The 143,831-nt window shown below is 46.7% G+C and overlaps 2 protein-coding genes across 4 annotated transcripts in view; both read left to right on the plus strand.

The window, feature by feature from the left end:
• The first annotated feature begins 29,269 nt into the window (after positions 1 to 29,269).
• Positions 29,270 to 74,708, plus strand: PTP4A3 (protein tyrosine phosphatase 4A3). Of its 3 annotated transcripts, none has more exons than XM_068155442.1 (6): positions 29,270 to 29,378; positions 62,434 to 63,256; positions 64,852 to 64,944; positions 68,574 to 68,704; positions 69,449 to 69,523; positions 69,989 to 74,708. In XM_068155442.1, exons 2-6 carry the CDS (start codon positions 63,152 to 63,154, stop codon positions 70,104 to 70,106), a joined length of 522 nt encoding a protein of 173 aa, XP_068011543.1. In that variant the 5' UTR covers positions 29,270 to 29,378; positions 62,434 to 63,151; the 3' UTR covers positions 70,107 to 74,708. The 3 variants fall into 3 exon arrangements, with proteins under 3 accessions (XP_068011543.1, XP_068011545.1, XP_068011544.1); XM_068155444.1 differs by lacking the exon at positions 29,270 to 29,378 and adding an exon at positions 29,660 to 29,780; XM_068155443.1 differs by lacking the exon at positions 29,270 to 29,378 and adding an exon at positions 61,960 to 62,042.
• A 66,867-nt stretch (positions 74,709 to 141,575) lies between these two features.
• The window catches only part of GPR20 (G protein-coupled receptor 20), a 10,043-nt gene continuing 7,787 nt past the window's right edge, over positions 141,576 to 143,831 (plus strand). The window contains exon 1 of the mRNA XM_068155433.1: positions 141,576 to 141,670. The gene's annotated coding sequence lies outside the window, so the exon portion shown is untranslated. The remainder of the gene's footprint in view (positions 141,671 to 143,831) is intronic.

Genomic DNA, 143,831 nt, shown 5'->3' on the forward strand with positions numbered 1-143,831 from the left:
AGAGAAGAGTCTGATATGAATCTTGCAGAGAACAATGTAGATATTAATGAGTTATTTCAGAAAGAGGAGAAAGAAATGGCAATGAAATGGGTTGGCAGTTGATTGATTTATTTTTTATTTTTTTACCATTTCCTCTTTCAACTCTGCCTCTAGAATGAAAGCAAAAGCATTACTGGAAGAACCAATGTTCCTTCATTTAAAAAATAAAACAAACATTCTATTTGCACCAGAAAAAAAAATATGCTTAAAACACAACCCTTCTGATCCAGAAATAACTGCAGAGCAAGACAGTATGGAGAGTTAGGACCCTTGTAATGAAGGTTTTGCAAACCACCTCTGGGATTTAGAAAGGCAAGCAGGTTTCCAGCATATGGCTAAAGTAATTGCCCTCACTTCCTTGCTTCACAGAGTGGCTCAGGATACTGAGCATGGCCTCGTAACACAGCAGGGGAGGAGGCAGAGCATAAAAACTGTGTTACTCTGTTATCTCAGAAAGTAAGAACACGTGGTTTGCAGAGTCAGCATCAAATGGGCATCTGTGACCTAAAATCCAGGTCATCATTTCCAGACCCATCTGTGTGTTATGCTTGAAGTAAAGGTGAACTTGAGGGACTGCCAGCTGATGGGCATGAAAAACCCCAGCTTAAAAAAAAACAAAAGCTCAGTATTGCTCAATTTCTCTGTCCTGGGACAAGGCAGCTCCTGGCAGCAAGAAACCTTTCTAGTATACCGGCATGCAAATTAACCCCTTCCTCTGGAAATCCTTTTGTCTTACAGCATGGGTGAAAAATTATGTTTCATGGCTGGGGTGATGCCAAAATCCACTTCAATGACAGGTGCAAAATCATCAGAAAAGAATTCTTATCCCTGTCCTATACAGATTGAAGTTGTGACAAGGAAAGAGACTGGTAGGAGCTCAGAGCAGGAGATGGAACTCCAGCAGCTTGTGACTGGCAGTTTCTCTGAGTGCCTGTGTATATTTCGTGGCCCAGAAGATTATGGTATATATAAAATGACTAATCAAAAAGAACAAAAGCACTTAGGAGTCTTTGATCAAAATGGCTCAAAAAGGGCACAGAACCCAGAGAGCAGAGCTTTCAGCAAATCTAAACCCCACTTTCTGCTGTCTCTCCTCTCTGGTCCCCACATCCTCCTGGAAGTCAAGTGAAAATGACACTTTTAAGCAGATTAATGTGGGCTATTGCCAGAGATGGGGAGGTCACCGCTGAAGATTCCACTTTCATAGATGGCAATTCATTGCTTCCATGCTGAAGCACTTTTGGCAGCGTGCAAAGGCCTGTGAGCAAAGTCTGCTATTTAAATCTCACCTACAATACAATGGACTCCTTATACCTAAAGAGCTTTGTGTGCACACTGGGGCCTGAGGAGAGAGCTACTTATGTCCAACCACAATCATGTTCAGGGTAATTTAATGCTAACAACATCCTCTCCATCTAAGCCATCCTCTCTGCACTCAGGGTCACAGCCACCCCTCAAATATTTATAGACATTGATGAGATCCCCTTCTCAGTCTTCTCAAGACTGAACAGCTCCAAGTCTCTCAGTCTTTTTTCGTGGGAGAGGTGCTCAAGTCCCTTAATCATCCTCGTGGCTCTCCATTGGATTCTCTCCAGCAGATTTCTGTCTCTCTTGAACTGGGGAGCCCAAAACTGGACACATTATTCCAGGTGTGGTCTCCCCAGGGCAGAGTAAAGGGGGAGAAGAACATTCCTAGACCTGCTGGACACTTTCCATGGCTTTTCTCTTGAACATGACCAACAAGCCTTGAAATTCCAGAGCACGCTCAGCAAGCATCCCCTGTTTGTTACTCATTGAATCCATCCTGCAGCTGCTGTGCCTTTCTCCATTCCTTAAGTACTCTGAGCCATAACCAATGATACGCAGTAAAGGAGCAAATTAGCCTGTGACTGCTAGGTTTGCAGTGAAACCCACTGGCTACATGAAAACAGGCTCTGGGAAACAGGTGAAAGCAGGAATCAGTGCAGCAGGCACTCACCCACACATACAGTGTTGTGAAACTGGAGGGACTAAAATCTTCTCAGAGAAGGAGAGGGCCATGCAGGACCAGCCTGAGAGACCCTATGCACTAGAGAGGTACACAGAACAGGTCAGCCTGTACTCTGTGAGGGTAAATGATTATACATCCCATCAATCAGCAGGTCTTCCTGCAGGAACAGGCTCCCAGCAGAGGATATAAATTCTGGGCATGGCACAGATGAAACTCTGCCCTTCACTCTAGGTCTTCGGGTTCAGCCACAAACGACAGCAAATGTAAGGGTGGGCAGATCTGAGATGCAGTTTCACACGACCTTCCTCCCTGAACCAAAACTGCTGACGTCCACCCAGCCCCATTTCTGGGCACAGATCCAGGGCTTGCCTGTGAAAGTTTGTCCCCCTTCCAAAACATCTTAGCTGGAACTGCTGAATCCTGAACCTGCTCTGAGAATAATCCTGGACCGCAGTTCACCTACACACAAACACAGCCTCAGCTTGCCAGCTGCACAGGTCTCCAGCAACAACCTGGAAACATCCAGCACTACACCTCTGAAACACAGGTGTGGATACAAAAAATAGCTCACAGATTCACTAGTGACATCTATAAATTATCCTGGAAGTTAGACATCCTCAGTTTGTAGCCAAAAACTTGTCTGTCTCCCACTCACTGAGTGCCTTTCTACCCTGTGGACTCCATTACTTTTGCATCTCTGTCATTCTACCTCCTCCTTCACATGCACAGAAAAGGCCAGACCTCAGCTGTGCAGGTTGCAATAAAAATAATGGAGAACGGAGCTGGTGGGGTTTTTCTTTCATTTTTCTCTTCTTTTAGTCTAATTTTCCACCTAAAATAAATAAGGACATGAAGCCTTTGGAAGGTGTCTTTATCCTTACCTGGCTTTCCATATCAAGATGCTGGGCTTTATTTCTTGGAGATAATAAGTAAAGAAATAAATAAATAAAACCCAGAGAATTTTTATTTACATTCAGCAATTGGTGAAAAACCTATTGATAACAATTAGGAAATATTGCTGGAAGAATTAGACAGATTGTATCTGAGAATACACCCAAACAGGTGTGAAAAAAATAAATAAAAGCAATAAAGGCCATTCCATATAGACACAGACATAAACAGATTAATTTTACAGTAAAAGTGCTTTCTGTAATTCCTAGCGCAAAAAAATAAGAACAAAGAGCTCAAACTGATAAAGTAGGAAGTCAACATGATTAAAATAATCTATAAACATGAGGCAGTCAAAATAGGAATGTAATTAGGATGGCAAAGGAGATTAAAAATATGACAAATACTGAATTGCAGAGCAACACTACAAATTAACATTTCTAATAGAAATTTAGCCTCTCTCTACTTATAGGGTGGAGAGAAATGAACTTAAAAACACCTGATAAACAGATCACAGCATTAAACCAATTTATTCCTTCCTCCAGTGTAGCTCTTTTAACGGGACCTTTGTGCATTGGAGAGAGGTGGAGAACTGGCTGCCATCCTTCAGTAACAGACAGGCGAAATAAACTTCCCAGAAGTGTTGTGTCCCAATTCCACCAATCCTGCTGGCTACCAGCTGGCATGTGGTTGAACATTTCTGTGAGAAACAGTGACATTTTTGGTCCCTGTCATGGGCATATTCAGATACTCTAAGTAATCTCCATCATTGCACCATGAATAATGTATTCAGTTTTGGGCCTCTCACTATACAAGGGGCATTGAGTTGCTGAAGCATGTCCAGAGAGGGACAACAAAACTGATGAAGGGTCTAGAGAACAAGTTTTATGAGAAGTGGCTGAGTGAAGTGGGATTGTTTAGTCTGAAGGGAGGCTGAGGGTAGACCTCACTCCCCTCTACAACAACCGGAAAGGATGTTGTAATGAGGTGTGAGTTGGTCTCTTCTCCTTACTATCAAGTGATAGAACAAGAGGAAATGGGATAACAGCAGAACCAGCTCTAACCAACATCAACCAGAAGCTCTTAGGCAGTTCTTCCTTCAAATCTGGAAGTGTGGTCTTTTTGCAAGAGGTCTGCTCAGAGCTGCTGTCTCACTTAACAGCTCCTCCCATCTTTTTATACTCTGTCTCTTCACTGTCTCTCAGCTGCACATTGCAGGAATTGCTCAGCCTCTCAGGAAATGTCTAAGCACAGTTGGGCTGTGAGGCATGCTTCTTGTAAAACTCTTTCTGTGGCTTTAGAGAAGTTCCAGCCTTCTTTGGTTCTGGCTCCCTTTCAAAGTCATTTAAAAACATTCAGTGGTTAATGGGCTTGGGTTTAGCATTTTCTGTTCCCATATGGCTGAACAAGTTATGGCCCACATATGATGGTCACAATGGTGTGTAACCAGCACCAGTCTCCTTACAGAGCTAAGGAAAGCAGTAACATGCCAAGATGCCAGAAAGAGAGTGCTCTTCTCCTTCCCAGTGGAGCTGCAGTCAGTTTCTAGGGGAGATTTCCTGGAAGAAGTGCAGTTTCTGGAACTATTAATTTTGTCCTTGGGAAAACAAGTCTGGTCTGGAGACTTCCTAGTGATAGTGGGCAGAGATAGAGACTGTCACAGTGCAAAAGTTCTGAACACCACACACAAGCTCTTAAATGGCTAAATATCTTACTGAAAATCATACTGGTCTACACAGACAGTGATTGGATGGTCACTAACCTCTGTTCACACACAGAAGAGGGACAACTTAAGACCCAAAAGTAGTATTTTCCCCACATCCTCACTGTGGCTCAGCTCTGGGAGAAGGAAGAGATTCAGACAACAAGTCTTCCCAAGATGTTCATCCATTATAGAGCATCACACCAGCAGCTCTTTCAGACCCTTCTGGCCAGGCCCACACAGTCTGAACTAACTCTGTTCAGCAGACAAATGACAGTTGTTCCCATCAGGGTCATGGTCCTAACAGAAGGCGTCAGCAAGGAGCAAAGGGCAAGAAGATGAGTGTGGAGCAGGTGGCAGCTGAAAACTCTCACACAATGTGTAACAAGAAGAGCTGGGATAAGAGCTTCAGCTAATGGGTGGATCACAAGAAATGAGGAAAGTAAAGATATCTTACATCTCCACTTCAGCAAGTCTTGGAAACTTGGGAAGACTCAGAGGGAGGAGTGTCCAGCAAGAGTCCTTCCTTATATTCCAGAGAGGTAAGTTGGTGGTGTTGATTGTGGGCTGAGCAGGCAGGCAGGCAGGCAGATGGGAGCTCTCATATCACAGCCAGGAGCTGTGACTTCTTCCTGGCTTAGTTCTGCACAGGCAGATACCAACATACCTAAGGTGGACTGGGAAAATAATCCAAACTCCAGACAGAAACTTCCCTGAGGAGGGAGGGGAAAGGAGCAGAGAAGGATGATCAGAGGGCTGGAGCACCTCTCCTATGAGGACAGACTGAAGGAGTTGGGGCTGTTCAGTCTGCAGAAGAGAAGGCTCTGAGGTGACCTTACTGTGGCCTTCCAGTATCTGAAGGGGGCCTACAGGAAGGCTGGGGAGGGACTTCTCAGGATCTCAGGTAGTGATAGGACTAGGGGGAATGGAATGAAGCTGGAGGTGGGGAGATTCAGGCTGAATGTGAGGAGGAGGTTCTTCACCATGAGAGTGGTGAAGCCCTGAAATGGGTTGTTCAGGGAGGTGGTTGGGGCACCGTCCCTGGAGGTGTTTAAGACCAGGCTGGATGAGGCTCTGGCCAGCCTGATCTAGTGTGGGGTGTCCCTGCCCATGGCAGGGGGGGTTGGAACTAGATGATCCTTGTGGTCCCTTCCAACCCTGACTGATACTATGATACTATGATATTATCAAGACAGAACACTTTCAGGACAGGAGAAGCACCATCTCTTGAGGAGCCAGGGATGTGCCTGATCTATACCTTTCTTCTTGTCTCATCAGTGCTAACGCAATCCAGCACAATGCCAAAGCAAAGGCTTCAGGACTGAAATGATGATCAGGGAATGTACCTTGAAGATATTCAGGTCTGAGGGATTTTTGCAGCTCACCAAAAAGAGACGAGGTACTTGCAAAGAAAATAAAACAACTGACTCCCTGTTTGGCCTTGATCTTTCTTGTTTGATTCAAAGATTTTGGCAGATACCTATGCATCCAAGACATATGAAGACCACAGACAGGAGAGAGCAGATAGACAAATATCTACACAGAATCCTAAATACATTTGCCTGAGGGCAGTGCTGCATGTATAATAATTCCAGCAAAATGCCAGCACCTGTTAATTAACTGAGAAACTAATTTTACAGAAAATCTTTTACACTTTTAGAAATAGGCAGCGAGCCCTATTTGAGGGCATGGGCTTGTTTTGTGAACAAGCCCAGGTCAGTGGAAATTTTTCAGCTAACTATAGGAACCCTGGGATTTACATGCTTTACTAAAGATCAGCAGTGTCACATCTATCAGCCTATGGCAAGTAACAAATGAACTGATGGAAACTAAAACCTGTGCTAACTGCTCTTGCCATGGTGACTGGTATTTAGAGGCAGTCCAGTCAGTTTCAGGCACTGAAAAACCCTGAGTCAGGCCTTAGAACTCACATGTCCTGCATGAAAACCAAAAAGACTTTTTGACATTTGTGAATAAAATAACAGCAGCAGAAACAGCCTTGCTGTCTTACCCTTGGCTTTCTGCTGTATTTCCAGCTTGCAATTCTCAGCTAGAATTAACTTTGTGAACATGAAGCCTGAGAATAACATGAGTGAGAGGGTCCTAGGAGCTGGGTGTATCAGAAAAACCTCATACATTGCAAAACTAACAGTGAAATTACACAACAGTGTTGTTCCTGTCATCTTCACAGATCAGGCATATATGTGTTTCTTCCACTTACCTAGACAAATCTACCGAACATAGTCCTCTCCAGCAGCTAAAGGACTTCATTGGACAGTAAAACTGCAAAAAATAAACCCAGATAAGGAGCTATAAACCACTGGCCTGAAAACAAACAAACAAACAAAAAACAACAACAGCAACCAAAAACTTGCCAAACTTGCCTTGCAAAATATTGGAGCTCCTTAGAAACCATCAGGGAAGAATTAAGCAGCTTTATAGCTCATTTCAGCCTGAAGGCATTGAAGAAACAGGCATTTGTATCCCAATGGCCTTCTTGCTCATTAAGCACTTTTAGCCCCCTTTTTTGTGTATGTGTGCATTTGGACATTTTTTTGTTGTGTCCTTTTCTCAGTTTCTTCAGCTTAGCCTTGAAAAGGCAGAAGAAGAGGTCAGGAATGGGAAACCCAAAAATATCCTTGATTTTTATTTTCCAAAAATGGATAGTTTGAAGGAAAGGAGGAAAAAATAAGAAGAAGAAGAAAAAAAGAGTTTTATTAGGTGGGTAAAGGCAAATACCCCATTTTGGAAGAGGAAAAAAGAGAAAAAAGAAGCTGATTCCAATCCAAACAAGTCTTGCTGCACTAGTAAATACAGAATTTGATCATGCAAGTCTGTCTCAGTGGACTTAGGGCAATGGGAGACACAGTGAGCAAGTTCAAGACTGTAGTCACAATGCTGGCCTCTGTCTCCATCTCCATCCCTTTTGCAACAACCTTAAATCTGCTGCCTCAGTTTCCCTGTGTGTATAACACACTAAAAATAGCAACTCCTCTCCCAGAGGAAGCTCTGAGGAATAATTACCTAATGACTGCAGAGTACCAGCAAGCACTAATTACTATCATTATGCAGGAGAGGAAAAGTCAGGGTTTGCTTTGGTCCTAATGGTGCTTGTTTTCCTGGGCTCAGTGAGCCACTGATGGGGCTGTAAGTGGCTCCCCAAGGTGCTGCAGCAGTTTCTGAAAATGTAAACACTAACAAATTAATTTAGCTCTCCAACAGCCTCCGGGAAAGTGAAGGCTCTGGCCTTTACTCAGCATGACATGCTGGGGGAAAGAAGAAAATAACAATCATATTCCCATTATTCTGAGCTGATGAAGTGCTTGGGCTTCACTGTGCATTTCCATCCACCCCCTGATTTGCTCTGTAAATCTAATCTGGTCACACCAGCAGAAGCAGGGTCATCATGGGTGCTCTGGTGCAGCACCTGGCTTAGGAGCAGAGAACTGGAGGTGGATTCATCACTGGTCCTGCCTGATGCAAGTAGGATGGAGGAAATTATCTAGTTTCAGAGAAAGGGAAGCAGATGGAAAGACTTAGCCTAAAGAACAAGAGCCAAGATGTGTCATATACCTTCTGGCCAAAAATCAGTTTCTGGCTGAAAACCAGGAATGGTTTAGAGAAGGATCCTATGAGGGACATTACTAAATTCATCCAAAGCAAACAGACTTCTGGTGGCAGACAGGCCTTTCACAAGTGGAGAGATGTCACAATATAGAGCATCCAAGCTACAGTGTGCCCAAGTAAACATTTCTCTACCTGGGACAATAGCAACTCCTCTATCATCCTCAGTCTTTACATCAGAAGGCAGGGTGCCAGGTCAATAGATCTGTGTGGTTTCTACCAGAAATTACAGTGGAGTCTGGGAATATGCTGTTGTTTGCAATCTGCTGAGGTCCATCCTCAGAATGTTATCAGAGGCAGGTAGACACAGCATCCTTCAGCAGCACAACACCATCAGAGCCTGCAGACAGATCAAAGGCTTTGTGCAGCTTTGAAAGAGAAATAGACAAGTTCAAGCTAAGTGCAGGCTGGGAATCACAGCTCAGATTTAACTGCATTCCTCAATTTGACAACTGGAGAGAAATAGTCTTACTGATTAGTGTCTATTTGTGAAGACCTAATGAAGCAGAGAGATGAGAATGGTCCTTTGCCTGGACATCTTCCAAGGTGGTAGTGGTAAAGATAAGGCACTGTTCCCACAGTCCTGGGAAGAGACATTGTGAAGGACTCCACTTCCACAGTTCTTTCTTTTCTTGCAAGAGCTTTATAAATGAAATACTTTTTCATATATGCATCCATGTACATATCCTCTCACAAATCAAGGCTAAAAGTCAAATATCAGTGACAGCATTTGAAAAGTGGATCTAATCAAGTAAAATATCAGCAATCTGGAAATTTCCCTTACAATACTTTAAAAACACTTCTTTTTTTTTCCAAATACAAATGAGCTTTCCAAGTGCAAAGCCATTTATAGATCCAAATTTTAAGTAAAGCCCTCAGAGCTGTTTCTCACCTCCTCAAAATATTTTGGAAATGGGAGTGTCATTCAAACTCATCCTCCCTAACAAACAAGTCAATAAGGTCTCTTGTCTTCTGCCAGTGTGTGGCAAGGGCTGGCAAGCACAGGGGTGTGGAAGAAGTGGGAAAGGAGGAGGCAGCCTCAGTGTAACAGAGATATTCAAACATCCCTGAGGAAAAGTGTTGGCCCCCCCAGTAGAAGAATTTGGGGCATATCCCATCAGAACATTAGCAGTGCAGAGCAGACAGGCTGTGTGCAGAGCAGAATAATGAGATCACAGCTCCATGGCATGAAGCTGGGAGTGAAGTTGCGAGTTGTTTCCTGCTGTCTGGAAGCAAAAGATCCTTCTTTCTCCTGGGAAGAAGGTGACCCTTTAGAATCACATGGGCCTGATCCTTTTGCTCAATCCAAAAGCATACAGTCAGGAGAATATTCAAAAATCCAGCCTGTGTTACCTCAGTATGACATTAGATGTCACCCATGCACTGCATTTACTGCCCGTCCCTCTCCTTGTCCCCACATGGAAAATTCATTTTTCCCCCCCTCCACACCTGAAAACTGGGGACTCAGGTTGGGGAAATCTCAGGAGGTCACATCGTCCAGGCACCTGAAGATGCTTTTCAGTGCTAGGAAAAATGCTGACAGCACAGGATCAGATACCTCAGTTTGGAAGAGGTGGAATAGGAGAACAGTATCCATACCACCATGGCTTGCGGGACAGGGATAGGTATTTGGCTATAACCCAGAAGAGAAAGGTCTCAAGAGATGGTCCAAGATGCAGATGTTTAGCTCTGTACAGTCAGTGACCTATGCCAGCCAGCAGTGCTCATGCAGTGCTCAGGAGGTCACACTTTCAGGGGTCTGAAGAGTTTGAAAACAGGTACCCACTGAGATACAGCCCTGATTTGGCAAGAAGAGTGTACAATTGTATAGATTTTAGATACTCTTTGCCACAAATCCATGGACAGGGAATGGATCCTTAGAGGGGACTGCAGCCAGAGATGACATAGAGATGCCTGGACCAACCCCTCTTCTGTAAGGCAGCCAGGGTGCTCTACACCCCCCAGACCATGCTGCCCCAGCAGAAGGTCTCCTTCACATGACCTCTCTTCCAAGGACTGCTTTTGCCTTCCCACTCCATTGCAAAAGGAGGGGAGACAAAGCTCTTGGACAGTGGCCACCAGGCTGCAAAGCCAGGATGGAGCCAGTTGAGCAGCCCCATACTGGGAACCCCCCGGTGCTTGTTTGGGTGCTGTCCCAGCCCTACACCAAGTGGAGCAGGATCTCTCCCAGTGCTGAGGCAGGAGGAATCCCAGCGTTTCCACCCGTGGATGGGTGAAGAAGGCCGACCTCATTAAAGCCTGTGGAAATCCCCTTCCACATTCCCGGCTGTGGTGTTTCCTTTCTTGTGAGGGCGTGTGGCGGTGGCAGGCAGCGGGGGATGCACTTTGGAGAACATGTTTACAGAGCTTCTGCCAAACCACAGGAAGTCCCAGCTCCTGAGGATGAAGAATGGGAGGAGAAGAAGGCAGATGAGGCCAAGGTTTTGTCAAATCCTCTCCAGTGCCACTGGCAAACAAAAGCCAGAGGACAGTATTGCTGTTATGCTGAGCCATAGGAGAGGCTGGAGCCTTCTCCCTTTGCTGTTTCTATCTCAGAATAGCTCAGTGGGTGAAGTCGACCTCCAAAGGGAAAGAAAAGCACCTGGGAAATACATTGTTCTTCTGTAAGAATCTAGTGTTAAGCACACCACAGCAGACAGAGTTTCTGGCTCTGTTAGCTGAGGTCAGACTTCTACAAATATGACCCAACAGCTCACAGTGCAGGAAACTGATACAAAGTTGTCTTTAAACTGATTTGCACTGTTTTTTTAACACCATTCATGTGTTGCATTCCTAATTACACATCTGAGGGCTGTCATCTTGGGAGGCTGAAGGACTGGTAGCAGGGCAGCCCAAACATCTGAGGAATCTACTGCCATTGCCACCACTCCAGTGTCAAGACACCACTTGCCCAGTGAGGCTATCAAATGCTTGGGCAACAGCTTGAACATGATCCTTGATCAGAAGGTGTTGGACCCCCCTATAGCTTAAAATGACAAAGACCTCCTGAGACTGGGCTACAAGGGGCTCTCCTCTGCTGACACCACCCAAGCAGGATTTGGGCATCATGTCCATAGCACAGTAAGCATTTCATATTCCTCTTCATTTCATTAGAAATTACAGCCTTACAGCAGCCAAGAATTATTTCAGAGGGCAAGACCTCACATTTGCAGCCCGAGGTGGCCTTGCTTGTATCCTTGGTGAAGACCATGCACTCATAAGTAAAAAGGACTACTCACTATTCACAGCAGATATGCTCAGTACAGCTGCTCCCTGTCCTCATCATTTAACATGCTCATTGAGGACACACATTCCACACCCTGATTTATCTATTCACATTTGCAGAGGCACAGAGAGGTGGAAAACCAACCCACCTAGCAAAACACTGCCTCATATTGGTCAAGCCATTTGGAACCACAAATTAATTCGTAACGGACTCAATTTAAGATCTGAAGAAAAATATAAGTTCATTTACTGGGCATGCTATTTCAGAATGAATAATACAGCTCTGGTTTAATAGCCATTAAACAGACAGATTCAATAAAAGAAAAGAGCAAAGTTCCCCAAAGGTTTTAGCTGACAATTAATATCATATTGAACATAGGCAAGAAGAAAAGTTATTGTAATCTGTGGAATTTGTACTTCTCTCCATCCCTGTTTCATAAGGACTTCATCAAACTGCAGATGTCCATACTGAGTCAAGTGTTGCTGGAACACCTTGAAGTCAAAATCTTCCTGCAGGCTCTTATATCCTACAGTGTTCATTATCATTAATTAAGTGTATATGATCCCAGTTCCCAGAAGAGTGTTGTCTTCTATTAACTGAGCTATATTTGAACTCAGGAGATTTCAGCATACATTTTTAATAGAAATTCAACAGACAGCATTGACATTTTTATTTTGGTTTACAGCAGCCTTTTAGATCATGAAAACCATTGGGATGACCCAGGGAGACTGCGCTGCTATTTGGGCTAAAAAACACAGATCTTTAAACCTTTTCTTCTAGGTTAGATTTCTCAGGTCTTTCTATCCCACTGTCTTAGACTTAGATCCAGAGATACATTGCCACACTCCTAAATACTAAACATTGAGTTTCAGGCTAGTCTGTAGGCCTGTTTACAGCTCCCAGTATGCTTTTTGTTCTCTCCAGAAGAGGGTGGATTTCCTGACTTACATTCTCTGGTAACCCACCGCCCAAAACAATTGTTCCCCATTCTGTATTTGTGCAGCTGGATGTTTCTGTCTTAATTCCACCCCACACATCTCCTGACTGGATCTCATCCTATTTTTGAGAGACTGTTCCTTCACCAAATTGAGATCACCCTTCATCTCAGTTTCATCTTCCACTGCCATTCTCAGTCCTGCAGATTGAATAATCCTCCTGTAGACCCATGCTCGCATCACCTTCCCATCTTGGAAACCATGTTTACAAGCATTTCAGTCATGTGCTTTAGCCATTTTTAGAGATCAGTGATGAAAGCCTTGTTGGAGCCAAGGCACATGGTAGCTACTACACCTCCCATCTCCAGAAAGACAAATTGATTGATCCAAAAATTTCTTCTTGACCTGCCCCTAGTGACTGCTATTCACCTTCTTGGTAACTATCCTGTGTTTGTAAAATGGTCGTTTGATTGCCTGTCCTTTGCTTGCTCTTCATAAGACTACATCTGACCTTCCAGAACCCACCTGGATGCATTCCTATGTGGCCTGTCCTACATGATCCTGCTTTGGCAAAGGTGTTGGACTAGATGATCTCCATATGTCCCTTCCAACCCCTACCATTCTATGATTCTGTGTTTTTTCAGTACCTGGTGATGTGACTGAGAGCTGTGCTAAGATAGCCTTGGGGGAATTTCAAACACACTTGAGAGGGGCACCTACATTAAAAGCTGGCTCATTAGAGTCCTTATGCAACCAAAGAAAAGGCAAAGCATCACTCCTGGAGTTTCTTTATGGATCTGTAAGATGGGAAGCATGAATCCCAGCCACTCTGTTGGGTGATTTGTTATTTGCTTCTACTGCTTTGAGTCTAACTGCTTACAATGACAACACAGAGGAATCAGAGCTTGTATTTCTCCCACTGCTCAGCTACAGGCTGTTCAATTCTCCTAAAGACAGATAAAATTCATCCCAAAGCCAGTCCCTCAGTGCCAGAAAATGGAAGTGGTCCAATGCAAATGGCAGGACAAATAAGCCAGCCCACACTAACCCCCTGTCAGTCAGAGTCTTCCGTCTGAAATGAAAGGCAAAGCAACTCCCAGAGGTCTCTCCTGTTCTGAGCCTGGCTTTGCAATTACAAATGATCCCTGGACTATCTCTGTCCCCAGCACTGCTGTGCTCACCTCCCCTGTGTTTGCTGTTAGATTAATTGCTGCTGCATTGGCTGTACTGCAGAATAGAAGCTGGGGAAGCAGTAAACTTCTAATTACCAACATTTTTACCAGTGGTGATAAATTTAAAGTAAAATACACAAGAAAACACTCTTTGTGTGAATGCAATCTGCAATTAACCAGCACAGACTGCTGCTGGGAAGGGAGACAAGACCAAATGGGCCAGGACCTGAGCAAGAACAGGGTTTGGGTTGCACTGGGTGAGAAAACAATAACCAGAGCTTACCATCCTGGCATCACCAGGCACCATCCAAGGGCTAGCAGGTGCTTCCTGCTCTTACCACATCCTAGCATGATGTTTGACAGTGCCTGGGTGCAGCATCTGTGTTATCCCCTGATACTCTCCAATCCCATGCAGTCAGTGGGGCTTATCTGTAATGTACAGGTGATGAAGCATGAACTAGACTTGCATTGGTGCCAACTTATAGGACTGTTTTCAAAACAGATGCTTCAAGACAGTCTTCGTGTCCTGACTATATCCCTGGTGAACCACACATCTCATGTGGTGAAATGTGGAGATATCCAAGAAGATAGGTGGAAGTCTGGTGCCACTGCTTCCAGCACAGAGCATTGGACTTTGAGCTATCTATGTAGATCAAGGTCTTTGGTTACCTCCTCAATGTTCTCTCTGAGTGGAAAGAAAGGAGGAGCTTCATCTCCGCCAGAAACATCTCTGGCTTGCAGAAGTCACCCACAGCCTCACCATCCTCATGGTAGGAAGAAGCAACAAATACATTACTTCTCATGGAATCTGAGATGCAGCAGAGTAAAATAAAGATCTATGGAAGAACAGGAAGGTCCTGGACACAAGTATGGCTGTTGCTTTGATGCTATGGTACTTCCAGGTGCATGGAAATGTGGTGAAAGCACTGGACCCAGAGGCTCAGATGAAACACCAGAGGGCCTAATTGGGACTGGGCTGGAAATCTGTCAAGCTTTCTCATGAGATTTCCTTTCTCCATCCTGGTTCTGTTTGGGCTGGAAACACCATGAGAATAACTTTCCTTGTTACATTTCAGCAGTTTTGCTTCCGGGCCTGGGCTAAACAAGGAAGTGCAGAGGCGTGGGAACTGAGGGGAGACACAAACACACAAGAGCACAGCCTGAACTGCCACAAATCTACGTGCGACTCACTGCCTCCGCCAACCAATTCTCCTGCCAGCTTAACTTGTCTTCCTGGGCTGACACCTTCAGGTGGAGATGGTTATCTCAACCTTCTTCATGGGCCAGATCTTGCTCCCCTGTAGAGAGCAAAGCAATCCCAGCAACATCCACTCAAATTTTACTGGTATGAGACCAGAACATTTGGAACAGGTTCTTGACACCTTGTAAAGACACATCACCTATCCCACTGTAGAACCTGGGCACAAAGCCCAAACCTTCAGAGACCCTTGGTCCTTTTTCTGCCTACCACAAGATGTGGTAAAATGGCTTGAGTTCTTGGTGCTTTCAGTATCTCAGTGCCCTGAGAACAGAGCATATTACAGGTGACTAAAGTTAAACTGATTGATAGTGTGGGGTACTGCAAACCATCAGCACTTCAGGTGAGATTGACCCATTCCTCCAGGATCCAAATTTCTACAGTGTTATGTGTGCCTTCAGCACCCACTGACAAAATGAGGTGTGCCCACATGAGCAGGTATAGCAGGTAGGGATGAATAATGCTTCCCTCACCTCAATGTATTTCAGGATAAAGTTCAGGTATTACCACCTACATATGTTTAGACCAAACAGTCAGTGTCTCAAAGCTACAAAGAATGAGGAAATGAAAAGGAGATTTTCCCATCCCAACCAGCTTGGAATTGTAGGTGCTGCTCTTTCCCATAATTCTCCACCAGACTGGCATGTAAATCTCCTTGGCATTATGAGGATCTATTCAGTAGTTCAAAGGTTAATTGGAGCAACACCAAGCTTATGAGCAAAAAAGAAGACGACAATTTCTGTCAGCAAGGTCATGGAGCTACCGAGCACATCCCTCTGGAGCATTCATCATTATTTAATTATTGCTGTACTAATAGCTAGTATGATTTAAACTATTCAAGGTCTCTTAGGCTTTGTGAAAGAAGTGAGAGTTCTGCGGTTTTTAAGGACCTCAGACTAGAGGAAGTCTGTAGCAACCTGGCCCAGCAGCACCTGTCTCTCAGCACTTAAGCAAATGACTGCACTTACTTGGCTCTGTGACTTCTAGGCAGAAGCTGGCCCAGACCACAGGCAAAGAAGTTCAGGTACATGTCAAGGACCTGCTGACAGTGCTAGTATTAGACAGAAAAGGACTCAGCAAGAGAGGCCACTTCCAATTCCATCTGAAAACCTGGCTTCGTCTGCATACTATTCAGCACCAGGGAATCTCCATCCTAGCAGAGGCTTCTTACTGAGCAGGTTACATCAGAATTTGGGCCCCTCAGTCAGGTTTGGTGTCAGCTACAAAGCCATCTTCCCTTCTTCGATAGCAGTACCTACTACTGCCATCACCTAGACAGATTCTGTTGTCTCCTTTACAGCAAGCACCACTCATGTACCTTCTCTGTACATTGATGTCATCTGCACAACTGGAACTGCATCCCCAGAGGTATGTGTACAGCTTCTCCATGTCCTTAGCTCAGAGAGAAAAGCACAGCTCTGATCTGTGTGCTCCTCTCCCTGTCAGAACAAGAGAAGTACAGATGCACCCTAGAGCATCTGTACTCTGTGACTCTGGTAGCTGCCAGCTCTCTCCAGTCTGCTCAGCCCAAGGCACTTTTCCCTGTCACAGTCTGGCACATCTATTTTAGGTCTCAAATGCAGAGGATTGCCATATATCAAGGGAATGAGAAAGAGAATTCCATTGTGGAAGCAGGTTCTAGAGCAATGTGGTGTCAATACCATGCCCTTTAGGTTCAAAGAAGTAGGACCCAACTGCTGGTTAATCCTGCTTCCCAGCTGGTGATTTCTAGGGATAACCTAGTCAACAGATTCCAGGGAAAACTTTGAAAGAACTTCTAGTACTATACTGCAACAATGAAATCCCCAGCACTGCAGCTCACAGGGAGGCAGCACTGCTCATTGCACAATGAACTATGTAAAATACTGGACACAGATCCAAGGCGCTGGGAAACAAGCAGGAGAGTCCCTACACCCTTTTGGCAAATTCCTTCCCTTTTTCATTAATTGATCTTAGAAACCTAGATATGGGCTCCTGTGTGGGGGTAGATTATATGGTACCTCCAAGCCCAGCTTTCAGCCCTATTTTCTATAATTCTAGGGTTTTGTCATGCTATCTTGTGCTAGGTGCTTTTCATCTTTGAAATTACTCATGTTCACATGTTCATCCCCACCACACTCCTCTCCTTGCTTTTATCCCAGGCTCTCTTCCCTGGCTTCCTAAGCCAGCACAAAGTCTCAGCCTCTTCTCGACTTCTCAGCATTGCAGTCTTGAGTTATTTGGACTTTGCTTACAACTAACTACCCATTAGGACTTTTATTAATTCAACGATACCTTGTCATGGAGGAGAGAAAATACAGGAATCTGAAAGCACAAGGTAAGACCACATTCTGGGCTCCCCCAGAATATAAGTATGTGCTTAGTGGCCATCTAGATGTTACCTTGCGTAGTCCTGCCACTAAGGGCTAAGAAATGAATCAACAGGAAGTTCTGCATCTTCACACTGGCAGAAAAAAAGAGGCAGAAGTGAAGGTAAGTCATGAAATCAGAGCTACATTACTCAGCATGGTCAGCTTGTCATCACGTTGTGTGACTGACCACCTGAGTCACAGGAGTGGAATTCATCTCACTTAAATTTAGACATCTAAAATGTAGAATCTTATGTCTGGCCATGCAGCTTCAGTTTATTTCACAGTCTGTGAGTCATCTGACCTCTCTAAGATACTATTGTAGATTGAATCACACTTTGGTTCTTCCTATTTCTCTTCATTGACAATAAAGGGAGAAAATGGTGACTAGTTCATCTGAAGTCAGACGTCTCAATTTTACATGCCAAAATAAGAGCAAAGGAATCCCACTCTGGGTATTGTCATTTCTCCCTAATTGAAGGGCTTAAAACTTTCAAAGCAGAAGGACAATGACAGCTGAACTTGTGGTGGAGATTTTCATGCCAACATTCAGAGACTCTTTCTCCCCTGCCAGCTTGCTCAGCTTAATTCATGGGAATGTCTAGAAACAGGAACCCCTGGAGCACACCAAAAAATGAGCCAGGCTCTGGCATTTGTGTGAGAAACGAGCTCTTACTTATTTGACTAATACTAGCATTGTGCAGCAACCATATGCACCAAGGGGTCTGCAGAGGTCTCTTTACCACAAAGACCCACATACAAACCTACACATGAAAGGTGGGTCTGGTGCTTCTGCACAGTGTCAAGCTGCAACTCTTTTCAGGGTGTTTAAGGCATTTATAAGGTATAATCTGCCCTTAAACATCATTTGGGTCAGGAAGGATCAGAGAGCCAGGAAAGGTGGGCTAACACTGGAATCATAGAATCATCATGTCCAGCCTTCAATCCACCATGCCCCACTAAACAATGCCCCAAGTGGCATGTCTGCATTTTTTTTTAACACCTCCAGGGATGATGATTCCATCACTTCCCTGGGCAGCCTGTTCCAAACTTGACCATTTTTTCAGCAAAGAAATAGTTCCTAATATCCAATCTAAACCTCCTCTGGTGCAACATGAAGCCATTTCCTCTTGTCCTGTCACTTGTTACTTGGGAGAAGAGACTGACCCCCACCTCACTACAACCTCCTTTCAGGTTGTTGTAGAGAGACCTGCCCTCAGCCTCCCCATCTCCAGATTATATAACCCCAGTTCCCTAAACTGCTCCTCACAAGACTTCTATCACAGGCATAGTGCAAACTTTCCTGTGCTCTGGAAAAAAACAGGAGCATGCTGGTAGTAGGAGTGATGGGAAGAACCACAAGAGTGGGGTTCTTTAAACAGGAAGGGCACAATTACTCTGGGAGGAGGCTACAGGACCAGTATGCAAAGAGGCTCCCTGAGCCATGAGGATGGAGCCTCTGGAGGCTGGACACCTGGGAAGACTTCATCAGGGGATAGGTCAAATACCACTAGAAACAAGGACTTCATTTCAGCTCCCCATCCCCAGAAGTATTGCTAGCAGAGGGTTTTGAGGCAGAGCAGAGCCAGGAGGGAAGGAAATGTCTTGGGCTGTGCCCACGGGCTGCTCTCAGACCCCATGGGGCTATGGCAGGGCCAGGAGGAGAACACTGGGGAAGGAAGTCTTATGGCAAGGTCAGACAGCATCTGTCTCCAGGAATGAATCCAGAAGCAGCATCCTCCTGGGATGGGCCAGGAGGATCTTGTGTTGACTGACTGCCCTTCCTGAGTTTGGGAGGAAATTAATCTCCCACCGTGGGCTTCAGTTTATTTTTACATTGCAAGTTAGCCTGAACAGAAAAAAAAATCATTAAAAAAAAATTCTATTCCCTAAAAGGAATCACAAATTTCACAGCAACCTAAGGAGATTAGTCAAATCTCTGTGACTGTCAGCAGTTTTACTTAGGTCAAAGCCTGGCATAACTCAATCTCTGTGAGAAGAGAGGAGAGGAGCAGGCTGGACTGCCCAGCTCTGCAGGCAGGCCATCCTCTCCAAGAGGACCCTTCTGCAATATCTGGAGGGAAATATCCCTTTGCAGTCCCGCAGCAGAGAGGCAAACAGTCTGACTGGCCTGGAGTGCAGGCAGTGAAAGGGAACGTTATCTCTAGCAGATACCACAGTGAGACCTTCCAAGCTGGGAAGCAGAAGGAGGACCAATTTCCCAGGCTAGGAGACATCAAAGACTGTGTGAAACCTTCCGAAAATGCTCACTCTGAATTTCTCATGCATGGGTGGGCATATGGGATAACTCTCCATAGGGTCAGGGAAATGTAGAAAGTGGAGCAGTCGGGTTCTGATCAGCCTCTTGCTCTGGAGGAGAAGATGAAGAGAATTTAGCTCAAACTCTAAAAATAAAGCTGCCACCCGTAGGTTTGGGTTTGCACAAAAATCAGTCCGAGTTAGGTAACCTAGGGCCCTTTTAGGATGAAATCATTTCCATCCCCTGGCAAACACATCTGTGTTTATGGGCTCACAGAAGCATTAGCCCTCCAAGCTGTGCATCAAATTTCATCCAGGGGATCAGTAATGTGGAGGAGCTGTGGTACCGCTGCTGCAATGCACTCATTAAACAGAGAGGTGTTGGAGAAGGAAATTGAGGACAATCTTTTGGATTACTCTAAGGAGAAACAGGGCTTTCAGCTCACAGTCCAGGGTTTTAAAAAGATCTGCCTCCCTCTCAGTGAGAGGAAGGAGCCTCTTGATAGAAACCCAAGAGAAAGTTTCTGCTCTGTTGTGTGAATAAACACCATTGCTTTATCATGAAGCAAAATAAGATGGAAATGTCCGTGGTGTTTGCCCTTCACTGCAGAGAGACCAGAGACATTTGAAATGGTTTCCCTTTCCATGATAAAGTTGAACAGTTTTTCAAGAAACTAACCATTTTTGTTTTTTGCAGTCCTTAGCTCTCATCATAGGGAAGCTCGTTCTCTCTTTGGGGCTTCTCTGGTGCTTGAACTCTTCCAATGGTACATGCCTGGAGGTTTTCAAAATTGTGAGTCAGAAAATGAGAAATTCCTTACCCTGATTTAGAAACTAAAAGATTAAAAACAAAACAGCAAAAGACACCCCAACCACGGGGACTTTGCAGGGTATTTGAGCTTCTAAGGTCAAGAATGGAACAGTTCCATTATGGTGCTGCCAAGTACCATCACACCTGCTTTTCTGTCTGCTGTTTCTTTCCTTGAGTTTAGTAAGAGCTCTTCAAGGCAGAAAGAATGTTTTTATCCTGTGATCATGCAGCATGAAGTGCAAGGTGGTCTTCAGGCAGGATGCAGCCTCCTCTGCATGGGGAGAATAAATGAAAACCATTACAGTCAGCAGTTCTACCTGTGAAATACATAATTTGAGGTGAAAGCAAGATAGCAGATGGGGTATGGCAAGGCAGCCATCACTTTTGTCCACCACAGCTACCAACAGTTTCAGTCTTTGGTATTTTCTCCTAACCCAGTGAGTGCTTTCATGTCAGGGGAAAAGGAACAATAAAGATAATTCCCATGTTGCTGATGCACACAGAAAAGGACATTTAGGTCCAATTTTTAATAGCTGATATTGTGGGAGCCCCTGAAAGCTCTCTGCTAGTCCTCTTCCAAGATAACTAAAAACATGAGTAAGGCTTTATGCTAAATGGGTTCAGGTTGGGCAGATGTAAGATAGCCCTTTCCTCCAGATTTCACCAGCCTAACATTTGTTCTGCACTTCCCCACCTTTCACCACCACAAAAAGCTAGAAATGCCATTTCTATGACTAGAAATGCACCTTTCACAGCAATATTTTCCAGATCACTTTGCAAGAAATAGAGTGGAATGATTTTTTTCAGCACTGCTTTAGTAGAAGCGCACTGCTCTTACCTGGCCCTTCTGTGTCTGTATCCTGATGGATTCCTTCAGCCATCTTCAGCTCTTGACTTTGCCTTTTTGTGGTGTTTGTTTCTTTGCCCTTCTTAAATAAACCATTGGTGGTTACTATAGTAACACGCCTCATTCTTTCTCTCTTCTCCTCCAAAGTCTATTTCTATTTAACAGGCTTTTTAAAAGACTATTTATACTTTCTTTTGTTATCCTGTCCCTGCTCCCTTGCAGTCAGACAAGGGCAGACACAGAGTAGTGCATGCAGTAGCCTGTTACTAATAATGGCCATCCATAAACACAAGAACAAGCTGTGGAGATCAAAGCTGTGACCTTCATCAGGAGATGCTCTGCTTCTTAGATGAACAAAAAGGAAACCTGAGACATGACACACCCTGTGCACTGGCAGGAAGCACTGCTAGCAAGGGCCATCCCCACCTTCCCACTCTCCAGCAGTGTGCTGAGGGACTGCAAGTCCCCAGAAACAGCCATCATGTGAAAAACAGCCTTGCCGTCACTGCAGGCAGCTTCCACCTTTCCTCTTTTCTCAGTGTCAGACATTCATCTACATTACTGGTAATTGGATAAAGAAAAAAATATGAGCTGTGCTCCTTTTTGCTTCCTATTCTGTGAAAAGAAAAAACTCCCTTCCTCTTTGTGCTTTTTCATTTTGAATCTCAGGGCTATTGGCAGCCTTCAAGATTTATTTCCTTGAGGTTCATTAAGTCATTTTAAACATGCAGATAATAACTTATCTTAACCCTTAGCTGAAGCAGTAGTGTCTGAATTTTTACAATGGCAGCTTTTCTCCTATTGTTTTTAAGGAATTGCTGATAATAGAAACAATGGGTCTGAAATAGTCCAAGTACGATTTTGTTCCTTGCTCCATTGAGAGGTTTCACTTGAACGGTTGGACTAGTGCCAGAAACTACACGTTTTTTGGTCATCTTTAGGGTGTTCCAGGAAACATATTGTTGACAAATCTCAATTTTTCAGTGGGAAAAGCAGGGAGAAGACAAATTTCTCAGCCCTTCTCTTCTTTCCTCCACATAAAGACAGCTTTCAGGACTTCTTCATTGGCAAAGAATGACCTCAACAATTGTAAATCCATTCGCTTCTTGCTTGTGATCTCTACAGCCTGGAGAGCAGAAGAAGCTGTGATGCCCTCAAAGTGACACTCCAGAAAGGGTTAAGGTATCTAAAACTACAGCCTCCATACTCAGCTCACAAAAGTGTCCTGTCCCCAGGGTAAGATCAGTGTATGAGAATTTGCTCAGATCATGTAATGTTTGTAACTTGATTTCCTGCCGGAAAGCTTCAGTGGGTGGAGTTTCTGCTGAACCAGACAGAACTAGAACTATTTCCTTCTCCAGATTGCTTGTGCATGTCCAGTCAAGCTCAACTGAATTAATAGCAACCGTCTTGTTTCCCCCACACCCCCCTTCCCATTCACCTCTTGCAGTAGAGATACCGGAAGTATGTGATAATCATGCTGCCAGGCCAAGTGTCTCAAAAGGTGGGATGATCTTGTAACCTTGGGCAAGTCCTGTTCTTTTTCTGCACCTCTGGTCCCTCTCTTGTCATATTCTGGAGAAAGGATGTCCTAATGACCAGCCTCCTGCCCTACCAATTTCCTACATGACCTTGGGAAAGTCATTAACCTTTGCCAGCCTCCACTTTCTGTGAAATGGAGAGGCAACTAGCAGAAAGCTTGCTCACTCTGCTGCCATTACCACTATTAAATTAGGGTCCGTGAGGACTGAAAGTAAGAACCTCTCTAGTTAAGCTTAAAGGCCAATCACTGTTGTCTCCTGGAACAGTGCAGACCCGTGGTGGATCACTAGAAGCACATCTGCAAGGGAAAACCAGCCCTTCTACCTACTGCAAACTGATCCATTTGACCCATGAACCATGAGTTTCCTTCACATCCATCACTGAATGCAACCAAAACTCCTTGGAAAGGCCAGATCTTGCCCCGGGTGTTTGGGTTTTTGTCAAAGGTCTAGGTTTCACCAAAGCAGTATAAACTTAACACCAGCAAAATGCTTTTGCCTATACTAAGAGCATCCCTACAGGAATGAATGCATGCCTAGTCAAATGAGATTCTATGGATCTTGCAGGAGAACTGAGGCCAGAGATCTGTCATTCAATATTCAGCTTCAAAACTCTAGCAGCATTGCTTTGTGCCAGGTCAAGCCATCCAAGATTCAGCTGGTAATCCAGACACATCATTATCAAGGCTAAAATAAAGGTCAATTTTCAGCAGCACCTTTTAAAAATCTTTCCCAGGATAAACAGCAAAGGCATGCCAACTAAAAGAACTGATGGACTTTTTCCTCACAGAACCAAGGAGGAAACTCCTCTGAGGCACAGGGATATTACTGAGTTCTGTGTTTCTCACCCTTTCCCAATTGCCGTCTCCACACCAGCCTGTCAGTTGCAGTGCTTGTCTTTGCTGGGTGCCTGGGGCACACCCTCTTCCCCCTGCATTGATAGTATCATATCCTTAGGATGCATCTACACTCCCAGGTAGAGCTGGTTACGCACACTAGTCCTAGCTACATCTGGAGGCCTGGGTGTGAGGTAGAAAGTAAGCACTGTTCCTTATCATACAAGGAAGATTATGCAAGTATGTCCTTTAATGAGCAAAACCAAGGTATGTGGGGTTGGCTGCTGGTAATTTCTGGCAGCAAGCAGGGTTCTTGCAGCACATACCAGCCCAGGTTTCCATTGCCAGATGAAGTGGGGAAACCAGCTGTCCCCCCACAACCTGCTTAAACCAAATGAACAGTTTATCTTTTTACATAAAAAGGGACAAAACTTGAGGACAACAGCATCACTGAAAGAACTGTTACCAGGATCTGAAACTCCAAATGTTTATCTATCACTGTTACTTCATCTCCTTTATGATTCCTGGCCTTCAGGCATGGGAATGCAATGTGTATGGGTTTGTGTTTTCTGATTGCAATCATCTTGCAGACCACCTTCAGGCATGCTAGGGACCACCAGTAGTGCAAGGACTGTGTGTGAAGGAGCCCTGCCCTAGGAGACCCATCCTGCTTTCCCTGATGTGGTTAAAATTCCATTCCATGTTGTGGTGCCTACAAGGATTTAACCACGTTCTCAGCCCAGATGAAAAGCCCTGGACTATGCCATGCTCCTGAGAAAGCAGGGCTGAGCTTCAGCTGTGTAGGAGGGCAGCTGCAAGAAGCCAGGCTATCTGCAGCACTTGGTGGTGATCCCTTTATAGCCATCTCCATCCTTCTTGAATGCAAATGCAATGTCAGTCTGCACCCAGCTCTTTCTGCTCTGAAGTCTTCATTGGCTATTAATACCTGGGGAATTTGTGAAGTAGGCAACAAGGTTTTTGATGAGTGTGGGAAAAGAAAGGTGTTACCATGTATGAGTGAACTTCAGTTTCGCTCATGCACTGAGTTAGTAAGCATCTTCAAGTGAATTCCAAGTCCTGGCCCAGCTATTAAATGACTCTTCTGGAAGAGGTAAGTGATCCATTTCAAGTCTCTCCTAGAGAAAAATCTAACTTAAAATAAAATAAAATAAAATCAGAACTACCATATAGGGGGGGTTCATTGGTTTTATTTTGTTGCTTTTTAAATTTTCTTGTCTCTCCCACTAGTCAATACACAGCAGCTTCTGGGACTTCTGCAAGCTGGAGAAACCCAGGTTTCTTGTAGTACAGGTTAATATGACCAGAACACGTGTCAGGGCTCATGATGGGAAACCTCATCCGGATGCTGAAGTCCCAGAGGAACAAGATGTGACAACTGCTTCAGCAAAGGAGGAGGCATAGAGAGTCCAAGACAAAAGCTCTAGTGACTGAGAAACACAGTCAGGGGATAGGAATAAACCTTTATTTAGGATAAACCAAACCAGGTTGGAAGAGACCTTCAAGATCATCGCGTCCAACCCATCAAGCAATCCAACCCACCCAAACAGCTAACCCATGGCACCAAGCACCCCATCAAGTCTCCTCCTGAACACCTCCAATGACGGCGACTCCACCACCTCCTTGGGCAGCCCATTCCAATGGGCAATCACTCTTTCTGTATGGAACTTCTTCCTAACATCCAACCTGAACCTCCCCTGGTGCAGCCTGAGACTGTGTCCTCTTGTTCTGGTACTGGCTGCCTGGGAGAAGAGACCAAACTCGGCCCGTCTACAACCTCCCTTCAGGTAGTTGTAGAGAGTGATAAGGTCACCCCTGAGTCTCCTCTTCTCCAGGCTGAGCAACCCCAGCTCCGCATCAGTGTGACATTAACACTGACATACCAAGAATCCATGTTTCACTTCCCACCCTGGAGGGGCAATTCCTCCTGCAACCTTTACAACTCAGAATTACCTGCTGCTTCCCTCTCTAGCACCACATCTGTGAGACATGTTGTCTGCAGGTGGCAAAGAAAGAGAGAAATATTTTCCTTCAGTTCAATGTTAATGATGTCCTGGCTTGAAGAAAGCTGTGTTTGGCTGGAATGGAAATAACAGAAGGGGTAGGAAAGGAGCACAGAAGAAAAAAAGAAAAAAAAACGATTGTAGAAACTCAGACAAAGCAAGTGCATGGAGTGCATTTCTAACCCTTCTGAAAAGATAGAGGCTGCACAGTCTTGATCCAGGAAAGTGTCCTAGCTGTAATATAAGCACTTTGACAAGCACGCATTAAACCGTGGCCAGGCTTTCCACTAATACTGAGGCAAGTACAGCCCTCTGGGATTAGTATCTGCTCAGAGGTTACAATCCTTCCACATTGCTTTTCAGTGCATCACGCTGAAAAATGTGCTCAAGGATGCTATCATGCACAGGAGATTGTCGATATTTGTGCTGAAAATCCATTCAAATTCAGGAAATTACAGCGAACATGAAGCGTATTTGATCCTCTTAAGGCAGTGACCTGATTGTGGAAACATTTCTCTCTGCCTATTTCGCTAAAATACAAAGAAGTGAGGATGGGCTTGACTGGAAGTGGATTCAGACTTGCCAGGAGACCCGAAGGTATTCCTCAGTTGCATTGCACATCAATTTTTAATGCCTCTATTTTCCCCCCAGCTTACAATGGACAAAAGTTCCCCTACCAAAGAGCAGCAAAACTGGTATGAATTTACACCCTTGGCTGAGAAGCTATGCTCTTAGGCACAGTAAGCCTCCAGCCTCACCCATGCAAGAGGGATCAAGCTGGGTTTGACAACAGTTCTGAGGCAATGTGGTGGTGGCTCATGCTGTTGCCCCTTTTTCTTTTGCCAGACCTGTCAAGCTGAGATTGTGCTTGAGCGCTAGAATTTGCCATGTGACATTTCAAATGGTAAGCAAAGAACAGCATGCCAACCACTACTCTCAGGTCCTGAACTAAATAAAACCAGATTACTGGCATTCACTGCATCTGAAAGAAAGGCTGGTCTCTCATGTTCACAAACAGTAAAGGACACAGAAAAACAAACGTATTCCCTCAGAGCCAAATGCAGCTCCCCATCATGCCTGGGAATCCCCATGGAAGGAAAAAGGGTCATGCTGTTTTAACAAGAAAAGATTTAACCAAAAATACCCAAACCAAGTACAGCAGCTGCAAAGTTGTTTTTCTTTGTGCTGGATTTTGTTTGTTTGTTTGTTTGAGTTTTCAATTTTTTGCTTTTAAAGAAAGCATTCACAGGCAGGTTTCTCAGCCAGTTCTACCATCACCAGCAATAGCAGGAGGACTTCTGCCCTCCAGAGCTTTTGCTAAACTTTGCCAGACTGATTCTAACACCACCAAAACTCACACTCTAAGTATTTCATTAAAAACCTTGATGTGAATAACATCATTTTCTCACTTAGAAAAAGTAGCAGGGAGTCAAACAGCAAAAACCTAAATGTCAGCAGCAAGGCAAGTAACAGTTTTGTTTCTGTTTTCAGCAGACCTCCTTTGCAAGGTGTGAACGTGCTAATGTCTAACCAAGGTTAAGCTTATGCTATGCCTCTGCCCAGAAAGGGAAAGAGGAAGGAGAGTGCTAGACCTGCTGATGCATATCCCTGTTATCCATCTGGCTGTTTGCAAACTTGCAGAAAATGAATCTATGAATCTCTAACATCTTTTGAAATTGGTCAACAGAAAAGGGTCCATTTCATATACTTACACATACACACTGGAGCTGTATAAGACCCATCACATTAAAAAAACCCAACAACTTGATTAAATAGACTTGGTTCTTTTATTAAGTTTTTGTGCATGATATGTCAAGGAATTATGAACCATTTTTTCCCTTTTCTTTGTCCTTTTTTATTTTCCTCCAATTCCAATGGAGGACTTACTGTAGGTCGTGAAAAGTTAGCCTTTAACCAAAGAGGAGGCCTCCTGGCCCTTTTAACAAAGTATGTTCTCAGAAACATAAAGCACTGTCAGATGATTCTGGTTCAGAGTGTATCACTTTAGTGCCTTTCAGAGAAGAGGAAGAAACATCCTTGAAATGTAAGCATGTCTGATGATCTCCCAACATTCAGCTGCTTCCCCTTCATCTCTACATATTTACGTGTGACTCCTGAGGACTCACCTCACCCTTCTCTGTCCCCAGAAGCCCTATTCTACTGTTTCTTTAATGTCTGCAAAGCTCTTGGCTGCCTTCATGGTGGCTTCTGCTAAAGGAGTCCTCAATAAATTAGAAATAAATTAAAAGAAGCAACTTGCACTGACGTCAGTGCCCTGATCTTGTTCAATTTATGGAAGTTCTTTAAGCACTTTCTTTAAGGGATTTATAGTTACATAGGTGGACAACCTGAGGCAAGACCCTTGAGTGGAAAGGCTGAGCAATGGCAGCTCCTGAATGATGCCAGTCCTTAGGGCAATGGCACACTGGATGACAGCAGTGTGCATTGCACACACCCAGGACTGCTCATGGTGAGATATTCAATATATCCTTTCCAGAGCTTCAGGAATGAGTGGCCCCCTCTATGCAGCTGGTCTGGCCTGTGGGACACCTCATGGGCTTCTGCTCAGCCTGCGCTGCCTCGGGGAAAGGGGGTTACCAGCACACCAAGCCCAGGCCTATCCTGCCTGCCCTTGCCTCCAGGTCTCCTCTTGTCTTCTTCATCTTTCTCCTTGTTGCCATCATCTTAATTTTCATCTTTTTCTCCTTGTCATACAATCATAGCATGTTTTGGGAAGTGATCTCTACAGGTCACCTAGTCCAAAACCCCTGCAGGGACATCTTTAACTAGATCAGGCTGCTCAGAGCCTGTCCAACCTGAGCTGGGATGTTTCCGAGGATGGGCCATCCACAGGCTCTCTGGCCAGTGTTTCAGCACCCTCTTGGTAAAAAAAATCTTCCTTCTATCTAGTCTAAACCTCCCCTCTTTTTAGTTTAAAACCATCACACCTTGTGCTGTCACAACAGGCCCTGCTAAAAGGATTGTCCCCATCTTTCTTGTATGCCCCCTTAAGTACTCAAAGGCCACAATAAGATCTCCCTGGAACCTTCTCTTCTCCAGGCTGAACAACCCTAGCTCTCTAATCCTGTCCTCATGACAGAGATGTTTGATCCCTCCAATCACTTTTGTGGCCTCCTCTGGACCTGCTCCAACAGGTCCATGTCTATCCCGTACTGAGGATATCAGGGCTGGACACAGTACTCCAAGGTGCACTTATTATTATTCCTTTTCTTTATTATTAGTAGTAGTATTAGTAGTAGTAGTAGTAGTAGTAGTGGTGTTATTTTTATTATTGTTATTATCATTATCACCATCATCATCATCATTATAATTATCATTATTGTATTTTTTAAATTATTGGTTTATGTTTTCTTGCTTCTCTTCCAACAGTTGGACTGAATGATCTTGGAACTCTTTTCCAACCAAAACAATTCTATCGTTCTATGATTGTTGTTCATCTTTTTCCCTCGTTTTTCTTCTTTTTCGTCTTCCTCCTGCGCTTCTCCCCCCTCAGCCGCACCCACCTCACGCCCCTGCGCCTCCTCACCTGGCCCCGCCCAATCCGCGGGAGGACACACCCTCCCCTGGGCCGACCCACTACGTGACTCCTCCCCTTGGTCCCGCCCCCCTCTTGCCCCTCCCTTTTCCATTGGCTCTCCTAGTACCATGTGACTCCGCGGACGCGCGCTGTTGGAGCTCGGGGGCGGGGCCCTGCGGGGGCGGGACCAGGGGGCGGACAGCGGGAGCGCGCGCGCGGGCCGGCGGCGGCAGCGGCGGCGGCTGCATGTGCGGGCTCAGGGCGGAGAGCGAGGCTGGGCGGGCGGCGCGGCGCGGAGCCGAGCCGAGCGAAGCGGGGCGGCACGGCCGGAGCCGGCAAGCAGGTCAGTGCTTGGGTCGGGCGTGACGGCATGTGGAGGGAGGCGGCTGTTGGCAGCCGCACATGAGGTTGTCCGCACAACAATGCGGGAGGAGGGGGCCCCGGCTGCTGCAGAGCGCGGGGCGGTCTGCACCCCAAGGAGGCCAGGAACGGGGCGATCGCGGCGGGGAAAAGGAGGAGGGAGGGAGTGGGGCGATCGCAGCGTGCGGGGGAGGCCGCGCACCGGAGCTGCACGCTTCTGGCCCGGCGGGGGTGGGCGGCGTGCGCGGCACCGCGCCGTGCAGTGGCCCCGGAAGCGACAGGGGGCCGTGCGCGGGGTAAGAGCCGCGGTAGCTGCGTGGGAGAACCACTGCACGGTGCAGTAACCTCGGAGGCGACGGGGGGCAATTCGTGAGCGGGATGCTCGGTAAGTAACGCCAGTAGCTGTGTAGGGAGCCGGTGCCTGGTGCAGTAACGCTGGTAGCTCTGTGGGGATCCTCGGTAGCAGTACCGAGGGTGGGAGTTTCGTTCAGTCTTACACCGTGCACTGGTAGAAGCAGTGGGGCTCAATCTGGACACTGAACAGTGCAGCTATGCTGGCGTCAGGAGAGGAGGGTCATGCACGGTGCTGCACCGTGCAGTAGTGGCGAGGTCATGGCGATGCTGCAGTCACCCGCCCTGTCAGGAGGGCTCTACACCCCACCGGGGTAGCCCTGAGCATCAGAGCACCCCGACAGACATTGTACGTGCTGTGTGTGATACAGGGTGCAAATCAGCAGGCAAGAACACTTGGGCTCCAAGGGGCTTCATCACCCTTGCTTGGTATCGCAGGAGCCAAGGAGGGAAGCCCATGCTCCATGCTGTGGACGTTTCCCACCTCTTTGCAAGAAAACGGGGTCAAACGTATGGGGCTCCACTCACTGCATCAGCAGTTGCAGCAGTGGTGGCCTTTCCTGGGCCATATTTGAGCATGTTTCTATCAGGTGCAGAAGCCTATTGGGGGCTTTGTGAGGCTGTGGGCCTCACTGCACAAGCAGCCAGGTTGCATAGCAGGAGGACATGCCATGCAATGCCTTTCTCTGCCGCCGGTGAGGTGGATTTTGCATGCGACTGGAATTACTAATCCAAGCAATTAACTGGAATCTGGCAAGTTTGTCCTGCCAGTTTCCAGTTAATTTGGTTACTGCTTCATCTTTCTGCTCAAAGGAGCTGAAACGTAAACAGGGTGACATAAAAGTCTGGAGCTGATGGGTTGGTTTTATGCATCCTTTTTGCTAAAAGGATCAACAAGAAAATTGAGCCTTGATGAAGTTGTGTATTTGACAGCAGTGGAAAAAGAGCAGCATGGATAAATGGGCCTGGTGACTTGTTTGTGTACTAACCAACATGAATCTCCTTACCCTTTTGTGAGCTGGATTTGAATTCCACCATCACGATGATTACTAACTTTTTCATGCTCCTTATAGCATATGTTAAAAATTATGCAGGTGGATTTAAAGCTTTGCACACCCACAAATATTCTGCACCAATATTTGTATACATCCTGGAACTTCACAGCTGCTTGTTACTAGGCTTCAGAGTTAACCACCCAGGTGCTGGCTAGCAGGGGTTGTTGCAGCACAATCCCCAATGCAATCATCTCTTGGGTCCATCAGATGCTAGTAGGGGCCACCACATTTGGCACATAGTCAAGTGAAGGAAGACTTTTAAGTGCTCCAACCTGAAATTAATTTCTTTGGGAAAACCATACTTCTGGTAACTTTCAGAAGGCTGGAAATAGTCACATTACCAGAGCCCCAGAAGCCTTTGCCCCTTTGGCAATGCTGAAGGAGAGGGCTCCTAGCAGAAGCAAAAAGCTTTCGTTATGGCTATTGCAGTTTTATTTCCAAATGTGTCTTTATAGCTCACAAATCATTTGCCTGCTTCCAGTCAAGGCAGTCCCTGTTGAGAAGCATCTTCTGGGATCGGTCTCCTGAGTGCCTTTCTTTGATTTGATGGCAGAAGTGCCCATAGAAACATCAAATAAACCCTGTCATTTAGGCATGTTTCCAGCTTAATCATCCCCTGCAAGCAATGGAAATCAGTGGCTTGAAATCCAACAGCACTTGATGTTAAAATAGCAAACAGTAAACATTGGGTCCTATCAATAACTTTAATTATGGTTTGGGTTTTGTCTTAAATAGGCAGACATTACCATAAGGAAATAAAAGTTTAGTATCCAGACATCCTCAGCGGGGTGGTAGAATCTTTGGACATGGCGTAACATGCTTTTATAGCTTACATTAAAATGAAACAAGGGTTTAGCAGCATAGCGTGCTGAGTAAGGAAATGGCAAACTTTTGGGTCAAGCCTATGTGGCTTCTGGGCATCGTGTGCCACAGCTTGGTGGTGAACAGCATTCCCGGGCTGCTTCGGATAAGGAGAGCAGTTTTACCGCTCTGGAGCCGAACCCCAATAGGGTTTTTCAACCATAAAGTGAATTGCAGAGGAGGCTTTGTGTGTGCCACTGGTAGCCAAACCAAAAACAAAAATAAACACCCACAAAAGGTTTTTTTTTTCAGTCATTGACAGAAAAGGAAAGAGCTGGTCCAGGGGCGGGTGTGAAGTCCTGTGTTTGCTACACTGCAAACCTGGAAAATGTGGATCACGGCACATGGCAGGGGGCATGCTCAGCACCCACACACATTTTGCATCTTTTCTGTTTTCCCCACTCTGATTTTATCTGAAATTAAGGGAGGGAAGTGGCACACATCAGTCCATTAAACGTACATTTTTGCCAAGTTACACCACTTTGTGAACACGAGACAGGATTCCTGTGGCAAGGAGCCCTTAAAATTTCAACAGCTCTACCTATAAATATAGTTGCCCTGAAAGGCAATCTGGCTTTTAAAAAAAAACCCCAAGTTCTTTTTTTAGTCCCACTGTATCTGCCTGACTTTAGTGCAATGCAATGCATCTTCAGCTGGATGTTGAAGGTGAGGAACCATGGAGCATTAAGTCTCTTAATTACTCTTCCTAATTTATGTGAGGAGTGGATGCAGCAGAGAGGAAGAAAAAAAAAAGTTTTCATTGTCCCAAAGGTTTTATGGGGTGGAATGGTGAGGCTGACTGTGAAGCCATGTGGCTTTTGCAGAGGAACCTTGCTTGGTCACAATGGGTCCCTGGGAGCTGATGCAGGATGGGGTGATGCAGGATGGGACTGGAAGGAGCCTGAAGCATCCTTTGGGCACAAAGTAACATCCTGGGTGAAAATTAAAGAAAGAAAAAAAATTCAAAAGCCAGCTGCCACCTCACTCTGGAGGTGTCTGGGCTCAACCTGGCTGCTCTCTGATGCAACCATGGCTGCCTGGGGAGACGGGGACTGGTTTCAGGCATGCCCAGGGTTGCCCAGGGACAGGCTGGCCCCAGGAGCAGGTACAGTATGTTCTCCTGGGAACTCCTTCATGCCAGTGGGACCCTCCACTCACTCTATGTGATGGAACAGGGTTATGGCCACTGTGCACATCCTGGTGAAGACCCTGGTGCCTGCTGGGTGGCTTTGCAGCGTAGCAATCCTCTTCTGCACTTGCATGGCAGGAATCCAGCTTTGTGGCTGGAGCAGCTTCGGCACAAAGCTCTCGGTCACCTTGCAATGCAAAAACCTGCTGAAAGGTTTTCATATGGGGCTGGAAAGCGGGTGAGAGTGGGGCGGGAGATCTTGACGCAACAAATCGCTGCGTGTGCAGTTCAGCGAAGTGCTGAGCCTGGGCTGCGCGGGAGCTGCAGACAGGCTCCTCACGTGACTGTCTGAATTTCAGATGATTGCTGGACCACTTTGCCAACAGCTTCTTGCAGCTCATCAGATGCAATATCACTTCTTTTTCCCCTCCCCCCCCCCCCCCCCCCCCCCCTTTTATTCCCCACCCTGCCTGATTTCCAAGCAGAAGCAGGAGGGATGAATACCACACAGAGGGTGGCTGCAGCTGTGCGGGGTCTGAATCCAAATGGTTTCCTGGAAGGCAAGGGTTTTTTGTTCAGCTTTTTTTTTCAATCTTAGAAGTATTTTTACTGCAAGTCTCATATCTAGGCTGTTGGATGTCAGGTTTAGTTTCCCATGACATTAAGTGATTAGAGGAGGGGGGGCTGGGAAAAGGAGGAGCTGGATGTGTTTTTCTGTGAAGATCTCTCTGCAGTGGTATCATTGCTAATCGATGGCAAATGTTCCCTCATTTCTGCAATAGTTCTCGGAGATCTCCTCTTTTACGTCACGACAGTTAATAAGATGTTTAACTTGAGAGCTGAGGGCGATGTGGTGCGTTTCCATGTTGCAAGGGATGGGGAGGGGGGTGATGACTTCCCACACAGACTTGTGCAGGGGAAGATTTTATCAATATAGCCTCTCAGCCTGGGAAGAATAGCTGGGTTTGGAGTCAAACCCTTGCCTTTCACCTTTAATGAACCTTACCTGGCTGCATCTAGTAGTTTTATTTCATGATGACATTGATTATTTTTCCTTTCATTGTGGATTGTAGTTTTGCTTGTAAATACAGCTTTCATTTGCTTCCAGCTGATTTAGTCTGGCAAAGTTAATGTTGGGGGGAAATCTCAACCCACCACAGGAGAAAAGCAACTCAGTCCTCTCTATCTGTTACATTGCTGGACTCAAGGGTTCACATCTTGATGTTTTTAAGCAGACTGCACCTTTTTTTTTTTCTATCCTTTTGTTTTTTTTCTTTTTTTGGTCCTTTGAAGCACTGCATGAGACTGCCTGGTGGGTTTTTTAGGGTGATACTGGGGTGACAATGGAAGTGAGGTGCCTGCAGAGACAGAGCCCTCTCCAAGTGGGTTGCTGACTGTGTTTTGAGTCCTATGTGTGTCACCAGTTGATGTTGGAGTTAATAAAGCGTTGCCACTATATGCGTCTTGACCAGAAATAGCATCCCTCCCTGCCATGGTTTGCAAGGCCAGCTTTTTGAGGGCAGGCAAGTTGGTCAATAAATACTCAGGAGTGGCACCCCTGGGAGGTTTGCACCAAAATGGAAATGCCTGTGTCCTTCAGCCCTTCCTTCTTGCCAAGTTGTTTTCTTCTCCCCTTCTTTTTCTAACCTACCACTCAAATCCTGTTTTTTGCTGTGTTGTTCCACAAATGTCTTTCAAGCATGACAGCAGAGAGAGGAAAGCCGGTGTGGGGCCACAGGTGCTGTGACATGGGGGGCTGATGCCTATCAGCCCAACCCTTGCCAGTGGCTCTGGGGGCCCTCTTTGCTCCAGGTGACTTGGCAGCAGCTGGCTGGCTGTGCAGCACAGGTGGGTACACATCCAGCAACGGCTGGGCATGGGGCTACTTCTACCTGCTGCCACCTGCCTGTGCCCCTTCCAGGTCTACTGCCTCATCTCTGTGGTTTGAGTCAGCCCAGCCAGGGTCACCAAGATGTCCCTGTGTAAGTGTGGAGCTAAGAAGGACTTCATAAACCTCTCGGGGCAACAAAGTGGGCAGGGGGGCACAGAAGCTTTGCAAGAGGAACTCGCAAAACTCCCATGCTCCAGTAGCTCCACTAGTAGCGTCTTTCAGTCTTTAAGCAGGACTAGTCCTGCCAGTGCTCAGCTATGGAAATACAGCATTCCATTGATGATTTTGCTCTGTAACCTATTTCTTCCTTTTTTCTTAAGAACAAAATGTTTCTTAAAAAGCGATGTGCCACCAACAAGTCAAGATGTTGGCTTGGTTTTTTGGAGGGTCACAGCCTCCAACTCTGCTATTGCTCCAGTTAAGGCTGGGTGCAATTTTCAACCCTCGTGGGAACTGGGTCTTAGATAACCCTTCCACATCCTCGCCAAGCAAGCTCACACCCTCATTGCTGGTTACAGGAGTTAATTTTTCTTGCTTCTGCCATTCACAGCAGCCTCCTCCGTGCTGCTCCTGCAACGTAGGGTGAGGGAAAATTCAGGTACAAGGCTGGGCAGTGCCAGCTCAACACATGTTCCCAAGCTGGGCGACCACCCGGGGTCCCCTTCATGTGAATGGGGTCAGCAGCTGGGAAATTGCAGAGCAAAGTGCCTCCCTGGTAATTCCCAGCTGCCGTTAAAGCGGCTTTAAAATAAATTCCTTCAAAGAGCAATTCCAAGTATTTGCGGGTTTGAACTTTTCCAGAGAAAGGTTTGGGATCAGCTGGCTTCTGCTCTGCACCCTGGCATGCTGGGGAAAGGCACCAGGGGAATTGTCCTGAGTATCCCAACCTCTAGACAATCTCTTTTTTTAATGTATTGATTGTGTTTATTTTACTAGCTGAGTGTGCAATAAGATAGTCAGAAGTGAAGCGCTGCTGGAAGCTTGCATTAAGCTGGGAAGATGGGTTGCTGAGCAGTATCCTGGGCTGCAGGCAGTGCCCAGGCTCGGTGACCCTCACCATGCCATCATACCTGGCTGCCAGCACTCACCCAGGGGTGCAGCCCAGCTGGGTGCCCCTCGCCGTGCATTCCTCGGCCAGCTCTGCTTGGTAACATGGGCACAACAGAAAACAAACTTTGCAGCGAGCCTTGCTCTCCCAGAGCCCCTGAAGCTTGCTTTACAAAAAAAACCCAAAAAAAGTACTCTGGAGCAATGTGGTCTTTTTTTTTTTTTTCTCATGCTTATGAAAATTCTCATACCACACCAGTAACCTCCACTGCCCCCAGTTCATTATTTTTTAAGGTGGCTTTAGGGGGGCATTTAAGGGAAGGCTTGTCACACCCTCTGTGTCACCTCCTCTCCTACACCCCTTTTTTGGCAAATTGCAGCTTTGTGCTTGCTTGTGTTGCAGGCAGAAAAACAGGGGGGTTGGTCAAGAAACAGGAAAATACATCTCATCCTTGTTTTCACACCCTGAAAGACTCTGCTGTCCCTACCCTGATACTCCCCAGGGTGATACATCCCAAGGGATGCAACCTGCTGGTCACAAGGATGTCCCTACGAGGCTGGGTACCTCTAGCTGAGGACTGCCAAGTGTTTTTTCCTGCAGGGACAGTGCTGAGCTTCTGCCAGAGTCCCCATTCTGGGGCCCTGCCACCAGTGCAAGCACAGCCAGGCTGAATTCAGGCTGGTGGTTAAACCCATGATCTGGGTCACCTCCTATCCCTCTCAGTACCCCTAGTCATAGCAGTGCTGACAGCAGAGACGTATCAGGGCCTCTGTGTGTACATTCAAAGGGCTTGAGGATGAACTGAGCCAATTTGGGATAGAACCACCCTATATATCCCACTGCTGTGAGGATTTCCTCCCTGCACACCCTTCATTGCCGTGGGTTGGCCAGAGTTTTGTTCATGGGCTGTCCTTTGATTTGGTGGCTTTTAATTAACTTTCTGTCACATATGTAATTTTTTTAATGATTTCTGTGTGGATGTAGGGGAGCTGTCTGCTGAAGAAGGAGAAAACATAACTTAGTCCCTAAGGACAGGCAGGGAAACCTGCAAATTGCACAGGGACATTTGCAGTGGATGGGACAGCAGTGGGTTCAGTCCCAGCCCAAAGCTGCATGCACTGGACCACACACTTAGTTCTCTCTCTTCTTTTTTTTTTAACCTCCAAAACTAATCCCCCCCAGCCCCTTAGGCTTTTTTGTTGTTGTTGTTGCTCCTCTCTGAATTCCTTCTAATTTGCAGGCTTGCTGCCAGCATCCAACGCGCTATAAAAAGGGGACTTGTTCTTCAAGCTTCCCTCCAGTACACAACATTTGCACAAATAGCAACATGCTCGACAAGTAGGTCTGATTCCCCCTGCTGTTGCTGAAATGCTTGTAGGGTGCTTGGGGAGTAGAATTGCTGTCTTAAGACAAGCCAAGTTGAATTTCAGAGGGCAACTGAGCCCAAATCCCGGCCGATATTTAAGCTCCCATCAGCCAGAAGAATGGAGCCCTTCCTTTTTTGTGTTTCTCCCTGTGCAGCTTCCCTGTGTCCAAGAGCAGGCGGATGTGGTTTGCATCCCTCCATACCCCACCAGCACAGGTATCCTGCCGGGCAGGATGCAGGCTGCAGCAGAAGACATCCCACCAAAGCCAGCCCCAGGGCCACCAGTCATTTTTGGCTGGTCTGGAGACTGTTCCCCCCCTGCTGCTACAGGCAGCAGTGATGCAAACCCCCTGCCAGCTTCCTTCTTAAAACTAATGAGCCGTTTGACCCTGGCAAGTCCTCCGGGAAAGCCGCTGCCGGAGTCTTGCTGCTCGCATGGATACAAACTGCTCTCATTTCCAGCTTAAATTTATTTGTGGATGACTTGTACCCATTTGGCCTTGTTCTTGTACCCACCCTGGCTTTTAGCTCAAATGATTCTTTTCCCTGCTCTGGTATTTATCTTCTGGCAGGCTGTGCTGAGTGCCGTGTGTCTGCCAACCTAAATAACCCCACTGCTCCTGCTTGAGGAGGGATGGAGGGGAGCATGACAACAAGGTTTCCCCATCCCTGTGGTGGAGACAGCCCCAGCAATTCACAACTGCAGGTCATGCTCCTATTGACTGAAGAAAATCCACCGTGCCACCTCTCAACATCCTCACCAAGGATGATACCTGCAGGATACCTTAACCGCCCTTTCTGATTCCAAGCCATCATCGAACTGCATTAGAATGCTTATCTTCTGCAAGGCAAAAGCCATTTTTGTGGAGGTTGAGGGTTTTTTTTCATAATGCTGCCTTTAGTAACACCCTTCCCTCTTCTTCTGGTTGGCAACCTTGGGTAAGCATGACCACTCATGCTCCCAGCTGTGCTAATCTTCTGATAATCTCTGCCCTGGTCTGAAGCAGAAGTTTCCTGTGCATGGCTGTGCCAGGCACTTTGCTTAGAGGCTGAAGTGGATTTACAGCACTTAGGTTCATCATAGCAAAATATGCATATGCCTTCTTAGCAGTGTTCACTCTCTCTGTATGCTGAACCCTCTGGGATGCATTTTAATCAAACCCTACCAAGGGAATTTAAGGCATGATGCATGAGCACAGGTGGGACATGGTTTAGTGGTCATGGTAGTGTTGGGTTAACAGTTGGATCCAATGATCTTAGAGGTCTTTTCCAACTTTAATGGTTCTGTGAGACCTTGCAACCTCTGTGCTCAGGGTGGTGTGTGGGAGCCTCTTTGGGTTTAGGAAGAGCTGTGAGGGGTTTGCCTTATCATAGGGTAATTTCTCTCCTTGACGTCTTGTTTTGCCCACTTCTACTTTTCCCTGCCACGTCTTTGTTTGCATGTTGATGCCTTTTTGTTCTGTCTTTGGAAGCTCTGTGCTTATTCCTAGTGATGCTGAGATGCTGGCTTGCCCATCCCGGTTTGGACCCCTGCCTTCTTGGCAGGCAGAGCTCAGCTGGTACCTTTGATGGAAAGAAAGATGCTCCAGCCCCCTATTTCCTCCAAGTTTTCTTTTAGATAAGAATCAATTTTTGTTTATCTTTTTTTTCATCCTGTCTAATCTAAACAGAAGTAGCATGTGTCCATTTCAGGCAGAATTTTATATTCCCCTGCAGTCTCCCTCTATCATGCCGCGCCCTCATTAAACAACATGGAAATTGGCATCCTAGAGGAGCTGGGCTCTGCAGTTATTAGCAGGATTATTCTCATCTCCCACAGTTTCCAGCAAAGCTGCTCAGCTAGTGTAACACAATTCCTCCTAATGGTCGTCTCTGCTGTCGGGGAGAGCGATGCTAATCCATCACTGAGGATCAGCCGCACATTCCTCGAGGAAACCAGCAGACCCCGTTGCATCTTGCCACATTTTGACCCTGAGCTCCTCTTCTTCAGCCACGGTTGGTTGGTACCTGACAGCAGGCATTAACTTCCCACCCCAAGACTTTTCCAAGCAGCCCGTGGACCCCTTCACTGCTGCAGCTCCAGTGCAGGAGTGCATCACACTGCACCTGTCAGTGGTATCACATTGTGTTTCCTCACCTCCTAAATCAGCACTGACAGCTTCCAGCACTTAATGCTGGGTGCAGCTGAGCATTGTCTCCCTACAGTTGATCTTCCTCATTCCTCTCTCCTAATTTGTTTGATTTCTCACTGTATTTAAAGCCAGAGTTGGTCAGCGTGTGTTTTGCAACCTTCTGCTCCTGTTACTCATTTCTTAGAAATGAAGGGGAAGGAACCACAAGCAATAAAGAGCCCAAGGTTTGAGGACTGGCTGTTTATTTGTCAAAGCTAGAAATACAGTGATGGAGACAACAAGAGGAAATCCTCAGTGCAAATGTACCTCAATTAAATTCAAGCTTGCCATAGCAGCTGGAGGAGGAAGGCATGTCCTCCTGATGCAGTTTTAGATGGAGGTGTTACCACTGCCATTGCAGCAAATAACATCTTAGGTTTGCCTTTTGCACATCATTTTTGCACCCTCCACAGCAGCTTTCCTGAATCATAGAATGGTTTGGTTTGGAAGAGACCTTTAAAGGTCATCTAGTCCAATGCCCCTGCAGCAAGCAGGTACATATTCAACTACATCAGGTTGCTCATAGCCCTCTCCAACCTGGCCTTGAATATTTCCACCAATGGAGCATCTGCCAATTCTCTGGGCAACCTGTGTTGTTGTTTTACCACCCTCATTGTAAAAAAATTCCTTCAATAACTAATCTAAATCTGCCCTCTTTTAGTTTAAAATTGTTACCCCTCATCCTGTCACAACAGGTCTTGCTAAAAGGCTGTTTTTGTAAGGCTGTAATTGTAAGGACTGAAGTCTGCAATAAGATGCCCCTGGAGCCTTCTCCAGGCTGAAGAAGTCCAACTCTCTCAGCTTCCCTCCATAGGAGAGGTGTTCCAGCTCTCTGATCATTTTGTGACCTCCTCTGGATCAGCTCCATGTTCTTGTGTAGTAGACTCCAGAGCTGGACACAGTACTTTAGGGGAGGTCTCACCAGAGTGGAGTTCAAGGGGAGAATCACCTCCTTTGGCCATGCCCAGATGATGCTGGGGGAGCAGTGTTACCCATTGTGGTGGCACTTCAGTATGCCTTAAGGTAGGATTGCACAGGGCTGGTGGCAAGTGCAGCCATAGCTGTAAACTAGCCCCCTGGTTGCAAGTGCTGGTGAGGAGGCTGAGGCTGACCCTTAACTGTTGGGGGCAGCAGATAAGGAGCAGCAGGGTAGCTCAGATGCCAAAGCCGAAGATTCCCAAATAGAACAAAAATAGGTGTCTGGATCATTCAAGAGGACTTGTGGAATGCTTAATGTCTCCTCTCCCTCATAAGCAGCAATTAGCAGATGAAAGGGGATCTCTTTGACCAGGCATTTTGGAACATCTGTTTCGAATTTCGCACATTTGCTGGGAGAAGCAGGGAAGGCTACTTGGTGGGTTGATGGCTTGGCAAGGCAGAGAGTGTCCTTCAGGGGATGTGGCTGCTGCTTACAAAATGTGTTTTGGCACCGGGAGCCATTTCCACGTCTCCTTCTCAGACTGTGTCGTCAATAACTTTCCAAAGTGCTAACACAGGGACAAGAAGGATTTCTGCTCACAGGAGGGTGAGGGACCATCTCTACATGGAGTGGTGAATGACAGGGCATGCACATGGTTTTCTTTTCCTGTTTCAACCCCTCCTCACTGCAGCAGAGGTATTTGCATGTAATTACCACCGGCTTTAGTCCAGCCAGACCAAAGTGTCTTTCTGGCAAACACAAATACAATAGAAGCCAAAGGTTATTGCATACCCTAAATAGAACCATGACAGCCCTGTGGGGCTTCACCCAAGCCCAAGCCACAACACATCAGGACTAATATGGTTCAGTCTTCCTAAGCCTGGAAGACTTGGTTTGATGGCAGTGACCCATGACTTCATGATTTTTTTTTCCTTTGTTCCCTCCTGCAAAGCCACCACAGCACCTGACAGGAGCAGCGCATCTGTCTGTTGTTAGTGAGCCCACCATGAGGTGCACTTGGTTCAGGGTTTTCCTGCTAAAATTATTAGTGACTTTAATCGAAACCAGAGGCAGGCAAAGGATGTCACGTAGACATGCACCACCAGGAAGCATTCACGCCTTAGCCCAGCATGTGGCTGTGACCACCATCCTTCTGAACTGCTGCCGGATGCAACCTGATGTCCTGTCCATCTGTGGGGTGGACAGAGATTTCAGGCGTCATGGAAGGGCCTGCTTGGCCTGAAGAAGCCACCCAGGAACCAATGCATCTCACCAGGCTTTTCTTCCAGCTGCTGCTCTGAACTGGGATTTACTCTGAAACTCAGAGGATTTAACTTTCTATCCCTAAGCAAATACAGCCTGACATGTTGCAAATGCATGACCTCACCCACATCTCAGGAAGAGGTACTATCACATCGCACTGAACATGTTGTATCCTTTGCTTCAACCTGAGAAGCTCTGTCCAAGTCCACCCTGCTGCAGGAGCAGGCCAGGCCAGGGAGGAGGTACGTGGTGAAAAGTTCTTTCTCACCATGTAGTGTAACTTACCAGTGTCTTAGCCTTTGGAGATATGTGGTGGATACTAGTCCTGCTGCCATGCAAGGCTGCTCTGCTCACTGGCATCCCCACAGAGCTGCCAGTGGGGAGAAATTTGGTTTCACAACTCATCTTTCCAGGCTCTCACAAGGTTACTGGAGGGAATGGAATGTGCTGTAGAAAATATCCCAACTGCTATTAAAATGCATGGGTTTCTTTACCCCTTTCCAGGATGACCATTCCTCCACCGCACCAGACACCCTCCTCTGACTGGCAGCACCCGCTGGAGCTAGCTCTGTGTTACGTCCACTTGTCACCCAGGGGTGCCTTTGCCCTCCTGTCCTCCCCTTCATGTGCAAATAATTGCAATCATGATAAGCAGGCTCTTCTATGAAGAAACTCTTGGCTTTTCCCTTGTGGTGCTCCTGGGGCAGAGCTCAGTCACTTTATATCTGGACAATAAATCTCCAGGCTCTCCAGGACACACCCTCCGTGCAAGGCAGTAATGCTTTATAAATAATGGGCCTGCCAGATGCTTGTTCTGTCTGGGTGTAGAATGCGCCAGCCAGTTGCAGCATCTGAAAATCTTTTGCCAGGAGAGCCCAGGCAGCATGGGAGTCTCGGCTGAATCCCTTTTGGAAACACTTTCAAATCACAGGAAGGTTTCTTGGCTACCCAAAGTGAGAACATCTGTGAGCTGTGGCAGCCCACAGTCCCAGTGTGAAAGATGCATCCCACATATCTCAGGAGGAAGGCAGAAAAGTCTTCCTCCTTGGTCATTGTTGTCAAGGCCTGGAACAGGCTGCCCAGGGCAGTGGTGGAGTCCCCCCACCTTGAGGGGGTTTAGTGCTGACCTGGCATGTTGGGTTAACAGTTTGATTCAGTGATCTTAAAGGTCTTTTCTAGCCTAAAGATTCTGTGATTATGTGAAATCCTTGCCAGGGAAAGGCTAAGGTAGTCCATTTTATTGACCTCATTCTTTGCATCTGCTGTTTAATCAAAATGCTGGGAGCATCAGATGATGAGGTATGATTGTGGGCACTGGAAGGCACTGGGGAAACTTGAATTAGTTTCATGTTGGGTCATCTTGTCTTGGGTGATGGGACATGGAAAAGGCTGAAAGTGAGGATAACTTTCTCTGATGTACTTTCTCTGCTGGGTGTTCTTTTGGAGCTCCACAAACCCGTCCCCTTCTGCCTCCAGCGACAAGAGCACCTGCAAGTTTTCTGCAGAAGATCTTGTTGCATCTGAGGGTGATGTCTGGCCTGTTGCCCTCACCCTGATTTCTCTCCTGGGCTAATTGCAAGCCTCTTGAACTCTCTCAGGCAGCTTTGGCAGGTGTTTTACTTTTCCGGCTGCAGCGCTGAGGAGCCTAGGCCATAAAGTCCTTCCCCAGTTATTAGAAAGTGGTTATGCTCCTTGTGTGTCTTTTCATTACCGGAAGCTGCTAAGTGGATGGGCCCTAGACAAATAAACTTCACAAGGACGAGGAGTCAAAATACCCCTGGGCTTGTTTGGTGGAAAAAAGTTAACCAGCGTGAAGTCTGTGGATTTCTGTTATCCAACTTTGTTGATAAAATATGGTATTATTAATCAGAGTGGCAGGCAAACTGCCTCGAGCTATTTAGAAGGAACTTTCTATCACAAGGGCTAAGATAACTCCTGGGAGTTCTGGCTGAGATGCACACAGTGTCTTGACCATGGCTCTGGTTTGGGGATTTGTTGCTGTGGATGTGGTGTGTAGGGATCTCAGTCTCCCAAAGTAGCCACAGGAGCATGGGGATTCACAGCAGTGGAGCTGCAGCAAAGGAGGAGCCCACTAGGAAGCCAAGTACCATGTGACTACTTCAGGGCAAGCTGAAATGGTTTCTTTTGATCTAGTTGAAAACATCCCTGCTCATTGCAGCAAGATTGTACTGGGTGACCTTTAAAGGTCTCATCCAACCCAAACCATTCTATAATCCTGTGATGACTATAATGAGACTCCTGGGTCCCTAAATTCAGGTTTCTGCTATCAAGCTGAATCCTACCAATAATATCATTGCCATGACAGGAGCAGCAGCTTCACTGTGAAGGTGAAGTTCAGAAATGTGACCTCTGCTGTTCCCAGCCATGTCCTAAATCCCATCAGTTGCTGACCACTGCATTGGTGTGGGAGACATTCAGTCACCTTGCTGTTCCTCCAGCCCAGCAGCTTATTTTAGACTGTGGCAGGGTAGCAGTTGGTACGTGCCCCTGGGTGTCATCACAGCATTTCATCCAGAGAAGAGCTGCTGTTGTGGCAGCTGAGCCCAGCAAGCTCCAGAGATGGCTGGCAGGTTGGTTCATAGCATCTCAGAGCAATGCATGATGAACAGCTTGCTTACCTCAGCCTGAAAATGAGCAGAAAACCCTCACTGGCCCAAACAGAAGCTATGGAATCCTTCTCGACAGCATGACAACAAAAACACTCATCTTTAACAGGTCCAGTGTTGGGAGGCTCTTGCCTGATGAACCCATAGCAAAGCCCATCACCTTGCAGGAAGAGTTTGTCTTGAGCTGCATGGGTTCCTGCACTAAGCATGCTGGAAAGCACCTTTGATGCATGCCAGGGTGGTAGAAATTTGGCTGCTGGCAAAGCAGTGTGCCAGTGCATGTCCCACCATGCTTTGAGGAGGTGGGTAGCATCTCATGGAGGCAGGAAAAGGGCCTCTGCCATTTCCTCAGTTTCCCTAGAAAGCTGACAATCACCTCTGAGGTGAAGTCAGCTACATTCATGTGTGGGCAAACAGTGCTCCTCGAGGACTGCCAGGTCCCTGTAGCCTTACAGCTGAAGCCCGCTCTCCTGGGATGTTCAGGCTTGCCTAATTTGAGTTGTACCATGTGAAGATGGCCTTGGAGAGGCAATGGAAACAAGATCCATATGCCTGTTCCTCTTGCACAGAGTCTCAGCAGGGTCTTGCCCAGGGTGAAGTGGCCTCAGGGGTGGAGCAGTCCATTGGGCAGCAGTTTGGAGCGGCGTGACCCTTCTCTGCAGAGCGAGCATGGCAAGTGGCCCACATTTCACAAGTGGGGTTTTCCCATCAGGCTCTCCAGCTGCTATAAATAACAGGAAATGTTTTGTCATTTTCTGCTCTGGAGAAGGTCAGGAGCAGGATTCTGTGGTCTTTGGAGCTTTAATGAGATTGGAGAATTATGCAGTATACCCAGAAGTCCCCCAGGGCAGATTGCCTGGGGCCATTTGGCTCCTTGGATGGAGAAGTCTTGAATGCCAGCCTTTGACAAAGTTCCCTTAGCCACCCTTTATGTGGTGTCAGGTCCTGCTAAATCCTTCATGTATTCTTCATCTCCCAGGCCGGATTGCTGCAGAACCTTCTTGTAAGAGGTTTGAACAGTTCTCTTACTTGCAGTAGGAAAAGATTCTACCATGGCTTTCAGAACAGACACAGGGAAACTAGCCACTGGTCTCATGAGCTTGTTAGGAGCTCATCTTGCAGCTTCCCTAACCCATCAGCACTTAGTATTCCACTCATGGCGGGCAAATGCCTTAAAATTTTCTTTTTGCCTCTTCCATCAATGAAGCTGGTCCTTTCTGAATCTCTTCTGGGGCTAACAGACCAACTGTTTGACTCCTGGGTGGTTGGTTTTTGATGGCCCAACTATTTACCAGTGTGTTCCTGCCACAGAGGAGCAATGAGTGCCCAGCAATTGCAGAAGACTTCAAATAGCCCTCAGTGCAAACTTATTTTCTAGCTTTTATTCAATTGAGAGTATTCTCCTTGCAGTATCCTCCTGTCCCAATGCTCAGCACTACCCATGCAGTGCTCTGTCATCTCCATTCCTGGAGTGTGCTCCTTGTGCCTCTCTCCTTCTGCTGGTATCATCCCAAGGCTCTGGTTCTTCAAGGTTACTGTGATCCATCCTCATATCTAGGACTTTGATTAGTAGCATGGTGCCAAGGGGTGGTTGGATAGGTCCTAAAATGTAAGAATAGTCTCAGTAAGATCAGATTAAAATAAAATATTTCCAGTGCAATTGATGTATGCACAGCAAGGCTGGGAGTTACCCTGCCATACCTTTTAGATCAGGGAGGGTACTACCCTGTGTTTGTGCCATAGTTACACAGTTTGTGCCATAAGGAATGGGGAGGTACCTCCAGAAGTTGATTTGCTTTACAGACATGGCAACTACCTTTTCTTCCTCTGTTAATTAGAGAGGGAACCAAATGCAAAGCCTGAAGAATGCTTGTCTGGTCTAACTGACAGGAAGTCACACACACCTTCCGTGATTGGTGGCAGCAATGGGTCTCTGTTGGGGTCCTATTATTGGCCATTGAATATTGCTAGCTCCTTTCATGATATACCTGGCTTGTTCTTGTGGCAGGACTGAAACCTAGCAAATCAGATGGGAAGATCCATCCCCAGGAGTTTGCTCAGACATCTCTACAGCTTTCCTGGGTCAGGGAGAGCCACAAGTGTCAGGTCTGTGCTGCCTGTTTCCCCAGCAGCCACACAGGGAAGAGGCAGAGCCTCTGTCTGCCGCCTCTCCCATTTTCCCAGCAGAGGCAGGAATGCTTTGATGTCTGCTCCCCAGGCCCAGCTCCAGGATTAACCACCAGTCAGACCCCACCACCTCCTCCAAATAAATCTCCTGAACTCAGGCAAGCCTTGCTCAGAAGGGTCCCGGCATTCCCCTCTAAAGGTTAAAAATAGTTTCTCCCCTTGCACCTGCTCCTCTCAAGCCAAGACCGTTTTATTTTGTACAGCTCAGATTTCATGGTGGTTAGTTCCTCTCCTGGGGACAAATAGAAATATTACCTGTCTCGATGGTGCCAAGGAGGCAGGCGCCATGGAAAGTTCTCAAGCTACACATAGAATCACTAAGTCTGGAAAAGACCTCTAAGATCACCAAATTAAACTGTCAGCCTAGCACCACCATGACCACTAAACCACATTCTTAATTACCATGTCTACACATGGCTTGGAAGAAACCCTTCCCACTCTAACCTCTCCTTAGAACCTCATCTTTTAAAACCAAGGCAGAAATGCATCTCCAGAGATGGTCCTGAGTAAAAATACTGGATTTGGCTCCTTCCATATTTTTTTAGATGCTTGCTCAAGGACTGCAAAAATTGGAAGTGGAGTTGTGTGTCTGTGAGAGGGTTCTATCTGTCCCTAAGAGGTTTTTCGGGTCTAAGTCAGCACTGACAGACCTCTGAAGCAGCAAAGGAAGCCTTGCTTGGCCCTGATTAAACAGTTTCAGTGAAGTTGAATTATTTTTTGTGAAACCTGTGTGTTTACATTTCATAAGCTTATTTTAAAACACGTGTATACAAGAGCAAGCTTATTTATAAGGCAGACCAGCCCACTGTGTCCTTACCTGACTTAAGTATCAAGGAAGCAGCTTTTTTTTCCTCACTTTTTGCAAACACAGTTTAAAATAAAATCCTGGTTTGCTGTGTGCCAGTAGGGCTGCCCAAGAGGAGGTCAGGGCAAGGTCTTGTTTTCTAACTGTAAAAAGCTCTTCTGCTTGTTTACAGAGCTTCCTGTTGCTAGCCATCATTTTGAGTTAATCTGTTAATGACAGCTATAGGTAAAATGCCTCATTTCTCTCCCCCAGCCAGCACTGCCAAAATCCCAAACTAACCAGGCTTCCCAGCAAACAGCTTTTGGGCACTTTCCATTGGTAAAGAAGGATTTGCTTTTGCTGTGTGACCTGTTCAGCCCAGGTTCTTGGCAAGGTTTCTGACTTTAAGTCTCCCAGGGAAATATATGAGAAGCCTTTTGGGGGTGATCTTGGCATGTTCTTTATTCTTGGTTTTAACCAATGAACTGGCAGTGCATGAGTCCAGCAGCAGGAAGGTGAGGAACCTGTTACAGTGGTGCTGAAAGGCTACAGGTTGGTGTTGAGGTATGATGAGGTGTATGGACCTTAACAGCATGCTGAAGAAGGCAAGGAGAACCCCAGGGAGCTGCTAGTTTACATCAAAGCAAAGCAAAGCTTTGGCTTCGGAACACAGAACTCATCTTGCCCAAGGGACAAAGAACCCATATGAGGTTTTTATGCCTAAGCTCAGAGTTATTTTTCTCCTAGCAGGCTTCCATGAAGGACATGGGTGTGCTGGGTATAAACATGAAGACCTAAGAGGTGAGCAAATGCCATTTATGCTCAGGGAAGAGCTGAAGGAGACATGATGAGAGGGATGATTTTCTCTCCAGCAAAGCTGCAAACCAAAGCCCTGACCACTGGTGGTTATTTAAAGGCTCCCATGGCACTTCCTGCAAGGGGGAAGGTGCTTGGCCAGTGTTCAGGCTGGGCGACTTCTCTCCACAAAGTCAAATAAACAGCAGCCACTTGAACTTTCCACCTTGTGGGCTCATCCAGATGCCTTATCCCCAGGCCATGACTGGCTGCCACACCTTGGACAGGCTTTGCAGACAGATCTTCTTGCAGGATTTGGGGTGATTACCACCTTTTGGGGTGAAGGAGTTCTTTTCCCATTGCACAGAGGGCCCTAAGAGAAGAATTTGGTACTGTTTGGAGCTCAGAAGGGGCCTCTGTGTCCACAATGGGCTGGGAAGTCCTATATGTGGATCTGTGTCCTTCTGTGACCTTGGGAAGGGCAAAGACAGAGAAAATTATATCCTTTAATGCTAGACATGTACTTTAGATGCTAAATTTCCTGAGAGGAGCACAATCCAAGCAGCCAGGACCAGGAATCTAGTCTGTCCATTGAGGCATAATGGAGACATATGAGTGCAGTTACTGTCTCATCTGTAGGATGTCCATGAAGGTGCCAAGGCATTAATGGTGCCCATGGCTCCAACCTCCCCTCTATTGCTGGGGAGGATGGGGGTGATGCTTTCTAACCTCAGTCTCTCTGTGGGAGCTGTCAGACATGTCAGGCACTGGTGTTTTTACTGAGTTGTATTTAACACGGTGAATGCCGCTCCTTGCTTCTGACCCTTCCCGGGTGATCTGTTTCAGCAACTCACATGAACCCTGCGATGGATGCTTCTTTTGCACATCCAGCAGCAGCCCCTCAGCCTGGGAACTTTTGCAAGACTTGGCAGCAGGGCCATTGCAGGAGTATTTCACACAGTACCCAAAAATACTGCTGTCGGTGCAGCGTCGGCCGGCCTGAACGCAGGGTCAGGTCCCTAAGAAATCAGACTGTTGACGAACAAGCTTGAGCGTATTCAAATGTTTCGTCTGATTTTCTTGGACTGCAAAGTTTCCAAGAGAGCCAAAAAGCTGGCTGTGCTTCTTGTTGACTTTGCAGACCAGAAAAACAGCCGGGTTGAGTGAAGAAAGCTCTAATTCTTGTACTGGTGTAGCAGAAAGGGAAAAAACTCCATTTGGAAAAGCTTAAATGTCTGCCTTAGGGATACAAATAAAAATCCAAGGTGGTGTGCCCTGGCTCTTCTGCCTTCTCTCAGCTTCCAGGATCATCACTTCAGCAAAAGGCAGCCCTCTTTAGCCCAAGGACCAAAACCTTTGATTTAAATCCCTTAGTGTATCTAGCAAAAGCAATTCCAGGGACATTTCTGTCAGCCAGTGGTGGGTCCATGCAGGCATTGGGAAGTGCAGGTACAGAATCACAGAATGCATCAGGTTGCACAGGGCCCCATCAAGCTTGACTGTGAATGTCTTTAGGGACAAGGCCTCAACCACATCTCTGGACAATCTGTTCCTGTGTTTCACCACAGTCATTGTCGAGAACTTCAAGCCATGCTGGTACACACTAGGACTGAGCTGGGATGAGAGCGCAGGAGACTTCAGGCATGGGCAGAGCATCACTTCAAACTGCACATGAACTCTGAAATGACGGTGAACTCAAAGCAAGCCCACAGTTTCAGGCCAGGCTGGCTGCAAATCAGCTGTGGAAAATGAAAGATGAAACTTTCTGACTTCAAGTTATGAACTTATAAACTCCCAGTTATCTGGTTTAATGGACACAAGCCAGAGCCAAACTTTTTTTTTGAGGCAAGTGTATGGGTCAGCTTCCTGAAAATGAACTCATTGAAAAAGGCGTGATTTGGAGACTAAAATTTCTACTTGAAATCTCATGTTTTAAAAAGCTGGGTTAATCTGTGGATCCCAGAGCTGTTCTTGATCATCCTCCATCCTTTTACTGCTCTTTGCTAAAATGGAGGGACATGATAAATCACTTCAGAAATGAAAGTTGAAATGGATACCGTGTTTTTAAGCCCATCTGAGTGATGACGTGTGCAAAAAGCAGGCAGCCACGTATGCTTACTGCTTTCCCTTTGCAATAGCAAGCCCAGGCCAGCAGTGAACTATGGGCAAGTGGGGACAAAGGGCAGCCCATGTCCTGGTTTTGCTTTTCATGGCACAGCTTCTAGGTAGGGGGTGTCCCACACTTGGGTGCAGTTTTTGTCAGTGGATCTTAATATGGCAGGGCTTTTTGTGGGTGCTGTTTTTTTCTCTAATTCTCCATTTCCTTCAAAATACTGATTTCTTTTCTCTGTTACTTTAAAAATGGTTGTATATTCTCCCCAAACTGTCTTCAGGCATTAAAAAAATCAGAGCCTAAAGCTCTATTAGGGATGAAAACCCCGAAGATATATTGTGCATGCAGCTGGGCAGCAGTTCCTCTTGCAAGCTTCTAAAATTGGATCTTCTAAAGTTAGCAGAGACTTCATTGAGCTCTTGTTTGTTTTATTGAAGTGGACAGGTCAAGGATTGGGGTTTTATCAGCACCTTGGCATCAAAGGGATATACTTGTGGTCCCAGCTGCTGGAAATCAGACTCGTCCTTGGGGTTGTGTCTGGGAGGATGCTGCTGGTGAGGAGACAGCATCACCAGCTTTGTAGGCAGTGGTGCCTGTGATGATGCTCATTCCTGGGATTGTAGCAGCAAAGGCAGTAAGCACAGAGTTAATCCTTAGAATTAACCAAAATCTCCTATTCCTACCTTTATGAAGACTTGTGTGCTTTGTTGATCTCCTGGGAGCAGATTCGGGGCAAGTGCCTCTCTGCAGCGGAGTTACTTGAAGGCTTCATGGCTGTGTCCATCCAAATAGAGGTCACCACAGTCTTGCACACTTGAAGAGGCTTAGCCGAAGAGGCTATGGGTCCAGCTTCATAGATCATAGAATCATAGAATGGTTTGGGTTGGATGGGACTTTTAAAAGTCATGGCCCACATTGTAGATGTGGTGCTCAGGGACTTGGTGTAGTGGTGACCTAGTGGTGCTGGGTTAGCAGTTGGATTAGATGATCTTAAAGGTCTCTTCCAACCAAGATGATTCTGTGGGAGAGATCAGTCGACATTTCCAAACCTTGCAGGGAAATCTTTTGGTGAGGTCCCCAAAGTCCTTCAAGTGCCATCACTGGGTGCAGCAAACCCAGCACATGAATAGAGCTCCAGGAAAGTCCTTCTGCTGTGCTTCTAGCAAATGCCTGCCTAGGCCGTGCTAACGACAGCAGAGAGGATGTGCTGCATCTGTTTGCTGAATAACACTTACAGTAGAGCTGGAAATGGGATAGGAATGTTTTATTGACCAGCTGATGAAATAAAATGCTGGGGAAATTCCTGCCTGGGATCACACAGCAGAGTTTCAGCCTGTGCCTCAGCCTTTAGTTACACTGCTCATTTAGCAGCCCTTGACTGCCTGTCCCTATCCTTGTGCTGCCCATGGTGCCTTGCCGATACAGGTGCATGTTTGCAGGGAGACAGGTTGGGAAAGATAAAGCTGAAAATAAGCTTTTCTTCTTTTTTATTTCCCCAAGACAAGATCAATTCAAAGGTGCCTTCACCAAGGTGGCCATCAGTGTCTCCATGCCCTCGTGCCAGCAGGGCTGAGCCAAACCTTTATGCTGGAGTGGATGAGCCCTATGCCCTGTAACTGGAGAATGAGAGGGAATGGATTTGAGTTGGGAAAGGGTAGATTTAGACTGGATATTAGGAATAGATTCTTTACAGTGAGGGTGGTGAGGCACTGGAACATGTTGCCTAGGGAGGTTGTGGATACCCACTCCTTGAAGGTGTTCAAGCCCAGGCTGAAGGTGTCCCTGCCTAGGGCAGGGAGATTGGAACTAGTTGATCTTTAAGGTCACTTTGAACCCAGGCCTTTCTATGTTTCTATCTTCAGTGGCCCTGTGTCTGCTCCATTGGGCTCATTCATGGTGGGACAGCCCAGCCTAGCCCAGCCCTGGGCTGGGTTTGCTGTCAGTTGTCTTCTGCAATGCCAAATTTAAATTATTTGTGGAACAGCAAAACGTCCTTTGTTCTGGCTGCTGCAAGAGTTCTGTGCACAGCTCCTATAGAGTGTTGTAGTGTGTTTTTTCTGCTGAGGTAGTACAGATTGCAGCATGGAGCCAGCTGTATTAAAAGAAACGTCCTCATTTAGCTGTTTCTTCATACCACAGGAGCTTATAATGAGGGAACTGATCCAGACCTAAGTCAGCACTGAGTATTTCTGCACCTCTGCAAGATCTCTGTAGATTTTCCTCGATGTCGTATTTTCTGATCATGCTGCATTTTCTGTCACTGTAGCCTGGCTCTTTATGAAGCAGCAAGAAGAGATGGCTGATGAACACATTGGGCCAGAGAAGTGAAAGGACAGTGGTAGGGTAGCCTGGATTTTCCGCTGTACAGCAGCTTTGACTTTTTGCTTGTAATTGGGGTTACTTTTTCATTCTCCTCCTTTGCCTTTCCCCTCAGCAAGAGGCAGAGCACATGCATGTGTATCCCCAAAAACATTTATTTTCTCTAGTAGCTGACTGCTGGCTTCATCATAAATGATGGATTGGGGGCTGCAGCTTAATTTATCCAGGGAAATTCATTTGATTTCAGCTTGGTTAGAGCCTGCTTCAGTGTAGCAGTGGTGACCAGGAAATGCCACCCACACCGGGGTGTCAAAATGCCTCTGAAACCATCTGAGAGCTGAGCAGAGACAGAGCATTTGCATGTCTCCAGGCCATCAAAGTTTACCCCTGGGGCCAGGGAGGATGTGCAGAGCATGGATGAAACACCACATCCTGCCTGTCCCATCCCTCCTGGATCCGGCCATAGGAGCTGGGGAAGTTTTCCTGCTGAGCAGGGTGGGGAGGCTTTACATCTCAGCCTTTATTTAGTTTTCAGGTGATAAAAGCATAGCTTCCCTGTGCAACACATCTAAGCAGCCATCATGTTCAAACACTTTTCTTTCTGCAGGGAATTTGCATTTTCCTAAAGGCAGCACTGGTTTTATGCAAAACCCCCAACAAAAGAAAGTCAGAACCAAAGTGTGCTCATGAGTAAGTGTTCCTGGGCATTTCATGAGCAGTCAGACATGCTACTGCAAACCTTTCAGAGTTTCAGGGAGGAGCAATGTGGTGTTGCTGACTGTGGGCGCTGTGAAATGATCGCACCACCTGCATGCCATCCCAAAAGCAGTACCTATATGGAAAGGTGCTTTGGGGTTGCAACATCCTACTACTGAATTTACTTTTCCTCCAGGATGTGGCATCTTCACTTGTGGTGTTCAACGTGTTGCTTCACAGCAGCAATATAGGTAGGATGCCTTTCATCCTCTTCCCACTGTTGTCCTGGGAACATGGTCATTCTCCTTAAACACTCCAGAATCACATGAGCATGGTCCATCACAACCAACTGAGCTGTGCTGCACAACCTTCTCTTTCCTTTCCTGGCTGGGGTGGGGAGAGGAGCAAGTAGCAGCATACCATGGCAGCTCTGACATGCAAACTCTGTCTGGAGCAGGCTTTTTGTTCATGCAGATCATTGCAATTCCTCTTTCAGAGATGCCATGGCATTTTCCTGGCTTTTATAAAGCCACCACTGGAAATCCTTTCTGTGAATTACAGCAATATGTTTAGATGATTCTGTTCATCTTACATAACAAAAAACACTTCCTGTAAGTGACAAGAAGCACCAGGATCTTTGCCATCAGTTCCCTTTTTGAGATGCTTTTGCTTCAAACAGCATCCAGAGTATCCTTGGTGTGCTAGAGTACCACTGCTTTGCAAGTCAGGATGAGATTTAAAAGGTGCTTTGTCTAGGGGGCTGGTGGCTTGCCTTCTGTTTCTGCTTTTGAGCCTGGGAGGAGAGTGTCCTGTTTGTAATGGGGGGTGGGGGTGGGGAGGAGCATTTTTGCAGCCCAAGATCATGTCCCAAGCTGCAGCATTGTAGGACTCTGGACCCCTTGCAAAAGGAGTTTTCAGCATGCTTTCCTAAAGCTCAGAGAGTCCCATTCCTGTGAGGATTTTTAATCCTTGGCAAATCTTGAATCCAGTTTGGCACATGTGCAATGAAGAGGTAAGCTGGGAGGATGCTGGCAGGGACAGCCTCAGGAAAGGGCTGCAGTATCACCTGGCCACTGGACAGTAATAGAATCAGAGAATGGTTTGGAATGGAAAGGATAAGCAGGGATACCTTTCACTAGATGAAATTGCTCAGAGCCCCATCCAAGCTGACCTTGAACACTTTCAGGGATGGGGCATCCACAACTTTCCATCACCTTCACCATAAAGAATTCCCTGCACCCCATCTAAATTTACACTTCAGTTTAAAACCTTTAGCCCTTGTCCTGTCACCAGAAGCCATGGTAAAAAGTCTGCACTGGCTCAGCCTTCTTCTTCAAAGTGATTCTCAATCCTCACTTTTCTTCCTTCTTCCAATTTGTTCATCCATTTGCCATGCTGATGGGGTGTAAATTGGTCTGAGGACATACCTGGGCTTGGCAAACAGGCATGCTTTGCACAGCAAACAGAGGCACCAATGTCCCACCAGCAAGAGCAATTGCAACTTTTGGCATTTCATCCCCTTTGATGTTTTATTTGAAAGAAAAACCACTTTTATTTGTTCTGCAAGCTCTGGCGGGCAGGGGACACTGTGGCACCCGCCAGCACAGGGTCCCTTGGTGCCAGGTTTTTGTGCAAGAACAACAGCGGCTCAGACCAAAGGGTTTTGTCCCTGTTGCTGGGAATGGCTGGATGCAAGGAAGTTGGAGAGGGTACAAGATCAGGCCCTCTTCATAGCTCCTCCTCCTGGCCCTGACATGACCTTTGTGCTGGAGCTAAGGAGATTTCTGGAAGGGGGCTCAAGGAAACCTTCTCTGCAGGACCTGCAGTGGGTTGAGCCAGGAGCTTGGCACGCCAGGGGTCTGCAGCATGCCTGGGCACTGTTGCACCTTGCACACACAAGCAGGGCATTTTTCCCTCTCCCTTTGATTGCTCCACAGCTTTTAATTATCCTGGTTGACACCCATCATGTTTCCCTCTATGTCTCACCGCATTGTTAGTAGCCATTTCACTATTACCTGTGCACAGCATCTCTGTCCTGTCCTGCTGTAAAGGAGACATCCCTGGTAGGACTGTTTCAAGGATTTATTTCTGCTGAGAGATGGCAGTGGCCAGGGTGAGTGAGACCAGTGAGGAGCCATCCCAGGGTTTTTCACACAGCGCTGTCCCCCTGGGCAGGTGGCTGCTTTTCTGAAGTGCTTTGGTGGCCAGTATAGTAGATAAAGCCGGTTGCCACTCCCCAGCAGTCTGTCATGATAGGTGTGGCTCTGTCTCCATGTGATGAAATGTGTAGACCCAGTACTGGGGAGCAACAGTGAGACTTTCAGAGGACAGCCCCTGAGAGCACAGTGTCTCGATAGTGGTGAAAGCTCAAGGATCCACAAATCCCATTTCAACCTAATGCCATTGACTGGAAAGAGCTGCCTTTCTCCCTAGCTTGGCTTCTCTGGTCAATGCTGGCTATAGCTTGATGATGCCAGGGAAGACCTTTCCATGGAGCTCATCACAGGCAGAGCATGTTTTCTTTGCTGTGTTGCCATCCCCAGCATGTCATGGGGCAGGGCATACTTTCAACGCTATGTACTCATCAAAATCCACCCTTTGTGTAGATTGAGTCCCCTGGAGTTCCCTTTGTCAGCAAACATCGATTGGAGCCACTGCAGCTGGTTGGCATTGGGGATTGTGCAAGACATGCCAGTGACGCAGAGAAGGCTACCAGTGCCCTTTGGTCAAGGCTGCTGTTGGCTTGACAAGGAGGTAGGCCCAGGTGGCACAGGGACATCTTCACATTTGGATGCCACCACCAAGTGGAAACATGCAAAATAGTAAAGTTCAGGTCTGATGGAAAGTGGGGTGCTTGAAGACCGGGAGCCAAAATACCAGTGCTGAGGTAGGCAGTGGGAGAACTAAATGCAAGCTGCACCTCTTTCAAAAATACCTCCCCGGTGTGCGTTCAACCTGTACTTTGACAGGGAGCTTACAGCAGCCCCCAGCCTGTGCCCTTCCCAGGGCACTGCCACTTCCCATGCTCCTGATGCCTCCCCCATAAGGGGCATTACTCCCCCTCCCAGCATTTTGCTGCTGAGCCACCTGTTACAAGATGCTGTGAGAAACCACAAGAAAAGATGAGCAGATGTTCAGCTACACCAGGTTTGTGTCGGGAGCAGTTGGCAGTGGTGACATTTGTGGGGGGATCAGCTTGCCCCTGTGTGTGTGTTTGGGGCAAGGATGCTGCTTGGGAGTTCTGTCTTTTCAAGGATGCTCTTGGACAAGACAAGAAGTCTGGAAATGCCCCATCAGATGCAGAATCACTCTTTTTCTTTATATTCCTCTGAGCAAAAGAAATCCCCAGTGTTTGGAGTGCTTGGCTTCCCAGTGCATTAGGCACTGCAGAGTGGGGACCAGCCATCCCCAAACAACTGAGCATTTCACCCCCTAAAAAAAATCCCTCTGGAGCACACTCTCTGCAGATCTGGGAGGCAGCCAGCCCAAAGCCTGCTCTTGCTTTTCCCTGTAGAGTTGGCCTCTTCTACCACCCTCTTTTTCCTCACCGTTCCTTTCAAATCCAAGCCAGGCAAAGACACTGACGTCTCAACAGCATGGCTGTGAGCTTCTCGTGGCTGCTGGGGGAAGGCAGTGGAGGGGATATCCCAGATCATAAAACCAGGATCTCACAGCAAGTGGGCCACCACCAGCTGCTGTGAGTTTTCTGCTGCTGGGGACTGAGTGGGAAGGATGAGCAGGGGGCTGTGTTCATCTAGGGGGTGTCCTCCTCTCCTCCATGCTGAACATTTGGTGCCTTTTTGTGCTTTTTATTAGCTGCTTCTGGTAACTGAATCTCTTATGGTACTAGAAAGGGTTAGATTAAAAACAAATGTCTTACGTGCACTCTCCAAATCCAGGCCACTCAGGGAGAGAGGGGGGATTGCATATGGTGCATGCAACCAGAAATTGCAGCTAAAGGTTTCTTTATCAAAAACAGTGGCCAGCAGGTCAAGGGAGGTGATTCTGCCCCTCTACTCTACTCTTGTGAGCCCCCACCTGCAGTACTGCATCCAGCTCTGGAGCCCCCAACTCAAGAAGGATGTGGATCTGTTGGAGACGGTCCAGAGTAGGGCCACAAAGATGGTCAGAGGGCTGGAGCATATCTCCTTTGAGGACAAGCTGAGCAACATGTGTCTGTTCAGCCTGGAGAAGGCCTTGGCGAGACCTTATAGCAGCCTTCCAGTACTTGAAAGGAGAAAGCTGGAGAGGGACTTTTTGTAAGTGTCCATGGTGATAGAACAAGGGACAATGATTTTAAACTAGAGCAAGGTAGATTTAAATTCAACATTAGGAGGAAGTTTTTTATTTTGAGGGTGGTGGAAGAGGTTGCACAGAGAAGTTGCAGACACCTCATCCCTGGAAGTATTTAAGACCAGGATGGATGAGGCTTTGAGCAACTTGGTATAGTGGGAGGTGTCCCTACCTGGAGCATCTCTTATTACCTCTGGAGCATTGTCCCATGAACATTAGAGAGGCAGCCCTGGCATTGGTGGCCATCATGGGCATTCTTACATCAGTGCACTGTCCATGTTTCACTGGGGTTGTGGGCTGGCACCAAAGTGAGCAAGAGGGAAAAACACCTCTCAAAGATACTTTCCACATTGTATCTCAGCCTCTCTTCAAACATAAAATGTGCAAATAAAAGGTAAAAAAGGGTTGATATATTACCAGGGCCTCCAGTGCACAGAGCTAGGGAGACTGTACTCTTCTTTTTATCTGCCTGGCTGGCTTGCTGTCTCATCTTCCCCACTCCTCCCTACTTCTGGTCTCCTGAGTGCCTCCTGCTTGCAAATCTCCATGCCAACATCCCACTTACACCTTTCCCCCCCCCTCTAAATGCCACCAAACTCCCTAAATCTGACCAGTGCTATAAAATCAGGGGCTGCCTGGCTCTCCTAGCCAATTTTACATGTTAGTCACCATTTACCATGCACCAAAAAAGATGCAGAGGAGGATGTGTGACCTGGTTTATCTTATAGGTGTGTTTTGGTGGGCTGCTGAGAGCTCATCATCCCTCTCCTCCTCACCCATGCAGTTTTAATCCTTCTTGCTGTTTTGCTCAGAAAATCTCCCCTACAGCAAAAGCAACAAACAAAAAACATAACTGTTCTGAAAGAAAAAACCTGGCAGATGGTGCCAGGTGCTTTTTTGCTCCCAGCAGCAGATACCCTGCAGCAACCACCACCTCTACACAGTACCCAGCACAGCCTTTGCACAACATCCCCCATCTGCTCTTCCTAGCTCTCTCTGCACCTGGAGCAGGAGGTGCTGGTGGCTGCTTATACCTCTGCCCCTAGACGTTAACTCCTGAACAGTGTTTTGTTTCTGTTGCCCTCCTCCTGGACCTTTCCTGTTTCCTTCCACCTGGATATGGCCAGAGGAAATCTCATCATGCTGGCTTTCCTTTTGACAAGGTCTCAGTTGTTGTCACAGGATGGGGACAGCACTGTGGCTCTCTGTGTCCTCTGTGGCAGTGGTGATGCTGGTACAGTGCTAGCAGTAGTGGAGCTGTTGGTGTTCTACTGGTGGCAGTGGTGCTGCAGGTGCTGGTGGCAATGGTAGCAGTGATGATGCTGCTAGTGCTGGTGGCAGTGGTGACCACGTTGATACATGTTGGTACTGCTGACAGTAGGGACAGTGGTGGTGCTGCTGGTGCTGATGGCAGTGGTGACTTGATGCTGTTGTTACTGCTGACAGTGGTGGCAGTAGTCAGGGTGGCAGTGCTGCTGAATCTTTTTCATGCAGCCAAGCTTCATAGACCATCTCACCATGGTCGTATGTGGCAATGATATGTACATGCAGAGCTGCTACATGGTAGTCACTGGGACTAAGAAACTTGCATTCATTTTTCAGGGCAATGGAAATGCTACAGATGTGGGATGGGAGCAGGGAGAGCAGGCCTTGATCAGCCATAAAGAGAAAGGGCTGGTCGGTGTCTTGCTTCATAGGCTGAAACCAGAGGAGAGGTCAAGCAAATGTAACACAGATGGGTGATTTGTTAGATTTTTCTGAAGGTGAACTTTGAATGTCAGACGTGCTCATTTGGGAGATAGCTATATTTATATATGGGTAAGATACATATTGTTTGGGTGAGTAAGAGCCTTTGTTAGAAGTCCCACTGCTAAAGCCCACATGGAGTGACAGTTTGGCTCTGCAAAGCTTCCTTTTCCTTTGCTTGGCGAGTTGCTGTGCTTAGGAAAAGCTGACTTCACCAGCTGCCTCCTGCTAGCCCGAGTACCAACAGCATTGCTGTCAGGTCTGTCATCTGCTCACCACTGCAGCCAAACCCTTCTATTAACTGTGATGAGGAAGATCTAGCCTTTATTTTGCCTTGGAGTGCTGGGAGGAAGAGCAGCCCCATCCCTGCTGTTGCAGGATCAGTCCCTGAATGCTTGGAAGGCCAAAGTATGTGTGACGGAGCGGCCACATTGCACAGGAATAATTAGGAGAGATTCCCTTCTCTTTGGGGTGTAGGCAGGGAGGTGAAGTCTCAGTGGTCCCCATCCCCCAGAGCAGCATCCTCCATTGTTCCCTTGCCACACTGTGAGTGTGTTCACCGTGGATCCTCACTGGGCTGTTGGCTGCAAAACGTATTGTGGAAGAACCAGAAAATTCTACAGCCATGATGAAAGAGGTCATAGTGACTCACATGGCACGTGTGTCTTTTGAGGGCTTTGCAAGAAAGAAGCCCTTCACATCACTTGTGGAGATGCAAAGGCAAGTCTTGCTGGTGCAGCTTTGAGATGAGCTTGCAGATGCTGGGGTGGAGTGGTGGGAACATTGTGGGGAGGTGACCTCTATCCTCTCTGGCCTTGGGCACATCAGCAGAACAGTGGCAGCAGGATGGCCAGCTCCTTTGATCAGCCATGCTGAATTTCTTTCATTTGGTGTCACCCTGATTGCTTTGAGCCTGAGAGACCAGTGCTGCACAGCTGAGCATCCTCATCTAGGTCTTGCTTACTGTGTCCTCAAGTACTTCATCTAGATCCTCCATAATGCTCTACTCAGATATTTATTGACTTGGCAGATTATTAATATCAGCTGAAATAGCCTTTTCTACATTGTTCTGCCACGCTTAATATGGGGATCAGCATCTGGGCCCGGAGCGCCGGGGATGGTTTCCGATTGAATATCCATTAGGGATTTACGGGCTTCAGGGCTGAATTGCCGGGACGTGCAATTGCCAAAATACTTGAAACGTGTCCACGGGAGAGGAGCCCTTGTGGGAAAGGAGCACTCGCTGTTCTCATACGCCGTTCCCAGTGAACCTCCGTTACTGGCAGCGAGCGCGCCCAAGCCAATAAAAAACTAAATGGGGTCCAGAGCACCAGTGGAGCACGAACCGTGTTCAGTTGGATGATGATAGGGAGCAAGCTACTGCTCCCGGCATGCCATGCTGGCACTGGTGCTCCCAGCAGCTTCCAGTCCCGCAGGATTGCTCAGTGAGTGGGTTTAATCCAGGACACAGTTAAACACGGGCACAAATGGTATTCACTTGACCCTGTGGCTGGTTAAAACAGGGTGTGAGGTTGTTTGGAGCAGGGAAAGTTTGTCTTTGCTGCTAAAATCAGCTGCTAAAATCTGATTTTCTCAAATTCAGAACCCGTGCCCCCAGCGCCCCCCAGTCCCACTCACCCCCTGCAGCCCAGTCAGGCTTTGCACTCCACTGAGCATCCATGAGAGGCATATTATTGTTCTTCTACATCCCTCAAAAAAATCCCAAAACAACACATTCTGACCAAAGGAGACATAGCTCAACACTTGTCAATCACAAGTCACCATCAAACCACAGAGCTGGTTCTGTTCTGTCTCTTCCTGACTCTGGAGTAGCTTTACCCAATCTTTTGTGGGGAAAAAATTATTTAGGAGTGATGGGACATGATTGACAAGGGGAATTGGGACAACTCAGGAACAGGGACATACAAGGGTCTGCAGATGAGCTGGGGAGGGCACAGTGCTGAAATCCTTTTGAGTTTTGGCACTTTCCCATCTCCTAGCCCCCTCTAAGCTCCTTTCTAAAATTCCAGCTGTAAACCCCTGTGCAACAAGTCAGTGCCATGTTTACACATGCTGCTGACAATAAATGACTAGTGACCTGCCAGCAAGAAAGTCTGCAAACATCCCAAATTGGGCACATCTAGGAGAGTAGCCATGCTTCCCCTTGCCACCTTTTTCCCTTTTGCTATTTAATTTCTTGCTGTTTGATTTTTGCATTCTCAGGGATCTCTGGCAAAGCAGGAGCCAGTGGGGGGATTGTAAATGATGCTTAGGCATGGAGGAGCCCAGTGACAGCCCCTTGTGGTGTAATGAAGCTGGATGGTGCTCACTGCCCCTCCTTGCTCCCACCTTGTCCTGTTGCATCAGGATAAAACAACCTGGAGGGGAAGTTTTCTGGGCACTGGGGTATCAGGAGGAGAGGCATGGGGGGTGCATGCTGGCCCAACTCAGTTTACTTATGTGCTTATGGTCTATTTTGAGGCTCCAGACACGTGGCATTAAGCAGCTGCTGACCCGGGGAAGGGACCAGCTTCAAAACAAGAGTCCAGTGGGTAATGACCAGGGGAAGCACCAGGTTTCCCTCAGCTCCAAGTGGGGCTGGCAGCACCCTCACCTCTCCCTTGGGACAATCCTCTCTGGGGTTTTGACATTTCCACCGCGGGAACTGACTTAATTGCTCCTACTGCCACTCTTGAAGGCAAAGATGCCCCAGATTGTGAGACCAGGTTACATGCTAGGGAGCAATGTGCTGGCAGTGGTGGGGCTGCGGATCAGCAAGCGGGCAGATGCGTTCAGCACTAGAGATGGTGAAACCGTGCACCCACAACTCCCTCCTCTGCTCTCTCCCTCCCCGAGAAAGCTCATTTGTGGGTGGCTTAGTTTGCCTAAGAGCATTAGAGGTGCATTTGGTGGACATTAGCTGCTCCAGCAGCGCCGGGAGCATGTGGCTGATTAGTCACAACAGTGACTGGTTTCAGGCAGAGAGCTGCATTCGGGCTGGAAATGCTCACCGTGTGTTTCAGGGACGCAAAGGTGAGGTCTCATGGGACAGGATGGGTGGCAGGAGGGTCAGCTCACCTGGCTTGGGTACTTAAGTACATCAGCCAGATGCTGATAATTGGGTGGTGTGAGAGCAAGCCCCTTCCCTGCCATGTGCTTTTCCCTTTTGCAAGGGAAATGTGAGTTGCCCTCATGGCTTTCCAGTGCTGTTTCAGCTTTTCAGATAATATTTTGCCTTTTTCTTTAAATACTGCCTCACTTTTTAATCCACATTCTTCTGCAAAGATGAGTATGGTCAGGGATGCAGCAGGTGCTGGTGCATTCAGGGGCATCAAGTTCTCCTCTCTCAGGTGGGACCTTCCTTGGAGCCACGCTGGCATGATGGACACTCTCAACATCATGTTTCTCTTTCCCTCCCCTGCAGCCTCGCTCTCCTCTGGGATTTATGGAAGTGCTGAGGAAGAGATCTGAGCCCCACAGCCGCCAGCAGCCCACCCTGTGAAGCAGTGCCTGGCCACCTCATCTCAACCCACCCGGCATCCCAACCCTCCAACTCAACCATTCAAGGCTCCCGTGCATGGATCGCCCCAGCGAGGGACCGCTGCCGGACACCGCCAACGCCGCTCCATAGCCTCCCGACCCCCCGTGCCACCCCCAAGTACTCCACATACCCCGATGGGGTAACGTGACGGGGGCCCCCCTCCCGCCACCACCACCCCCCCCATATGCAGAGGCCTTTCTAGAGCACCGGGAAGCGCACGGCACCAGAGGCGGCAGCCACGCACCGTTGCACACACACCGAGGACGCCAACACTACAGCAAAGGGATTTCTCTTTTTCTTTTTTTTTTCTTTTTTTTTTTTTTTTATTATTATTATTAATATTTTCATTAATATTATTTTCCCCACCTGGCTTTTCCCCCGGGGGGCTTGCGGTGTTTTGTGGAAGCCAGCGGACTCCCAGGAGCTGGGATTATTTGCACAACGTCTGTATATTGAGTTCTCGATCCTGTTTCATTTTCATTTTTCAAGTGCAGAGGGGTTGTTGGGTTTGGTGTTTTCCTCACCTTCACATCACGGTTTTTCGTGGGGGTTCTTTTTCCCCACCGCTGTCAGCACCACATCGCCCTCCTCCCATCCCATCATGGCCCGGATGAACCGCCCTGCACCGGTGGAGGTCTGCTACAAAAACATGAGGTTCCTCATCACTCACAACCCCACCAATGCCACGCTCAACACCTTCTTGGAGGTAAGGAGGCTGGAAGCGGGGGACCGTGGCCCAGCTCCACATTTTGGGACTAAAAGCAGGTGTTGAGATGCAACAAGGATCAATCCTGTGTAGCAGCAGCGCATCCTTTGTGGTGCCAGCCCCAGGTCACATCCGGGTAGGTGGGTCCAGTCACCACTGGCTTTATGAAGCAGGATGGTTTGGCTTGGTGGAGAAGGAGCAGAGTTTCCCCATTCCTTTGGCATCCCCTGCTGGCTCCAGCACCCATGTCAAAGGGCTTTGCAGTGATGCACGTGGATGCATGCAACCTCCCCTACATCTGCCAGCACCTCAGTAAGCACTTTTCATCCTATATATCCCAGCGTCTTTCCAATGCCCAGAGTATGTTGGGTGGTGCAAAAGGAGCTGGAGGGCTCAGTGTTCTGTGAGCCAGCAACAGTGTCCTGCCTGGGAGCACTGTGTCTGGCGCTGGTAACAGTTGGGAGTCAGGATGAGATTAATGGATGTGTGTCCCCAGCCTGGAGTGGAAGACTTTGACTTGCTCTTGTTGTCAGTGCCTGAGGGAAACATTGTGTCCTGCAGGTTCAGCTGAGCTGGCACAAGTGGCCTCTGCTTAAGGGGAGTCCTTTGGGGGTGTTGCTGCATTTGTGGGGGGTTCTGGGTCTGCATGTGGGACTGTTAAAGGGTTTTTGCCTTAGATTTAAAACACGTTGAGATCCTATGTGCAAGAACAGAAGGCACTGTCCAAGGTCAGGGACACCTCCCAAATACATACCCAAAAAAACATGTGTGAGCTCCACCAGCTCAGAACTGCAGGGAGGTGATTGTGATGTGGGGATACCCCTCCCATCCACTGCACAAGGCGATGGGAACGCACCAGTGGGAAGGTTTTTAGCCAAGCTGCCAAGTGTGTGAGGGTTTGCTGTGGTCTGGTGAGAGCACACAGGGATCAAGGAGGTGGGTCCTTGACGGGGATGATCTCATATGGTGCCTGGTGAGGCCAGTACACTGGCACGTAATCCAGGAGCAATCCTTGCAGCAGGCGATAAGCCAGTCTGGAAACAGCCCAAGTCCTCTGCACAAGTCTGCAATGTGCTGGGACCAGTGATGGGATACAGCAATGAAGTCAAGAAGGAGCCCCTGAGCAGTCTGGAAGATGCTGAGCACGATTGGTGGAGTGCACTGCAACACCTCCCAGCCACCTCTCTGCATTTCTGCAATGGGAGTTGAGACCTTGCCAGGCACAAACAGTTTCCCCTTTGGGGGACCTATGACCATGTTGCAGATGTTTCTTTGCCTAGGGTGTAAACTCATTGCTGGTTTGGCCAGCAGGGATTAAAAATAAATGGCCCTGTTGGTGTTTGAAACTCCAATGAGTCATGAAGGTGCTGGGTACCATGGCCGTGTGGCATTGGTGTCCTGGGATTTCATGTTTCCTTATGCTACCTGGGCTGGATGGACTATGGAGGGTTTGCTTGAGGGTCCAGAGATGAGGCACAGCAGTGGTTTAGGATCTGTAGTGGTCTGTGTGGTCATAGCAGGACTTGAATCTGTTGAGTTAACTGAGGTTCAACTGGCAGGATTTTTTCATACTCTCCTTCTCCTTCTGGCCCCAGGACCTGAAGAAGTATGGTGCCACCACAGTTGTGCGAGTGTGTGAAGTGACCTATGACAAGACCCCTCTGGAGAAAGATGGCATCACTGTCATGGTAGGTGGGCTGAAGGGTCCCTGTCCCTCAGGTCTACATTTCAGACTAAAGCAGCATCCTGCTTGCCCAGGAGCAAGATATAAAGCCCAGCTTTGTGCTCAAGTTAAGGCAGGGCAAGCTCAGTGCTCCCTGGGCTGAGATGAGGCTGGTGCTTTAAAAAAACCAAGAGCCTCCCACGCACACGAAACTGTGACTCACAGCGTTGAGTCGGCAGCTGCTTCCCTGCCAGTCACTCAGGCTTTAAAGCATCCAGGGGATGAGAGTGCCTGATCCCACATGGAAGATGCGCGTGGTTCCAGTTATCCCCAGTGGTGTCTCATCCAGAGAAGGTGGATGCAGATTTTTTGCTCTTCTAGCAGCTGGCTGGTGCAGCTCTGGGGGATGAAAGGGAGGGAGCAGGCAGCAAGCAAGAAAAGGCAGAGCAGGCATCTGTCTGGGCTGCATCTTGGCTGATAAGTTGTTGGAGATGATGTCAGGCATGACTGCCCTGCCAGGGAGCTCAGCTCCAGCTGGAAAGTGAGACTCATTATTTAGGAAGGTTTTGGAAGTGCCTCATGTCTCCTGGGGTGGTCTTTTTCAAACAGCTCTCTCCATGTAGCTCTCTTCATACAGAATATATATGGATATCATGTCTGCTCACTTCTACACCAAATTCTCTCCCCTTCTCAGTCTCCAGTATGAGTTTCTTTATCTAAGCTATACATCCCTCTGTACATATCTTGTACAGAAGAGATATCTGTATCTAGGATATGTTTTATATCCTAGATATAAAACTGTGTAAGACACTGTATAGATTCTCCATAGCTTCTGTAAATTTATATAAAGCATATATAAAGTAAGAGAGAGATCTATATCCTATGTACCTATGGATAGATTTATCTGTATAGATACAGAGCTATCTCTACATGCACCTATCAAATAGATACATATATACAGACTCGATCTATATATCCTCTTCCTTTCTTTGGCGATAAGGCAGAAGCTAGCTGAATCCTGACTCTGGTGTGGAGTGTCTGGGTGCCAGCATTTGCAGCCATGGTGCCCACACATCTGCTGGTCCCATGCTGGAAACGCTCCCTGGGTGTTTTGGATGCCTCCTCTGCTTTTAGCTTTCCCATCTGCCACAGGGGATCCTAAGCAATCCCTAAAGTTGATTGCAGGTACCAAATTGTGCCAAATGCAAGTATCCCATGCTGTGGACAGCTGCAGGGCAGCTCTTCCAGCATGTTGGAGATGGGGCAGAAATCTTGCTGGAGAACTGATGCTGTGCAATTTTCACTGTAGGAAGGTTTGTGGTGCAGGATAGATGCACTGTACTAGATATACCAGTAGTGTTTAATATCTTCATCAGTAACGTAGGCAGTGGCATTGAGTGCACTCTCAGCAAATTTGCAGATGACACCAAGCTGAGTGGTGTGCTTCATACACCACAGGGAAAACATTCCATCCAGAGGGACCTTGAGGCTTGAGGACTGGGCCCAGGCAAACCTCATGAAATTCAGCAAGGCTAAATGCAAAGTCCTGCACCTGAATCAAGGCAGTCCTCAGTATCATTACAGACTAGATGATTGAGAGCAGCCCTGCAGAGAAGGACACACAGGTACTGATGGATGAAAATCTGGACATGAGCTGGCAATGTGCTCTAGCAGCGCAGAAAGCCTGGGCTGCATCAAAAGAAGCATGGCCTGCAGGTGGAGGGAGAGGATTCTGCCTCTACTCTGTTCTGGTGGGACCCTGCCTGGAGTACTGTGTCCAGCTTTTGAGTCCTTAGCACAGGAAAGTCATGGACCTGTTGAAGCAGATCCAAAGGAGGGCCACAAAAATCATCAGAGGGTTGGAACACTTCTGCTATGGAGAAAGGCTGAGCTAGTTGAGGTTGTTCAGCCTGCAGATGAGAATGTCCCAGGGACACCTTCTTGTGACCTTTCAGTAGATAAAGAGGGCCTACAAGAAAGATGGAGAAAGAGTTTTTACCAGGGCCTGTAGTGGCAGCCATGGGGTAATGGTTTTAAACTGAGAGAGGGTAGATTTAGATTGAACATGAAGAGATTTGTTACAAGGAGGGTGATTAGACACTGGAACAGGTTACCTAGAGAACTTGTGGATGCCCTGTCCCTGCAAGCGTTCCAGGTCAGGTTGGACAGGGCTCTGAGCAACCTGGTCACATTGCAGGGGAGATGGAACTAAATGGTATTCAAAGGTGCCTTCCACCCTTCCATTTAGTGGTATGGTGTGTCATCCCTGGTGCAAGCCCAGTGACATGCACTCCTTACTAAAGCAGTGATTTCTGGGCACCACAGAGAGGAGACTGTCTTGTAGGACATGTGACAGTCTGTGCTTGATGGGATAGCTCAAGCATCAGGATACTCTGAAGCTCAAGGATGCCTGAAGCTCATCAGGATACCCTGAAGCCCAGCATGGTCCTTTCTTAGCAAAGCCCAACTGAAATCATATCACCTGTTCAAACACTGAAGTGAAGCTCAGCAGCTTTTTTTGGCATCTTACACCAAGGATGATTTCAGCACAGCAGCTTAATGATTCACTCCTCAGAGATGAGGATTACAGGCCTGTGCTTTCCACCTACCAGGGCTCACCGTGCCACATCCTATCTGAGCAGTGCTCCCCTGCCCATCCCTCTCCCACTGCTGCTTAGCCAGTGGCAGTGCTCCTCTTGCCAAACCTATTTGGGGAGCAAAATCCCCATTTTGGTGAGAGATGTACAGCCTCAACTGGCTGCCAGTGCCCATGGGAAAGGCCATCCTTTCCCTAATATGCTGCAGCATTCAAAGGCAAGGGGAGGGGACACTTTTCCCCTATAGAAGAGTCCAGAGTTGAGGGGCGCTTAGTGCAGGACGCATTTTATCCACTTTGTCACTGAGCTCTGATGAGTCCCTGCAGCATGAGCGTGAAGTTCAGAAGATGGGCTTTTATTTTGGTCCCTTCAGAGCCTTTTCTGAAGGATGATGTTTAGATGGCCCCATCTGGAGGGATCTCCTTCCCTCTGATTCTCTCTAGGGCTGTCATAGGAAATCCCTAAAGCATCCCTTTGGGACTTGTGTGTTTACCTTCCCCCTCCATGTGTTGCAGCAAGCTGAGTTTCCACACAACATCAAGCCCTAAGATTTCAACCGTCTCCAAGCCACCTTTGCTCAAGCTTCCTACAAAATGACTATGCATTCCCAAGCACTGGATTTAGACAGGAGCTGGTGAAGGGGGAGGATAGGAGTTGCATCACGCTGAAACTCAGTGTTGCCATCCAAATGAGGAGGAGGCAGGTGATGGTCACTGGTCTGCAGAGGCAAGAGGACATGGGGACCATTTTGCAGATCCTGTAGGTGCTCCTGAAGGCTGAACCTGTCCATAGGAGATGAGAGGACAGCCAGACCTAGAGTCATATGGCTGCAAACCTTGAACTGAAACAGCCAGGGGACTTCTGCATGCTGGACAGTGCAAAGTGTGCTGCACCTCTGCAAAGCTGCTCTGCAAGCCTGTTTTCCTGGCACATACTTCTGCCTCCCTGCTCCCAAGGTCCCAAACACCATCACCTTGAGTCAAAAGCAATCCCCTGAGTTTTTCCCCAAGGTCTGACAGTACTTCTGTCTTCCCTTGACCTTGCCCCCACCTTGCAGGATTGGCCATTCGATGATGGAGCACCTCCTCCTAGCAAGATAGTGGAAGATTGGCTCAACTTGTTGAAGACAAAGTTCTGCGAAGACCCCGGCTGCTGCGTGGCTGTGCACTGCGTAGCTGGTCTGGGACGGTAAGTCAGAGCCCAGTGCCCCAGTTGTCACTCACCCATAAAGGGGAAGAGGAAAAGCAATGCCTACTGTCCTCCTTCCCTTTCCCAGATTGTCTTTGAGTAGGGTTTGTGCATGAAGAAAACTTTAGTGGGAATAGATATTGATGGTGAGTTCTGGAATATGTTGTCCAGAGAGGTGGTGGATGCTCCATTCCTGGACACATTTCCAGGTCAGGTTGTATGTGCTCTGAGCAACCTGATCTAGGTCAAGATGTCCATGCTGACTGCAGGGGGTTGGACTAGATGACCCTTAAAGGTCTCTTCCAACCCAAAGCATTCTTTGATTCTTCTGAGGAGTTTAGTGCTGTCCTGCCATTGCCCCACTGTGGTTTTGCTTTTGCTAAGAGCTCATCTTGGAAGCTAACAGTTGCACAATGCCTCCTGCTACAACCAGGAGCTGATGCTTCTTGAAAGCTGCTGCCTTTTCCTGCTCCCTCCGCTGCAGGTCAGTGTATTTACATCCATTTTTCCAATACGTTTGCCTCTTCCTGCTCATTAGAAAAGCAGCAAAGAGCTGCCAGCCCCATCCTAGAAGTTTCGGCCCCAAAATCAGCTGCTCCTTGGGGCAGCACGTGCAGCCAAATAGCAGGAAATTACAAATGAGAAGGCAGTGCTGACAGTTGCCCACCATGCCACCATCACAGCCCCATGGCATGTGTTCCTGTCCTGAGATGGGCTGTGACCACCCCTGCCGTTGTCTTTCAGTGCTCCTGTCCTTGTTGCACTGGCCTTGATCGAGAGCGGCATGAAGTATGAAGATGCCATCCAGTTCATCCGACAGTAAGTCGAGCAGGCTTGGGTGTCAGGGGAGAAGCCAGTCCCTGTCCGAGGGAATGGTGTGTCCCAGAGTTTCTTTGGGATGTTGGAGTTGCTTTTCTCTCCTAAAGGAGGAAAAGGGAGATGTTGGCATTATGTACCCTATGCCTTTGCATCAGGGCTACAAGAGGCTGAGGTAGCAGCTGGGAGCATCCATAGTGGGGGGCTTTCAACAGACACCCTGCTTCTGGCAGCTGCCCCACATTTACTCCCCAGCTCTCCATGTCCTGAGACTCACAAGGTAGATGAGCAAGAAAAGCTGCTAGGGTTAGTGGTCATCTCATTCCCAGAGGATGCACACAGCTGCAGCCTCCAAAATCCCTTCCTGCTCCAGGCACAGGGATTCAGCACCCTGACAAGAGTGGGCCTGGAGTGGGAGGTCTTCTCCTGCCGCACCACTGACCATATTGGCCTTCTCTGTCCCTGCAGGAAGCGCAGAGGAGCCATCAACAGCAAGCAGCTGACGTACTTGGAAAAATACCGACCAAAGCAGAGACTCCGATTTAAGGACCCTCATAACCACAAGAACAAATGCTGCATCATGTAACCTCAATGACCTCTTGCCAAAATCCATGCACACAGACACCCGAGCACTCGCACACATCCCACCCCCTCACCTCCTCACCCAGCCCCATGCACCCCGCACACCACCCCACTGCCAGGGCTGGGGTGGAGGGACATGGAGCACCACCAGCATGTTCCAGCACCCACAGCATGGTCATCTTGCTGAACCCCCAAAAAAGCTGCTCTATCCAGCTACGGCCCCGAGAAGGGGAGGCAGCACTGCCCTTTGACTCTTTGTGTTAGTAGGCAATGAGCTCACGTGATGGTTCTTCATTGCCTTCCTCCTCCTCCCTTTCCTCTCCTGCTGCACTGAGAAGGATGGGAAAAGGGTGCTTGGTTTGGGGTGGTGCAGGTGGGGCTGTGCCAGCTGAGAAGGGATGAGGAGCAGGAGGGCCAGAGCACTTCCAGAAAAACCCATCTCTTCCCTCTAAATAAGGGCTGCAGCAGTGGGGACAGAGGTGAGGATGGTACAATGGCCTCTAGGGGAAGATGGTGGTAGCAGGAAGGGCTCATAGCTTGGTTCTGGCCTTGTGGTCGCAGGAAGGGCTGAGCCCCCCACACCGTGCCCTTTCTCCTGGCTCCCCTGTCACCTCACCACCTCCCTGTTGCCGTGATGCTGGCCAAGACACTGCAGATGGGGCTCACTTGGGGCTTGCTGCAGCAAAACCAGGGGTGCTGGGAAACTCGAGGACCTTGGTGGGGCTTTGAGACACCCAACTTTGCCAGGTATGCAGGGTCAGCACTGGGGCCCCCGAAGTGTGGGATGGTCTTATTTATAGCTTCCAAATTCAATGCACAGGGTGCTGGGTTCTCTCCTGTTGTGTCCCTGTCACTGAGATGTGGCACAAACCCCAGTTCTGGCTGCAAGCCCTGGGGATGCATTGTGAATCTCAGAGCAGGTCCATGTCCTTCACCACTGCATTTGCTGGTTGAGGGGCTGGGCTGCAGCTTTCCTGGGGGATTTTGAGTGCTCCTGGCAAGAGCACATCACCAAATTTTGCACCGGCCTTCCCCACATCTGTAACACAGAGCCTGGCACCCCAAACCCCCCCAACACGTGCTCTGGTGGGTTGGACTCAGAGCTGCCCCTGGGCCAAGACATTAAACATCTCTCAACTTTCTGCCTTTGAATGCTTGCAGCAGCTGGAGCGGTGGGCACGTAGGGGGCATGGGGGTGTTTCTTCTTTTGATGAGGATAAGAAGAAATTTGCTAATTAAAGGAAAAAAAATGTAAAACAATGTGTCTTCCGCACCTGCTCTGGCCTTTCTTTATCCCATCTCTGCCCTGGGAGCCCACCCAGGGCACCCCAGACTGATCCCTGGCACCGGCTCACAGCCCGCTGCCATCCACTGTTACCAAGGCATATATGTGGCCAAAGAGATGCTCCAGGTATCCTTTGGGCTCACTGCTGTTCACCCCCTCGGCTGCAGAGGATTGCTGTTGTTGGGGCAAGGAGGGCTACTCATCCAGCATCTTGTGGCTTTAGGCTGCCCAGCTTGAGATGCCTTCACTGCCCTGTGCTGGGTATCTTCAAAGGTTTGTGTGCCTTCTGAAACATAGACTATCCAGAGACATTTGCTTCAAAGGCTTCATCTCTTGGATAAGGGGTAAGAAATGCTGGCTAGGCACCTGCAATACCTGTTGAAGGGTAGGGGACAGTTTCATGCCACCACATACAGGCAGAGGAGAAGTTTGAAGCTGTTTCCAGTGCCACTTCTCTCCTGATGGGAGCCAGCCCTACTGCACAACAGGTATGGCCTTCTCATGGGACAGACTGTGGTGCCAAGTGACACGGGGACCCTCCACACATGGCTCCAAAGTTGTCAGACCTCACACCTCAGGTCCATCCAATCCTCCATGTTGTGGGACAGCTCTCAGCCCCTTGAGTTCCTCCTGCCCTATTCCAGGCTGTTGATTCCTACAGCTCATGAGGATAGCAGCAATGGTTGAAGGATCTCCATTGGCTGAGAACAGTGAGAAACTGAGCTCCTAAAAAGGCCTGATCCTATATTGCAGCAGTCCCACTGGGCAGGTCAACATCCTGGCCAAGTGTGTCCTGCTGCTAAAAGAGGTCCTGCTTTGTCCTCAGCAGCAGTAGGAGGTGGTTCAGCGTTGCAAGAGAGACAGCCCCAATCCTTGCTAGACAAGGCATCCCATGTGCTCCCTGATCACAACAGGCTGTGCCATGACTTGTGGAGCATTTAGGATAAAGCAGTGGGAAATGTTGCTTTGCAAGCTTTGGAAATTTTCTGCCCTGGAAAGAGGAGAAATGTTTATGGGACCATTGCATGGCAGATTGACCAAGGCAAAAAGTCCAGGGCTGTAGCCATGATGCTTCTGAGTCTGGGTCAGAATGGGGACAGAAGCTTGAATTCAGCCTGCTTTGGTCACAGGAACTCTTCAACTCTTCCGTGCAGGGTTTGATGGTGAAAGTGCTTGGTGCTGAGCTTGGCTGGCTTGCTTGGAGAGAATACGAGAAGGGCAGGCTTTGCAGTGCTTCTTCACTTTATGTAGCATCAACCCAACCACCTTAAAAGTAGGGAGCTTCTACTGCAAGTGCAGGCCTTGACCTGGTACTATCCATGTGAGCAAATCCTGAGTGCCTCTGGCCAAAGGAGAGGTATCTTGATTATCTTCAGTTTTGTAAGTCACGGGGGGAAGGCAACACCCACAAACAGCCAAACCATGCTGGTTTCATTGTTCACATTTCTTTATTTTCTTAGTGAATATCTTAGCTTTGTCTTGGGACTTGGTGTCACTTCCCATATGCTGCCTCATGGACAGGACACCAGCAGGCCAGAAGCTGCCATCCTTGCAGGGAGGGCTTGATTCTGCACCAAGATTTCTCTGGATTGGACTGCCAAATGTTGGGGGTTTTTTGATATGGACTTGGGCTCCTAGAGAGGGTCACAGAAGCATAACAGACTGGGGAAATTGAGGGGTCTTCCAACTGGATTTTGGATTAGAAATCTCAAAGAGTCCAGTTCCCTCACAAAAATCTTAGGACAATTGGAGAAGAATGGGAGTTGGAGTTGAGTAGACACACAGCATCTGAACAAGGTCTAAGCGGCCGAAGTCTCATGGTTTGGTCTGGTTTTGGGATGGCCTTGTAGGCTAGGCCTCATTTCACCCCAGGTGCCAAGATGTTGAAGGGAGAGCCTCAAAATTTCTGTCATGCTCCAGCTGATCTGCATTGGATGATAGGGAATAGACAGCCCTTCAGCTTTGGCTGCAAACCAGCCCCCTTATCCTGCTCTTTTTTGCAGAAGCAAAGGCACAAACCGGGCCTTCTGCCTTCTCACCCCTATCCACCACCCTTAGCCCCTCCATAGTTTACAGGGACAGGGCTCCAAACTGCCAGTAAGAGCTTTGGAGACCCAAAGGATAGCAAAGCAGAGACGCCTAACCGTCAACCCGAGAGCTTGTAGGCTTTTCCCAGGAATCAGTCATGGCTGAACCTCATGTAGGAGAACAAATCTGAACAAGAATTTGTAGTTGTGTCCTCCTGCTGGTGGCACACATGTGCCCTTATATGCATTTCTGTTAAGAAGCATTGTGTGTCTCTTCTGTACTTCACATTTGCCAGTCAATTGGAGCACATGGTGGAAAAAGCAGTGGGAAGGAAGGAAGGAAGGTAATGCAGATGACCAGCTCTTTATTTATGAAAGGTCTGGTGACACGTATTTCAGGACATTGCCTTTGTAAATCCCTGTTATGAGTCTTGCAGTAAGGCTGATGCTGTGGTTCTTGGGCCGAGAGCTTTGAATGAGGAGGTTTGTGAGTACCAGATTTCCCTAGGAAGCTGAAAATCCTGATCTATCTACAGTAGAAGAGTAATTTGTGTTTCTTTTAATTTTTTTTTAATTGTGTTTGTTTGGGTTTTATTAGTCCTGGTGGGAAAGCACACAGGGAGATTCGTGACTTGGTTGCAGTTTCCAGGGTCTTATGTTTTATTTGCTTTCAGCAGGCTGGGTAGGTGCAGTTTGGTGGGTGGATTTGGATGGGACCCTGTCTGGTGGATAAAAAATGTGGTTGGCTTCTCTGTGCATCGGGGGGGCATGGGCCAGCTGTGGTCCTGCTCACAGGCTCTAGCAGACATGCCGGGGAGGGGGAGGTTTTACTGCATTCAGCTTCCCTTTAGACTATGATCTCCCAATGAACTCCCAACTTCCCTGCTGTTTCTTTCTGTGCAACAAAGGACTGCCTATTTTCCTTTTCAAGTCCATGGGCAGTCACAGTAGTATGTAAATTAAGCCCAGATGACTTTTTTTGTTGTTGTTGTTGGGGTTTGGGTTTTTTTTGGTCTGAGCCATAGCTAAGTTATTATACCCAATGCTTTTTGTATCAGATGGCATCACTTTGGATATGCAGATGAGGTATAGGATCTTGACACTTTATAACCTTTCTAAAAACAACAAACAAACTTGTCTGTTTACTTATGTCATGCATAAAAAAAAAAAGAAAACAACTAATGTATGCCTTTTAGTAATCACTTTTTTGTTGTTGTTGTTGTTCTTTTTGAGTTCTATGACATTACAGTGGTTACACTCCAGCAGCAAAATAAAAAGAGTTCACTGTTTTGTACATCCCTGTGTGCTGACCTACTGCTAATGTTGGGGATAGACAGATAGCAAGATTGGAGAGGCAAAGGCAGAGCCAGACTTTGGGCAAGGAATGGTGGAGGAGTGCATGGAGGGGTTACAAAATCACAGAATCGTAGAATGGTAGTGGTTGGAAGGGACCTCTGGAGATCATCTAGTCAAACCCCCCTCCATAGCAGGTTCACCTATATAAGGTTGCACAGGAGCACATCCAGGCAGGTTTTGAAAGTCTCCTGAGAAGGAGACTCCACAGCCTCTCTGGGCATCTTGGTCCAGGGCTCCTGCACTATCAGAGTAAAAATGTTTCTCCTTTAGTTCAAGCGAAACCTCATTCATTCTAGTTTGTACTTGCTGCCCCATTTCCTTTCCCTGGGCACCACTGAGAAGAGCCCAGCCCCATCCTCATGACCTCCAGCCTTTAGATACTGATAGGTCTTCTCCACGGTGAAGAGCCCCAGGTCTCTCAGCCTCTTCTCATAAGAAAGATGCTCCAGTCCCCTCATCATCCTCATGGCTCTCTATCCCCACTAGTTTCCTATCCCTCTTGAACAAGTGTCCTGCTGCCTGCCTTTGAGGAACCAGGCACTATAACCTACCAGCCAGGCTGCTGAAGAGGTGGCCTCTTAGGAATCAACACAGCTCACTAGAGGCAGCTTGTTTGTTCATCTCTCACCCCCAAGAATTTGAATTCAATGGTTAATTTAGCTCTACAGAGCTTGAGAGCAACCGACACTGTTCTCCTACAAGACCAATGAGAATAGTGAATAAAGGAAAGACCTAAATGATATGTCCAGTAGAGCATGACCTAACTTTGGTTAAGTACCTGAGTCCACCCAGAGGAGGCATTATAAATTACTCCATCCATTGGAGATGTACTCAGAGCTTTATCACTTGCAGAGACCACCCATTGGACACCAAAACAGGCTTCATTCATTTAATCACTTGGGATTTAAACTCTGTCCCTCATGTCCAAGGCAGAAAGGAAAAGACTCCATGAAGGCTGAGGTGCTGGACCCTGCACGAACAGGCTGGAAAGCAAGGAAAACTGATGCTAATTATGTGAGCTCCCAAGTAATGTCAAGGGATTGTGTGAGGTAAGTGGGGAAGAGGGGAGGAAACTCCCCTCATGCCGATACAGACTTATGAAGGCTTTTCAGCAAGATGCCAGCTTGGAAGAGGGAAGGTTTGCAGCGGGGTGGCGTGGCCAGAGCTATCCTTGGATCACCCCAGCATTCCCCAAGTTCTCCTCAAGGCAGATCCTTATCTGCTCACAGACTTTGAACCACCAAGCTGCAAGGGGCACTGCTTCAATGGTTGTGTAATAAGCAACTGGGCCTTCAGTCAACCTAACTGCTGCCTTACCTCCCAAGCAGGAGGGCCAGGGGGACTTCTGAACACAGAAGAAACACCCTCCTGTGGTCCTGCCTGCACATGCTGCCTCCTACCTGCCTGGTTTCCTCCTTCCTCACCGTCAGGTAAAATGCATATCCCTTTGCTTGGTGTTACACTGTTGCCATTCTATGAACAGGTTCCTGTCTTCTCTAACAGGAGCATTATGAAAGTGCATCAAAGCAGGATTTTCTGTAAAGGTCTAAGCTGGTTGCTCACAGGTCCTGGAATCTCTTCCCAGTTTGTGCCGTGGTCTGCAGTACCAGCAGAAGAGGTGAGTACCTACAAGCCCCATCACGACCACATATTGCAGTGCCTTCAGTCCTACCAACACCAAAATCAGTGAGATACACCCAGTTCAAGGTGGATATCCACAGTGTGGGCTTATGTCTGGCTCCCTTTCCAGTCAACAGAGATCAAGCAAAGAGTCAATACTGGAGATTTAGGAGAGACCAATCTCATCCTGGCATGGACACTTCTTTTAGAGCTCCATCACCAAGGAGGGACCCCAAACACTCAGGTCACATAGAGATACACCTGCTGCAGACACTCAAAGCCTTGAGACATGATCAGAGCTCACCCTGTCCATGCTACTAACCCACCTCTGAAAGCCAGCTCTCTGCAGAGCCATGGAGGCAAAGATTGCCAGGTCATCAGTAAAGTCTAGACCAGCCATAGTCCAGGCTCACAAGACTGAATATCAAATGTGAGGGCCACCTTGCTCCCTGTTTGCTACATGATGAGCCATGATGAAACCTGTCCTTGATTGTTTTGGAGCACTGCTGGCTATTGCAGCCAACACTGGCTCTTCCTGGGCACAGCACAGCTGTTATCACTACTCCTGTCAACCTGCTTGGGATCAGCCTTATTGCAACATTTCCACCTGAGGACATCATGCTGTCTGAAAGGTCTTCCAGCTTCTCTCTGTGCCCAGGGAGATTTCAAAAATCAAATTTTGATGCTGTTCAGCAATGGGAGACTGTAGGGATGAAGGTCTCACCTCCTCCCCTCTTTCTAAGCCTGGGCATGAGGTACAGGAGGGTGGGAGGTGCTGCCCTGCTTTCACTGTGCTATCTGAAAACTCATGCTCAAAGGAAAGTGTTCCCAACAAATGGAGCTAAAAAGTCAAGCTGGGAATTAGATGCTGCTGGCAAATCTATGGGAATGTGGGGCACCAGGGGTGGGTTTTCCCTGGGAGCTTTCCCTGCAAACAAATCAAGGAGAGGAAGGATAAACCCTTTGCCCAGGCTTACAAGTGATAGGATGAGAGGTAATGGCCTCAAGTTGTACCAGGAGAGGTTTAGGTTGGATAACAGAATTTCTTCACTGAAAGGGTTCTCAAACACTGAAACAGGCTCCCCAGGGAGGTGGTTGAATCCCCATCCCTAGAAGTGTTTAAAAGATGCAGGGATGTGGTGCTGAAGGACATGGTTTAGCATCAGACTTGGCAGAGTTAGATAATGGTTGGACTCGATCTTAAAGGCCTTTTCCAACCGAAACCAATCTGTGATTCTGTGACCATCCCCCACAGTTCAGAAAGGGGATTCTGCAAATCATTGCTCCATGGCATGAACACAGCAAGGAGCTGTGCTGCCCTGCCTGAGCCTCTCACTGGGGTGGACCTCAGGGCAGAATTTGTTTTAATTCTTGGAGAGAACAAACATTTGAGTGGCAGGAAGGGAAGAGGCTCGAGCAGAGCATGGAAAGGGCTGAGTCACTCGCTGTCGGCGTCAGCAGCCGAGAAGAAAGCGTGGCTGCCAAACAGCCACCTGGAGCTTTGTCAGCTCATCCTTAAAATGAAAAGGAAAAAATCCAGCTGATGGCTTCTCCCGCTCCCCACCAGAGACCTTTGTGCTGCACGCAGGCAAAGGAGTTCCCTGCAAAAGCAGTGGCTGTGGAAAATGCCCTTCCCTGGCTGCAGGTGCTGGTTTCTGTTGCAACATCTCCCTTGAGGCTCACAGAGCAGAGGAGGCTCCCACAGCAACCAGGCAGCCTCCAGGGACATGTCACGGCCAAGCTGGGGCTCGATCCAAGCACCAGGCGCGGGAGATGATTAGAGACCTGCTGGCTCAGCGCTGGGAGAAGCACGGCGCAAGAGCTGCCTCCGCCTCACAGAGATAACTGTGATGTTGGCAGTGCTGCTGACTTCAGCCAACACTGACTCACCTGAACCAGGGCATCTTGTCTGGATATCAGGTGGAGACAGGGAGAAGCAATACATTTAAATGAGCTTTGATCCTAAAGGCAAACAACACCAGCTTGTTCTGCAGCAAGCAGGGAGCTGTGGGTGACAGAGAAGGACAGCCAGATGGGTTTCTGGGTGCTTGGTTCATGGCACTTGTTTTGGATGAACAGATGCTCAGCGCTCAAAACAAGGGCTGTGATAAATGACTATCATGAACACTCACCTGGTGCTGCCAAATAGTAGGGTCAAGCATCTTGGGGCTCTCACTGGGTTGCAAGTCTGTTAGGCTGAGGGAGACAACCCAGCTCAGTAGTGCAGAGAGACACCAATCTGTAACTACTACAGCTGTAGTCAAGTAACACATCTGAGAGGCAAAGCTGAATCCTTTTTATTGCAACTTGTTATTATCTACAGTCTCCAGCCTGGGAGTGTTTCAGGATAAAGCCATGAGCTGACCCTCATGGCTTACCATGCTTTGAGCAGAAATCCTGAGGTCCCTTCCAGCCTGAATTATTCCATAGCCCTACAATGGTCAAGAGAAGAAAACAGTATGTTATAGCTCATAGGGTGCAAAACTGGGTCACTGAAAGAGACTCCAGAGAGATACTCCCTTTGGGGCATACACCTACTCTTAACACTGCATCCGTCTACTCCACCTCCTTCTGTTATTGTTAAGGTGTCCACATCTGTAAAGGGAATTATGTCTGGACAGCATGCTCCACACACAATCAATTCAGTGTCCTCTCTGAAGTGGGGACACCGAAACTGTATGCTCTACTCAATTTCAGACTCCGTCTAATACAGTTAAATAAATTCCCTTACATGCACCCCTCCCTCAGCCTGTCCTCTGGTTTCTGTTGGGGGTTTCTACCACAGGATGCAGATTTACTAAACTTAAAATTCTGCAAAGAGATGTCTCTGGTTTCAACAGCAGTCACCATGTCATCTGACATGCCAGGAAGAGGTTGAGCTGCAGCCCACTGTACTTCAATCTCCTAGCCCAACAATGGGGTCCTTTTCCAGCTGGCTGGGCTAAAATCTACATGGAAAGTTTCATACCAAGAGTCCCTGTGGCTATCTGTCCTTGTCCACCTCATTTTTCCCCCTCCTTCCAGCTTCTTCAGGAGTAATTTTGCCTGTACTTCCAACTCACTGGTGGAGAAGGCTGCATGGCTTTGGGCCTAGGACTTTCCACTGAAGAAACAGATCCAGTCACTAGAGATTCCCCACTGATTGCCACTTTTTGAGATCTGTCAGACAGCCAACTCTTACCTCATTTAACATGTGCTCTAGTCATGTGTGGTGCTTTTTCCCCCCACTGGAATGCCACGCTGTACAAACCTAATACTTTACAAGCACTCTGCTTTTGCAGTTATATTTATGAACCAACCTCACCATCTAAAAGAATGAAATTAAGTTGGTACCACAAGCCCCTTTTCCATAAACCCACACTGACTGGCATTCTATGTCTGTTCTTTATGCTTTTGTGAATCAGATTCTAGATCATTAGATTGTTAACAATCTAGATTATCAGCAATCAGCTTGTTATTATTAGCCTGACATCACTCCTAGACACGACTGGCCCAAAAAGGCAGTTGGGCTGCTCAATAGGCTCCTGAGGCTTAGCACCATGTTAGTATGGGTACTGGAGCCCAGGAGAAGATATTGGCCTATGCATCAAAGTCTTTGTATCTTCCAAGGAACCAAACTCTAGTCTTACTTGAATGAAGCCTAAAACATCTGCTCTGTGTTCAAGAACCAGTTTCCTTATTGCAACCTGGAGGTTTCAGGAAAGCTCAGCTAGAAGACAGATATAATGGCAGCAACTAAGCTCATGAGGGCTCACTGCATCTGTTTATGGCCTTGCACAGTGGCCAAGTAGAGGAGGTGGTCATATGGAGCCTGTCAGGATGATGCCTCTCAGATGTGTTACTTGGCTACAGCTGTAGTAGTTACAGATTGGTGTCTCTCTGCACTACTGAGCTGGGTGAGAGCTTAACACACCTCTGCAGGCTGTTGGAGATGCACACCCATGGTGACCTTGCAAACCCCTTTCTGCATGAGAGCAGTGTGTTGTGGTCTTTCACCCTCAGGCTGCAGGAGAGATGGGTCAGGCTGGGTGTGATGCACAACTGTAGGAAGCTGTTCTTGCCCTGAGAAGTTTGAGAAACAACAGCACCATTTCTAAAACATCAAACCCGACCCAAAATCAAGGGGTGAGGCAACTAATATGCTGTGAGTACTGGACCATACTGTCAAACCCTGCTTGACTGTTTCCATGCAGATCTTCCTGGTACTGCATCTCAGGTTCTGATCAGGGCTGTCCTCATTTTCTTACACATTACAGCTTCCTCCATAATACATGCTTGAATTCCTGATCCACTGGGTCCCCTGGAAACCCTTAAAACTTCAGTGTGAAAGAGAAGATGCTTCAAGTTTTAGACCTGGTACCAAGCCAGATGCTGGTGCACAGTCCCTGAGCTCACATTCACTCCAACCTTCTCCTCCTGCAGCCTTCACTCCAGCAAAATCCTTTGCATGCTAAGAAACACCAGCACGAAGATCCAGCCGCCCACCCATGCTGTCAGCCTGCCACCGTGGTAGAGAATCCCCATCCTTAAGGACACAGCCTTGAATAAAAGCCAGGGAAATAAAATAACAAAACAAGCTCCTCTGCAGCCTGACCTTTTATTGTCTGTAAGGGGCTGCCAAACCAAACCCTGCTGTGGGTTCTTCCCACTCCTTGCATCCCATCTGAGATTCCTCCCTGCCCCGCCACAGCTCATGTAGTCATAACCCTGACTGTGTCAGAGCAAAAAAGACAGTGGGGGGATCCTTGAGGTGGCACGGGTGGCTTCCTCTGCTTCCATTCAGTGGGGGCATCCTTGAGGTGGCATGGGTGGCTTCCTCTGCTTCCATTCAGTGGGGGCATCCTTGAGGTGGCATGGGTGGCTTCCTCTGCTTCCATTCAGTAAGGAGGTCCCTGAGGGAAAAGGCTCGGTAGAGAGTGGGATCTGCAGCTCCTGGCAGATGGTACAGTGAGGAAATGTGCAAGAGCGTCTGCACCTTTTTGAGGCTGACCATGTTCGAAGGACCAGAGAGGACACAACAGGTTTAAATATTTTTTCCCCTTCAAGGCACATTTTTCAGGGAGAAAATTCAAAAGGAAAAAAAAAAAAAAGACAAATTCCTGTCCCTGCAAACAGCGGGTGCCAGCTACCAGAAGAAAAGATTGTCTCTGGGCTGTGTTTGCCCCAGCAGATCTTGCTCTTCATATTTCACCACCACCCCATCAATTCAGCTCACAAACTCCTGAGGATATGAGCTGAGCTCAAGCATATGAGAGACCTTCTCCTGGACGTGGCAATCTGTGCCCTCCCTGCCTGTAAGCACACAGCCAGGGCTTGTCCACATTAAACAGAGACGTCTGCCTCTAATTAGCAGCGGATGATAAATCCAGGGGGAAGATGACAACCCAGCAGGATGAATCCAAGCATCTTGCCCTTTCAATTCTCCTCCTCCCATCACACATAATCAGACTTGCCCAGTTCCATCTTCTCCTGAGGCAGTAAGTCATCCCCCCCCACCCCTATGGGGAATGAATTTGATGACTGTGTTTGCAGCCTCATCTGATAGACTAACCGAAGGGGCATTTGATTTGTGTCCCCCTGTTAGGAATCAGATGTTGTCCTGGCTTCCCTATCCTGCCAATGGTGGAAGGAGATGCCATGAGGTTTCCCCTGTTAAATCATGGAGGGCTTCAGCCATGTTGTTCGTCATGGACATGCTGGGCTAACTGGCCTGGGTCCCTACACCAAGCACCACTTTGGTTTGGTAGATAACTTGAGTGAAAAACTACCTGTTCTCCTTCAGAGGGCTGGAGCACCTCTCCTGTGAAGACAGGCTGAAATATTTGGGGTTGTTCAGCCTAGAAAAGAGAAAGCTCCACAGAGACCTTGTGGCTACATTTCAACATCTAAAGGAGACCTACAGAAAGGCTGGGGAAGAACTGTTCAAAAGGGCTTGTAGAGATGGGACAGAGGGAAAGGATTTTAAACTGCAGCAGGGTAGGTTTAAGCTGGACATAGAGAGGTTCTTTATGGTGAGAGTGGTACAATACTGCAACAGGTTGCCCAGGGATGTGGTTGGGGCCCTGTCCTGGAAGACATTCAAGATCAGACTTGATGTAGCCCTGGGCAACCTGATTTGGTTGGCAGTGTCCCTTGTCACTGCAGGGGGGTTGGAGAAGACGACCTTTGAGGATTCCTTCCAACCTAGTACAATCTGTGAATCCATGAATCTGTCCCCTCCTGCAAAACAGACTGTTGCAACTGCAAGCAGACTTTGTGGATATCAGTGTCCTGCTGTGGACAAAAGAGAGATGGTTCTCAGCTTGCTCTGCTCCATACACCTTGGTCCCACTAGTGCAGGAGACTGGAAAGAACTTTAGAAGTTGTTGTGCCAGTGCAAGGTTACACAGAAACACCGTGGCACTAGTGTGACATGCAGAAGCCTGGAAAGGGGCCAGGTACATTGAGAGACAGGGGATGAAGCCAAGTAGGCTGTCAGCAGGACAATAGAGAAATATGTGGTTGTATGTGGTTTCTGCCAGCCCTCTCCCCCACATCATGAAGGGACGGTCCATACCTTCTGATGGATCCATTGGCTAGCTGATACCTCTTCACAAAGCCATGGTGCCACCTTGCCACCTGGCACTCCTCCCATCCCACTCTGATGCCTTCTTCTCACTGTACATCCATGCCCCTGCCACCAGCCCCCACTCTCTCCAGCCAGGGCAGACCTTCTGACTCAAAATGCCACCTCTGTCTGCACATTTCCACCTGGGACAGCTGCTGATTTAGGGCAGGCTTCTGATAATACTTGTTATGCTTGGGTCTGCCATGGCGACCAGGCAAAGGCAGATGGAGAGTCACAGCTCAGCCCACTTTTTCTTCCATGTTTAGGAGGCTCTGTCTTGGATCCTGCCATGCACAAGGGAGGGCCTCCTCAGTGCCACAGTCCCCAAGGGCAGTGGCTGCTCTTCCCCTGCAAATCTGGAGGGAACATAATCTCCTTGAGGGCTCTTCTACTCAGCAGCATTTGGGTTGAAACAGCCCAGGATGATTCACATAAATCTTACTTCTTTAGGAAAAGACAGGATGTGGTGTAAAAGTAGCTTGCTGTGCCAAGCTCAGTTTGCAAAGCCTTCTCTGGGATCTTGCAACCCCTCTCCATGACTGTTTTTTTTTTGGAAGACCACAAAGCATCACTGGAACTAGCATAGTTTTAGGGACCACCAGGCCCAGGGGTGATGGACAACAGTGTCTGTTCTGAAGTTGCTCTGAGCCCAGCCTTGCTGCTGGCTGGTGTGGACAAGCTGTGAATTCATCCCCCCCCACCAAGGAAAATAACCATTTCCCAGCTCTACCCCCTGAAAGGAAAGTGTGTAGTTCACTGGGGAATTTCTTCACAGTCTTGTACAGTCATGCTTCATTTTATGGTCCATTTCTCACTGCACTGGACAACCTTGCAAGGTGAGGGCAGATTTTTTTAGTAGGGCCTGTTGTGACAGGAAAAGGGGTGATGGTTTTAAACTAAAAGAAGGGAGATTCAGACTAGATATAAGGAAGACAGTTTTCTTAATGAAGGTGGTGAAACACTGGCCCAGTTTGCCCAGAGAGCTGGTAGAAGCCTCATCCATGGAAAAATTCAATGTCTGGGTGTACAGGAGTGGTGTAAGGGGTAGAAAAGGTCTTGACTCCATGTGAGCACTGCTCAGCAGTAACTAAAACATTCCTGTATTATCAACACTGTTGTCAGCATGCAACCAAAACACAGCCAAAGTATCAGCTACTATGAAGAAAATAAACTCTATCCCAGTCATAACCAGCCCTCAGTGTGTGCATTTCTTTTTCCTTGCTCTTGCACTCCCTCTGCTGATCCAAACATTCTATTAGAGTAGAGAAATGCTGGTGCCAAAACCAAGTAGAGTGCAGGCTGAAAACAGCTGTATAGCAAAAAATTAACCAGCTCATCCCAGACAGAGATGACCTGAAGTTCAGGGGGTAAAAGTGAAAACAACATAGAGAGAAACGGAGACATGGCAAATACCGTCCCAAAGCAGGAGCCTTCCAGCAGTCCTGACCTGAGTATGGACTCCTTCAAAACACCAAATTCCTCCCTGTTGAAGCCCTCATCTGTGGACAAGCTCAAAAGTGGTGGCAGCTTCGTGAGTGAGCCATGAGTAGTCTGAGGTAGACTATCCAGCAGTGACCAAAGCACATGTCATTGGATTCATGGGATAATTCAGGCTAGGAAGGGCTTCAGAAGGTTTCTAGTCCAGCCTCCTACTCTAAGCAGTGACAATCAGCCTGGTTTGCTCAGGACTTTCTGCAGTCTGGTCCTGAAAACTTCTAAGGATGAAGACCACACAATCTGTTCCAATATTTGATGTCTCAATTCAATGAGACCGACCTCAGACTTTCTGTAAAACAGCACAAAGGTCTTGAGCTGGCACAGACAAAGCTGTATCAGGCTGCAGACACTCCTTCACCTGCCTTTGTCACCACTAAAATGAAGTCCTTCTGGGCACAGTAGAGAAGCTCATATGAACCTTTGGAAACAAGTGAGCACCCAGGTTTAGAAACTAAAGCTGCTAACCCCCTTTCCTTGATGCACTCACACATCAGTACTCTCCAGAGCTATCTCAGTTATAGAAAAGAGATCCTTCAGCCAGCTGGTACAGTCTCTCCTTAGCAGATCAGGCCCATAAGACCCATTTCATGCCACTAATACATGCACCATCAACAGAGAAAGGAGGCAAGGGCTTATATCAGTGTCAGCAGCTTTCCCCTTCAGCCTGTACCTTGAGGCGCTTCAGTATCTGGGGACCCTTTGTATCACAGAATCATAGAACGAATCATAGAATGGTCCAGGCCAGAAGGGACCTCCAAAGGTCATCTAGTCCAATCACTCCACAGTCAGCAGGGACATCCTCAACTAGACCAGGCTGCCCAGAGCCCTGTCAAGCCTTACCCTGCATATCTTCTGGGAAAGGGCTCAACTACCTCCCTGGGCAACCTGTTCCAGTGTTCCACCACCCTCATAGTAAAGAACTTCTTCCTCATATCCAATCTAAATCTGCCTTTCTCTAGTTTGAAGCCACTGTCACTGCAGACCCTTGTAAACAGCCTCTCTCCATCCTTCCTGTATGCCCCCTTCAGGTACTTGAAGGCTGCTATTAGGTCTCCCTGGAGCCTCTTCTCCAGACTGCACAATCCCAGCTCCCTCAGCCTGTCCTCATAGCAGAGGTGCTCCAGGATGGAGCATTCCCTAGGATAGAAGAATAGAAGATGTCTTGCATTCCTCCATCTCTCTCTTCACAGAACAAAGTTGTCCACTGCTCCCTTTTCCTTACCTAGCCTTGTGGTGACAGCTCAGGTCACGGTGGCTCTCTACAGCCCAAAATAGCTGGGAGGAGATGAGGTGGCAAAAGAGCCAGCTGGGATTCACCTTCCTATACCTTCTTCGAACCATAACTAAGGATACCTGTCTGTCTGTCATCCACCTTCCTCTGTGGATGCCCCTTGGACCTTTAGGTTAGATACCTACTGCTCAGAAAAGCCAAAGCCAACATAAGAAGCCTCGTTGTTCAACTTTGGAGGTAAACTCTGTAGGCCAGAAGAAACATAACCCACAGGAGGCCAGTTAACCTTCCCCCAAACCTCTTCGCCTTTCGTAAGCCAAAAAGATAAGAACCTATTGGGGCTGCTGGGAAGCAGAGAAGCAGAGACTTGCTCTTTGTGTCCTTTCAAAGGTCCCAAAAGGAAAAGGTCTCTGACAAGAAGTTTATTTTCATTTAAAATGACAGGCTCAGCTCAAGCAGTCAAATAAACAAAGCAAGTCTGTAGAATAGCAAGTGCAAAAGGTCCTGGGTTATTTATAAAGGGCTTTTAAGTATATTAGGCCTAACACCAAGATAAATCAACCCTGGTAGGATTCCAGAGGCATATCACATGTGGCTCTAGCTGTTGTCAGCTTTGTGCTGGTACATATTTAGAGGCCTGTTATCTTCCAGTGCCTCCCTGCTTTTTCCCTAGTGACTCCTCTATAAAAATGAATACATTGAGACCAGACACAAGTTCCTGTCTTCAGTATTGAGCAGTTTAAATTCTTCAGGAGCATTCAAAACCTTGTTGCTGCATTCAACACCTTGTCATTGCATTCAACAGATACTTTGCTGCCTGGTGTGTTGTGGGAAGGTGAAGGACCCTGTTCAAGAGGAAGTTTGGTCTAGCCAACAGAGGTTTTCTATGAGATAGGCTACCCAGTGGAGAGCATCACCAAGTTCTACCACTGTGAACATTAGTTCTAATAACTCTGAAGGATTACTTCTCATCTGGTCAGAAGGAAGATGAGGATGTTTGGGATCTTGTGGGACCTGTTCACATGGCCAGTTGAAGACCCTGCAACCCAACTAAATAAGAAGTGAGTCATTTGTAAAAGGGACAGTGGGAGTCAGGTCTGCTGCCCCTGCAATTTAGTACTCTGGGAACCAAGGCAAGCCACAGGAGCAAGGGAGGTGAGAGTAAGGATCAGGGTAAAAGCTGCGTCCTTCACTTTGGCCCAAAGCTCACAGAGCAGATGGAAGAAATTGAGGATCTGATCCACCTATAATACAGAAATATTTCATTTGTTAGCAACCAATTCTTCATGGCAAGACCCTGGGCAAAGGCAGTGTTGGGAAATACCTAGATCTTGGTCTGCTGCTGCCACCAACTCAACTTCTCTGTATTTCAGATCAATCGTAACAGAGGCACTGGCACAGAAGTTCTTTTTGAGTGCTTTCTTCTCCAGTTCCACCAGCACAACTCCTTACCTTCCCAGAGCCACAGTCCAGTCCAAGTTCAGTACGACAGGACGTGTCCAAGACTGCACAGAGCAGAAGAAGACTTAAATAGGAGATCGGCTCTGGAGGTGTCTACATGTAGCTCTGAAGAAGGAGACTAGCTCTGTAGAAAGAGTCTTGGATGTATTGGTTGATGAGAAGCTCAACATGAGCAGGCAGGGTGCTCATGCGGTCCAGAAGGCAAATCATACCCAAGGCTGCATCAAGAGAAGTGTGGCCAGCAGGTCAAGAGAGGTGATTCTTCCCCTTTTGTCTGCTCTTGTGAGACCCTCACCTGGAATATTGTTTCCAGTTCTGGTGTCTCCATCATAAGAGGGACACAGAGTTGTTGGAGCGAGCCCTGAGGAAGACTACAAAGATGATTCAAGGGCTGGAGCACCTCTGCTAAGAGGATAGGCTGAGTGAGCTGGGATTGTTCAGACTAGAGAAGAGAAGACTCCAGGGGAACCTTATAGCTGTGTTCCAATACCTGAAGGGATCCTACAGAAAGGCTGGAGAGGGACTTTTCATAAGGGTGTCCAGTGACAGGACAAGTGAGAATGGTTTTAAGCTGAGGGAGGGTAGGTTCAGACTGGATCTGAGGAAGAAGTTCTTCAGTATGAGGGTGGCAGGACTCTGGAATAGGCTGCCCAGGGAAGCTGTCAATGCCTCCTCCCTGGGGGTGTTTAAGGCCAGGTTAGATGATGCCTTGAGTTGAGAGGTGTCCCAGTCCACAGCATGGAGGTTGGAGTAGATGATCTCTAAGGTTCCTTCCAACCTAAACCATTGTATGATTCTGTGTTTACTGCATGCTAGGGGTGCAATCTAGTGTTCTAATACAGGTGTTTCATACCACAGAAGGTATCCCCACTGACCACCAATTGTCCCAACAGCAGGATACAGATGACCTATTTGTCCTTCCCTGTATGTCTCTCAGGTATCCAGAGACATCCCAAAAAGCACCTGATGTTTAGACAACTGCAGCTCTCCAAACTTCCCTAGAAACATGGGGGAAACCAGTCTCATCTAGTGCCTTGCACTGTAAAGCCAGGGATAGTCCCATTTCTAAGTCTTATTTCTGGCTTTTATTACTCTAGATCTTGTATGGAAGGTATACCTCTGCCTGGGAAGGTGGTGATGTTCCTTCATCACCACAAGGTCAAGACCAATATCACAGGGAAAGGGAGTGCAGAAAGAGAAGTAACCCAATTTGAAGAATCCTTTGGATGTACTTATTGATGCCAAACGACTCATCTGTTTTCAATTTATTGACATTAACTCTGGTTTAGTAACACTCAATAATTGACTAATTGGTTTGAACTAATTGACTCCATGCAGCTCAGAAGATGCCAGCTGGTGGCCCCCTGCCTTTCTGAAAAGGCTGTGGGAATTGTTTGCAGAAACAATTGCTCAGCAGGAAAGATAAGTTTTGCAAACTCAAACTTCATTGTGAGAAACAGCTCTGGTTTTGCTCAAGTAATTCCATTTTCTTTCTTTGTTTGTTTTTCTTCCCAGAAAACTCAAATCAGATACTTTCATTTGCATTATTTTAGTGACAGAGATTTGCTTCTCACTTTGTGCCATGACACCCAGAGCCCCTTGCTTCAGCTGAGCTGTGCTGGTGATTCCGGTGGATGCGGCTCACCCTCCCCTTTAGCCAAATAAGAAGCAGATGAATGTGTTGAGACTCAGGAAAACAAAAACTTGCTATTGGCTTTTATATAAGGATTTGTGTAGTGTCTTTTGTCCCCATGAAGCTAAACTGTTTGTTCCTGGGTGACATTCAGCTCTACATCTTAAATACAAAAGTTAAAATCTAATCTGTCTCCAAGACAAAAATTAGCCAAATTTTAGCAAACCCATAGACTCAGATGAAAAACAGGGATTGGACCTCTGTTACCAATTGCATTTCTTTCTTTTCTCCATCCCTGCACTCAGAAAATCACTCTTTGATGCCCCAAGTATTTCTTAGGGGAGAATCAGGCTAGAAAATGCCAAGGATGAGGGCATCTTTCCTTGAACCGTTCAGCCCAGCAATGCTCAGCTGTGCCCAGCAATACCAGCATTGCTCTGGCCAGCTATAAAATCCCAGGAGAGTATTTTCATGCAGGAGCTGCTCACAGATAGTTCATTCCTGGAAACTTGCACCAGATGGCGGTGCCAGCCCATCTCCAGCTTCATTGCTTAAATAACTGAGGAGGCAAGCTCCGAGGCATCTCTGAATTGTTTGGGGTTTGGTTTGGGGTTGTTGGTTGCTTGTTTTTTTTCATGTTAATCACTGCTATCTGCTGGACTGTCTGAGCCATGCTGGTGTCCCAGTGCAATGATCCATTATACAGTGTCCCTTGTTAGGCACTCTCTGCTTTATTGGGTCAAAATCCTGAGAAGTATAGTTAGATAAAATTGTAGAATCATTTTGATTGGAAGAGACCTTTAGGATCATCAGGTCCAACCATTAATACTGCAGGGTCAGCACTAAAACACGTCCCTCAGCAGCACATCTACATGTCTTAAAAACCTCCAGGGATGGTGATTCCACCACTGCCCTGGGCAGCCTGTTCTAGTGCCTCACAACACTTTCTGTGAAGAATTTCTCTTTTCCTAATATCCAACCTAAACCACCCCACTCAGTTTCCTTTTGTCTAGATAGATAATGATTTAGTGGTTACCTGGCAGTGCTGGGTTGATGGTTGCACTTTATGACCTTCAAGTCTTTTCCAACAAAAAAATTTCTATGACTCTGTGACAATGTGGAGTGATAGGTAGGAGACAACACAGTCATCACTATGTTCAGGACAACGAACCATTTATAGAGATGAAAGCATGGCTGAGTATAAAGCATCAGAACAGAGTGGGGATGGAAGGTGCCAAGAGCAAGATCAGGTCTGAACAGCACAAGCCATCAAGGAATAGTCCTAATAGATATTCCCCATCCCAGTGGGTTAAAAGCAGCTTGTACAGAGCCCTGATGAATGCTCCTGTCTCTGGTCACTGGTCTCTGCCCCTACATGCTGTGGCACTGACCTTGCAGTGATGCTAAGCAAGTTTTATTGTCTCTGAGCCTTTTTCTTCCCCCCAGGAGCTCCCAGGGGCCCAGCTCTGGGAGACAGGCTGCATCCACCACAGTCTGCCTGGCCGTAAACATTGTCATCACTCTGATGTGTGCCCAGTGCCCCCAAAACCTGTCATGGAGCTGCTCAGTAAACAACAATTGGATTTACAAAGTTTGTTCTGGATGGGAAGTGCTGGCAGGCTGACAGGCCAGATCCTCCAAGTACTAGTTTACTTCTGGCCATGCAGAATCACAGCCGTGCAACCCAAAGGGCTTGTCCTGCTGCAGTGGGTGGGAAGATTTCCCACCGTGAGCTCTGTAACTCAGGTCCTGCCCATGCATTGGCTTGGGTTGCGATACAGCATGAGCAGGGCTGTCAGCTGCGTGTGGAAACACCTCCTGTGCAGACACAGGCAGCATAATGAGCAGAGCTGGATACAAAACAGACCTCTCAAGACATTAGTTGAGAAAACTAATTTTTTTTCTGCACAAACCTCTGACGTATTGGCTTGAAAAGCAGCCAGCAAGCTGGGGTTGTCCCTATTATCACACTGGGGATATACAGATGGAAATGTCTGGTTGAAATATGCAACTTTCCTGCCTGATCCTTCTCTGTTCAATATTTTAGGGGTTGTTTTTTTTACCTAAACAAGTCTGGAAACATGATTCACCTGGTCAGATAGGAGCCCAGCCTCCCTCACACCCACAGGTGAAGAGTGGGTTTAGGAGAAGGCAGGGAGAAGGTGGCTGGGTTGAGGAAACCAGTGTGACCTCACTGGCAGACATGACATCTGCCATTGCCTGCTGTGATAATAATCACCTGCTCTATGCTATGGTGGTTTGAAAGCCCTAGTCACAGCCAGCAGAAATTTCCATCCCCACTTTGCCCCTGCAAGTACAGCCTGATCCAAGGGGAATTCTACATCAGTACAAAAATATGTCCTAACATTAACATGTGCAAAGGTTTAGACCACGCTGTCAAACAAACCCAGATCACTCATTGTTTAGCAGTTATGGATCCAAGCTACATAAATCAATGACAGAGTACTCTGGGAATTGGTCCACCTTTCTCTTCTGGAAACCCTCAGGGAATGTAGACATGATGTGCTTAGTGACCCTACTCATCTCTCCAGCCAGTCAGGCAGATGTGTTTGCAGGTGGTGCCAATCCTCTGCATGACAGGACCAGCACTATCTGACCAGGAGAAGAGTTCAGAGAAGGGCCACAGAGGGCAGGATGCAGGCAGCTTGGAAGTGGGTACTTGCCCAGAATTGTCTCTCCCCTTCTATTTGGTGGAGTATGTAATAAAATGGTTTCGTTATTCTCAGAACACCTGAAGAAATTTTGACTAAGAAAAAGAAAAGAGAAGGGAAAAAAAAGAAGAAGAAGAAGAAAAACCAAGTGTTTCACAGAAAATCAGAGAGGCTGGGGCAGATGTAGTTACTTTTGCTTGGCCAGTCTATAAACAGGTCACTTAACTGGCCTACCATACTTCACATCTCTGTTGCACACTCGTCCAACTTAACTGCCCAACTTCCAACTACCACCAAAAGTGAGCCCACATTTATCCCTGTTATTGCAAAACCATACAGACTAGAAGGCTACCAACCCTTCCCAAAGCTGGACTGAGCCACAAGGGGCTGCTCAAAACCTTGCCCAGTCAGGCTAAAGGAGCCCAGTAGTGGGTAGTCTTCATCACTGCAAAGACATGTTGCTGTCACATCTGTGTTGAGTTGCTCCACTTTGTAAAAGCCACTGTCAAGCCTGTGCTGTGGGATTTCCATAGCCACCAGACTCAGATGAAAAGGCACACAAACTCCCTTCCTCTCTGGGGTTGACCACAAATCCAATCTGGAACCTGAGAATCCTTATTTGGATGTTTCATTGAAGTTGGTGTATTCCCATAGGAAGCTTCACTTTCAATTAAATCAGTATCTTTTTGATGGAAAAAAAAAAAAGAAGTCAGAAGACATGCCTGCTAGTTCTACACAAATTCACTAATACCTACCCCAAAAGAGATCCTCATTGCAGACTTTTGTTTCACTACCAAGATGGTTTAGAAAGGCTCTGGGCTTTCAGGTTATACCTACCGATTTTTTTTTCCTTTGCAGAAACACGACATGAAAGGGTTTGGATTGATGATTTTCAGATGTCTGCCTTTACTTCATTAGGAGTGTTAGTGTTGGCCTGCCTTAGTTCTGCTGAAAAACTTTTTCTGGATTCAAAAGCATATTTACTGCAATCTCTGCATTCTTCAGCTGAGCAGGGAAAGAAGGTTGAATCCTTAATAAAGACTTCCTTCCTCCCAGTGTTATTTATTCATTGGATAAAGATAGGCTAAAATAAACATAAGTTACTGGTAAAGACTTTAAAACTTCAGTCATTAAAACCTCCTTCTCCTGTCGATGCTCCACATAAATTCCTTGATTCTTAGGAAACTAATTCTCAGTTTCTCCAGTTCAGATTAAATATTCTCACATGGCAGACAAAGCCATGTTTTGTCATTAATAAAGTTTGCAGATCTTTGGTAAGAAAATATTTTGAAATGCATGGACAGTTCCTTTGATCTCCCCAATGTGTAGAACTGCAGTTCATCAGCCCTGGTCAGATAAGACCTCCCGTCGTATTGCAATAGTTGCACATGTTGTGCAGCCATCTTCCTATGACAAATATTTGTCTCAGCAGTGTGCCATGCAGAAGAAACATCTCTCACTGGAAAAGGCTTGATGATTAGGAGTGGAACAAAGCTGTCCACTTTCATGGTTGTCCCAGTCCTTTCCTGAAGAGGACATGGCATGGAGCTCATTCTTCAAACAGACATGAAACAGTTTTGGACATGGGTTTACAGCACAACGTGGATTAGTTTGATATATGGCAGAGGAACATGCTGTTCAGGCAGGCTTGCTTTGGAGCCTCCATCCACCTCAAAGATAGGAGGGCTCTGGGTCAAGCCTAGAGACAGATCTCAGGTGTCCTGACACTCAAATTTTATTTTCAGTGTCAATTTCCTTCCTTGCACCAAGAGAAATATCACCAGGAGGTTGCACAATGCTCTCTATGCTATCCATTTTATTCTTTGATATATATAAAAAAGCACTTCACCTCCTTTTGTTGGGTATCTCCTCCATCTCCTTCTGCTCCCTGTTCCCAAACAGAACTGGAGAAAAATGTTGTTTCTCCTCAGCCTTGCACCCGACAAAGTGCTCAGAGCAGCCCCCGAAAGCTGGGAAGAGTTTAACAGCACACTTGTTTAATGTATTTAACTTAGCCTTTTCATCCTGACCTGCTTCTGCTGACCTTGTGATGCAGCTTGCTACCCTGCACTGGTAACCCATGTGTCATGTTGCAGCCCAGACCATCGTCCCAAACTCAAATCCCTACTGCAACCCCTGTTCTTCCATATCAAAGAAGAAACACCAGTTGTAGCTATCAGCAGAGAGGTTTGCCAGATCTTCCCATGACCCTGGGAGGCTCCAAACACATCGCTTCACGCTGCAGCACTTTATCATCCTTCTGGGTCCAACCAGTGTCCAATGTTTGCCACCATCATGGCCATGATCTCCCTCAAGGGAAAGGAGACAAAGGTGCCAAGGGTTATTATTGCAATGACAGCTGGATTTACACTTTCTTTGTCTGTTCCAGACATCACTTTTCACAGCTCACTGCTCTGCTTTCTGTCCAGCCTTGCTCCTCCTCCCTCCTCTCCCTTTATGTATAGATATTTTATTGCAAACACTCTGACTTTTACGACCGGATTTTTCACGCTCTGACCCACTTCCCCCATCAATTTTTTTGTCATTTTTACTGTCAGCTGCTCCTGGACAAAAATAACAAGAGCCAGGTTTCATGAGCTGCCCTCCATGCTTAGGGGAACCTGCAGAGAAAGGGGGGGAAATTACATTGAATGACCAGCCTACCTGTCAGGAGAAGCAGCTGCTAATAGTATTCAGGATGAAGAGCATGGTGCATTGTAATTTACTATTAAATTTAATCAGAGTCATAGAATAATTTCAGTTGGAAAAGAACTTTAAGATCATTGACTCCAACCATTCTCTATCTCTACCAAGTTTGGTGCTAAACTATGACCCTCAGCACCATGTCTGTGCATCTTCTTAACTCCTCCAGGGATGGGGACACAACCACCTCCCTGAGGAGCCTTTTCCAGTGTTTGAGAACCCTTTCAGTGAAGGAGTTTCTTCTTATATCCAACCTAAACCTCCCCTGGTGCAACTTGAGGCTGTTTTCTCTTATTCTAAGGCCATTTCCTCTCATGGCAAATGCTGTTCTGTTCTTCTTTGAGGTACTCTTCTTCTAAGCAAAGAGTGACTGGCTGTTCATTAGTCTCCCACAGTTCCCTTCAGCCAATGCTGGAAGCAAACAGATCCTGCTGAAATTCCCCAGTGAGACCCCGCTCCCATCAGAGCTGTGCTCTCTCCTGCTTCCACCAAACCATGGGACCCACCAACCCCTCTCCCAGGCAATTCATGGTGGCTGATGTAAAAGGCATCATGTCATGAAGTTAAATCCAGAGGAAAACTCATCCATTCCCTGGAGAGGTTCACAGATCCAGGGCAGGAGGGTCTTGCCTCACAGCCTTATACCAGCAGGGTTTCATTAGGAATGGGAAAATCTCCAGGGACAGAAAAGGCAGCTGGTTCTCTTTAGCCCAGTCAGTCCTTGCTGCACTCTGTGAACTTTGCAGCAAAGAAATCAGAATAATCCCTGATTACATACTTGGAGCATCTGAATAACTAGGAAGGGGTCTCTTTTGCAGATGTTCATAAAACCCTCAAGAGCACAAACAAGTAGAGTTGATCCTGGTCTTCTCTCAAGCCCAACAATTGCTGTTTCTAAGTCAACATACATAGTTGTGTAGGGAAACACTCCTGGGATCACATTGTAATGCCACCTCTTATACTAATAAACCATTGGCACAGTCCTGGGCACGACCAGGGACAACTGGCACACTCCTAAATGATTCCACAGCACAAAATTCAGGAGTTAGTGCTGGGATTTTTCCATTAGGCACCTTTATACAGCCACTTCAGGTTAGATGTATAGAGTGTTTAGCAGTACAGATGTGCCTAGATCATCCTCACTGCACTCAAAGTAGTAGAAAATTCCCTGACACAGGTGAATTTACTATTGTAGACATAAGTGGCAAGTTCAGATGAGCTGGCATTGCATCTGCTGCCCTTCTGGCCTAAGTATTACTCAAGCTGTAGAGCTCTCTAGGATTATTTCTTATGGGACCAGAAGTCAGTGTTACAGACAGGGACTTTGCTAGTGTTCATGTATACTTACCAAAAAAGCTACTGGAACTCATCCTTCACATCAGTTTCCACCTGCTGTGAACCAGAAGATCTGCTCTTTTTTCACCTGTCACCCACTGCTTGTCCTCCTTGCTCAAACCTGTTCTCCTGGCTTCCTACCTACAACCCAGACCAAAACCTTAGTCCCAGGGTTAGGAGCTCCAAAACACCTCTCAGCCTGTGCCTTTCTGGGCGTTCCACCTTCTGCTCCTCTGGCTGTTTGTGTTCCCCAAAAGGTCTTCATTTTAAACCTTCCACAAAAGACCTTCCTTAGCTGGATCTCAGACAGCAAAGAGAGGGCACAATCAGGCACTTCTTCACAGAGCAAAGCTGTGAGCTGCTGTTTTGGCACCAATCCCAAAGGCAGCCTGGCCTCATCGGCATGGCAGAGGGGACAGCAGTATCCCATTAGCCATGCCAAGATCTCAGTGTCTGCCATGGTCATGGAGGCATAGATTTCTACCAAAAAAATTCTCTTTCAGTAGATTGCTATTTTCTGATAGAATAAAACCTGACTCTGAAAACCATCCCAGACACCCCTGGTCCAAGAACACAGGACACAAAATTAATTTTACTTTCGTGCAAGCATCCCACAGTTAGGCATTAAATCTGAATCCATCACTTAAGCTTTTTCTCTTGTTAGTGGCTGAACAGACCATCACATGTAGATTGGACATGAGTCTTTACAGATATTCACTGTTTCTGCTTAAAAAACCTTCCTATAAAGATGGAAATTTTTCCCTTAAGTCAATGCATAGCTGCCACACAACATGGGTTACAGTAAGTGAGGACTGAATTCATCATAGAACTCAGTGTCTTGCAGGAAAAGAAAGACTTGATTTACAAAATGCAATATTTCTTTTGACAACTCTAAAATCATAGAAACATTTTACTTGGTACAGACCTTTAAGATCACTAAGTCAAATCATTAACCCATCACTGCCAGGTCACCACTGTTTCTCAGCACCACGTCTACACATCTTTTAAATCCCTCCAGGGACAGTGACTCCACCACTTCCTTGGGTTTCTCCCTTTCTGTGAAGAAATTTTTCCTAATATCCAACCTAAACTTCCTCTGGCACAAATTGAAGCCACTTCCTCTTGTCCTGTCACTTGTTACTTGGGAAAAGAGACTGACCCCCACCTGTCTACAACCTCCTTTCAGGTAATTGTGAGAAGGTCTTCTCTGAGCCTTCTTTTCTCCAGGTTAAACACCCCCAGTTACCATAGCTGCTCCTCATAAGACTAGGACACTGAAAAATAATTTGTCAGTGCTTTTTCAGAAGCATGCAAGGGAATGCACTACAGCAACCTATAAACACCTGGATAAAGGAGCAGTTCATCTCCAGAGATACAACTTTCATTTATATTACCAACTAAACTAAAATGCCAAAGTTGCACAGGATTTTTTCTTTAATTTTAGACTGAGAGTATCTGACAAAATTAACACAGTTGTGACTGACACAAAAGCCATTTCCAGGTTGACAGGAAGAAACAATTCCTTTCCAATTTAGCTTCAAACCAGCATATGTATAATTTTAATTTCCTAGAAACTGAAGCTTTCCAAACATGTTGCACATGAAACAGAATTGGAACTCTATGAGTTCCACAACCAGTAAAAGCAAAATAGAAATGGATACCAATTGGGCTACATTGCAGCAGGTGGCATCCACATTCCCCTGCTCCTGAGGTTAATCACTAAGTGAACTCACCCAGGGCTCAAAAACCAGCAGGTTCAAGAGATCCTGGCCAATAATCCTGGCCAGGTGTGGCCGGTTGACGTTGCCCCCTATTTACCAGCCAGGTTGCTTGTGCTAAATGTTTCTCCCAGTTTTTCAAAGATCCACCTCCCATGGCTTTGAGAGTGGTCTTCAACAAACCGTTGTAGCGTTCAATCTTCCCTGAAGCTGGTGCATAGTAGGGAATGTGGAATATCCACTCAATACCGTGCTCTTTTGCCCAGCTCTTTACAAGGTTGTTTTTGAAATGAGTTCCGTTGTCTGACTCAATCCTCTCTGGAGTTCCGTGTCTCCACAGGATCTGTCTCTCCAGACCGAGAATGGTATTGCGTGCAGTTGCATGTGGAACTGGATAAGTTTCCAACCATCCAGTGTTTGCCTCTACCATAGTAAGCACGTATTGCTTACCAGAACGAGAACGTGGTAGAGTGATGTAGTCAATCTGCCAAGCTTCACCATACTTGTACTTAGACCATCTGTCACCATACCACAAGGGCTTAAGTCGTTTTGCCTGCTTAATAGCAGCACAAATGTCACAGTCATGGATGACTTGTGTGATAGCACACCAGGTTCCACTGACGTCTAACCTTGGACTCAGTAAAATCACTTTAAACACAAGCTTTTTTTCAAATGAAGAATTCTCTGTTTGCTAAATTAGTATTTTCCCATGACCCTTTTACTTTAGCAAAGAAAAGAAAAGGAGTTATTCCAGTTGCTACATTAGGTCTTTCTTATGCCTATCCTTGATTTTACATGGACATCTGTGCAACCTCTCTTACTCAAGCAAGAGCCAAGCATGTATAATATAACCAGAGAGTCACTAAAAGTAGTTCATGTCAGAGATGGGCTGGAAATAGGAGGTAAAACCACAGATTTAAAATAGCTTCAACCCAGAGGGAGTCAAGGTTGAAGGCTGAAATGCCTATCAGCAGTTTTCAGGTAAGCCAGTTCCAGGGTATAGGTGCCAAAACAAAGCATTACAAACACTGCAAAATCACTTTACACTCAAAGAAGTTCAAGCACATTAGTGTGAAGCAATGCAACATTAGGATAGCAAAAAATATTAACTCTGCCCTCTAGCAAGTCCACACAAAATCCATTTCATTACAATAAATGCTCTAATTCTCTATGCAAGTCATCAGATACTAGATTTTGGTGCTTAAGGCCACATTTAATACTTTTACTTTTCTCATTTGTGATGGAGTTCAAGCAAAATTAACAAATGGATGTCAAGAGCTTTTAAAACAGCAATTTTGCAAAAGTACATGTAGGCAGTGGAATTTTCTTGGTACAACAGTTGTATTGCTGGAGTTGTTTAAATCTAGATGAGGCACTTGAGAATGAAGCAAAGAGATAATCTTGCTCTGCTCCTGTCGGGGCATGTGGACAGGATGACCTAACAAGTCTTTCCCATCTGCCATCCCTGTGCTTCTCTGAGAAATTAAATCCCAGGAGACCCAGGGCCTGATCCTGAGAGGTGAACCCAGTGGACTAGACTTCACCCTACTTAGACTTACTATAAATAAGTTTGTGTTGGGGCCAATTACTGGCATTTGCCTCTTTCTCAGTCCTCTCTGTCAGACCCTCTTGGCATTTAACGATGTGATTTTTCCAGGAATATATGGATTGCTTTCACTTCCATGTTTTTCCCAGCTGTCTGACTCAGAAATGTGGGATGACTTGCTTAAATCCAGGGTGCCACTTCTAGAGTTATGGGCAAAGATATATATATATATATATATATATAAAATAATATCCCACACCCTAATTTTGCAAATATTTGCGCAAAGGAAAGAATGAAGCTGAAATGAATCCGCCACTCCCATATCTACCCCTCTTGCTGAGTTTATAGTGAGCATGCCAACAGATTACTTTTCTGGCAGGAAAGCTGGTGTAAAGAGCATACATTAAGTAAATACTCAAAAATATTTCAGGAGGGTTAATTTTCATTGCACAGTCCTCATCCTAAATGTCATTAATTCATCAAAGATCAAAAACATTACTGTTAAATCTGTGCGCCCTACAAAAAGTTAACCAGACATGAAACTGTCACTAGCTGAGAAATATTTACTATAACTAGATGAAAAATAACATCCAATAACGTGTACAATCAAGAAAACCTTCATCCCCTAGGGGACAAATTGAAAACAGAAAAGGAGGCTAAATTCCTGGCATGTGTTATTTAACTGAATTATGTTCTCAGCCTTCATTTCATTTTTTTTCATGGGTGCCTTCCAATCTGGGGAAAGAATTTAACCACATTTTAGAGATCTGCAAAATTTTGGTGGGAAAAGACTTATTTGTATGAAAACCACCATTTTCTGTCAGACTAGCAAGCTGCCATTTTTCATCTAATAGTTTTAGCCAGTAAAAATGCCCTGGGAGAGACATTTCGGTCAGTCTACTGAAAGTTAGCAATCAAGTCCAGAATGAGTTGCTGAGAATTTGACAATTATTTGCACTCAGCTTTCAAACATGGAAGAAGTGGACCTTTAAATATGCTAAAAATTGCATTATGTTTACAGAAAATGGCCTTTTTTCACATGCACATCTGAAAGCTGATGCTTCTAGCACATCAAAATATCTCCCTACCTTCTGGCACTGTTAAGAAGATTAGCAGCAGTGTTGATGTCTACCTGCTGTGTCCTGTGACCAGCAGCTACCAGAATATGGCATCAGTCAATGCCCTGGGTTCCTTCTCCTTCATGCTCCCTGGGTCAGAACAAAAAAGATGGCATCTGACAAAGAGAAGACCCTCCAAATTATGTTCACCAGCACACATGCATGTTATAACTTCTTCAGCAAAACTGACTAGAGGAATTTTCCAGGCCTTTTCCCATCCACACAGAGGTCTGAGCCCTAGCCAGGACTCCCTACATCTGTAGGAATGGGTTATGGTACTTCTGTTGCCTCATGTAACTTTTAAAGTCCTCCATGAGTCATTAATGAACACTTCAATCCAGCCCACTTTCAGTCCAGAACACAGCTCCTTGTCCAATTGCAGTTCAGAAAACAGCTCCTTGCCACCTCAATCTAAGATACAAAGGAGTCTTTTAGTGTACAGATGGGCTGGTTTCCTCCTGTTCTATTCACTGGTTTCCATTTGTCAAGTCCTGTTCATTTTCCATAGGGCCACCATCCATGGTGGATGTGATGGATTAATCCAGTGCATGGCCAGCTGGAAAAGCCACCAAGCAGCAAGAGGATTGGAGATGAAGGTCTGATCTGAATGAAGAAAATATAGCTCTGGTGCCCTAACACTGGTTAAAGACCTGGGGACATTCCTGAATGCTTTTAGATATGGATTGATTTGTGTTCATCTTAGAGCCACATCTCTCATCTGAAGACAAGGCAACAAAGAAAATGTTCTTCATGCCCCAGTGTGGTTATATTCATCATCCCTACCTCCTCCACCCAAAGACCATGTCTTGGAAGGTGCTCAATTCTTCTGGTAGAAAAACAAGACATTTTCTTCCCACATCCACATGGTCTCAGCCTTGCACAGTTGGACCATATCCAGGCCTTCCACCCAGACTAAGTGGGCTTTAGGAGCTGACAGTCCTTTTGTCATAATAAGGTAACAATTAGCAATGAAAAATGCATTTGTGGCAAAGGCTGGGGACAAACTGGAGAATAACTCCATGTAAGGAAGAAACAACTGCATGCTCCTTCTCATAGGTTTCTTCACCCACTAAGCTGGAATACAGACAGACCCACAGGTCACCAAATAGACATGAATTCAGGGAGAACTGGATCCATTGCCAGTCATGGAGATGACAGTGCTGTCATCTCTGCAGCTCTCCAAAGGAGCTGGCTATAGAAAGCTGCACCAGCACAAGCTTCTCAACACGGTCCTGAGAAAGCTGTTACAGGAAGCACACAAACCTACCTGGCCCACCCAAGTCAAGACATATACCTGCTGTCTACAATGGCAATGATGTGAGCCCTGTCTTCAGTCCTGTCTATGTTTTGCCCCTTCCAAAGTGACTGTTTCCAAGGTGGGGAAGCTGACACCAATTTATCTGAGCCCTCAGAAGAGCCAATGATTGTGTGTAGGCAGCAAGGATAGGGGGAATTAGGGCTACCCTGTCCCTAGTAGATTTCTTTAAAACCTCTAGCCACAAGTGGAGACTACTTCTCTTCAAAGGAAGATCATGTTTAGCCAACAGCAAAGGGCTCAGTGATTTCAGTGGCAGCAGGGGGGCGGGAGAGAAAGCCTTGTGGGGAAAAAAGAGCAAAAAAAGGAAAAAGAAAATTCATGATTGCCATAAATGTGCATGTACATCAGCTTTCTGCCTGCAAAGGATTTGTATGACCTAACCTCATCTGTGCCACCACAAACTGTCAGCCTACACATGGGTGGGTGGTCAGGGCAGTGTTTACAGCAGGGCAGGTGTATATGGGTGAGCTGCTGAGCACCACTGCTCTCCTGTGCTCAATGGGGAGGTCCTGTGTGTTGAGATCCCCCATGTTAGATAGAACTCAGGAAACACATAGGTTGAGCCAATCCATCAGGCCAGATGAAGGATACAGATGAGGGAAGCCAGGTGTGGGGCTGGGAGCTTCACAACATTGCCACACAGCATCAACTTTCAGTGGTTCTCCTTCTCTGTTGATTTCAGAGGCCATGTATGTCAACATTATGCCACACTGATGACACTGTGCAGGGGAAAGTGAAAGTACTGGGAAGAGGGCATCTGGATATTATTTCCAAATACAACTTTACACTGGAGCCTTTATTGCTCAGGGAAAGGAATAGAGTGCAGGCTCCAAGGCAGCTTGCATGACAAGAAGCCTGGAATCTCTAGCTCTGGGCAGCTCAAAATCAGGCTGTTTTGCTAGGAGCTTTACCAGCCCAGCTAGACCTGCTGACATGTTAGCATCATGCAACACTCCAAGATATGAGAGGGTCTGGATTATATTCCCACTGTAAGGATAATTACTCTTCATTTATCTGCTTTATCCCATAGGCAGTTAGTCTGGTGGGGCAGAAATGACTTCTCATTTTGTCTATTTGCAAAACCTGTCTCCTGAAAATCTTAAATTAGGACATGATATCCTCGGAGATAAAACTGTTGGGTTTTGGTTTGGTTTGGTTTTGGTTGTTGGTTTGGGGTTTTTTTTTCAGGGAAGGAAGTCTTGACAATCTTTTGTGGGAAAGAGGAAGAAATACTTTTTAAGATGAAAGACAGAGGCACGTGCAACATGAGCTCTCATCTTACTGAGCTGGGGCAGTCAGGAGAAGTATTAGGGCATTGGATTCTCAGGCATTCATCTCCAACTCTTGTATAAACAGAATTCTAAGCCCTCAAGCAAAGGATTTATCTCCCAGCAAATTTAACATTTTTCTTGAGTGATCTTCAAAGGAAAAGAATGTAGTTCCAGAGCTGGATAACTTTCTTTAAGCCATCCTCAAGGTTGATGTCACCATGGGTAAACAAAGCAATTCTGGGGCAACCATGAAAAAATTGGCAAATTCTTCCTTGCTTTGTGTTGAGAGCAAAGACAGCTTCTGCTCATCCAGCCAGAGGGCTCTTTGGAGAGTGGAACAGACCTTGAAAAGTCCAGGGAGACCGAATGTGCTGACCTGTATTGTCACAAGAGTAGCACCATTTCCTCAATGGAAGAGAAAAGCTCCAAGACAAATGTACTCATTATTTATCATCCTTCACTTTGCAAAGTAAGGGTATGAAAGAAATCTAGAAGTTGTGGCTACAGGGTCACAAGTAGAGGTCAGGGGCATTGTTCTAAATAACAAACAAATGTTGTGTTCTCTTCTGAATTTGTCTGAGAAGAATGAAAAAGAGGATAAGCTACTTTGCATTCATGTCATGTTAGCATTGCCACCCTCCTGATTCACCTACCTAGGAGGCAGTGCTGATTGAGATTCCCTCCACATTGGAACACCCAAGTTTAGGTGCTCCCAAGGAAATCTGGTGTGTGAATTCCCCCTGCAGTCACTGGAGTCGAAGTCAACAAGCCTAGGGCTCGATTTGTTCCAACCTACAGTAGATACCCAGCTTGGGGTGGATTCATTAGTCTGAAAGGAGACACCTAGACACATTTGAGATGCCTGAGGATATCTACAACATCCACAGGAGACTGGTAGATAAAACACAGGATCCATTTCAAATGAGGGGTGTTTCAACAACTGAATCCCATCCACAGCTACCCCATGGAGATCAAAGGCATTGAAAAAAATCCGGTACCCAGATATGTCCTCAGGAAACCTAAATATTCTGTTTAAATCATTCCACAAACTTTGGAAATAGTGTTAGGCAACTGTGCTGTCTTTTCTGAAGGATCTGACAGAAACCCATGCCTTTGGCTCATGAGGGCAGACCAGTGCTTCTCCTGAATGCTCTCTTCAGCATCTGAACTTCAAGAATTACCTAAATTACTTGTTGATGCTAAAGAAAAGTATTACCAATTAAAATGCCACCTTGTCTGGACAAATTGAGCACCATTGTCTGTTCAGACTCTGGATATCCCCTTCCATAGCAATGCATTCTGCTCTGACCTCTGTGCTATCCACTCTGCAAGCCATCTGCCTAGCAGAAAGATGACAATCCAGAGACCTCCAGAACATATCAAACCATAGTGAGAAAACCTCCACAAACTTCACTCAACATTGAAGATAAGAAAAGAGTCATCATTTAGCCAGGAAAGTAGGCTATAGCCTATGATTTTCTGTTTAAAGCAGCTTGGATAGTCTGTTAACTCTCTGAGGAGACACTTCAAAGGAATCACCATTCTCCACCTCATGCCATGCTGTACTAATACAACCCCTTCTTTTCCAGAGTTTACAAATGTTCATTGTATTTTAGTCTTCCTGCTATTTTGGCACTATTGTCCACCTAATTCCTGCACTAGCTTCACTACACTAGTGTTGTTAGAATATCCATTCAAATCACGATAACCATGTTTGATACAGTTTTCTTGGTTGTGGAAGGCTACATTTGAAGGTCAGCCATATCAGCTTATGTCCACAGTAGATCAAAAAGAAGGCTTCACCAAAAAAAAATGAATCTTGAGTCATCAGGCTGCCTAGCCATGTCTGAACCCAAGGTCAGTACATTCTCAGTGCTATTGCAACATCTTGATTTCATGTAGATGTCTCCACACTGGCAGTTACCTCAGCATGGAGGCAGACTATAACAAAATCTAACCATGTCCATTTTCCCACTAAAATAAGAATTCTTTAGCTCTATCCAAAATGCTTTCTTCCCTCAGCTCCAGTGCACCAAGATGTGTGTACATCACCTCTTCTGGACACCTCAGCCATCCCCTGGGATTACTGGGAGAATGAACTGTGTGAGTCAGCATCCTGCTTCCAAGAGTGGACGCCCAAAGAACATAGCCTTAGAACAAATATATAACAATATTTCCTTAAAACACTTCCCAACATTCAGCAACCTGTGGGCTGGGAATTTCCAAGGTAAGAAAAAGAGTCTCCACTGAACTTGTTCCCCAGGCTTTTCCAGACTCTTTCTGAGCATAAATGAATTTTCCAGACACACAACCTCCTGCAGCAAGCCACTGCAGTTTTATGATACTCTGTATGATCAACCACCTCTTCTTTCTTGAACTTGTCCCTCAGTAGCTTCTTTTGGTGTCTTCTAGTTCTTGCATTGGAAAGGATTGTGAAGAGTCATCCCCTCATCCCCTGCTCTGTGCTGCTGGAATAATATTGTCATGTCACTTCAGTCCTCACTTTTCCAGCCTGAGGAGTCTTAAAATTTGGCAGCGTTGTTTCTCTCCAGAGCCGGTCAGCAGAGGGAGCTGATGGTCTGAGCCCTTTCAGCAGCTTATGTCTCTTCTTGTTTCAGCTTTTAAATTTCAGCCTAAATATAAAACAATACCCATTGTTTCTCCCAGCTGCATGTCTGAATGTTCCAGTTAATAGCCAGCTAAGGCAATGCACTCAAAAGGAAGAATATTGGGACTTGATTTGATTCTGAACAAAGGCAGATTTCAGGCCTTGTCACAAGACATCAGCCGAAAGGCAAGCAAGAAAGAAAATCCTGATTCAAACACCTTTACAAGGTCAACATCTCGACCATGGCATATTTTTAGACAGTGGCTCTCACCTGTATTATCAATCATGAAAGATCCCACCTGAAATGTCATATGTCGTGGATATCTGCAGGAGCATAGCTTGACATTTGCTGGAAGCTCCCCGTAAGCCTCAGAGACATCAGATGAGATCTCTGTGCCTCGGTTTCTCCACTCCATCTTTATTATAGTTGCAATAGGGCAAGGAGCTTGTCTCACTGTAGTTAGAGAAAGCCCTAGCTAACGTGACCCACACTAGTCCAAAATTTACCACTGTACATCAACCTTATCACAGGTTTAGCTTGGTGGAATGAATCATCTGCAACTGCCTGAAAAAAAAAAATCAATTTCCACAGGCTTTCCTTAAATTCTAGGGCATGTTTTTCCTCAAAATTTTTTGCACTGTAAAAGAACTGTGTCTCAGCATGGAGTAAATCAGAGCTAGGAATATGTTGCCTGAGAGGAGGTGGTGTTGTTGAAGTCTGCCATGAGATCCAGGGTAAGAGAAGCTCTACATGCAAGCTCCACATGCATCCCTAATCTGAGCCCAGGAGCCACCAGCTGAGATGGTCTCCTTGGGAAGCCAACAGCATCAGGAGATCCAGGGGCCTGATGCCGTCCAGTCCTCAGGAAAATTCAAGAGAAAAACAATTCTGATTTTGGTCCGATTTGGACCCAAACCAGCTCACAAAATAAGAAATCACAACCTGCACTTGATGAGATTTCCCACAAAGCAGAAAGCCAAGAAGCTCTCACTCCCCCCAACACCCCTGGCTCTGGCATCCTCCAGAGCTCACTTGCTTTGGCCGAATTCCGTTTGATCCACAGTGCAAAGGAGCCTTATGTCTCCTTTCTGGCAGCTGGATTGCACCACCGGGTAATTCTGTGGCTAAACTGTTTAAATAATGTTAATGACTTTACAAATTCATTTTCAAAACAGCCTGAAGTGTAAAGCCAGCACAGCTGAAGCCGCATGCTAGGGCTTAGGCATGTTTAGATAAGAGTGGGTGCAGAGTAAGCTTTCAGAGTGCTCCACACGAGCTACTCAAAAGCTGGGAACAGGAGACTTCTGCCTCTTGACTATGTCCTCTCTTCTGTGATGGGGTAGGTGTTCACTTCGGCAGGGCAAGTACTGGAAGCCAACGTTGCTAGAGGTTTTGAGGGATTGTTTTTATTTTTCTTGGCAGCTGGCTCCTTTTGTGGCCAATGTTGTTGGAGAAAACAACAGCTGATCCATGGGTATTCTCAGGTTTTCAAAACAGCAATAAATAAAACTATAAAATAAAATCATAGACTTAGCTGAAAGTGCTGGATGTATAACAAAAGGTCAGGCTTTAACACGGGGCAAATTTGGCTGACACTCACCTACTTGACGCAAAAATTGCAGTTGTCTAGTTGTCTGGCACACTGTCATGCTCTCAGATTTTAGTCAGCACGTGCCCTGGCTCATCAGGCCAGTAAGGAGGAGATTGAGAAATGCAGTGTGGTTTGCTGGAGGGAAATACTCAGCCACGTGAACCTGGGGAAAGTGCAAGCCACAGGGTTGCAAGTCCAAAAGGCAGAGGCAGAGACATGTCAACATGGGTGGTGACATTTCCACATCCAGACCTTTTCTGGATTCAACAGAGAAAGCTATCAGAGAATATCAGAGCTCCCCATACTCCTGGGTATTTATACACCTACTCCTCTCAAGTGCCTGCACAGGCTTTGTGCCCACCACATAGGTCATGCTGTGGTCATGATAACCATAGCAGAATCACACAGGATTATCCATGCCTCTTAGCAGCATGGATTTCACAAGGGTCACTTAATAGCAGCTGTATTCAGTAATCTCTCTTGGCCAAATAAAAATAGGTTCGAGAGATGTTTGTTCTTTGATTTACATCAGGATGAATCTGCTGTTCTGCCCCAGCGATTCCTTACCGGCAAAGTGAGATAAGGTCAACACAGACATTTGGAGTATCTGCAGGAGAGATTTAATGTGTGGCAGCATGACTCAAACTTGTACTGAGGAAACCAGACAAAGAGAAAAGAAAAATTAAGGGCATTTTTAAGCAATATGAATGATAAACTACTAAAACAAGTCAGTACGGGAAGGGATGGATCTGCCAATTCTTGATAACTTCATATTCTCTAGCCAAACATAATGTATGGCAAGTGACATTTCACTAAAAACTGTGAATGTAGTGTAAGATTTGGGTTTCTTATCAAGCAGAAAAGATAGTTTGCAGCCAGTGTGCATCCATCTTCACACTGATCCTGACATCAACTAAAGGGAACCCATCCATGACCCCATAAGATCCAAAGCCATAACATACAGATCCAAAGCCCTTACATAGTCCATGTTCCCAAAACAGTGCTTATTATGTCCTTCAAAGACGTGTACCAATGTGAACCAGCAGCTGCTGATTCGCTCTGGTTTCTGCTCTTTGATCATGCAGTGTCCCTGCCCTGATGACCCACACTACTCCCAGGTCAAAACTACTGGGCTCCAAACAACCTCTGCTGGTGCCACAGACCTTGCACGGTCCCAGGGCTGAGTATCGTGGGACAGTTTCATGCACAGAGCTGGACTCAGAGCTGGGTTTAGGTGCAGCATAGAGCATGCTCCACCCTTACATGTCACACAGTTCTGGCACGCCTTTTGTGGCACTTGATGGGAACTGCCAAGTGTCACTGCTCTGTTGTGAGCTCCTCCCCTCCAAGTCGTAGGAGTGGTTTTTCCAGTCAGTAGTTGTACCTAGGAACAGAAAAAAATGTTAACATATACCATTCTAGCAAGCTGCTCTCTCATCTCCAGTTGCAGTCCCAGAGATCTGTGGAAAAGGAGCTATGTCCAGAAAGATGGGAACAAATCACTGAAAAAGGGAAATGTGGGGAAAATTTCTTCAATTTGCTAGGTCAGTAGGTGCTTCTCAACATATTGTTCAATCTGTGCACATCTGGAGTTAATACAGATGATGAATAAGAGTCTCCAGGGACTTACATGTGATGGCTGACAGCTAGTCATCTACAGGATCCTTTTTGTTAATAATTCCTCCTAAAATATTTTTGGGCAATATACTGAGCAATGATGAAAAAGCCTGAGGCTGCTGAAGTCAGGAGAAGGTCTGCCAATGACTCTGGAGGTTTGCAGTCTGGTTTTAGTCTTGACAGGATGAAAGAGATCAAACAGGAAAGAGGGCTAGGGAAGGGAGGCAATCTCTGGCCAGCACAGAATAAAAAACAGTCATTTGTTACAGTGGTGGATGTGGAGACCCTATTGTAAACATAGGCCACTGAAGGATTCAGTGCCATGAGGTTGGGGCTGGCCAATCTGGGATCTCAAAGGCAATGCAAGTGTAAAGGACAGGATGGAAATCAAAAGTGTGAAGGCAGGTTGGGTCCATTCCTAATGCTGCCACGCTGCCTCACAAGGCAGCCTCCTCCTGGTCTGGCAGTGTCTTGGGACATATTCATATCATGATGATGGATGACTCATCTCCTAGGATGGAGACTGGGAGATGTCTCTTTGGCATTGCCACCTGTTCATCATTTGCCTTGGCCACACTGAGACGAGAACCCACACAGAAGTTCAAGTACATTGGAGTCACCTCATTCAAAGTGACAACGATGGAGGATGCACAAAGAAGCAGGACCAAGTCTATGGAAGCTGAACACAGTCTGGCAGCCTTCCTTTAGCCCTCCCCAGGATCAGGCAAGCCTACAATCCCACCCAAGGAGGGGTGCCAGGGGCTTTTCCCTTCCCATATCTTCAGTCCCCATCTCATGGCTTCTCAAAGGCCACAGGGGGCCAAAGGCACCTCACACTGCTCCAGGCTGGCTGTGGCTTCTCCCAGTTCAATCTCTCCAGCAAGGTTGTCTTGCAATCCTTCAGCTCACTGACCTGTGGTGATTCATGCCTTGTCTCCTGCCCTTCCTTATATGGGAACTCTGCATTTCCTCACACTTCCTGCACCAGGAAAGACAACACTGAAGAGTGTCCTTTTATATGCTCTGCCACCAGTCCCATTTTCTTCCCCAGCCCCCTGCCCAGGAGCATGTCACAGACCTGCCACGTCCCATGGTTCTCCCCATGCAAGAATGGCTCCTCCATGGCTGCATCCCCTGCCCTCCTCTGTCAACTGAGTCCTCATAAATGCCATCTGTATCTGCCATGCAGCAAACTCTGGTCAGTTCTATGTCCCCAGCTGATGCCACAGAGCAGATCAGCCAGGCAATACATCCCTGCTGACCACAGAATGGGCAAGGAGCTACGGTGTAGCAGCCTCTCTCAACATGGGCATTCACTCTTGAGTGCTGAGAAACTTGCCAGAACATTTTCCCTTTGAGGTCTCCAACCCATTGTCATGTTTAGTTCCAGGTGACTGAAGAGTTAAAGCAGGAGGGAGCATGGGGAAAACTGGGCAGGTGCCCAATTCCATATGAAATCAGGCTAAGAATAGGGAAGTACTGACCCCTGAGAAGGCACCAGTCCATCCCTTTGTGCCAAGGTGGGAATACTTTTACAAAACCATCTGCAACAGAAATTATTTTTAGCCCCCCACCAGCTCATCCCTGAGCAAGCTGCTCATAGAATCATAGAATCATGGAATCAATAAGATCAAGTCCAACCTGTCACCCAAGACCTCATGACTACTAAACCGTGGCACCAAGTGCCATGTCCAATCCCCTCTTGAACACCTCCAGGGATGGCAACTCAACCACCTCCCTGGGCAGCACATTCCAACAGCTAACAACTCTCTGTGAAGAACTTTCTCCTCACCTCGAGCCTAAATTGTTCAATTGTACATCCCTATCACCCTGCCCCCTCACACCAGGGGCATACCACAGGGGTGCCCATCTCTTCCCATCAGTGATCCTTCACAGCAGCCATTTGCATGGATACAGAGGCTGTCACTATGCATCTATATCCACAAGACCCATAGAGATGGTGGTACTCACCCTCCTCTTTCTGTCCCAATTTCCAAATGGGTGTCTGACACAGACAATAACAGCCAGGATATTTGAGCTCAACTCAGTCAACATAAGCCAGTAAACCAATGACCTCCTTCATTTTAACTAAATAAAATGGGACTACATTTTTCCATGTATTCCACCTATTTATTTAAGACTAGTTTCTGCCTCTTGACTTCATGGCTCATTTTTTAATTTCCAGCTGTTTCCCTGAGAGATGCTTTCCCATGGTGAAAGCCATCTGCTTGAATCTCCCATCTCTCCTCAACACCAGATAGACCCAGATTTCAGCAGCCTCCTTGTGCTGCTAAACATGAAATGGACCCAGCAGTCATACAGGGTAAGATGGACCAAACATGAGGATTCTTCAATTATCTCAAAGCCACATCCTTGATTAGTTGATAGGTTGGACGTGATGATCTTGAAGGTCTCTTCCAACCTGGTCTATTCTATTCTATTCTATTCTATTCTATTCTATTCTATTCTATTCTATTCTATTCTATTCTATTCTATTCTACTCTACTCTACTCTACTCTACTCTACTCTATTCTATTCCTTCAAGGCTCCCACATCAGCTAGCCCTTGCCTTGTCAGGAGTGTCCAAGGAGACCTGCCTCAGCATAATTACCCTCCTGTTTTGAGTCAGAAAGTTTGCCTTTCCCCATTTTATTTACTTCAACACAATTTGCTCCTATGGACTGGCCATCCCCTGTGGCTGTTTAATCTTGGCTAGGATGCTCATTGTGTCTAGCTGCAGCAAATAGCAAGTGATGAGGAAATGGCTTCAAGTTGCACCAGCAAAGGTTTAACTTGAATATCATTAAAAATGTCTTCACCAAAAGGGTTGTTAAGTCCTGGAACAGCTGCCCAGGGAAGTCGTGGAGTCAGTATCCCTGAAAGGATTTAAAAGATGTGTAGTTGTACTGCTGAGGGACACAGTTTAGTGGTGACTTGGCAGTGTTGGGATCATGGTTAAACTTAATGATCTTAAAGATTTCTATCAAGAAAAATTTCTATGATTCTAAATCTAGAATCTGTGATTCTAAAATCAGAAATTTTACAGTTATGTGGGGAAGAGAGGCTGTCTCTATTTTAAAAACAAAAGGTCAGAGGATTTATTTAGGGAGCAAAAGTGTAATTAAAGGAAAAATAAAGGGGGGGAAGGGAAGGGAAGGGAAGGGAAGGGAAGGGAAGGGAAGGGAAGGGAAGGGAAGGGAAGGGAAGGGAAGGGAAGGGAAGGGAAGGGAAGGGAAGGGAAGGGAAGGGAAGGGAAGGGAAGGGAAGGGAAGGGAAGGGAAGGGAAGGGAAGGGAAGGGAAGGGAAGGGAAGGGAAGGGAAGGGAAGGGAAGGGAAGGGAAGGGAAGGGAAGGGAAGGGAAGGGAAGGGAAGGGAAGGGGTGCAGTAGCTAACTCTCAGAACCATAAACCACATCCTTTTTACTGCCTAGGTCCTTAACAAGAAGATTTTGATCTGCAACAAGAATCTGCCTTCTCAGCAGTAGTTTCTTGTCCAGCAATTTCCAGACAAGGATATGTCAGTCCTGACCATGGCAGCCAGCTTGAACATGATCCTTTTGCAGTCAGGGAGATAGTGACACTGCAGATACAGCAAGAAGGGAATGGCAGTGTCAGGCAGGCAATTCCCAGAAAAGCTTTTCTGTCTGTCTGAAAAATCATGGAAACGAAAACTCTCTAAGGACAGAAAAGTTTGTAGAGGAGAGATGAGATGATGCAGAGCTTCAGACACTCCAGCTGTCTCCAAACAACTGATTCTCCTGAATGTAAAAATAAAACAAGGGAACATGAAGTGACAAACAAGAGTGGGCTAGGACTGAGCCAGTCAGAAATTCAGGAAGAGAAAAAAAAGAAAACAGTCTTTTCCAAACAGATTGGACAGAATAGTATCCAACAAGTGGGCACACAAGCCTAGTAGGATGGGGAATTGTTGCTCCCCACCCCCCCACCCCCATTGCTTTCCTCCCATCTGATGGCAGGAACAACCATAGTCACAGCTCCTCCACGTCAGGGGGAGTGTTGCAAACATTGCAGAAAGAGCAGTCTGAGCAAGAGGAGAAAATGGTCCCTGGTGGTTCCTGAGCCAAAGGGTAAAATGAGTTAAGGTTTTTTAGAACTTATTGTCCCCTTCTCATTTTGGCACCTCCAACACTTTCCACCACCATGTCTCAGGGTAGCTTTGAGCTGTGTTCATCACACCTGCTTTCCAGTGGGATAAGCTTTCCTCCCCACCATGTGAAGCCATTTTGTCCAAATCTCCAGGGGACTGCAAAGGGGTGGAAGATACTGCAGAAGTACCCAGGTCCCTGGTTGCACAGTCATGTTCCTGGAAGAAACCAGGAGGTTTAGCCAGGGTGATTCCTGTTTGCAAATCTCACATGCACGGCTGGAGTTTACAGTTTCAGAGATTTGGCTCAGAAGCCCTGGCTGTGATTTTGAATCTGACAGTCCATGCTGCCTCCTTGCACTGCTGCTCACTTTCCATGTTCCTGGCAGGTGAACGAGGCACAGATGACACATATTCTCACGGGGCTTGGGTGATTATTGCTTTTGCAGCTCACATTCAATAACCACATATTCCCATTGACATTTATTTCAGACTTCCTTTTCTTCATAAAATGATCACATTTCTCTGTATGGAAAATTTAGCTGCTCTAAATATCAAGCTGTGTTCCTGTTCCATATGGGAATGATCGGAAACGGTTTTAGTGGAGTTTCAAAATGCAGATTAAAATGATGGGCTGGAACAAGATCTTCATTTGGAAGCACCATGAAAACATCCTCTCAGGTTTCAGCAAGCTGAAAGTTGGGAATGAATTGCATGCCAGGATTTTTCAGGCTAGAAAAGAAGATGAGTAACAGAAGGGATGAGAGAGGTTTATAAAACCCGAGAGATTTATCAAACTATGAAATGCATAGAAAGTATACAGAGATGGATTTTTCATAATCTCTTTTAATGCAAAATGTAGAGCTTTAATTGAACTAATGCAAGGAAGCTTCAAAGCAAATGCAAGGCAGCTCCTTATGTAGCATGGTTAAACTGTGCAAATCCTTGCTACAAGATTTTGTGGGTGCAAAAAATTGCACCAGGCAAGCGGACAGTAGGTAATGGAGGCATACACACAAACGTGTAAAACTAACACGAAACTCAGGAGACATAGACTTGTAGAATAGTGAGGGTTGAAAGGGACTTCTGGAGACCATCTAGTCCAACCCCCCTGCCAAAGCAGGTTTGCCTAGAGCAGGCTGCACAGGAACATTCCCAGGTGGTATTTGAAAGGCGCCAGAGAAGAGGACTCAGTCACATTCAAGTGAAGTTGCCCCTTAACTTCAAGTGAAACCTCAAGTGTTCTAGTTTTTAGCCATTGCCCCTTGCCCTATCACTGGTCACCACTGAGAAGAGCCCACCCTGCTTTTGATGCAGGTGAGGGTATGGCTGGTTTCTGAGTTGCAACTAAACATTGCTGACTCATATCCACCTTTTAATCCACTGGTGCACCCAAGTCTTTCTCAGCAGGACTGCTCTCAATCTCGTCATCCTCCAGCCTGTATGAATGTTGGGGTTGCCCTAACCCAGGTACAAACCCTTGTATTTGGCCTTGTCAGACCTCAAGAGGTTCACATAAGCCCACCTCTCAAGCTTGCTCAGATCCCTTTGGATGGCATCCTGTCCCTCTGGCATGCCAGTCACTCCCAAGTATCAGTGTGGTATCATTTGTACCCTTGCTGAGGGTGTACCTGATCCCACTATGTCATTGATGAAGAGATTTACCATTACTGTTCAATCACTCAACCAATTCCTCACTGAATCAAATCCACCTATCAAATCCGTATCTGTCCAATTTAAAGAGAAGGGTTTTGTGAGGGACTGTGTCAAAGGCTTTACAGAAGACCAGACAGATGACATCCACAGCTCTTCCCTTGTTCACTGGTGTGGTCACTCCATCATATAAGGACACTAGTTTTGTCAGGCAGGACTTCCCTTGGTGAAACCATACTGCCTCTCTTGACTCATCTCCCTGTCCTCCATGTGCCTCATCATAGCTTCTAGGAGGACCTATTCCATAATCTTCCCAGGCACAGAGCTGAGGCTGACAGGTGCATAGTTCCCAGTGTCATCCTTTCTACAATTTTTAAACATGAGTGTAATGTTTCCCTTCTTCCACTCACCAGGAGCTTCGCCTGACTGCCAGGGCTTTTCAAATATCTTGGAAAATGGCTTGGCAACTACATCAACCAGTTCCCTCAGGGCTCTGGGATGCATCTCATCAGGTCCCATAGAGTGGTGTGTGTCCAGGTTCCTCAGGTGGTCAAACACCTGATCTTCTCTCACATGGGAGGGAATTGCTTTTTTGCACCCCTAGTCCCTGCCTCACTGTCCATCCAAGTTTGCTGTACAGATCATTTTCAGGTCCCTGGGATGCTATTGTATAATTTACTGGTACAAACACAGCCTGTGCACCTTCTCAGCTGCAGCCATGATGGGATAAGTGAAGCCGAAACAGCACCAAGGCTGAGCTCCAGGGACATGAAGGTACTAGACAAGGTGAATTCAGTAGTGACTTAAGTCCCCAGGGTTCCCCATTGCCTATAGCTGTCTGAACATGCACAGAGAAGACAAAATTTTCATCCTGATCCAAGCCTGTCACTGATGCTCCCAAGTATCAACAACCACTCAGCACTGATTAAGCCTCCCCTTGAGTATTTTTCTCTCCTGCTCTGTGCCTTCAAGTTCAGTCTCATCTCAGGGGAATTGCAGAACAACTTGGCTCTAACCAAAATAAACTGTCCTGGCACAAGTTCCTGTTTTTCAAGATAGAGCTTTAAAATAATGAGTAATTTTCCCCTTTCCTTGCTCTCAAAGGCAGCACAGCCTCCATTGTGAAAGCTTCGAAGATTGTCACCTACAACACCATAGTGACCCCGGAGTAGCCATCTGTTTATTTTCCCATGAGAGGCATTTCTGTAGCCGATAGAGATTTATAAGTTGAAAACAGACAAGATTTTCCATGGCTTGTAAACTTGTGGAAAAATCAGTGGGACAAAGACAGCTAGGGACTTCGAAGCTCTAAAACAACAATCAGTCCATCTCATTTTAAGTGCTTTAGACCTTATATCAATATTGTTCTTCTGTTGGGGAGGGGTGGGTAAGAAGAGGGACCCATCTACCCCCAACAGCAGGAGAAATCTTTTGGAAACAACAACAAAACCACAGGCCTGGATAATCCCTGTTAATAAAAACAAAGCTGCAGCTCACATTGTGTGTACAAGCTGGAGTCAGGCAAATTTATTCCCGAGATGCTGTGACAGCAAAGAGATATCAAAGTGGTCACAAAAGTCTTTTGGCAGTTCCCCAAGTGCATCCTTTTGTTGTCTTCTCTTTTCTCTTTTAGTTTGATGGAATCGAGCCCCATGTACTATAATCCGTCTTGGATCTCCTGCTCTGTTCCTCCTGTTATTTTAACTTTAGGCACAGCAATCCTTTGAAAAAGTGCCCCGTTCCCACTGCCTGGGAGCTATGGGAAAAAGCTATCTTGGTCCTATCAGGAATGTTCCTCGTCTCTGCCCTGCGGTTGTGCTGCCTTCGGAGAAACTGGTGTCATGAAGCACCACAGAAGGACAGGCCACAGCGTTCCCTTGAAGAGTTGGAGAAAGGCGGTGGGAGAGACGAGGGGATCAGGCTGTGCTGTCTCTGCTTCTTGGAGCTGGAGGAAAGTTGGAAAGACCTATTTGAGGGAGGTTTCTTGCTTTTGGGGGATGGGAATGTTTTATAGAGGTGGAAAGTTGAGTACAACATGTGCAGAGCCTTGGAAAACGCATTTCCTGTGTTCAGATGAAGGCCAAATGAGTAGTAAAGAGTGTCGCACACTGTGCTAGGAGCCTGCACATCTGCAACTGAATCAAGACCTTACTGTCTGGTCTCTGTTAACTAACTCTTCCCCAGGGTCTAATGGGACTTCAGACACCTACCACACATGGATCCCTAGACAGGGAGACTCCTACATGTCTTGGTCTCCATCGAGAACTAAATGACACCCTGGACCTGATGAGATGAATTCACACTCACATGACCAAAGGGTTTAATGGATATGAGGACCATGGAAACTACATAGCAAGGATTGAGTGGGAAAGAGCAGGTTTTGTGGCTTATGTTTGCTGCATATCTATATGATGCAATTCCTGGCAAGCTGATCCTTAAACCCAAAGGTTCAATCCCTTTGAACAAGAAAAGAGTCCAATGAGCAAGTACTGACCCATGATCTAGTATTTGCTTTCCAATCAGGAGTGATAATGAGCTGGAAGATAATACATACTGAAAAGATACATTTGGCATTCCCCTACCCATGGAAAGCTAGAGTATCCTGTCCTAGATTCCCTGACACAGCTACAGGGAATGACCAGAAGGAACATGCTAAGACATTAGGACACCCAGTCTCAGAAGATGAGTCTGTGCCTTAGATCAGTTTTTGCAATCAGGGCCAAGATCTAATTTTCATGTCAAAATTACAGTCTCTCTCTACTGATGTCACTGCCCTCCATCCCACAGCCTCTGAAGGGTCTAACCATTGCCCATATAAGAGGGTCTCATGCCATGATGTCTGAGAGTTCCATCTGGGAATGGAAGATTTGGTCCCCCAGGAGCTAGAGGAAGTCCATCACCTTTTGAACCAATTGATGACACAAAAATCTCCAAGGAATCTCAAATACCACTAAATACCCCTTGCTGGGCAATTGGTGTCTTACCATGCCTGGCTAGTTTCTCATACACCCAAACCCGCCATCTCCATCTGATTTGCAGGTTCAGCTTGCAAAACTCAGTTGTTCAGAGCCAAGAAACAGACAGGGCTTCCTAACCCCCAAGACACTGCCACGACCCCCTTCATCTCATCGTCAAGCACATAGACCATTATCCACAAGTAAAACTGCCAAGAATATGGCACCTGACAATTGATGTGCCTGCCCCAAATACTTTCTGCTTTGTAAAACATGGTTGGCACCAATGTGGAAATACAAGCTTCTCTAAGAAGAGCTCTTGCCTCACTAGCTGTGATCAGATAGAGATGGTGCTAGGCCAGCTGTCAAGCCTGTCTGTGGGGAAACCATCCAAACCTGAGTCATCATCAAGTGATTCAGATTGTTCCCTTTAGTTCTTTGGAAAACGTTATCAGCCCTGCTGCTTCAGGCCAGAGCAGGATTGATAGATGCAGGGGGAAGGCACCACACTTGGCCTCCTTCAGAGAAGAAGACTTTGTCTGTGGAAGACAGATGGAGACGTGTGATTCAAGACTGGCTAGTCACTTGCCTTCCACATAAATCTTTTTTCTACTGGCAAAATGAAGGAGTTTGTTCTTCTCTGCAGTATCTGACTGCCTCGGGAGATGACCTCAGGAGATGACCTCAGGCTAGTCGAGCACCTCTACTCCACTGAGTGGGGAGCCCATAAAAAGCAAAGCAAGTGGTGGATCAAGCACTTGCTATACTGCCTTTGCAGCAGCATTCTGCAGTAAATGTATTGGCCAGAACACAAAACCCAGCCAAAGAAACAGTGTGTCCAATGCAAGCACATTGATGGAGTTGTAAACTGAAACTAAGAACAAAGCAGATCAGAATATCAGTTGCAAATACAGGCTCTTTCCAAATAAAGAGGTGTCAGAAAAGTCCTAATTAGATCAAAGACATACAAAGTAGGTATGAGCAAACAAAATCTAGATGGGAGGGCATGCTTATATCATGGTGCCCCAACAAAAGCAGGCAGAAGCAAGCTTGGAAGACCTCAGAACCAGAGGCCATTTCCAATAACAGCACACAGCAGCCACACAACCCATGTTTGCTCATCAGTGATTGATACTGTTCTGCCTCAGAGCTGTGCCGGCAGCCAAGGATAATTAACATCCCTTTACAGTTATCAGTGGCTGTGTAGGCATGAGAGCAAAACAGTATGTTGCTAAGCTCTACTTTCCCCCCCATTTTTACATCCACCATCTTTTGCCAAAAGCTCCTAAAGCCATCAATAGGAAGAAATCAATTGCAGGCCTGTAATCACTTCCAGGAATTAAATGTGTGTCTGGTTCTAGTAAACTGCTGATGGAAAGACCTCAGGCTCAGAGCTCCAGCTCACAGAAAGTCTTCAGAGTGCAAATCAACAAGCTATAAAGTATACCAATGACTGAGCTATTTCTTGAACACTTTACTGCCTCCTTTTGTGTTAATATATCTTCTCAATGGGCTTGAGGGTGAAATAAGTTTGATGGGTAACACCAATTTTGTAAGAGATGAATGGAGCTTGGTACATTCTCTGTACACATCAGCCAAGCTTGTACCACGCACAGCCCCTCCAACAGGCTGGTACAGCAGCACAGATGATGGTGCTAGAGGCCAAGAGTACATCAGAAAAGAAGCATTTTCCAAGCTCAGAAGAGTCATAACTGATGGGACTGTGTCCCTACCAACAATGGAGTGTAGCATTGTGGTCACCTCCAGACAACACCAAGTGTATGCTGTTGCAGCAAAGACCAGTCCTTCCTAGCATACGTGAGCTCCCATGCTCATTTGGTGCAGAAAGGCTGGTCAGGGAACTGGTCCAGCATGGGACTAAGCAATGTTTCTTTTTTCCAAGACCCTTTCACATCACTTCCCTGAGTCATTTCAGGGAATGCAAGGCCAGCATTTGCCCAGTGCAGACAGGACAAGAGAAATGTGCAGCTGGGTAGGAGGGGAAAGTGTGGTGACTATAGAGCTCTGACCAAAGCAGAGGAAAACAGCAATGCCTCAAGCATGACTCCTGCTCACCCATTGACAACAGTCAATTTCAGAGTGGATGGATGCTTGTCATCATCTTCTGCAAAGTGCTCCCACACAGCAGGCTCTCATAGTTGCCTGTTCCATTCATTTCAGTGTAAGGGCTGGCTCAGTTCAAGAGCCAGCAAAAGTGAGATCTGACTCTCTGGAGGATGTGGCCTCCAGGCTGGAGAACCGCCACCTGGGAGCAGTAATTTTGCCACTACTACCAAATCCATTTGAACTTCTCTGTTCATATCCTTATTTACTCCACACTCAAACAGACATGAAATAAAAACCTACATCTATATCCTCTTTCAGGCTCCTTTGCATCAACATAGGAAACTTTGCCTGATTCAGAATCAAGCTCAAAAAAGAGATTGTCTCTAGGAGCAGATCACTTGCACATATTGGTTGGCATATTGGTTGGATCTGATGATCTTAGAGGTCTGTAGTGGTTTGAGCCTTAACTGAGAGTTAAAAGCTCAAATGGGGAAAAGGCTGAGAATCTCTTCCCCACTCCCCCCCCTCCTCCCTCCAAACAGGGAGAGGGAAAAAAAAGGGGTAAGGAGCAAATCCACTAAACAACAATCTGGAGTCAGCTTGGAAGTAGAGAGGTGAATAATTTTCTTCAAATTATATATATATGACAATAACAGGGAAAAAAAAGGTTCACAAGGGCAAGGAACAAGAGTGGATGGGAGGGGGACAGAAAAGAATAATACAAAACCAGTCTTTCTCTGAGGAGGCGCAGAGGCAGCAGGGAAAAGGATCAGGTTCGGCCACGTGGCTGAGGAGCAGGAGGGCAGCTGTAGTAGCTCTCATCCAGCAGAGGCAGGAGCCAAAAAGCAGATCCAACAGCTATGAGGTCCTGCTTTTTATACCCTAGCTGGGCAGGGTGTGGGGAGTGGAACAGACTCAGCTTTCCCAGGGGAAACACCCTGCAGGAAGGGTAAAGTACCCGCAAGCCCTCCACCCTGCTTTCTTCTTTTGTTTTCAGAAAAAGGCGTTAACCCACCACAAGGTCTTTTCCAAATGAAACAATTCTATGATTCTATGAGATTCATACAAGAGCTTGGCAGACCATTTTACATTGCAGCTCAGGGACAGTCCTTTCCGAGGCAGGCTGCTGGAATCCCCAGTTGTAGGAGTAGACAAGGCCACTCAGTAGATACACATATCCCTGCTCATGGGAGGAGGAACACTCAGACATGAGCATCCTGATGGTTATGCAGAAGATGAATGAAAATCATCTGCACTCCAGCTCAGGTTTTGGTTGGTTGCTTTTTTTACAAATTGTTTTGGGAAATGCTTATACCTAAAACGACTGTTCCAGTGAAGCCAAGGAAAAGCTACTGCATCTTATGCAAAGACACATAAAGTCTTGTGACAGGTCCTGTATTCATGTCACAGTGCATGACACATTGCCTACCATAACTTGCATTGAAGTTCCTGACTAGAAGCCAAGGCCAAAGACAATACTCCCACCAATTTCAATACGGGTAAATAGACTACAAAAGATTAAGCCCTCTGATTGCAGCATTAATGTGCAGATTGTTTGCATTGCTACTCAACAACAAGGTGAGATTGCCTAGGAAACTACCTAACATTAGCAGGCGACTTTGACTATTCCTCCACTGGCTGTCCTACTTTGTATAAAACATTCATGATATTTTCTCTCCAAACATCTCAGCTCATTCCAGACACAAATGTTCAAGTTCACTGCACCCTTAGAGCAAACTGGCTGAGAGACAGTGAGGACACAATGAGAGCAGGGCAGGCAGAGCTTGTGTCAGTGAAGCTGGAAATTAAAGGGGAGGGCTATTTTTCTCCTCCATTTTCTGCTCTGAGATAAATCCCTCTAATCTCAAAGGTTAAACCTTACCAGAGATGCTCAGCACTGATTAAATAACCACATATGAAATGCATTTTACCTGTCAAACACACTTTAAGTAGCCAAGATGCGAGTGCACAAAGGGCCAGCTTTGTATTGAACTAGAGCTGCCATGGTATACAACTTCTACTAACTCCTGTCAACGTTGGGAATGGCTCTGCACACCAGTCCAACTGGTGTTGGCACAGCTATTATGCTGCAGGGCACCCATCCTGTTGCATGAGAGGATGGGAGGAGGTAGTTCCCTCAAGAATTCAATCTCCTCTGTCAAAGGTTAAACCATGAAAAATTCCCAAGTACCAGATGATCTACCATTTGCCAGTTGGGCACTTAGGGTCCGTCTCTGACCAGTTGAACTAGGACCTATATGAGCTGTCCTGTTGACTAATGGAAAGTTTAGCCTTAGGGGCTCCAGAGGTTGTGCCACTGGGCTTTAAATTGCTGTGCTTTACCAGTTTGTCCAAGACTCTTTGAGCAGTACAGGACATTGTTGTTGGGATTTTATTTTTATATTTAATATTAATTTTAGCCAGCATGGAAGAGCAGGACGATGGAAGAAATGCAGTAAGGGTATTTGAAATGGGCATGGAATTTTACACGGGACAGAGCTCCCAGAAATAGCTCCAAAACAGATTGCTTGAAAAAAATAAAATTGAAATAACAGACTTTATTGGTGTTAGAAGGGTGATTTCTCAGGGCTCTGTTTACTGTGGCAAGCCTAGAAGGGAGGGATGCCTATTCCTACAGAACTGAAAGCAGGAGACGTGCCAACACAGAGCGAGGCAGCACATGAGACCAGGCTGCTCCACCATATACACTCATGGTATTGCAGTGCAGTCCAGTCCAAAATGCTTTTGTAGATACAAAGATTCCTGAAGATTTGCTCAGGTCACAGGCTTATTGCTTTGAGGAGAGAAAGAGTAAAGATGTGGATTGGCTTCAGTCTTCTTCACTTGGTCACTGAGAAAGGGAAAAATATATCCAGGCAACTGCTGCAACATGATAATTTTGTAAGTCAGCTCCTTGGATGTGGTTTCACATTTCTCTGAGTCTGGTCTGAAATCTAAATTTCGTCCATATGGGAAAGGAGGGAAAGGAAAAGTTCTCAATAAGGTGAGCTCAGCCCAAGTTCCCACCATCCTCACCTTGGAGCCCATTTCACAGAGGTCTGTGAGCTGCAAAGCAAGGCAGTGTTCAACACCTGACTGGATGAGGAGCAACCTGGTCTAGTGGAAAGTGTCCCTGCCCATGGCAATGGAGTTGGAACTTCATCTTTAAGGTTCTTTCCAACTCAAGCTACTCTAGGATTCTGTGAAAATAGCCTCTGAATGCAACCTTCAGCTCAGGCACGAGCACACTGGGAGAAATAATAACCCTGGCAGGCTCCCAAATGAACCATTATGTCTTTATGAGCTATTGCTGATGGACCAGCTCTCACTCACAAAGAGCTGTTTTTGCAATGCAAGAGGAAGAAACACATTTGAAAACACAGAAGTGAGGCCTCCTGTAGTTAAGCGTTGTGAGAAGCCAGCTGTTACTTACTCTGGAGAACTGCATGGACAGCGTCAAAACGTCTTCATGAACAAATCCGTTTGCTGTGTGCTTTGGTCTCTTACGCCTGTAAACTTTGTTGTGGAGTTTTCCCTTCAGGGCTGATATTTGGGGCAACACTGCAGCTGAAGGACCTCTGGTAGTTTCTCTTGCTTTCCCTCCTGGCAACACGCACCCCAACAAACACACAGACAAGGCATTAAATAAAGGCAAAAGAGGTTGAAATTTTACCTCTTTCATCCTTACACTGATCACCTGGCTAAGTGACAAGACCACTGACCATCCAGTTTGGAAGATGATTCTAGGACTCAGTTTGCTTGTGAAGTTGGTGGCACCTTGAACTATTGAAATTGTCCTTTGGCACCCACTTAAGGCACATGGGATCCTATGCAATTAAAGAATGGCAAGCAGAATCCAAGTTATCACTTCTAAAATGACATCTGCTTGTGGGCAACAGACTTGAGAACCTTCTGGCTTGTGACAGACTCTGTTTAGACTACCCATCTATACTGACTAGATGTCCAGTGACTGAAGCAAGAATCAAAACACCTAGAGGAGAGGAAAGCACTAATGAGCCTTTACATCAGACTAAATCTAGCTGTCATATGTTTAGTGATGTCTGAGATGCTTTACTAAAACCTACACTCCTCACAGGTCTGGGAGGTAAGACACAGGTCCTACTGGAGACCTCTGAGCTCAGTGGCTATTCAGCATCTCAAGTGGGACCAGATGCCCTCATATGGACAGCCTGAGTCCGGCCCCAAGCTTTTCTTTGGTTTCCCCCTCCAAGACAAATCATGAAGATCTGTGTCATGAAATACACTTATGCTCTTTGTGCCAGGCCTGCTGCAGGCATGCAGCAAGGGGGACTGGCCATGGGGACATGGCCACATGGTCCTGTGTGCCACAATTGGCTCTGATGCCATTGCCTCTTGTATCCCATCCTGGCTCTGCAGAAGGACACAGCAGATTGGGTGCAAAAGAGATGCCTTTTGCAAATGCTACTGTTAAAAAGAGCTCCCACTGTGCTTAAGGGGTCTGAGAGTGGCATGTCCTCCTGTTCATAGTGAGAAGGATTTTTTTGGCAGCCTGAAGTGCTGAAATCTTGTTAGAATCCATGTCTGCATGATCACTTCCATACAGTCCTCTGACTGTTTCTTAAGTGATGGAGTTTTACCTGCCTGCAGTGGTGGTTTGGAAGCAGCTGTTGGAGCAGAGATCCCACTCTGCTCTTGGTCTCTCCAGGATGTTCATGTCTTCAAAGAACGAAGACATGCTCCTGTAGCCTTCAAGCACCACCTTTGCTCCCTGCACTGGGAACTGGAGGGAATATTTGCTTCTGCACTAGAAAGCTCCTCAGCTGTGTGCAAGTGTGCAAAGCTAAAATGTACACAATCCTGGCTGCTCTGTGCTCCACTATACAGTGTGGGCTAGTGCAGCCACTCATCTGAGTACCTAATAAGACTCCCCAGCAGCTTGAAGCATTACAGGCCTGGCACTGCCTGGGATCCTGCCCTGGGGAAGGGGAAAGCTGGGGAAATCAGCATCCCACCTAGAGCCATGAGTGGCTGAATACGCACCAGGACATCCTAAAGGCAAGGAGCAGACAAGTCTACCCTGCATGGCCTGAAGAGCTGCCATTCAGCTTTGAAGAACAAAATATCCTGCAGGCTCAAGTCACCCAGTAGAGGGCCCATGGAAAGGGGGGTTGAAAGCCTGTAGTCTCCCTAGCTCTTGCCTCAAGCACAAACCTCTAAAACTGTGGTCCTAAACCTCTCCTCCACTAGCTACACTGGAGTCTGAAGTCCCGAATGCATCTTGGGAGGGGTTGCCAATGTTTTCATTGGCAGCCTGAAGAAATTTGCCTGAGCCTAGAAGTTCCTGTGTTTTCAGATCTAGTCTGCTCATCCAACCTATCTCACCGTCGAGCCTTGGTGAGATCAGTGGCAGTTGAGCCAAGGAAGCAGCTCAGCACAACCAGCCCTACATAAGAGCAACCAAAGGATGAAGACCTGCTTATTCAGATTTTTTCTTACCCAGCAGGTCAGAAACTCATTCTGAAAGGGGAGAGAACTCTTTTTCTCACTGCAAATTTCCCAGTTAAAGTCCAGTTCTAATCCACATAGTTACCAAGTTAAAATATCCAGAGATGAAGGCCCTTTATTCACCTTTGTAAGAAGACCTTCCAGTTTCCACTAGGACTCCCTGTACAGACTGGGCACATTATTGTGTATGTACATGTCACAGATGTTTCCAAGAAACCAGACCCTGACTATGCTCTTCCAGAGTTAACAGAGCAAGGACTGCAACATAGGTCTCCAGCAAGAGCTTCCTATGACAGAGAAGAGACCTCAGATCTCGGCACCTTGGGTGTTATTTCCATCCACTCATCAAGGACCACCCAGGCTTTTCATTCAGACTGAGAGCTCTGAATACATGGCTTTCAAGTACCTCCAGTCATGTGTAGTCTGTGTAGGGGCTAGTAGATCATGTTCCCCAGACACTTCTGAAAACCCTGTCTAGGATATGACACATTTCCCTTTCTATCCAACACCTTCATGATCATAAGATGTCTTTGAAAAACCCTTCACACCCTCCAAAAGCCATGAAAGACTGTAAAAATCCCTGCCAGGTAAACAAAGAGTTAATATTCCTGCTACCTGGGAGGTTATCACTGACATGGGACTTCTGTCCAGGAATGATAGCTTATGGGCACAGCTCCACTGTGATGGTTTCTTCAGAACTAGTTGGCCTGCCTTCATCTGTTCAGGAGGCCCATTTGTAGTAAAAATTTGTAAATAGTCCAATAGGTTGGGCGAAGAACTGAAAAAGGGCCACTGCTGGGTCATTTAATGTATAGACAAATGCATGTTCACTTTATCTGCCATGTAAACCTCAACTGCTCAAGTTTATCATTCACTGCCAAAAATGCTATTACAGCAATTTGAGGTTTCAAAGGCAGCTTCATTCCTGTTTCTGACAGACCTTTGGATGGATCTTTCAACTCAGAAAAATGTATTAAAAAAAAAACAACCCGACTTTATGTTGCTCTGAAATGGAACTGAGAAGGTTTAATATGTTTCTAAGTATAGACATGGTGATTTATGAGGACCTCTTTTTCTGGTTTTTATAAGACTCTGTCTTTCTTCAGCTATGAACAATGTCTTGGTCTTGACAAGGACACCCGGAATCTTCAAGATTTTAGCATGATTTATGATGGACAGTGTGCGATCCAATGGCCAAGAAACTGGACTTATTACTTGGCTCTGCAGTGGGTGTGCTGAACAACCGAAGAATTTTCCCTTCCTGTGTCATTTCTTCTCTGCAGCAATAGTACTGGGGTCAAAAACTCTTTCTCACTACTGTTTTTCAAATGAACCAGTGCAGCCCATGCATTCTGTTGGTATCAGGTGATGCTTTTTCATTAATAATCCCTGCTCCCTGCAAGATTTTAGTACTACAGTTTCTAAGCATCAACCAACCCAGTCACATCAATGTCAGCAGTTGGTTGGGGCTGTTCTTGAGTACTGGTGCCTGGATTCATGCAAGCTAATCTCAACGTTTGCTTCTAAGACCTTGCAATGACTTGTTTGTGTTGAGGTGTTGCACAGAGGGTCTAAAAACAGATGACAGACCAGTTCTGTTAAGACAACTGCATAGAAAGGTGATCCAATACCCAGAGATAGCACAGGTTTCATTGGATTGGTGCAATAGCACTGGGGCAAGCTCCTTGTTCATGCTTAGATCCAAGTGTTCAAGTGTCGGCATCACACTACCCAAGTGAATAAGTACTCACAAATCTAATAGGAAACTACCAGAATTTAGGGCAGGAAAGCCTTACTTCAGAATTCCTGGAAATCATTTTGACTTGTAAAGAAATTTGGCTTTGCTCCCAGCCAGCAAGAAGCCCTAAACATAGGTGTGATTAATCTGCTGTGAATAACTCAGCACTAACAACTGCACTCACAGATTCTCCTTTCTGATGGTGTTTTCTAAACACCTCACAATCATCAACCCTTTACAAACCTTGACAATGTGTCCGTTCACATGTCCACTGCACAGGAAGTGCACAGGGCTGGAAGATGGATGTGCACGCCAAGCAGCAAAAAATATTATGAGTCTTAACCTGACAGAGCAGGATCTCCACAGGAGACAAGTACTCTTCAGTCTTACAAGTGTCTGAGGATAGGTGAGTTATTCAGGTCCTGGAATCTAAATACTAGATATTGTGACCTGTAAGCCTGTAGAAGGCTGGTCTGTATCCACAGACAGGCACATTCAGGCACATGCTTATCTACAATTTTAAGGCCATACTTTGAGATGCCAAAAGCAACTCAAATTAACATCTTCCTATTCCCTTGAAGGTAGACATTGGTCCTGGCCCAGGCACAGATGCAGCACAACTGCACAGCTGTGTCCATGTGGTATTGTGTAGGGACACTAGACCTCCCACGGTCCCTCAACATTACATCTCCTCTTGAACAGGTGCAAACAGTTGACAAAAGTGGGGGAAGGCAGGATTTGTGCTCCCATTCCAGGTTGGAGTACAGGTTGGAAAGCAGCTCTCTGCACAAATGTGAGGGTCAGGCCTCCAATGTCCCCAAGTCCAGGTGATTATCTACACCCAAGGTCCAGTGGGCTACATAAGCACCCTTTCTTTCAGCATTATCCCCTAAAACCTCCACCACTGGTTGCCCACATCACAAAAGCTCTTCTCCACCTCATCCTCACTCTTCTCTCTTTCTGACCCCTCCCCTTCACCCTGAAGACATCCTTTGACCAAAACAAGCTGAGGAGGCTAGAAAAGACACAGACGTCAACGTAAAAGTAAACCAAAGAGGTCTGGTTCCTGTATTATCACTGTGCTGGGCTGAGCACTGGGAGCAAGCACACAGTCACTCAGTCAAGGAATCTGGGAGCGGGCTCAGGAGTCAGCAGCTGAGCTTTCTCATTCAGGCTGTGTAAGTCCTGGCTGCGGCATGCTTCGGGCTGGGAGTGAGGGGGGAGAGGGAGGGAGATTCACCCGCTGCAGCTCAGAAAGTCAGCGTGCTCCAGTCCTGGCTGAGCTGAGTGGGACACATGCAGATGGGGATGGTAGTCCTTGCAAGCCAGGTTGAGAGCAAAGCACATGGCTTTGGATGTGGTTTGGCTCCACATGGGTGGTAACAGTGCTGCAGAGGAAAGTCTTCTCTGCTGGGTGCTGCAGGGGCAGAAGAGGGTCAATAAATTTGGGGCTGGTGCAAAGAAAAAGATCATTTCATTAACAGAAATGTGGGGGTTTCTAGATACTGAACTGATCCAGTCAGGTAACAAGTGCATTTGTGTTGGTCCATTACCTCATTCAGTGATGTGCATGTGAGGGCAGACAGAGGTGAACTTGTAAAAAGCAGGCTGCAGGCAGACTCAACTGAGAGCTTCTGCATGAAAATTTGAGTATTTCTGTTATACCTCCATATACTAATTGCCTCTGTTATGACCAGCTACATATAGCAACCTGGTCCAGTGGAAGGTGTCCCTGTCCATGGCAGGCAGGGTGGAACTAGATGATCTTTAAGGTCTCTTCCAACCCAAACTATTCTATAATTTTGCAATATACACATCCCTGTATGCAGAGCTAGATACAAGATAGATGCAAGCTACATACAAGGCTTTCAGACTGAGGCCACAAAAAAGTGATCTAAGAGGGCTCAAAATGAACTTTGCAGTACTGGGCTAGGAAGCAGAAAATTTTCCCCAGAGAAAAAATATAGAAATGTCCTTAGTTTGGGTGCTGGGTGGACAGCAGAAGAAGCTGGGTCAGAGCTATGGTGGGTGAGAGGGATTAACAGCCTCGCTAGCTCCACTGGCAAGTCACAAGTGGGACATGTCTGGCTGTGGTCCATCATACAGAGAGCATCTCCCAGCATTTACACAAACTATATCCAGTGGCAGTGTGATGAATTGGCAACACAGCTCTTCAGGATTGTTTCAGCTGTGTTTTGGCAACATGAGGCACCTTTTCTTCTAATATTTCTCACAGGCCAGGGCCAATTTCTCTTCTTCAGAAAAAAGGTCATCCCGTTTTCTGAAATGGCAGCTCCTTCAGCAAAGCTAAAACTCCCACATTCAGAAATAAAAGACAGTGGGCATGCAAATTTAATCCCATTACATGCACGTGACAGTCCCAGTTCAAAAGCACTGGGGTGACTGCCTCTGTCGCCCATGATTACGTGCAATGCTGCATCCCAGCTCACTCTGTAAATCTCTCCATGAGTGGAAGAAAGCTGGGCAGAAACAGAAAAAAAAATGTATAAGAAATTCTGCCCACATCCATTTTGCAGCATCTACAGGCACAGTTGAGAGCAAAAGCCTGCCCTTGGTTGAAACCTCTTTCCTATCTCCTTTGTGCACAGGAATCTCTGCCAACCCACAATGGGAAAGAAACTCCCTGTCTTTCCCCTTCCTTTCTTACAAAGACTCATGGCAATTTAGCAATGCAGCTGAGCAGTTACTTTATTACTCAACCATTTTCAATGTATTTCGCTTCACTCTACCTGAGCCTCCTTCCCCATCTCACTGGTGCACTCAAATAAAACACAGAGAGGGAGCCATTTTTCCCTCCCTACAGAGCATAAAGGTGCCAAAAACAACCTACAAGATTTTCTCCTCCCATTTTGAAGAGGGAGGCAAAGGCCAAGGAAGAAATTGTACATGAAATATCTCTCACAGCACATTCTCCCAAAGGCAGAGCAAGCAGAGCAGGGGAGGCTGCTGAACAGAGCAATAAATCCCACCATGTGCACGTACAACACTGCTGCAGCTCTGCTTCCCCTTACATGCATCATGCCCTGGGCATGATGTGGTTCCTGCAGGTATATCAATGTCAATGTCCCTACATCCCCTTTCAGGAGGGAAGATCAAACTTTGTGCTCCAATTGACTATGTCAGAAGTGCTGTGGGATTTTGGCTGTTTGTATCTTACCAGGATGGGGACACATAAAAGGGATGTTTAGGAGGCAGGTGCTCAGCACATTCAGGGAAACTTCTCTCTTTAAGGAGATGTGAGACCTGACATCTAAAACCAGAGATATCCAAATTCATGAACTGTCTTTAAAATGTGACTAAAAATCTAACATAATCCATGGACTGCTACAGCAGATTTCTGTAAATGCCTAGTTGCTTGGTTTAGAAGGAAGTGAGACAATGTATTACTTAAATGTGCACCTTAGCAAACCTCCCGTGACCTCTAAAGAAAAGTCTGCAACCCCTTCTGAGGAATGTCTGCTCCTCCTTAGCAAGCCCAGATGTAAATATTGTTAGGATCCTGCCATCCTTTCTTGCTCTCTCTCTTACCTCTCCTCCAGTTTTTAAGTTTGCATTTTAATTTGTAGCTTTTGGCTGTAGACTTTGCTCCTGCTCAGAGCAACTGAGTATGATTAACTGAGCAATCCTATTGGTGACTTAGAAGAGAAACACTTCCCACCCAGTGAGTCCTGCAGAGACATGGCAGAGTCCAGCAAAACATGACAGATACAGAAGGAGTTCTACGGAGGTAAAGAGTGAATCAGAGGAATAAAAAAGTGAAGCCCAGGGCCAGAGCAGTAAAGCTGTGTGGGTCACATGGGACCAGGCTGAGCCAGCTGCGACACCCAAAGAAGTGACGTCACATGTCAGGATGACACTAACCAGGATAACATGACCTGCTGTTCAGTCTCAGTGTGATATTTATGAGGATCAATATGCCATTAGTGTATAGACACAGAGGAACTGAATTCATTATTACCTCTGATGTGTAATCCATAAAAGATGTGCATCTCATCTATCACAGCCTCAAAAGCACCACTACAGCCATTACCACACTGGTGAAAAAGATTTACTGTCAAATATCCTGACCCCTTCATGGCTCCAGCCACCTTCACTACAAATACCTGCCAAAATGATAGGGCTCTCAGAAATGCCCCAAAGGCTTACAATTGTGGAGTATTGCTCCTGGTGTGGTGGTCCAGCAGACAGCCTCCCATCTTTGTGTGCACTGCAGCTGTCAGCCCTCTTTATATGACACCTGGAGAGATGGATTTGTGTCACACTGAGGAGGTGCCTCATAGTGAAGCTATCACAAGTAGGCTTTGGTCTCATGGATCAGGTTGGAGATGCTGTGGAGGTTTGCTGAAATTCTGTGTCATCTAGAGGTACAAGCAGCTGCAAAGATCCACACTAGAGTAACTAGGTGAAATAGCATTGAGCTCTGAGGATGTGGACCCATGAAGAGACCATGGCAGGTGTTGGTAACTCACCAGGTTCCTCTCAGAGTCACAAACATAGAAGGACATAGTAAAGTAGGTACCTGGGCACAGCAGGAGAAGACACCAAGGTAGGCTCAGCAGAGCAACCAGCTTCTTACATGACATGAAGGGAGTTTCTAGCATTTGAGTGTAAAGGACGGGAGATTGCTGATGGATGGTTTATGTGGCAGAGTAATGGGCACAGATACCCACCACACAGAGCCACTACTGTGCAACCAGCCTCTCTTCTTGGTGGGGAGCATGAGCACCATCCTGCTGGTCTGCCCACTCTCCAGGAATAGGCTGATGGGCAGTGCAAACTGAAGACACAGAGCACATCCTTGCCTACAACTTGTCATTGCACATTTCAGCAGGGAGCCTAAGGCATTAGCAGGCATATTAGCCAGACATTTAGTGAGGTGCAATTTCATCCTCATCCCAAGGGTCTTCTTCTAGCAGGATGCAGACCGAGATCTGTGTTGTTGTTTGGTTTCACCTGTTTGGCACTCAGAGAGCTGCAGCTCCCCAGCAGCAAGGCTGGCTTCTTTTACTTAGACTGAATATGCCAAGCAATACATCTTTGAGCAAACTCCAGTCTGCCAAGCCCTGTTATGCTGTCTCCAGCTACCAATTATGAAGTTAAATTGATTGTCATTGGAGTGATGAAGTAATTCAACAAATAAACTTTCAGGAACAAGGCAGCATATTTTTCACATACCAGCCTCCAGGCTTCCCAATGCTTTCATTAAACTCACAGAAAACTGTTTCCAAACTGCACTGGTGTTAGAGACACAGACTTGTGAAGGCTGGAGCAAGCCAGTGAGGGACAGGGGTTTGTAGTACACCAATAACTCCACATTTGTGCACTGTAGTGTAAGATGGGTTGAGCAGATACTTTCTGAGAGTGTCCATGACTGACTTCATAGAATCCTAGAACCATAGAACAGTTTGGATTGGAAGAGATCTTTAAAGGTCACTTAGTCCAACCCCCCTGCAGTGATCCAGGACATCTTCAACTACATCAGGTTGCTCAGAACCCCATTCAGCCTGATCTTGAATGTTTCCAGGGATAAGGTATGGATCACCTCTGTAGGCAACTTGTGTCAGTCTTTCACCACTCTCACTTTAAAAAATTTATTTCCTATAATTAGCCTAAATTGACCCTTTTTCAGCTCAAAACTCCTTGTCCTGTCTCAACAGGCCCTGCTAGAAAGACAGTCTTCATCTTTCTTAAAGGCCTCCTTTAAATATTCAAAGGCTGCAATAAGGTCTTCCCAGAGCCTTCTCCAGGTTGAATAACTCCAACTCTCTCAGCCTCTCTTCACAGCAAAAGCATTCCAGTCCTCTGATCACTTCTGTGGCCCTCTTCTGGATACTTTCCAACAGGTCCACCTCCTTCTTGTGCTGAGGACTCCAATGTGGAACACAGGTGGGGTCTCACCAGAGAGGAAAATCACCTCCCTCAACCTGTTGGCCATGCTTCTTTTGATAGTCCCCAGGATATGGTTGGCCTTCTGGGCTGCAAGAACACATTGCTGGCTAGTGTCCATCTTTTCATCCACCAATACTCCCAAGTCCTCTTCTGCAGGGCTGCTCTCAATTACATCATCCTCCAGCCAGTACTGATACCAACGATTACCCTACATAGGTGTTGAACCTCATGAGGTTCACACAAGCCCACTTTTCAAGCTTTTCTAGATCCCTCTGGATGGCAAAGAGCAGCATTGTGGAGCAGGGCTGCACAAACTATGGCCCAGGGAAACACTCTGCCCCAAGCAGCTACCCATTGTCCCACCACCCTCAAGGGGATTTGGCAATGTTTGGAGTAGTGTGTATGCACTTCCTACCCATGTTTCAGCAACACAGATTCAGGTAAGCAGCACAAAGACTGTTGTCACATCCCACTGTTGCATGGAGCCACCAGAGAGCTCACTCCCTCCAGGAGCCACCTCAGAGATTACCCAGGAATGAAATAGCAAGGGGCAGACACCAGGAATCAGAGTCACTGGCAGGAGAGGGAAAGGAAGCAGAGTCGTGCTGACTCTGGCCCTTACCCAGATTAGGTCTGTCTCATACCAGGGCTGTTCTCCCACTCACAGCAATATTAATTTCACTCAGAGAATCAGAGCTATTAAGACACTGGCAGCAATAAATCCCAATGGGATGATTCCTCATGATCAGCTTACCTAAGAAAGTGCATTATTATTTTAAACACTCTGATTTATTAATACACTCAGGATGGCTCAAGCCACTAGTTCTTGCCCAAGGGAGTTCAGCAGTGGAGCTCAGCATCTTGACTCACAGTATTGGGACTGATGTATGACTAGCTGTGATCAGATGGCATGTCTAAAAATACAGAGCCTGCGGTTTATTTTTCTTGGAAAATGGAAAGACACCCAAAGAAGCAGAGCTCAATTTAGCAACCACAGCAGGCTGGATTTTTGCTTTAAAGAAGCCAACAGAATTTGCCCAAAAGAAAGTGCCACTTAGGTTATGTTACATCCATGGGATTAACCTGTGGCTCTAGCACCATGGGGGGATCCTCCAGCTGCTTTGGCTGCTGCCGTGGCTCTAACTGCATTACAGAGGGCAGACATGCTGATTGCACATCCCTGTCCTGGAAGAAACAAGCAATATGATTCCTCTTACTCAAAGGAGGTCTCTACACTGGGACCACTAGGAACTGGGCTGGTCATTTAGTACAAACTTGTACTCATGAAGAGATGAACCTGCCTTGAACCATTCCCAGGAAGTGCCACAGACATCTCAGCACTGCTTTTAGTCATCTTTTCTCTACATCAGACAGTCCTAGTTCTGGTGGTCTGTCCTGGTGAATAATGCTTGTTGCGCCTCAGATCATTCCCACTGCTTTGATTTATGCAAGATGAAGTTATGGAAAGGAATGATGGAGCAGTGTCAGGCTGAGCCTGATAAAAAGTTGCTTCAAGACTATAAACATAAACTGGCATAGGGCTTTGGTCTTTCCTCCATTATGCCATCCACTGTTCACATCTCAATGGGTTCAAGGCCTTGCTGATAACCAGCAGTGACCATTTGCTCCTGTCTATAAATTCATCCCAATCAGAAAAAATAATCTTTAGGATTTTTGAATTGGCACATTTCAAGTCAACTCAGGTCTGCAGCAGGTCCCTTATTACTCTTGTGAAAGAAGAAAAGGTTCTCAACCCTATAGCAAAACTCACCAACACCATAAACAGTACCTGTATTCGACTGCCCACCTTTCTTTCTTCAAGAGATGAGTGGTTATTCTGTCACTGCAATTTCCAGTAAGAAACACTTTTAAATCATGTGCATGATTCCTTTCTTCCCTTCCTCAAAACTCCCAAAGACATGGCTGCACTTTGTGCTTAGAGAGGTCATTTCAAGAACAGAGAAACTGAGGCACCTCTCCAGAAAGTGTTTTGGTGTGGTTTTGGTTTTTTGTTTGGGTGTTTGTGTTTTGTTGTTTTGGTTTGGTTTGGTTGTTTTGCTTTGTTTTGTTTTGTTTTGTAGGACAAGGAAAGACAGTTGGACTTGATGATCTGAAAGGTCTCTTTCAACCAAAACAATTGTGTGATTCTTTGTCCCTGATGAGGCTCCCCCCCCCCCCCAGAGTTCACCACACGAGTAAAGACAGGAACAGCAGCAGCAATTCCAAACAGATGAAAACACAAAGAAAAACATCTCCAAAATTACAAGGAAAAAAAGTCAGCAAATGTACCAGCCTCTTCCACAGGCAGCAGTTTTAGGAATTGCTTGTAATCAGGCAGCAGCAACAGGGTGATTGTTGGGGGCTTTCTCTCCCAAATGAGGCCCTTTCTTTTCTTCCTGTTCCCGTAGGGGTTTTCATCTCTATGGAATTTGCTACTATAATTCATCAGATTTGATCTGCCCTGTTCCAGACAAGAGCATCCTGAGCTCTGTGCATGTCTAACAAAAGACAGCCCTGCCCTGCACCCATTCACAGCCTCTACAAAGCAGGCTAACCAAGGGACCAGGAGAGGAGGATTAGCATGTTTGCAGAGAGAGAGCAGGGAAGGGATGTCTTTTTCTAAAGTCATTTGAGCAGCCTGGGTCAAAGACCAGATTTTCTGGGTTGCAGGCATCCTTCCTCCTGGGCTCAGCTGCTTGCACAGCAAAGGCCACCGGCCACTGAACAGATGGCGCTGGCAGCACTCTGCTGCCCCATACCAGTTTTGTGCATGCTGCTAAATCACAGCAGGTAAAAATACACCAGACTGGTCCCCTAAGGTCCCCATCACTTCCTTGACACGTGTTTGTGAATGTCCCTTCTGTCCTTTGCAGCCTCACAGGGCACAGTGGCACCTTGCATCCAAGGTTTTCCCGCTCAGCCCTGCCGTGCTGTGTTTCCCACCTCCCAAAATGCAAGAGTAGAGCACTAAGAGCTACCTGAAGGATCTCTCAACCACCCTTGAGCTACATCCCTGTGCAGCCATGCCAAGCAGCCTGCCAATTCCTATTTTGCAGCCCTGAAGCCAGAGATGACAAGAGCCACTCCACCCAGCTCTGGCCTCTCTGGGGCACATGTGCCCAAGTGATGCCAATGCCCTGGCTGCCTGCACAGCTTTCCCCTCTAAATACCAGTGTCCCTATGTGCCCAGTGACAAACAAACAGGAAATACTTTGCTAGGAATGGGGAGAGCTCTGCACTGAAGTTGTGGCTCTGGACTTTGTGTTCTTGGCAATTAGATCCTGGAATTTGGAAAAAAAAAATATTAAAATATTAAATATAAAAATATTTTAAAAATTAGATGGCTGCTGGCCAGGGCTGGGTTGGGTGGGGACAGGAAGGTCAAAGCAGCACCCTGCAAGGGATCACAACACAGGTTGGATCACAAGAGTTAGCCAAGACACAACATGTCTTGTTAGGTGGCCAAAGAGTCTCTGGGCATCATTTTGTTGGTACTTTGACTGAGGAACCTTGTCAGAAACTTGCAATGAACTGAGCAGACTGAGAGGGAGAGAAGGATCACAATGTACCTCACCCCCAGAACAGGGCACATCCATAACCCTTGCTATGCATGAACTGGAGGAAGGCAGGACCAAGGTACTACAAACTAGGCACAAATGAAAAAACCTCAGGGTTTCCTAGAGGAGGAGCTTATTATTTGTGCCTTGCATATGTCTTCATTTTTCTTTCAGCTCAGCAGGTCTGTCAGTCAAAATGCCATGGCCTGGAGAGAAAAATGGATGGGGAGGCAATGGTCAGAAAAGTCAATTCCCAAATATGTGGCGGGCAGGCAAGCAGGAAACTCTCTCCTACACACTTTCTCCCCCATGCCTGACTCACCCAAGAGGAGCCGTGACCATCATTTGGGAATCACTTGTCTTTCTCTGTTCCTCATCAAGCAGAAAAAACCACGGCTGGATTCCGTCAGTAGAGGCCCCCTCCTTGTACAAACACACAGATGGGGAGCCTGTTCAGAGGCAGAGACACACTAATGGTGGCCTCTGGCCTCTGCAGTCCTCTGAAGACAGCAAATGACAGTGAAGTGTGTGCTGGAAAGTGCCTGTGATCTTGAGCAGTTGGCAGGGAACACTGACCGCTCTCTGCTGAGCTTCTTTTATCAGGTAGGTACAGCTACTTGTGGATCCTGCTGAGATGCCATTACAGAGGCAGCCAGATCATCATTTATGGCTTGCCACAGCCTCAGTTGACCATGCTGAGAGTCAGAATATCCTGCCTGAGGGTGCTGAACATAGCCAGAGGCAGCAATGCAAGCTCTACTTCTCTGAGAAGCAGCAGTGCATGTTTCTTGCCCTCTTTGGGGTTTTTGCCTCAGCACTGCAAGAGATGGACACAGACTCTGTCTGGGGCCCAATGTAGAGAGCTCTGATCTTTCCTTACAGCCCCCCCAGTCATTACCTTAGGCAGAAGCAACATGAGTATTTCATGATTTGGATCCCAAGGGACTCTCTGGTCTTCTAGACGTCCCAGCATGGCACACCTGGATCACCATGAGAACAGCAGAGAATGGCCTTTCATTATCCCAGCAGCTGAAGCCACTTCATGAGTTGGTGATGGAGCAGGACTGAGTGAGGGACAAGGAGCAACCCTCAGCCCCGTTCCCCCAGAACTCCATTTTGCCTGCAGACCCTGTTGTGGCCACCCAAGCCTGCCACAGGGTTGCACCTGAACTGCTGCAAGGGGCAATTTTGACTCAGCTTGGGTAAATGGAGTTTGGTGGGTCAAATCCAGTCCTGGAGCCCCTTACCATGTCTGTCCACAAGGCCCTCCACCCTTATGCCTCATTGGCAAGGAGACTGACACTTCCACCACGAGCAGAGCCCAAGCTGGATGTAGCTGGACCCAAGCTGGATTTCCCTGGTCAGCTCCACCAAATCAGACTAGCTACAAGCTGTTCCCACAAAACATCAGCTTCTCTCACTTCTCCCCACTGATGGCAAGAGACTGTAAAAGTTAGGGCAGGTGTTTTCAACCATCAGGCATCACCTGCCAGATCCCTGCTCTGCTCCATTATGGGTTGCATCAGGGCTGGGACAGAAGCCAGTGTTATGTTCCTTGTACTTTGACAACATTCCCACACTTCTGTCCAATGCTTTCCTTCCAGGGCAAGACAGCGTACATCCCACTGACTAATGATAAAGTGTGATTGGATTGAAGCACAACCTCCATTGCAAGGAGGAAAATTCCTACACATTTGGTGATAGTCTCAGTGTCTGCAGGTTTCTCCCTAAACCAAATGCCATGTGGTGCTTTCCTGGAAGTTGTCCTCTGTAAAAGATGAATTCTGGAAGGGGTTGCAGCACAGAGCTTGTAAAACCCAGTCCAGCTCTGGGTCAATTCCACATCTGATTCACAGCATCCCATGGAGACTATCGAGAATCAATAATTTAGGGGTGGTGGACAGTGCACATCACAGGGACATATACAAGTGTTTTCCAGCAGTTACTAAGGCCTGAGAATTTTCTGGGGAATTTTTCTGTAAGGAACAGTAGTTGAGAAGGGTAAAATGGATGCAGACACTCCTCCATTCCATTAACTTTGCCTGCCATGCCAAAGGGTTTACTCACCTGGCAGGAAACAGAGCTCATCAACTATTGCCTCTCCTGCAACCCTACAGCTGGGCAACCTCTTCTGGGAAGACCTGATTGCAGCCTTTCAGTACTTAAAGGGGCCTCTAAGAAAGACGCAGACAGACTTTTTAGTATAGTCTGTTGCAACAGGGCAAGGGGTGATGGTTTCAAACTGAAGGACAGTAGGTTTAGATTAAATATCAAGAAGAATGGCAAAACACTGGCACAGGTTGCCCAGAGAGGTGGCAGATGTTCCATCCCTGGAAACATTCAAGTTCAGGTGTGACAGGACTTTGAGAAACCTGATGTAGCTGAAGATGTCCCTGCTCATTGCAGAGACTGGACTAGATGACCTCTAAGTGTTCCTTCCAACCCAAACTATGCTACAATTCTATGATTTTTGAAGGACGGTGAAAGTATACTCTTCTCCTCATGAAAACTGAGGAGACATCTCCCCAGGGCAGTGGGTGGTATCAGACTTCTGACAACCTCCTTCAGAGCTTCCTGGCCTCCTGCTTTACTGCTTTGTGCCATGGGAGACTTTTAAACAGAGCTCTGTCCCATCCCTGTATTACACAATGCAATTTAGGGATTGCTAGGAATTATAGGCCAGCAGCACCACTTCCTGCCATACTTCTCCTACATGCTGATTACACCTAAATCAATACCTTCTTCCACCTACAATCTCAAGACATGCACTGCAGTGTTTAATACTGTTGTGTATTCAGTAAACAAGCTTGAAAATTTTCCACTTACTGAAGCTTAACTTTTTGTTCTTCCTTTCCCCCTCCCTCTGGGAGGGTGATAAATGACTGCAAATCAGGAGATGATAGAAGCTCTTCATTCATCAGCTATGGTTGAAACTTCTCCTGAAGTTAAGTGTGGGAACTACATCAGGGACAAAGCATGGCCCTGAGCCCGGATGTGCCTTCTCCACCTTAATAGCAGCATCTGCTTCCCAATATGGCATGCTCTGCACTGTCTCAGGAACAACTTGAAACTTTGCAGCTGTTGCCACTCCAAGTCTAGCTCTAAATCCAGCAAGGAGGGAGAGGCCAAGACAGTGGGGGAGTGCAGGACATTCGTTATCTTCTGCACAGGGATGGGAACAAAGCTCTCATGTATCACCCAGTAGCACAAAACCAAGCCAGTCCTTACATAGGAGAGTCAGGCAGTCCCTCGGCATGTGAACAGAGTGTAGTTATCAATATCTCATCCTGCAGAAAAGTCTCCTCTTTCTTTCAGTCTTGTCTTTGTAACTCCAGGGGCCGCTCTCTGAGAACAAAAGTTTTCTTGACAGGCTGAGAGGAACGTAAGCATTTGCCACCACAGACAATAAGAATGCTAGGGTCCAAGTTCATCCAACCTGTCCCATGCCAAACTGTAGGTTGGTTTCTTATCTTTTGTTCTTCCCTTTGTTCAGTTTTCAAGATGGAAGGAAGTGAAGGCAAGGTCACTACCCAGACATGACTTATGGAGGCCTTCCTATCACATTTGCTTTCCAAGACATAAGGAAGTGAAAAGCAGATGAAAGCTCAGACACGTGCCTGAGATGGAGTTCAGCTGTGAATGGCTGGATGTCTGGACCAGGAGGCACATAAAAGTCAATGAGAATGTTCCTGAAAATGGGGGAAGAATCTGCCCCTCAATGTGAGGAAACCCAAAATAGAAAATCAAGAAAATAACCAGAAAAAAAAAAAAAAAAAAAGATCAGCTCAGTCTTCCTGGGAATGATCCAAGGGTGAAAAACTAATTCCAGAAAATGAGGTCAACCTTCTCTAATAACCATAGCTACTGTTTTTGCTCCAGTGAGACATGCATGTGTCGAGTGTACCTCTCCTCTATTTATGGACTTGGCCTCTTGACCTAGAATTCAATGCCCCTCAGTTGATCCTGTCATGTTGTGATGGGCCCTCTTCTGCATGTTTATTGCATTTCCACCAGTTTTGTCTCTATCTAAAAGGTGAGAGAAAAAAACAGTCCAGGGCTGATACTGAAATCCAGCATCCATCCTTCCTGTCCTTCTAAATGACAAAAATTGATCAGCTCCTCACTTTAACTGTGGTGTTTTGTTTGCCTCTTTCCCCCCCTTCCCCCCACAAGAGACATCCAAGGCTATCTTAAATCTGCCTGCAAGCCCTTCAAAAGATGGAGATTTTGGTACTCAGTTTAGAGCAAGAAGTATCCCATCATGAGGTGGGACTTTGGAGAATTTGGGAGATTTGGGTGCTTACATTATTGGTCAGCACAGACATCTTGAAAGCTGATCTGGCCATGTGTTTAGCATCCATTTCAGCAACTGGATCATAGAATCATAGAACGGTCTGTATTGGAAGGGACCTTCAAAGGTCATCTAGTCCAACTTCCCCTGCAGTAAGTAGGGGCATTCTCAACCGGATCAGGTTGCCAAGAGCCCTGTCAAGCATCACTTTGAATATCTCCAGGGATAGGCCCCCAACCAACTCCCCAGACAATCTGCTCCAGTGTTCTACTACCCTAGTTATGCTTTGCCCAATCTCAACTTCTTCTCATGTAGCTAAGGGTGAAGACATACTTAAACATATCCTGGGCTGCATCAAAATAGGCATGGGAGCAGGCCAACAGAGGTGATTCTGCCCCTCTACTCTGATCTTGTGAAAGAAAACCTGGAGAGGGACTATTTGTAAGGACCTGTGGTGATAGGACAAGGGACAGTAGTTTTAAACCACATTAGGAAGAATTATTTACAGTGAGACACTGGAATGAGCAGCCCAGTGAAGTTGTGGACACCTCATTCCTGAAAGTGTTTAAGACCAGGATGGATGAGGCTTTGGTCTAGTGGGAGCTGACCCTGCCCATTGCAGGCACTTTGGAACTGACCTTTTAAGGTCCTTTCCAACTCATGATTCTATGAACTCCAAGTCAAAGCATTCTATGATTCCACGATCCCAATGCTGAGAAAGACCTAATAACTACAGTGACCAGCAGGGAAGGACTGTGTGAGGATGGAGGAATATGTTGGGGGGCTTCTCAGTGGAACCTCAGACTCTCTATTTCCACCTTCAATTTATCAATGCTCAGCCAATTCATCCCAGTCCTTGCATAGACATTATTAGCTCCTTTCCCAAGTGACTGCAGCCAAAGCATCACCAAAGTGTGCAGGGTCATCTTTTGTCTCCCTGTGCCAAGGCCTGGACATTTGGGTTGCTTCAAAGCATGTCACGGGCTTTGTCATTTGGTCCTGTGACTGACAGGGATGCTTCTGACTTATCCTAGTCCATACCAGGAAGATTACAAGAGAGGTATTTTCCTCAGGTCACACAGTGGTGATTCAATAGCACTGTGGTAGCCTTGAGCTGGAGAGTTCTCAGCAAGGAGCTTTTGTTCCCACAGAGATACAGGAAAATTGATCCAAGGAGGGGACAAGAGTGGGGTCAGTAACATCATTTTCTGTTTACTAGGGATGTTCAGGCATTAGCACCACGAGGAAGGCTGGAGCTCTCTTTAGCGTTTCCAGCACTTCATAAATTTCAGAGAGATTTATGGCTAGGAGCCAGATGTTTGGGGAGAAATTCTGAACACTAAAGACAAGTGGAATTTTTTTTTTCTGGTGGTGTGTATTTTTTCCCATTAGTTGCAAGGCTATATTTAGAAGAGAGGGGCGGGGGGAGAGAGCGCACGAGAGGGATTAGGCATTTTTTCGTATTCCGTAGTCACTCCAGTTGTTCTGCTTGTAGGAACAGATGTCTCTTTCCTGGGGTGATAACATCCAGGTCCACAAGGAAATTATTTCACCAGCAGCTCCTCTAACATAGAAGGGAGATCAGGCCAGAGGTAAGTCAGACCACTGGGGAGGAATACACTGCAGTGACCACCGCGGTGAATACTTTGGAATACTGGTCAGAGGGAAAGGGGCGCACGGGACTGGGCAGGTGAAAGATGGGGGCTATGAGGGAATTGCTGGAGATTGGACCCCAAGTCTGGAGTGGTGAGTGTGGCTATTGCATCAGGGAGTCCTGACAGGGATGGTAGTGGAGAGGAACCTGCACTGACCACATGGATGAGCAGCTCAGGAAGACCTTGGCACTGCTTGTGTGGCGGGTATGGAAGTTCATTAGGCAGTGCCCAACCTGGAAAGCCAGGCTGTGTCAGCAGTTCTGAAGGTCCGTGAAGGGCTTCTTCCACTGAGAGCTCTGCTTTTGGGTTTCTGTACAGCAGTGCGATCGTTAGTTGTCTCTCAAGGAGGTGAGGGGGGTGATGAAAAGTGTGCAAAGCTACTGGATTTCTCTCATTAAAAAGTGCTGTGCCAGCTCCTGTGAGGAGTGGGGGAGTATTATGTTTGTATCCCTCTATTTTAAAGTACAATGAAATTTTGAGGAAATGCACTCAGGGAGGTTTTGGAAGAGGAGTCAGTGCACTGCCTGGTGTGAGAGTCAGCTGCAACTAAGGATGTTTGGCCTTGCAGCAGGTAGGAGTTCAGCTCCAGGAAAGATGCTTTTTTCTTTCTCTGAATCCCCTTCCTGAGAGAACCTACTTGCTTCACTAAAAACAAGCAAATCCTTTCCAAGGTCCTTCACTAAACCCCTTCAGAAATGTTTCCTGCTTTCATAGCAACTCACTAACCAACAGCTCAAAGTTTTTCCAAATTAATCTGGTTATTCTAAAATTTACAAAACCCTAAAGACACTGTGGGATCTCACTGCATAGCACAGTGTCATATGTGCCTAGCAAAGGAAACCATATAAAACAGTTTCCCAAAGGGTTAAGATCAGGTTATACATCCTAGGACGCCTCAAAAAAATGTCTGCTCCCTGGCCAGGTCTCCTGTCTCACTGCATTCCCTGGGCCAAGCCCGTGGAATCTGTGCCAGACACTGCCTCAGCTTCTCCCTGCAGCCAAGAGAGCAGCACAACTTGAGGTGAGTGCTGGGCTGTAGAGTTGCATCCATGGTGGGCTCACCTGCTGCTCGTGGTGCACCTGACCCCACTTCTCACTGCATCAGCCTTTCATCCCTCTCTTCATTTTTGTCACCTCTGTTCCCTGGGCTCCCTGGGGTGTGAGCATTGCCTCTTCTGTCCTGCATCCCTGGGTCATGCAGGACCCCAGGTATTCCTCAACTGGAAGATTCTTTTGCATCTTTTCCCCTTCTGTCCTTCTCAAGCTTTTTACAAAGGTAGAGAAAGAGTAGGTATCTGAAGCCAGAAAGAGAGAAAAGTGCTCAAAGCTTGCTAAATTTGTCATTAAACATTTCCTTTTCAAAAGCAAGCAGCCATGCACTGGCCAGATGATGCTCCATTTAAGTTCCCACGATGTTTTTGCACTTACCTGTGAAGTTTCTGTATGAGTCTCTAGGGCAATTTTCACTGCAGGGCTGTCCTCATACACAGCCACTGTAGCTGTTATTCCAAACCGACAGCTGTAGCGCTTTGTCTGAGGCACCCTGGAAATGCTAGACTGATTACTGTAATCCCAGTATCGTCACACACAGTTCTCTCGTACTGTTACCACCTCCCAAGAAGACAGGCAGAAATTCATCTCTCCTGGCTAGACCTATAAAACTCCAAATCCACATTTCTTTCCAGATTTAGGGTTTTTAAATAATGTTAAACTGTCTTGTAAAAGAATTTTACCCAAAATATGTGCTTTCCCCTCACATTATACTGGTTCACAAAGGGAGGGAAATACTCAGGAAGTCATGCTTCGATTTCACTTGAAACATCAGAGCTGGCAAGACACAGCATCTACCACAGAGATGTCACTCCATGCTCCCGCACGACAGATGGCACTCGGTACTTTCCCTGACAGGCTATGAGGTGTTGGACTTTTAAATGCTAACAGCACAATTTACAGAGCATTCACCAGGATGCTCAATATTTCTGTCATTCCAAGGCCAAGATCTGATAGTGTAGGAAAGAGAAACATGCAAAATGCAGTGGTGTCAATAAGCCGTTGTAGATATGTAGATTTTTCTGTGCAGTGTGGTACAAACAGGCAA

Source organism: Melanerpes formicivorus, unplaced genomic scaffold (assembly GCF_026170545.1).
Source record: "Melanerpes formicivorus ecotype bairdi unplaced genomic scaffold, bMelFor1.0.p_v2 SCAF_32, whole genome shotgun sequence".
NCBI lineage: Eukaryota > Metazoa > Chordata > Aves > Piciformes > Picidae > Melanerpes > Melanerpes formicivorus.

What these genes read in the sequence shown, in the direction of transcription:
- PTP4A3 (XM_068155442.1), top strand. Translation starts at nt 63,152, where the DNA reads ATGGCCCGGATGAACCGCCCTGCACCGGTGGAGGTCTGCTACAAAAAC. An exon ending in TGCGTAGCTGGTCTGGGACG is followed by an intron (nt 68,705 to 69,448) that starts GTAAGTCAGAGC and finishes GTTGTCTTTCAG; the next exon opens with TGCTCCTGTCCTTGTTGCAC. An exon ending in GCCATCCAGTTCATCCGACA is followed by an intron (nt 69,524 to 69,988) that starts GTAAGTCGAGCA and finishes CTGTCCCTGCAG; the next exon opens with GAAGCGCAGAGGAGCCATCA.